Below are 144,179 nucleotides of genomic sequence, written 5' to 3'. Positions count from 1 at the left end.
AAGAATTGAAATTGAAAGTGGTGTCATAACCAAGAGCTGGAATTGAAAGTGGTGTCATAACTAAGAGTGAGATGTTTTGACCATAAAAGGGTGATTAACTATGAATGAGGGGTATTTTAACCAATTACTGGTGATTAACCAGACATGAGGTGTCTAAACCAAGAATAAGGTAAATTAACCATAAAATGGTGATTAACCATGAATGAGGTGTCTGAACTAAGTTGTGGTGTCTAAACCAATTCAATGTTGTAGGAGTTTGCCTAAACTAGGGGATTCACAAGGCAAACATGCAAGAGATGTGTGTTTTAACCAAGAGATGGTGATTAACCCAAAGATAGGTATTTTAACCAAGAATTGGTGATTAACCTAAGGAGAGGTATTTTAGCCAGGAGATGGTGATTAACCTCAAAGAGAGTATGATCCATAGATGCGTATTTTAACCAAAGGATGGTGATTAACCCAAAGAGAGGTGTTTTAACTGAGAAATGGTGATTAACCTTAAAAGAGAGTATGTGGGTCAAAAGGGTATTGTGTTAGGTCCAAAGAGAATGGTGTTTTTAATGTTGATTGTTGTGAATTGATCTAAGGATGAATGTTGAAAGTTGTTTTGATTTTAATTGCACTAAAGTCTATGAGTGGAGGTGAATACTTTGAACAACTGGGCCACGCGTCCCGTATCCAAATATATTTAGAATAAGGATATGAATACCCCATCTTATTACTTCTCCAATTCTTAAGGCTTGTGGTCCACAACTCACATCATAATTAACAAGTGTTTTGAGAAAAAAGGATTTTTGTTTTAAAGGGAACCAGTCAAGATGTGTTTGAAATATTGGGTTGAAACTTAATATGATCATGTCTTTATTGAGATCAAGTGCAGGTTCAAGTCTAAATATCTAATTCTAATCAAGTGATCAAGGGACTTGTGATCACTTAATTGAATGAAAACCTTAAGGGAGCATGCAAATTGTTCTTGAAAAATCACGTTAAAAGTCTTAAGCCATTAAGATAATTAATTGATCAAAATATGTTTGATCAACTAATAAATCCACAAGGGAATCATGCTAAGATTCAAGCTATACAAATCAAACACATGGCATTATGAAGATAAAAGAATTAAAGGCCATAACAATTGAATTTAACGATAAAGCAACCCTAATTTCTAAAATACCATTAATTTTGGAGTTAAGAATTAAATCTAATCAAAATAAAAACTAATTAGAATTTCCTAATCTAGTAAACTATGTCTATTTAAAATGTTTCCCTTTTTTAAAATACCATTAATTTTTGCAGAGAATGAGGGTGGATTGTTGATTGATTGAAGAGAGAATGAATGTGAAGTTGAAGTCGATTGAGAATGGTTGCTCATGATCTGTTATATAGATGGAGGACTTGGGAGTTGGTTATGGCTTGATTCAACTCAACCCTAGGATTGAGATGATATTGGTTAAGAATTAAGGGCTTAGATGAAGTTAGTTAGAAGTTGTTTGAAAGTTAGTTGGAGTGAGAAAAAGCAGTTAGAGTTATAAGTTATGCTAATTGTTAGTTAAATGGGTTAGTTAAATGTTAGGGTAGATAGTTAGTTAGGGGTTAACTGTTAGTTAACATGGTTAGAGTCAATTGGTGTTTTAACTATTAGTAGTTGGGTTAACTGTTAGAAAATTGGTTAAAATCGGTTTGTAGTTAGGTTAAAACAAATTAACAGTTAGTTGGGCTTAAGTTAGTGAACAACTTAGATGAAGATTGAAATGTTAATTAATAGTTAACTTGGTAATGAAGAAAAGGTGCTAATGACAATTAGAGCTAGAAATTAAAAGGTTAGTTGAATTAGATGTTAGAAGTTAACTTGTTTTGTTTAGGATTAGCTAGCTTGTAACTCTTGACTTAGAAATTGATTTGATTAGTGGCTTGGCAATTATTGGATGGATTAATGGTTAAAAAGCTATGACAGTTGAATGTTTGTTGACAATTACATTGGCTTAGTGATTAATTAATTTGTACATGACTTGGAGTGTAGTTTTATTAACTGCTAGGTTGATGACAGTTTGGGCGATGTAAATGGTAGTTAGGATTTTATTTGCTAAAAGTTAGTTAATAGTTTGTTAATAAGTTAGTCTGTTGCAATGTTAGATTGCTAGCCAATCTTGCTTCACAATTGGGGGGCATGCTACTACTTTGGTCAGTTGGGGCAGGGCTTGTGGCTTGTGGATTAGATCATGGTAGTTTGTAATTAGATATTTTAGGAATTGGACTTTTTGTGGGATGACATATTAATTTGGGTAGTGGTTTGGTTAGCTGCTAACTGACTTGGTCAGTTAGCTTAGGTTTGCATCGCAAGTTGGATTGGGGTAGTGATTTGGATGCCTAATGATTGGGAAATTAGTTAATTGATTCCACATGAAAGGTTAAGTGATCACTTTATGCATGATGACTTTGTTGTGTGGTCTGCTATTAGCTTATATATGTGCTTTACTATGATGGTTTATGTATTGTAAACGTATATGTATGTTACATAGCATGACACATTTGGATAACATGGCTTGTATGCTGCTGGGTATTGGATTTTTCATTGTATGCATGATGAGTCTTATGGTATGGACTTTATGTATGTGTGTGTATGGACTGCCATGACTTGGTTGGATATCAGGTAGGCTAAAAAGTGTTATGAAATGGCAGTCTTTTTATGTACTTTGATGTGGTGTTGACAGTGGGATGACGATTGAGGTTTATGCATTGAGTTGTGTTTATATGTGGGTTATTTTGTATGGTATGACATTTAGGAGGAATTTTGTTAGTATTGTTGTATGAATTGCTTGAGTAAAGTTGTCTTGGCATGCATTGTGTTGTGTTAGATGACATGTTTGAATGTCATGGCTTGTGATTGTGTATAGCATTATGTGAATGAATGCTGATGTTGTTTAGGTTTTACAGGGCTGCTTTGGGCATGATGGAGGAATAAAGTTTTGAAGTTTAACATGGTTTGACATGTCTTGACATGGAACTTGGAATGGAAATACATCACGATGGAACATGAGAATGGAATTGAAGAAATCTTAGAGCCACCCATGAAAATGAAAGAAAAGTAGTCTTAAGGTTCAGTTTGATTTTGGTAAATTGTTTGACCAAAAGTAAACCTTAGGATTTCTTTATGTAATTTTCAATTTGACCCTTTGTAATGTATTCTTGGATTTTGCATATGAATTTGACCTTGAATGTACAACTTGTAGCTTATTTTCCAAGAATGCATTTTCCCTCCATTTTCATAATTTGAACTTTTGAAATTTAACTCCTTTGAATTGACTTGAAATGCCTTAATCAAGAGAACAAATAGACCATCCATAACTAGCCGTGTAAAAGTCTTATAAGAAATTGGTCAATAAAAAGTCAACCTTCCATGGTTGATTTTGTTGGCCAAAACTTAACATAGTGTGAATGACTCCCAACTTATTTTGTTCATGATGTATTCCGATAGAATCAGATCCAATACAATCAGAATGTCTTGACCAAAATTAGGGATTCCAACATTTAGGCAAGGAAAAGTCAATAATTAAAGTTAATTGTGCCCAAAAAGTCAACTGTAACACTATGATCCCACAAGCTTGTTTCTCAAGTGAACATCATAGCAAAACCCTAATCCATGAAGATTGATAGCATGCCTATCATAACTCAATGCCTTATATCATAAGTAATAGGAACCCTTTGAATCAATGATGTTATATGTAAGTGCAAGTGCATATGAACGGTCCTATAATGGATGATTAGGGTAAGGGTATGCAGATAAATCATGAGCCATGAGTCAAATGAAATGAGAATAGGTAGGGAAAAGTTTGGGGTATGACAACTGCCTTTATTTAATTATCTTAAACCTGAAGGCATGAATAACGATAACTTTCGGGCATTCGAGGTAGAAGAGGATTAAATACAAAGACCCAATTTTTTTTCCTTTGAGAATGGAGTAAATGTAATGTAATAAGACTGGTTGTATTATAGGGAGTTTGTTTGCTGGGGGTATGGAATGGAAGAGAGATCTTGTAGGGTCTATCGACTGAAATACTTGGTTGGGGAATACATCAGTCGTAAAAGAGATGTATGTTGTGCATTATGCAATGCTTATGCTTGAATTCATGATGTATGAGATTATGCATGATATGCTATTTTTTGTGGAAGGAAATGACTGATATCTATAAGGATGAGATTCCTTTTGTGTAATGGTGAACTTCGATTCTCCGACATCTGATAATTGACCCAGAGAATTTGTAAGGAAGGAAAGAACCTCAAGTTACCACAACTGCTGGAGATCTTTATTTTGATTCTTTCTAAGATCGAGAATATCTTATGATTTGATCGGGAGGTCATCGAGATGCTTTCATGTATTAAGCGTTCACTGTAGACTGCCAATTTTCCTTTAGAATTTTTTCAAGTAATTAAGGCAATGCAAAAGTTTTTCTTTTGGAGCTTTTTGTTATTCTCGGTGTTTTGCAATATTATATTTAAAAAATAATCAATATTTTGCAAATAAAATACAAGAAAAGAAAATTGATAAGAGAAAGAGAATTTTATTGGATGTGAAAGAAAGTTTGTGCATAGGATGTGAGTACAAAGATGCAAAATCCTAGAAGAGGAAATTACAAAAAATTGAAAAATAAAGGAAATGGCAATGGGAAATTTATATTAATTTCTATTGATTACAACACATGTTATTGTCCACTATAAGATCCTAATCCCAATACTTTGCTTCAATTGATGATGATTGGACCAGTCTTTGTTGTCTAAATTCTGGCTATGATGAATTAGGCTTAAGTGTTGCAGTCAAATGCCTTTATCCCTAACTTTTGCCTGGACATTTTTCTCTTTTCTTTTTGTCCACCGGGATACCCATTTTTGCCTAAGTCACATTTTCAAGTTTTTGACTTAGCGGGCTTATTATCACTTTTTATATTTGATCCCTAAACATTGCTAGTACATTTATTTTTGGTCCACCGGGAAACTCATTTTTACCTAAGTTGTCCTTTCGGGTGTCAACCTAGCCGGTTCTTTGTTCATTTCTTTTTTAGGCATAATATTTTTTGACTGTGTCTGAGTTCACTGGAAGTGGAAGCTCCTCCTCATCCATGGTGGTGAAGATCAGGGCTCCACCTGAGAAGGCCTTATTTACGATAAATGGTACTTCATATTTAGGAGTCCACTTGCCCTGTGGGTCCTAATGTATTGACAAGTATTTCTTGGGCACTAGGCCATCTTCCCGGAACACACGAAGGCGAACCTTTTTGTCAAAAGCGTTCTTGAGTCATCTTTGGTATAACAGACCATGGTAGAGAGCAGCCAAGCACTTTTCGTCTATGAGATTTAGCTGATCAAATCTGGATTTAATCCATTCTGCTTCATCAAGCTTAGTTTCCATGATGACCCTTAATGAAGGAATTTCAACCTTGATAGGAAGAACAACTTCCATGCCATATACAAGTGAAAACAGAGTTGGCCTAGTAAATATGCGTACTGAAGTTCTATAGCCATGTAGAGCAAATGGAAGCATCTCGTGCCAATATTTATAGGTCTTAACCATTTTCTGGACAATCTTATTAATGTTCTTATTTTCTTCTTCTACAACGCCATTCATCTTGGGCCGATATGGTGAAGAATTGTGGTGTTCAATTTAGAAATCCTCGCACAACTCTTTCATTATTTTGTTATTCAAGTTACTAGAGTTGTCAGTAATAATCTTGCTAGAAACTTCGTAGCGACATATTATTTCCTTTTTGATAAACCTTGTAACCACTTGTCGAGTGACATTGTTGTATGAAGTTGATTCAACCCATTTTGTTAAGTAATCGATAGCGACTAAAATGGAGCGATGACAATTTGAAGCTTTTAGTTTGATCATTCCAATCATATTAATTCCTCACATAGAGAAGGGCTACGGTGATGCCAAGACATTTAATGGAGTTAGTGGCACATGAATCTTTTCAACATAGATTTGGAATTTTGGGCACCTTTTGATGTAGTTGAAACAGTCAAACTCCATAGTTGTCCAATAGTAGCCAACTCGAAGGATTTTCTTAGCCATAGCATGTCCATTAATGTGGATCCCTTCAGAGCCCTCGTGGATTTCTTTTACGATCATGTTTGTTTCGTGTCTATCCACGCATCATAGCAAAACCATATTATAGTTTCTTTTGTATAGCACATCGCCATTGAGGAAAAATTTGGAAGTAAGTCTTCACAAAGTTTTTCGATCAGCGTTGGATGCCCCTGCTGGATACTCATGTGTTTGAAGGAAACACTTGATGTCATGGTACCAAGGCTTATATCCGATTCTTCTTCAAATGTAAGACAAATTACTTGTCCATCTTTAAGGTCCATTTTTATCACTGGTGCTTCATTAAGGTGGTTTACGTTCTACATTTATGATAATGTAGCCAAAGCGTCTGCCACTTGATTCTCTTCCCTAGGAATGTGATGGAAGGTAATTTCTTTGAAATTATTTATCAATTCTAACACATGATCATGATAAGAAACCAAATATGAGTGACAGGTTAACCATTCTCCCTTCAATTGACAGATAACGATCGTTGAGTCTCCGTACACCTCTAGAATTTTGATCCTTAAGTCAATAGTGTAGTGGTAAATTCATGACCACTAAGCTATGGGTTAACTCAACATCAATAAAACCAGAGTCGCCACTGCGCTTTTATTATTTCCAAAGGAAAAAGGAGAAAGTAAGAACAAAACCCAAAGATAAGAAGTTTTGAAATCAAAACTAATAAAATGTTAGAGATTACAGGTAAGGGGGTTGGTTACACAGAGGGAAGGTATTAGCACCCAAAGTGTCCTAGGTACTCCTAAGGAGCCATTTTTGTGTGCATTTGTTTTTGTTGAAAGATGTTTGTTTTGAAAATAGAATGAGGGGGTGAGAAAAGAATTCATTATTTGCATTTTGTGTTTGATAAGACTTTTGGTCTTATGCCTACGTACCAACATAAATGAGGAATCAAAACCTCGTAGTTTGTGGTAAAAATTTCAAAGATGGGTGGATTGATTTTAACAAAAAGCTTAAAGATCTTTTGTTATCAGTGGGAGAATATTCAACCAAACATCCATCGATAATGAGGGATTTACAACATTTAAGAGGGAGGACTCCAACTTGGATTAAATCAACAAGTATGGCACTAATCCCTAATAAATGGAAAGTATTACACTCAATATATCACGGGGTGGGAGAATTATATCTCAACCAAGGATAACTCAAATCTAAATGCTTTCTTTTTTGAAAAGTTTAAAAGGAAAAAAGCACCAAATGACCAAAATGATTAGACGAGGTTGTTAGTTCGTTTTGGTCTTTTTGAAAATAAAGACAAGATGATTAAGTCTTTTTACAAGTTTGATTAAGAAAAATAGTTTGAAAATCAATGGCATAAGACCAAGGTTTCTACTCATTAAAACAAGTCTAAGTTGAAAACAATAAGCAAAGAAGTTTTGAAAATGAGAAGGAGATTTGAAATTAAAGAAGAAGGAGGAGATGAAAGGACTATCCTAGACAAGATTAAGAGTTTATAGTTGAAAAGATCTAACCCATGGTAAGTATCCACAAGACAATAGTGTCAGATAGAAACTCATTTCCTTTGGATTGTAAAGCAAGCAACAAAGCCATGATCATCCAAGCAATTAATAAGAAACCCAATGGTATCAAATAAAAATAACCAATCATCCAAGCTAGCACTCCAAAGAAAGCAATCTTCAATGTCCTTTATGTGTATCAGATGAAAAATCCCTTGAAACATACTCAAAGAGAAACCATCAAATAATAATAAGATCAAAATAACAATTCAGACAAAGAGGTGGTGTATCAGATAAACCCAAGGGAGTCTCTCAAGCTTGTATCAGATGAATGACATTGGCCATGTTATTGGTCTCAAATTAATAGCATTGGCCAGGTTTCTCTTCCATAACTCAGGAATATTGCCCACTCTAAGTCCATAGGTCCAAATCAAGTCTCAGACAAAGATCCAATAATCCACCAATGTGTTTTTAGTGTTTTTTTTTTGTTTTTATTAAGTGTTTTAAGGTCCTAAGACTATAAGAAAAATACAATCACAAGCACAAATATATCACAAGCACAAAATATAATGACTCAAGTGAGCAAAGTGAAAATAACTGAAGCATAAACATAGGCCCAAGTGGGCAAAGAGCAAATATGATCTGAGATGCTAAAATAAAAGCATAAAGTAAATAACAAAAAATAAAAGCATGAAGTAAATTACACTAAAATAAATCTAATATAATAAGATGTTAGTAGATGTTAGTGAAAGAAGGAAAGATGTTTTAGTCATTTTTGGGAGAACACCCAACTATCCACTCACAAGCATGAAAATATGAACCTATGCATCATTTATGAGAAGGACTCCAACTTGGATAAAATCAACAAGTATGCCACTAGTTCTTACAAATGGAAGAGGAGCAAAATTTTCACACAATACCATGATGAATAAGAGACTTAGAATCTCACTTATAAAAATGTCATTGCCTTTGGGACAAATTTAGCGCTATGTTAAGCAATCGTAATTGGACTTATGTAGAAGTCGCAACTATCTGAGGCTGGTCAATAATAATGTTGGTCTTGATGCATTCTAGAGACAAGGTATTCAAGACCAAGCTCTAAAGCATACCACACACAAAAATAAGAAAGGATGTGCATATCTCAATCAAGCTCATGTTGATTCATCTGACACAGGGTTATTGATGAATCAACTAGATAATGATCCATGAGAAGTCATTGGCCAAGAAATTATTGGGGAATAAATGAGATGAAGATTGAGAGATGAAATGAAGAGGATCCCAAATTGGTCAAGGGATGAACCTCACTTGATCAATACCATTCATTCATCTCGAGGGATGAAGTTTTAAACTTCATCAACCTCCTAAATCCAATGGTATTGACCAAGTCAAGGTCCAATTCAACCGAGACCAAAGCTAAACAGAAGTAAGGTCAACACAAAGTCAAAACAAAAGCTCATCAAAGCATTAAATCAATTAAACTAATTTTAAAATATTTTTAAAATGAAGAAAATAAGTTTTAAAAGATCATAAACCTAAAATTCCTTCAAAACACCAAAGAAATGACCAAGAGATTTATCATAGGTCAAAGGACTCCTGACTAATTTTTTTGACATTTTTCAAAAGTCAGAAGCAATTAAACACTAATTAAAACAAGTTTAAAATCACAAAATTCACTAAAAATATCAGACTTAGTCCAAAAAATAATTTTAAATAAAAAATGGGAGGAGTAAAATATTTATGAATTTTTGGTGTTGGTCCTATAATTTTTGGATCAAAAATGAATATATAATGAATTTTAGAAGAAAAAGCTATTTAAAAATCATTTTTAGAAAATAAAATAAAAGGGAAAAACCTAGAGCCATCAGATCTCCCTCATTAATTGAGGTGGCAAATTTGATGGCCATAAGCGCGCGTTCCACAATGCATTTCAATCAATGTGCCACACACGTGGTAATCAGAAACAAGGGTCAAGATTAAAATGTGGAAGTGAGATCCAAGGGCGAGGGACTTGCCACAACCCCACCGGAGTTCTAGCTCCGATCATCTTCTCTAGTGAGGGTCACCGAACTGGCAGGATCAAAAACTTCCAGAAATTGATGGATCATACATCATTTTAAAGAGAAAATTGCAAGGATAATGAACATCACCTTGATTTCCACACCTTTCTAAATTTGAATGAAATTGAGTAAGCTTTGGTGCATGGGTGAATGGGTTCATGTTTAGGCCCCAAAAATGATTGGAATCCATTCTAATTCATGTCAAATGGTTGTTGAAGTCATCACATGAAGCCATGCAATACAAAGTTGGAGTTCAAAACTTGCCAAATTAAGCCAAGGAAAGGACTCATGCGCAAGTCCTTCAATTATTATCCAAATGATATGATCTTGGACTCTTTGGAAAGCTCTCATCATAGGGGGAAACTTTGATGTTGGGACTTTTTAAATTTGAAGCTTGAAATATGGAGAATTTTGTCCTTGAATATGGAGGTATCAAACATACTTAGAAATGTTTCTAAGTTATAAGTCAAATGAACCCTCTTTCCACCTTGAATAACTTTTGATATGAGCTTTAAATGAACTTGGTTCCTTCTACAAAGTTATAGACATTTCCATCATCTTAAATTTTACCACATATTTGACACCATTTGGATTTTTGATGATGGAGTTATGGATTTTAGAAGTTGAGAAAAATTGCTTGTTCAATGATGAGGACCAAAATGGACCTATAATGTTTCCTCATGGAACATGACTTTGCAAGTAGAATTTGACCTTTCTCAAAGAAGAAAAGTTGAATAAGACATCTTGAAATTAATCATTAAACTTTGATAATATTCATATCATAAAAAATTAGTAAGTTATGGTTCTTGGAAGTTGACCTTTTATATAGGGCACAAACAAAATGACCTATAATCTTTCACCATAAAAAATGACTTTCCAAGCAAAATTAGCTCTTGAGGCCAACATGAAAGATGTTTTGAATGTCATAAAGAGTAATGTTTCTCTTGGAATAATTTCCATATGACAAATATTGTAGGAGATAGGGTCTAGGAAACCCTAGATTTGACCAGTTGACTTTTCTGGTCAACTTCCTTGAATCAACTTGCACACTTGAAGTTCCTTTTCTCTTAGGGGCTCATGGAGGATCATATATGCTTATTATGATGTAAAATGAAGTATCACTTGATATATTTGACCAATTTTTGAAGAAAATTGTTGAGGAAGGCACACAAGATACCCAGATGAATTAGGGCTTCCTTGACAAACAAGCTTCAAACTCTTGATGAAATATTGATCAAAAAATGACAAATAAATAACATAGGGATACATATATAATGTTTAGAACCAATGTGGACCTTTGATTGATTTATCTCTTGCATTGAGGGTCTCAACCCTAGTTGTGGGCTTGGTGAGGCACAAATGGACACACACACCACCTACAAAAGAAACAAACCCATACTAGACATATTTTTTATATTTTGGTTAGTAAACAAAGAAAATAAAGTAAGTTACAATCATAAATTCTTGGTGATCTCTCCCAATGCAAACCCAATGAGTGATAGGTGAGGAGAATACCAAGGTGTGATTCCAATGCCAATGTAAAGCTATGAGATGACATGAGGGATCTTAGGGGTCAAAATGGGGGTCTTACAAATAGAAAATTTGAGATCCATGATACAAGATTCATATTCAACCACTTTGTTTGTAGAGTCGAAGCATAATCTTGCAGCGAAAGGAACATAACCATTACTCGGAGTGATCAAGAATGCCCTAATTCCACGCCCCTTGGCATTTAAGGTACCATTAAATGCGAGCTTCCATGGAGCCCCTGGTTCAGGTTCCTTATCTGGATTAGGAATATGTATCACATGCTCATCAGGGAAGTCAAATGATGTTGATTGATATTATTCCAAAGGTTAGTGAGCAAGATGATCTGCTAACACGCTCCCTTTGATTGCTTTCTGGGTAACATACTGGATATCATATTTAGTTAGTAACATTTGCCAATGAGCTATTCTTCTAGTGACAACATGCTTTTAGAATATATACTTAATTGGATCCATTTTGGATATTAACATAGTAGTATCACATACCATGTATTTCCTTAAGCATCGAGCATCCCATGTCAGGGCATAACAAGTCTCCTCTAAAAGTGAATACCAAGTCTTACAATCAGTGAATTTCTTGCAGGGATAATAGATGGCATGTTCTTTTCTGCTTGTGTCATCGTGTTAACCAAGTACACAACCCATTTATTCATCTAGCACCGTGAGATACATTATCAGCGGTCTACCTGGAACTGGTGGTATTAGGATCAATGATTCTTGCAAGTATTTCTTTATTTTATCGAATGCCCCTTGGCAATCGTCATTCCATATGATCATTTGATTCTTTCTCACTAATTTGAATATAGGTTCACATGTAGCCATTAGATGAGAGATGAACTTTGAGATTTAGTTCAGTCTACCCAGAAAGCCTCAGACTTCCTTTTTTGTTTTAGGAGGTGGTATATCCTGAAGAGGTCGAACTTTGTTGGGGTCAACTTCAATGCCTCATTAACCAACGATTAATCCCAGTAATTTACCAGATCTAACCCCAAAGGTGCACTTTATTGGGTTCAATCGTAGCTTGTACTTCTTGAGTCTGGAAAATAGTTTCCTCAGATGGTCAAGATGTTTGTCTTTAATTCTGGATTTAGAAATCATGTCATCCACGTAAACATCTATCTCTTTATGCATCATATCATGAAAGAGGGTTACCATAGCTATTTAATAGGTTGCCCTGCATTTTTCAAACTTAAAGCCATGACTTTGCAACAGAATATTCCCCACGGGGTGATAAAGATAGTCTTTTCCATGTCATCGGGAGACATCTTTATCTGATTGTACCTGGAGAAACCATCTATGAATGAAAAGATAGAGAATTGAGTGGTTTTGTCAATTAAGATGTCAATATGAGAAAAAGGAAAATCATCCTCCGGGCTTTAATTATTGAGGTTTTTGTATTCCACACACATTCTGACTTTACCATCCTTCTTTGGGACTGGTACTATGTTCGTAACCCATTGAGGATACTTAGATATAGATAAAAAGCTAATGTAAATTGTTTCTTAACCTCTTCTCTGATCTTGAGTGCCATGTGTGGTCTTGTCCTTCTGAGCTTTTGCTTGACAAGCGAACATTTAGGCTTGAGTGGTAAGTGATGCTCAATGGTGTTAGTGTCTAAACCGGGCATATCTTGGTACGACCAAGCGAAGACGTCCACATACTCTTGAAGTAACTTAACCAATTATGTATACACATGCTTCTATATAGATTCCCCAACCTTTACCTATTTTATGGCTTCTTCAGTCCCAGATTGACGACCTCTAATGGCTCTTGGTGGAACTGAATCTCTTTTTGTTCTTACTCAAGGAGCATGGCTAGTTCAGCAGGAAGTTCACAATCTTCCTCATTGTCGTCTTCGGCGCGGTTAATTGGGAGCCCAAAGTTACAAGGGACTATAGCCGTTTTTTTATCAATGGATTCATTATTTCTGCATGTTTATGGGATTTTATTTTAGAATTATGCTTTGTGAAAAAGTAAAGAAAAAAGAAGATTTTGCCATTTTTTTGTGAAAAATGAAAAATAAAGGAAAGGAAAGGAACGCAATTTTGAATGCAAAATACTTTTTAGTGATTGACATATAATGCTTTAAAACATATGTATACCCTTTACAAAGTTATCCTCTTGTCTCGGGTAGAGACAATGGATTGAGAAAATGCAAATACATTACTTTGTCACTAAAGAAATTGCAGGGATCATGGAAGTTGTCCAGTTGTTCAACACGAAGCCAGGTGGACACTGACGTACAAAGCTTGAAATTTATCCGCTTGCATCTCCTATGACTGCCACAAGATCATCTTGTTGAAACCCAATAGTGTTAAACACTTCCTTGATGTGGCATAATTTCTTATGATCTTCGGGATTGAGCAAGTCAGATGATGGGCGATAGCTAATACCAAACTGGTTATTCTTCTCAGCAATGTATGCCACTTTTCCCTAACCAGTAAGGTTACCTTTCTCAAGTGTTTCTTTGGCGCTCTTCGGGAAGGATATGATTGCTTCTGGTACCTTGTCAAGATTAGACATAGTGATACTAACATCTTCAAACTCCAAACAGTGAAAGGGGACCTCTATTGCATCCACATCATTTTCAACGTATGAAAACGATGACGACTCACTTATAAGTAATTCTTCCTCATTGGAGATGATAACCAACTTGTCTTCCACCATGAATTTCAGTTTTTGGTGCATCGTAGAAGTTACCACCCCAACAACGTGAATCCATGGTATCCCAAGTAAACAACTGTAGGTAGGGTTAATGTCCATCACTTGGAATGTGATGGTAAACAAATGGGGTCCAACCCGAATAGTTAGTCGATCTCTCCGATCACTTGTCTTCTAGAACCATTGAAATCCCTTACAACTAGAGCACTAACTCTCATTTCTACTCCTTCAACCAATAGCTGGCTCAACGTGTTCTTTGGAATTAAGTTGAGTGAGGAACCGATATCTACGAGGAATATAGACCGAAGAGTATCCACAAAAGTAATAGAAATGTGTAATGTTTTATTGTGGGAAGCTCATCATCATTCAATCCTAGGTAACGGCTGGAAGTAATATTTGTAACTACCTCGTCGAACTGGTCAATAGTGATATCTTGTATTACATGAGAAGCGTTAAGTACCTTCATCAAAGCTGCTCAATGAGCCTATGAGATCAAGGGCAGTGATATGACTGAGATCTTAGATGGAATTTGACCTAATTGGTCCACAATCTTGAAATCAGTCTTTCGAATAAGCCGGAGAAACTCGTGACTTTCATTTGGAGAGGGATTCTTTTTGTGAGGTTCGAGTTGTACTTCTACGTCCACTACTTATTTCCCCTTAGAAAGAGTAGCCTCTGCTTGTTTGTCCATAACATCCTTTTTCTTATATGGAGCAACCATTTTGTGAGGAATGGATGTTGATGCTCCCTCCTCTTGGGGAGAGGCTGTTGGTATATTTTTCTCCTTGGGGGGAGTAGTTACATGTGCAATTGACTTTGTAATATATTTTGGAGCAAACATACAACCACTATGGGCCATTCCTCCAGTTTGCGCTATGTTGACAATTTCTGACTCAAAGAATGGTATGGCCTTCCCTCCCATGTAGGCAGTAGTTTCGTACCTCCAAGGCACAACCTTAGTGCTTTGTAAGGGTAAACGTTATGGAACACATACATTTATAGGTTGAATTAACTTCTTCATAGGAGTCTGTTTCTGCTGTCGTTTGCAAACAATAGCGATTGGTTAGATGGTAGATACCTCTTCATTGACTTATGCTTTGGTGAATTGGATCACACCTTGGTTCATCAAACTCTTTACACAGTCTTTCAATTCATCACGCTGATTAGGTTCCACTTGACAAACACCACAATCATCGTGCAAATATTCCAAGAAACCATAATCTTGTAGTCTCTCCATAATGATTTACATCGGGATTTTGACCTTGGCGACCTCTTTGGTAACTTCTGTACATTCTACTTTGTCAATTTTAATCCAAGGTTTGAAACCTTGAATAAACCAATAGGTCTTGAATCTTATTTTGCACCTACTGCTGAAAATGAAAAGACTTTAACTCAGATCGAACCCAAAGTTGTTGAATCAAAGGTTCTGAAGAAACCAGAACCTAAGACTTTGGAGTCAAAAGTTATGAAGAAGCCATAACCTAAGATGGAAGGAGCTAAGATTTTGAGAGATGAAGAACCTAAGGCAAAGGTTTATTCAAGACAACAAATTTCTAAATAAAAAGTCTTGAATAATCTCAAACCTAGTCATATGAGAGCAAAGGTTCAAAACAAGAGGGAACCTATCAGAATTAACGATAAAGGGCCCATAAGATTATGGCTACCTAAATCTAAAATTATATATGTTGAAAATACATTTCAAGGGAAAAGCAAAGCAACAATCATGGTACCTAGATAGTGAAGGTGAGAAAAATACACAAGAAGGGAGGGGGGGGGGGGTTGAATTGTATATGCCTAAAAATCTCTTTTCACTTTTGATTATGGAATATCAAATTCTGAACCACATTCAGAGTTTGATAATAGAATGAGTAACAACAGTGAGAAGCTTACTTCCTTTTCTTTAACTCTATTTCAGAACCTAAGGTGTCAAGCTCAGATTCTGATACAAGTAAGAGGCTGAATCAGATAAGAGTATGAATTAAGAGTTTGTTTGCACAGCGGAATATAAATGCAGAAGTAAAAAAATAGACATACAATATATCCTGGTTCCTCTCAAACTGAGAGTAGTCCATTCCCCTTGCAGCACAAGATCTTTTAATTATAATCGGACTGATTACAATTGCTTAAGCCAACAGATCAAGACTTCCTGCTCAGTTACACCTAATCGAGACTTCCTTGCTCTTCCCCTAAGCATGAGACTTCAATTTCTTAATCACCCTGATCGAAGCTTTCTGCTTTTCCTGCAATTATGAGACTTCAATGCTCAATCACCTTGATCAAGACTTCCTTCTCTTCCCACAAGCATGAGACTTCAATGCCTAAATAACCCGTTCAGTACTTCCATCTATACCCGCAAGCATGGGACTTTAATTCCTAAACAACCCGTTCAGGACTTCCTGCTCTGCTCGCAAGCATGAGACTTCAATTGCTCAAGCACCCAACAAGAGACTTATTTGATCAAGCACCCGACAAGAGACTTGTTTCCTCAATTTAATCATAAAGATACCTAGTCTAAGCATATCAGCTAGAGTCTTTAAATTCTCTCTCTCTCTCTCTCTCTCTCTCAACCAATACTATGAACTGGTATCACATCTTTGTGAACATAATCACATATTCTTCAAGTCACATTTATTCTTGGTCAGAATAAACAGTTTGAATGTTTTCAATCTTCTTCTTAAATAGAAACTAAGAATAGATATGTTGAATATTGAAACTACCAAAGGTATAAGTAGCCCTTGAAGGTCTTTACCCGTTGTACGGTAGAGTGGACTAAAACTTAGATAACATAAAGATGTTGGGAGAAGAAGAGAACTTAGAGAGATAAGATCCTAACAACACAGCTTTATGCTGACTAGACATAAAGTAGTGTACCATTTTTACGTGATCTTCTTTGGATAAATTATGACTTGAAATATTTTTCTAGACATTTGTTGAAGCTTGTTCAGAGTCGTTGTTATCTTTATACTTAACTTCTTGGTTCAAAGGCTTTTTATAGAATTAGTTAAAGCTTGATCAAAAGTTGAAGTATGTCTTTAGAACCTAGTTGGGATGAGACTTCAGAGTCTAGAGTTCACATGTTTTGAGCTTGTCTTTATCAGAGTCTTGATCAAACTATTCTGGATGTTCACTTTCAAAGTTGGTGACTTGATGTAGACAAATTCCTTTGAAGTGGTATCTTCAGAATTATCAACGAATCTTGTTTAGAAGATGCAGAGTCATTCCTTTAAAGTAGATTCTGCTTGCTTCAAACGATGCCATTTTTCAGAGTTTGCTGATCTTTATATTTCACATAAGCTTAGGTCCAGCATCTGAAAGACTTGAGTAGACTCATCAGAGTATGAAAGTTTCATTCTGATCCTTCAGATTCAGGACAACTTTGCTTGCCTTTAATGGTTCTTCTAAGTGATTACGTTCATTTATATTAAGGTTAACGTCTTTTGATCATGCGCACTATAATAACCATTAGTAATCCCTATTGTTCTTTAAATACTTTATTATCATCAAAACCTTTTAGGAGCTTGAACAAATCTTGTTCCAACAGACAGTGGATGCTCACAAAATATGAGAGGAGAAAAGCTTATGTTCCAAACCCTAACTCTTAAAGAGAGAGGAACTATGGGATTTGAAGGAAACCACAAAGGAAAGATCACGAGTATGGGTACTATTGGTAACTCCTATATTTTAATTAATAGTGATTGGCTTGTAGATGGACTCAAACATAACCTACTGAGCATTAGTAAATTTTGTGACAGTGGTTATGAAGTCTTGTTTGATAAGAGCAATTGCATAGCCATGAACGAATCTGACAAGTCCATAGTTTTCAAAGGAAAGATAAAGGGCAATGCCTATAAAATCATTTTTTCTAAATTGTTTTATCAGAAGGTAGTTTCATTTCTATCCGTGAGTGATGATATCCAGAATAGAAGGTTAGGTCATACTAACTGGAGATTAATCTCTAAACCTAACAAGTTAAAACTTGTTAAAGGATTTCTAGTTCTCAATTATGACTCAGATGCTCTTAGTGGAGCATGCCAAGTAGGAAAAATCAGTAAAACTTCTTTCAAATCGAAAAACATTATCTCTATATCTAGACTCTTAGAACTACTTCACATTAATCTGTTTGGTCATGGTAGTAGTGCATAAATCAATGGGAAGAAACATGGTCTAGTCATTGTTGATGACTATAGCAGATGTACTTGGGTTAAATTCATGAGAACCAAGGAGGAATCATATGATGTGTTTAACATCTTCTGCATACAAGTGCAAACTAAAAAGGAATCGAAAAATTTAAAGGTAAGAAGTGATCATGGTGGTAAATTTGAAAATAAGCCATTTGAACTATTTTGTGAAAAACATGGAATTCTCCATGAGTTCTCTTCTTCTAGAAATCCATAGAAAAATGGATTTGTAGAGAGAAAGATAATATCTTTACAAGAAATGGCCAGAACCATGATCCATGAAAACAACTTACCTAAGTACTTGTGGGCAAAAGTTATAAACACAACATATTATGTTTATAATAGAATGTATATTAGACCTATTCGAAACAAAACATTATATGAGTTGTTCAAGGGAAGAAATCCAAGCATCTCTTATTTCCATTAGTTTGGATGTACTTGTTGTATCTTAATTAACAAAGCCTATATGAAGAAATTTGATGCTAGATCCCAGAAGGGTATATTTTTAGGATACTCTGAACACTCTAAAGCATACAAAGTGTATAACTATGAAACGAATATGGTTGAAGAGTTAAGACACATTAACTTTGATGATAAAAAGCGTGATAGTAAAATGTCAAATCTAGTTCATAATTTTTCAGAAATCTGTGTATCCAAAGACACATCATGAGCTATAGGTCAAGAACTTGGGAGTTTAGAAGCAATCAATCCATCTGAAGTTGAATGCTCAAAATTCATTAGAACTCCATAAACTAATAATTCAGAAGTTGATCCTACCTCTGAAGCTCATACTGAGAATGAAGAATCTGAAGAAGTATAAGATAACTCCTCAGATGCATCACAATCCAAGAAGACCCTTAAGTATAAGTCTTCGCATCCATAAGTGTTAATTCTTGAAAATAAAGATAGCCCTAGAAAGACAAAGGTTGCCTTTAGAGAAGAACATTTAATGTTGGGACTACTCTCCATGACTGAACCTACTTCTATTGATGAACCACTTTCTGATGATGGAAGAATGGTGGTTATGCAAGAAGAGTTAAACTAGTTTCAAAGGAATTATGTTTGGTATCCAACACCTAAACCTTCACAGAAGAACATTATTGGAAAAAATGGGTATTCGGAAACAAGTTCAACAAGCAAAGAAGAAATCAATAACAAGATCTGTTAGAAGCTGTATAGAGGTATGATTAGCATCTTCTAATAGTCTTTGGATTAGATATTCTAAAGTGGAGAATCATAGCTTGATAATGAACAGAAATTACTATCGTCAGAAGTTATGAGTAAGCTTTTGATTAACAGTAGCATATGATAAACTCAACCTCTAATTCTCATAATTTTATTTACTATCTCCGATAGCATATAATTGGTTTATTCAATGTTTGAATATGTCCACGTATGTGTTAAATGTCTGGAAACTTTTCTAACACTTGGGTCATAAGTTGTTGGATTATAACTTGTGGTTTAAAATTGTAGATATTTTGAATGTTGTGTCAATCTCTTATTTGTCATTATTTTTGTTTCTTAACAAAAACATTTTTGCACTCAAAGGGACTTAAATATCACATTTCTCCACACATATTCTCTCTCTTCAGTACCGACACTTTCGTGCTCTACCTTTCTCCGAAAAACAACCATTTCTCTAAAACTCCTTATAGAACCCTAAAAACTCCTTGCAATGGCATCATCATCAAATCCAATTCCTATGGTGGTAAACTCTAGAAAATCTCTCGCAATCAAGGCCATAGCCTTATCTCTTAGAGAAGAAGACCTAAAATTGATTATTGAACAGGTTGTGGATTTTGAATCCTTTAGGGTTAATAGGTTCCACTACAAACCCATTTTGAAGATCAAGGATGGTTAATCTATTTGAAATACTGAACGGTCCTACCTTTCCTTACTTAGTTAAAGACTTATGGGTTAGGGCTGAGGTGTATGATGAAAGTTCAATTTATCTAGAAGAATGTCAAAATATTGTTGAGAATGAGGTGTTGGTGTAAGCCCTAGAGGCCAATACTTTTGGTACTTGTATCGAATTATTTTTTAATAATAAAAGGCTTTTTCTTTATTATGTTTCTTTAATAAAGTCCCTAGAATAGCTAGTCCGTTTAATGTATCAAGTGTGACTTAATCATGAGATCCCATTAAACATAAGGACACTATTCTTAAAGTATACGCAGTCGAGCTGTGTTATGAAGTGGCATAACATTAAAGCATTAAGACTATTATGTATATAGACTGATGATCACATCTCATAAATCATGGATAAGGAGTTATCAAGTCTTAAACGTATGTATGAATATTAGGAGTAATATTTATACTGGATTGACCCGCTATGAGAATACTATATAGAATGTTATGCAAAGTGTCATAAGTTTTTCTCATGGTGATAGTGGTGTATACCACCCTTCGACCTGAAACCACTATGGACCCTAGATGTAGAGTCGAGTGCTTAATTATTGATCAAACATTATCCATAACTGGATGACCATAAAGACAGTTGATAGGTACTCAACGAAGCATTCTGAGGGACATGAGTGACCTAGATGGAATTTGCCCATCCCGCGTAACAGGATGAACGTCAAGGGCCCAATATTGAATTGGACATGGATGACACGGTCTATGCCTTGTGTTTAATATAGACATAAGGGAAAATGAGTAATTATACACATAAGTATTATCACAAAAAGAATTTGTCAGATCACATGACATTTTCGTGTCTTGATAGTAGTGTTGTGTTGCTAGATACCGCTCACTATTTATTATGTTAAATACGTGATTTAATATAATTGTCAATGCCGTGAAAACCTAAAGGGTCACACACAAAAGGATGGATTGATGAGAGATAGAGTAAATAAGGAACACCGTAAGGTACAATGAACTTAATTGAATTGTAGAACATTCTAAGGTATGGTGCACTTAAGTATAATATGAAATATGGTAGGGTATCACGCGCTTAAGTGATTTTGGTATATCATAAGATATGGGCCACATACACTTAAGTGGGCTTTTTAGCTTACAACCAACACAAGTGGTTCTATAAATAGAACCCTTATGCAGAAACATTTATTCAGATAAAAATTTCATTTCTCTCTCTCTCTCTCTCACACACACTCAAAGCCTTCATTTGTAGCAGCTAACACTGAGATTGAAGGAATCCATTCGTGTGGACTGAGTAGAGGCGTTGTCACCATTCAACGTTCGTGATCACTCCTTAGATCTGCATCAAAGGGTTCAACCTCCCTAAAAGGTAATGATTTCTATCACTGATCATGCCCATTAGTAAGGATCACTAAAGGAGAAAATTTTAAATTCCGTTGCATTTTGGATCAATATTCTCCTTTAGTGGTATCGGAGCCACTTACGAAACCATGCATCTAATAGCTATTTATTTTTTGTATTTTCTGTATTAATACGATTAAAAGATAGAATAAATCAAAGAATAAACGAGTAATTAAATTTGGCATCATGTGTGTACGATTTGGATGATTGATGTTGACTATGCTTCGGAATCCGATGTTAGTATGGTGAAGCAGTGATACATCGATCGTCCATAGGTTACACAATTAAGATCGATCAAGTTATATATATGATATAAATAATTCTGATGTAAAATACGGTAGATATGATATACTGTTTCTCTTTCGTTCATTCAAACGCTTAATTGTTGTTTTCGTTTGAGCGATCAATGGTCATTTGCTTCGTAATCTGACGAAAGTATGGTGAAGTAATGACGTGTTGATTAATCATACTGAATTAACAATCGAGGTGTATTTGACTGTATGAAATTGGTGCATTAGGGTTCATGACGATACAAGGGTTGTGCTATCAAAGAGTTATACGATTAGGGTTATGACTGAGCAAAAGTTTTGCTTTAAAGTATTAAGTTTTGATGCGAAAATCCACCGGGCAGCGGAACCCCCGACTAACTCCGCGTAGTGTGATCAGTTGCCGAAATTTAATTTGGTTTATTTAATTAACATAATTTAAATTAATAATAATAATGTGTTTATTATTATTCTCTTGTGGTGATCGGTTATGGCCTTAGTCTTCCTTTATTTTGTTTTGGGATTTTAAAATACGACCTGTATGTCGTGCCTCTCTTTTAATCTCTTAATGTATCTTCTTTTTTCATCTCACTCCCTCGTATGTAAAACGAGTTTCTTTTATGTAATGTAATGTTATGAAGAAAGAGAAGAATATAATATCAAAGGAGGACAACCTTGAAGATCTTGCTTGGAGAAACTTAGATCGTTATTAGGTTAGCTTAGGTTCTCTCATTGGCTTGGGAGAATAATTGTGCTAGGGGCCATAACTGTTTCATTTTGTATGTATGTTGATGCATGTAAATGTATGTTGATGCATGTTAGAGATGATTAATATAATAAAAAAGTCGGTGAGATCAGAATAATTTCAAATTCCCATCAAATTAAATATTAAGTTTATGCTTTCCAAGTTTTAGCACTCATCAAGACTAGTATCAAATAATGTAGGTTTCGCCTACGCGAGGTGCATGTTCTATATTAGTAAGGTGCGATGGGATAATTGTAATATTCAAATGTTAAAACAATGGGTCAAACTTAACTAAACAAATTATAATAAGATTATATACGTTTAGAAGCAAGAGTTGGAAATGATCCATGTGATGGATTGGAATAAGGAGTTATTTACCCAACTAAAATATTCGAGAGTTGTATTAGATACAATTGGAAGGAGTTCCTACCTAAATAATCGAGTTTTATGTAATCCGCCTACGTGGACTTAAAACAAGGTGAAATGTGGATCTCGACCCACTAGAAAATCTTCCAACGAGATTTTCCTAATCAAATGATGAAGGTCATTTGTTTTGAGTAAAATAGTGGGAGCATATTTAATTAAAGGCATAATTAAATATATTATTTTAGTGATACTTATATTTTCATTATTTTTCTTGTAGATTACCATGACAACAAACACCTCTAACAATATTTTACGATCAATCCTTGATAAGGAAAAACTGTCTGGGACATATTTTCTGGATTGGCACTGAAATCTGAGGATTATCCTCAAACATGATAGAGAGCTGTATGTCTTGGAGAAACCCGTTCCTGAAGAGGAACCTCCTAGTTCTTCACCTAAGGAAGAAAGAGATGCTTATAAGAAGCATGTCGATGATGCCAATGAAACTATATGCCTCATGCTAGCTACCATGAACTCAGAGTTGTAAAAGCAACATGAGAACATGGCAACGTTCAATATGAAAGGTTTGAAGTTTCAAAAGCCCTTTTTCAAGGCAAGTTAGCTGAGGGAGCCCCTGTAGGTCCTCATGTGCTCAAGATGATTGGATATGTAGAGAACCTTGAGAGGTTGGGTTTTCCCCTCTAAAAGGAACTTGCGACTGATTTGATCTTGCAATCGTTGTCGGATAGCTTCAGCCAATTTGTCCTTAATTTCAATATGAATGATATGGACAAATCTCTTCCTGAACTGCTAGCCATGTTAAGAACTGCTGAGCAGAATCTGAAGTCAAAAAGGAAATCCATTATGATGATCGAAAATGGAAAGAGACAGGATAAAAGACCCACCAAGCAAGATTGTAAAGAGGAATAGCAAAGGAAGGTACATGCTTCCATTGTGGTAAGATCGGACACTGGAAGAGAAACTGCCCAAAGTACCTGGAAGATAAGAAGAATGGAGTAGAGACTTCAACTTCAAGTATTTTTGTTATTGAAATTAATTTATCACTTCTGCATCATGGACATTAGATACTGGATGCGATTCTCACATTTGTACAAATGTGCAGGGGCTAAAAAGGAATAGAGATTGGACAAAAGGTGAAGTTGACCTACGAGTTGGCAATGGAGCAAAGGTTGCTGCTTTAGCCGTAGTAATTTATGTATTGACTTTACCTTGTGGTTTAATAATTCAGTTAGAGAACTATTATTATGTACCTGCAATTAGCAGGAATATCATTTCCGTTTCTTGTTTAGACAAGTTTGATTTTTCATTTATAATAAAGAATAATTGTTGCTCCATTTATTTGAATGATATATTCTATGCTACTGCACAAATGAACAATGAACTATATGTCCTTGATCTTGAAATGTCTATTTATAACATTAATACTAAAAGGATGAAACCTAATGAGTTAAATCCAACTTACCTTTGGCATTGTCGATTAGGCCATATAAATGAGAAACACATTTCCAAACTCCATAAAGATGGACTCTTGGACTCTTTTGATTATGAATCATATGAGACATGCAAATCTTGTTTAATTAGAAAGATGACAAAGTCTCCATTCACAAGAAAAGGTGAAAGAGCTAATGATATTTTGGCCCTCATACATACTGATGTATATGGACCATTGAAGATCTCAGCCAGAGGAGGTTTTCAATACTTCATCACATTTACTGATGATTTCAGTAGATATGGTTATGTGTATTTAATGAAACACAAATCAGAGTCCTTTGAAAAGTTCAAGGAATTCAAGAATGAAGTACAAAACCAAATAGGTAAGAATATTAAAACTCTTCGATTAGATCGAGGTGGTGAATATTTAATTCTAGATTTTGATGACCATTTGAAAGAGTGTGGGATTCTATCCCAACTTACTCCTCTTGGAACACCCCAATGGAACCGTGTATCTAAGAGAAGAAATCGAACCTTGTTAGACATGGTCCGATCCATGATGAGTCACACCGATCTTCCAAACTTCTTTTGGGGACATGCATTATTGACAACATCTTACACACTTAACCGTGTTCCATCCAAAAAGGTTGAGAAGACACCATATGAGATATGGAGTGGTAAGAAACCACATATGTCTTACATGAAGATTTGGGGTTGCGAAGTTGATGTGAAACGAAAAATTTCAACTAAGCTTGAGCCCAAATATGACAAATGCTTATTTGTGGGGTATCCTAAAGAAACAAAAGGGATTACTTCTATAATCCTTCTGAGGGCAAAGTGTTTGTCGCTCGAACTGGAGTTTTCCTAGAAAAGGATTTTATTTCTAAAGGAATCAGTAGGAGGAAAGTAGAGCTTGAAGAAATTCAAGAATCACAAAGCATTGATACACCTATGGAGGAATTAGAGCAGGAAACACAAGTAATTGTGGAAGAGCAACCTGCTCAAGTAGAACCAGACCAGTGTAGGTCAAGCAGGATACATCACCTACCTGAGAGATATGGATATCTCATAACTGATCAAGTGATGTATTACTCATGGATTAAGATGGGCATGTGACCTACCAAGAGGTCATAACTGGTACCGAGTCTGAGAAGTGGCTAGAAGCCATGAAATCTGAAATGGATTCCAAGTACACAAACTAGGTTTGGACCTTGGTAGAGCCTCCTGTAAGAGTTAACCCTATAGGATGCAAATGGGTCTTCAAAAAGAAGACTGACATGGATGGTAAGGTACATACCTATAAGACAAGACTGGTGTCACACCCCGATTTTGACCCTGAAACCCGATCCAATACATTCATCATAGCTTTTGCACCTCCGCGTAGCATAACATGCATTCCATATCGCATAATGCCTAGAATGTCAGCTGAAACAAATTTTTGGATCTACAGGCAAATCGGTTGAATCATTTTTCAATTGAACATCAAATCAGCGGGCGAAAAAAATTTCAAAATCAAGCTTGCAGACGTCAGTTTTATTAATCTACGTTTCACGTAGTTTAACCTAACGTGCTCGTTTTATTTTTTCGACTACTTTCTTAGCCGCATTTAAAAACAGTCCGAGCCTTTTAACCGGTCAAATTTTATTTCAAAATTGGCTCAAACGCTGTATATTTTCGAGAGGTTTATTTCGCGCTGACCATTTTGGTGCATTCAGTTTAATTTTTCGAGCACTTTTGCGTCGGACTTTTAGGCATTTTGAGTCTATTTATTTTTCTTTTTTTGCCAAAATATTCGAAATAAATAAATAGAATTTTCTATGTTTTTGTTTCGAATTTATTTTGATCATTGAAATTAATATTTTATTTTTAATTTGATTTGTTTCTAACTCATTTTTACTCTAATAATACTCATTAAGGACTTTTTGGTCATTGTAAAACTCACACAACCCTAACTAGTCCCTACTATATACTATGTGTGGCTGATGAGAAAAGGGGATGACAAAAAAAATGGACCGAGCGACGCCCTCATATACGACCATGTCTCTCTCGCTCAAAATACCTTCATAAACATGTTGAAATGAAAAATTGTGAATTGAAGAGCAACATGTGAGGCTTTTCTCTTTTTTCATTTTCCGTTACTGTTCATGGGAGTATACCTCTTCTCACCACCTTTTCCACTCATAGTCACCTTGTTTATCTCATACACAATTTTAACTTACTGCAACTTTATTGATTTCACATAAATTTCTCTCACTACTAACAAACCAACTTCATAAACTTCTCAAACTCATTATAACTAAACTTCCATCCAACCTTCATCAAACTCTTTACCACACATGCAACAACAATATTTCTTAACCATAAACCATTTCATGTTCACTCAAACAACAACAATAAACATAACTCAAGCAACCATAACATCTCTACAAAACTCATCTCATAACACCATAACAAATCTCATATTTTCTTTACAACACCTTTCATATTATCCTCTTACCAACAACTTCACCACTTTCTGTTTGGTATAAAAATATTAACATTTTTGTCAAGATCTATGTTTTTTTTTTTTGTTTTTATGACATGGTTAGGATTAAGTATGTTTTATTTGTTTTGTTTGAGCAAAAGAAGAAGAGGTTTTGTTTGAGTTATTAAGGTTGAGAAGGAGGTATGAGATCTAGAAAAATAAAACTTGAGTATTTGTATTTTCTTTTGAGTTTTCTTATGCAAAAATGTAAAGGAGGGAGATTAGAGTTTAATAGAAATTTTGCTTTAATATTAAAAGTTTTATGGAAGAAATGATGAATAGGAGGCACAAGAATGTCGTAGGCGAGAAAGGAGATGAGAGTCCATCTCGATTCTTTTCTATCTCATAAATATTTTATTGTTTTTTCTTTCTTTTATTTTATATTTTGTTTTTTTTTAAAAGAGAGAGTCATGTGTCCATTTATGAATGGATGGAGTTTGATTTGGTTTTTAAATTTTTTTCTTACCGTTATACAAAAGGAATGCACCACCCCTTTTTCATAATTTGCTTATTATTATTATTATTTTATTTTTATTTTTTATTTTTCTATTTTTTATTAATCTTATTCTTTATTTTTATTATCATTTATTTATTTCTATTTCTAGGATTTAGAATTTTTAATTTCGAATTTGGGCATCGGGCCCTAGATTTTTGTCACTTTCTAATTCACCCCCATATTAGAATACACTTTTGTTGTGATTTGTGTTTTTATTTTATTTTTGTTTAAGCCATTTAATTAGTATTTAATTCTATTATTTTTATTTTTGATTAGTTGATTGTACTTTATTTGATTAATTGTCTTTTAACCGCTATGTAGATTATTTGGTTTTTGTGTTGCATCGATTTCATTGCATTACGATCTCATAGTTAAAATTCAATTTAACTTCTAAAAGTCGCTTGGATGCATATATTTTTGACCGGATTGTTATAGATTGATTCTTACATGAATCCACTATAAGTTATCTTGAAGTTAAATTTAGTTGTTCTCAATTTCGGTTGGCTTTCGATCCCGTGGCTTACTTTTGGGTCTTCTTACAATGAGCTCTTAAAAAATATCAACTTAATTTTCAATAATTTAAAACATTTGTATATTAATCATTTTTAATTTAATTTCAAACCATTTTCTTAAATAAAATTTGTAGAAAAAGATTACCCTAGATGGAATATCCAATTGTAATCCCGAATATTAGACCCAAGTTGTAAGAGCTTGTAAGTCCTATGTATTCGTCTTCTCTTCAAAATGCTCCAATATTCAAATCATTTTCATAAGTGAATCTGAAGAAAAAGATTACCTGGATGAAATATCCAGTCGTAATCCCGAATATTAGGCCCAAGTTGTAAGAGCTTGTAAGCCCTATGTATTTGTCTTCTCTTCAAAACGCTACAATATTCAAATCTTGTTCTCAATAAAATCTGAAGAAAAAGATTACCCTGGATGGAATATCCAGTCGTAGTTCTGAATGCTAGGCCCAATTTGTAAGAGCTTGCAAGTCATAATTGTTCGTCTTCCCTTCAAAACACTTGTAAACATTCAAACTTCTTTTCTTAATAAAATTGAAAGAAAACTATTACTTGGGTGAAAGGTCCAGACGTAGTCTCAAGTATTAGACACAAGTTGTAAGAGCTTGCAAGTCATAAATACTCGTCTTTTAAGCCCCAAAAATACAATCAATCAATCAAACTCTTTTCTTCGCCGCCGTGCGATTGATCAGGAAAACCTTTTCAAAATAAAAGACATCTTGTCTTAAGATGATGCAATACAATGCTTCGTCCATAATTGTTGAGTTGAGGTAAGTGAAATTTTCCGAATGTTGATTTGTAAATCCATTCGATGTGTGTTATACGTCCACTCCTCATCTGTTTTGGGTAAAACAATATTCTTCGTCGATTAATACAAGATAGCTTTCGCTAAAAGCGACCAATAAACAAACATTTTCTTCCCAGAACTACGTAAGCCTTGAATTCTCTATTGCACCTGGAGATACGTAGGAGCGGGATTGCGAAATCTTGTCAGGAACATTAATAAAAAATCTTTTTTTAGTTCTTTTCCCCTTATTAATAAAAACCTTTTAGGTCCTTTCTCATTGATAAAAATTCAAAAATATTTCTCTTCTCTCTTTTTTCCTATCCCAAATAAGTAGAAGATTAGAAACTAACATAAGCTAACATTCAATTCGAAATTAACTAAATGATTCCCGTTGAGTACAACGAACGTGAGGGGTGCTAATACCTTCCCCTTGCGTAATCAACTCTCGAACCCAGATATTGGTTGCGATGGCCATATCTTATCCTTTCTTTTAGGGGTTTTATCGATATTTTGCCTTTCCCTAATTGGAAATAAATAAAGTTCGGTGGAGACTCTGCTCAGTTCATCATGCGAGTGTGCGATTGCGCTTCACTAAGTCGTGTTCTCATTTTTCGAGGTGTGACAACTGGTTGCAAAAGGATATAAACAAATTCATGGGGTTGACTATGATGAAACCTTTTCACCAGTTGCAATGCTTAAATCTGTTCGGATTTTACTTGTTATTGCTGCATATCATGATTATGAAATATGACAAATGGATGTCAAAACTGCTTTCCTTAATGTGAATCTTCTTGAGGATGTGTACATGACACAACCTGAAGGATTTGACATACCAGAAGAAGCCCAAAAGATAAGTTACAAAGATCAATCTATGGATTGAAGCAAGCTTCCAGAAGTTGGAATCTTCATTTTGATGAAATAATAAAACAATATGGATTCATCAAGAATGAAGATGAGCCTTGTGTCTACAAGAAGGTTAGTGGGAGCATGATCGTTTTCCTGGTATTATATGTAGATGACATATTACTCATTGAAAATGATGACCCTGCAACAAGTAAAGTCTTGGTTGGGGAAATGTTTTTCTATGAAGGACCTAGGTGAAACAGCCTATATATTAGGAATCAGGATCTATAGAGATGGATCACAAAAACTTCTTGTCCTAAGTCAGAGTACATACATAGACAAAGTGCTGAGACGCTTTAATATACATGATTCCAGGAAAGGATTCATACCTATGCAACATGGCTTGTGTCTATAAAAAACACAATCCCCTTTAACTAAGGAAGAAAGGGATCGCATGAATAAAATTCCATATGCATCTACAATAGGATCTATCATGTATGCCATGTTATGTACTTGACCTGATGTCTCGTATGATTTAAGTGCAACGAGTAGGTACCAATCTGATCCCAGTGATGCTCACCGGGCAGCTGTCAAGAATATCCTCAAGTATTTGAGAAGGACTAAGAACTCATTCTTGATATATGGAGGTCAGAAAGAGCTTGATGTAATTGGATACACCGATGCTAGCTTCCAGACAAATAAGGATGACTTTAGATCGCAATCTAGTTATGTGTTTTGCTTAAACGATGGTACTATGAGCTGGAAAAGTTCAAAGCAAGATACAACTGCTGATTCTACAACCGAGGTCGAGTATATTGCTGCCTCAAGTGCAACAAAGGAAGTTGTTTGGATCAAAAAGTTCATTAGTGAACTTGGCATAGTTCCTAGCATTGTGGATCGCATTGGTCTCTATTGTGATAACAATGGTGCTATCGCACAAGCTAAGGAGCCTAGATCTCACCAACGATCCAAACACATACTTAGGCGTTATCACCTCATTTGAGAGATAATAGATAGAGGATATGTGAAAATATACATAGTACCTACACTTGACAATATTGCTGACCCATTGACAAAGCCTCTTGCGTAACAGAAGCATGACGACCATACTAGATCTATGAGCATTTGGGGCATGCCTGATTGGATCTAGTGCCAATGGGAGATTGTTGGTGTAAGCCCTAGAGGCCAATACTTTTGGTACTTGTATCAAATTATTTATTAATAATAAAAGGCTTTTTCTTTAATATGTTTGTTTAATAAAGTCCCTAGAATAGCTAGTCCGTTTAATGTATCAAGTGTGACTTAATCATCAGATCCCATTAAACATAAGGACATTATTCTTAAAGTATCCGTAGTCGAGCTTTATTGTGAAGTGGGATAACATTAAAGCATTAAGATTATTATGTATATAGACTGATGATCACATCTCATGGATCATGGATAAGGAGTTATCAAGTCTTAAACATAGGTATGAATATTAGGAGTAATATTTATACTGGATTGACCCTCTATGAGAATACTATATAGAATGTTATGCAAAGTGTCATAAGTTATTCTCATGGTGATAGTGGTGTATACCTTCCTTCGACCTGAAACCACTATGGACCCTAACTGGATGCCCATAAAGATAGTTGATGGGTACTCAACGAAGCATGCTAAGGGACATGAGTGACCTAGATGGAATTTACCCATCCTGCGTATCAAGATGAATGTCAAGGGCCCAATATTGAACTGGACAAGGATGACATGGTCTATGCCTTGTGTTCAATATAGACATAATGGTAAAAGGGTAATTATACACATAAGTAATATCACAAAAAGGATTTGTCAAATCACATCACATTTTCGTCTCTTGGGTAGCAGTGATGTGTTGCTAGATACCGCTCACTGTTTATCATGTTAAATATATGATTTAATATAATTGTCAATGCCGCGAAAACTTATAGGGTCACACACAAAAGGACAGATTGATGAGAGATATAGTAAATAAGGAACACTGTAAGGTACGATGCAGTTAAGTGAATTGTAGAACATTGTAAGGTACGGATCACTTAAGTATAATATGAAATATGGCAAGGTACCACGCGCTTAAGTGATTTTGGTATATCATAAGATATTGACCACATACACTTAAATGGGCTTTTTAGCTTACAACCCACACAAGTGGTTCTATAAATAGAACCCTTGTGCAAAAGCATTTATTCAGATAAAAAAATTGTTTCTCTCTCTCTCTCTCACTCACTCACTCAAAGCCTTCATTTGTAGCAGCTAGCACTGAGATTGAAGGAATCTGTTCGAATGGACTGAGCAGAGGCGTTGTCACTATTCAACGTTTGTGATCACTCCTTAAATCTGCATCAAAGGATTCAATCGCCACAAGAGGTAAGGATTTCTATCACTGATCATGCCCATTCGTAAGGATCACTAAAGGAGAAAATTTTAAATTCCGCTGTGTTTTGGATCGCTATTCTCTTTCATGAGGAAATCATAGGGAAGACAATAGCTGAAATGGGTTTAGAAGCTTTCAAGGAGGTTGAGATTAGATAAGTTGTTATAGGAGTTAATGTGACTATCACCCAAGGTGACATTGCAAATCTTATAAATTTAAATAACATTGGTAGATATGCTCTAAACACCTAAGAAAGTAGTCTCTAATCCTACAGGATCATGAAACGATTGTTTCTTAAAACTGAAGATTTTGGAAAAGTAAATAACATGCGCATTGAACACAAGATCTTGTTTAGAACATTGATTGGTTGTCTGATTCCAAGAGAAGGAAGCACTGATCATCTCTCTTACGATCACAAGTACTTCATCTGGTTTTTGGAAAATCAGGAGCTAATCAGTCTTTCGGCTTACACATTTCATCACATGTGTGAGGCTATTAAAGATAGTATTCAGCACAACAAGAGGAATGTCCTTTATCCAAGAATTCTTTCTGAATTGTTTCATCAAAGAAGATTGATTGAAACTCTGATGAATCTTGGTGATAATGAAGATATGAAAATGATATATGTAAATATTCTCTCATCTGTTGTACTAGAAAATATGGACATTATTAAGAATAAATATTTGATCATGTCTCCTTCAAGCATCAGGATCAAGGACGAGAACACTGTATATATCAATGATTTCCCAACCATCTCAAAACTGGATAATCCTAAAGTAATTATGCAATACACCAAGTTGATTAGAAAAGATACCAAAGACTCTCTGACCATGAATAACATTCCTGAAGCTCCTAAAGTAAGTGTGTATAGGCATTCACAAAGATGAATGAAGTTGCCTTTCAATCTGAAAAAGTGGTTCAGAAATCACCTAAGAAGAAGGTTGTACAACTGGCAAAAGTTTAAAAGGATTTTCAAGATGTAGCCTCCATAACTATCTTAATGCCTACCAATACTAGGAGTGGATCCACTAGAAAGATTCCTCAGCAGGTTACCACATCTGAACTTCTTGTCAAGAGGAAGAGATTAAGGAAGATGATACTACCATATATTGATAATGAAGAAAAAAGAAGAAGATGAACAACTTTTGAATAGGATAACAAAGGTTGTAAACAAGAATAATCTGAACATTTCTGTTGAGGATGCTTAAGAATAAGCAAGGCTGATTGTTGTTGCTCTACTCAATAAGGAAAAGGATAAGCCTTCCTTTGTTGAAGCTATTCAGAAGAAAACCAATGCTTTGGAAAAGGAAGTTAAGAGTCCTTCTTTTTTTGGTACCAATGATTTGGCAGAAGAAACTGCTACTCAAACTCATGAGATCACTGGAAAGGAAGCTCTACTTACTTCAGTTGTTACAGATATTGTGAACATAAATATTCATCTGAACCTTATCTTAGATAATAATTTAAATTCTTCCATTTATCCATTCATGACCAAATCTCCCATACCAACACCACCTGAATCACTAAAATCCTTATCCAAAAACACACATTCACCACAACATCATGTCACTTCATCTACTCCATACTCTTATGATTCATACATTGTTATTATAGCTCAGGTTCTAAGGAATTTCTCTCAAAAAGATATTATCCCTATAACCTCTATTCTAGAGTATTTTCCAAATCAACTAGCTTGTAAATCATCCTCTGATCATAACTAGATAGCTTGTGGTTCTTATTCAGACTAATCATCGCCCATCAATGTTATGCCTAAACCACCCATTGATATTTATGATGCTAAGTCCTCTAGCACTAGCTCAAGTTATGATTCTAGTTCATCAAAATCAAGTCCTCTCAATATCAAGCATCTCTAATCCATCCCTCTAAAAACTACATCTTATGTTGACTCTCCTCAGCCAAATCTTGTTCAGACTAACATACATGTTCAATCTGAATCTAAACAAGAAATCCAACATCTTCCATTACCGGAACAAGAAATTCTCACCAGTCTTGAGTCCCATCCAATTTCTGTTCATCCTCACCTTGAGATTACTCCTTAAAGTGAGGTTGAACAAGTAACTTTGAACCAATTTTCAATAGATTCTCCAAATGGTCAAACTATACCAGAACTACACCCTGTTCGATATTCTGAATCATCTGACCATTATAAAACACCTTCTTAGAAAGAACATACTATGTCAGAAACTAACACAATACTTGTACCTAGTCCCTTCATACCTCACCCTTCTGTCAACATAAACTTAAACCTCCCACCTCCCACAAATTATCAAACGAAAGAGTTTAAAACTGTTATCTTTGGTAAAATTCAGAACTTGGTTGTTGAGAGGCTCATAGATTCTAATCCCATTACATATGAAACTAAATGGGATTCTCTCAGAACCTCTGTGGACACAACTTTGCAAAATTTGAAGTCCTTTTCTTCTGAATCTGTTGCTTCTTCTAGCCAAAGGCAAGCTCTTTTGGAAAAGAAGTTGTCTTCAGTTGCTTCCAAGCAAGAATAAATGGATGTCAAGTTGCAGACTGTTGTTACAAGACATGGTGAAATGGGTTCTGATATGAAGACTATTCTGGAGCTTCTTACAAAAAAAACCTTAAGATTTACTATATAGGACACCTCATTTTCTTAAACATGTTTGTATTGAAAATTAATATTCGTTTTAAATTTTTTTTAGTATCTTTTCTATTTCCTTTCTTTATTTTTTTGTTGATGACAAAAGGGGGAGTAGATATAGAAGTATTTAAGCATCTGAAATCTAACAATTATTATCCTGCTTAAATTCTGATAAATTACATATGTGCTTTAAATGTTTATATTTAACTAATCTCGATAAACTTTAGGGGGAACTTACAAACCTAACCATATGGACAATTAGACTTAGGGGGAACTTACAAACCTCAAACCCTGTAGTCAACCAATTATTGAAATTATCAACCATTGTTGTTAAATACTTGTGTTTGTCTTCATCAAAAGGGGGAAATTATTGGAACAAAATTAATTTGTTCCATATCCTTTGGGTTTTGATGATAACAAAGTATTAAAAGACACAATATGGTATACTAATATTTGTTCAACTGTACAGGGTCATAGACTAAAAGTCATATTAAATCCAAGTATTGGTTTTGACTCTGAACATCCAAAGAGAAGCGTGAAGATCATATTTTGATGTATCGAAAGCTGAAGAACTGACTCTAAAGAATTCATCTTCCAAAGAGGTCTACGTTGAAAGATCAAACACTAAATGAGTCATCTTCTAAAGAATAAACTTTGGATAAGTTTGCTTCTAGTGATCAAAATCTGAGCTAGTCAAAGCGCAAAGACTGAGGTGACACTGATAGGTCATTGTTCATCTTTGAACTTACTTTATCACGTGATAATCTAAAGCTATAGGTTATTCATAGAGTCTATTGAGATATAACTGCTAATTCCTTTTATAGCAAAGGTTTTTTAAACTAGGTTTCACCTAACTTGATAGTGTGGTGAAACATATCATTGTCTCCAAATGTCTATTTTGAAGCTTCTTAAAGGACTCAACGGTTGCATCTACGATGACTCTTTTCCTCATTATCTAAGGAACTAAAAGACTTTAAGATCGACACAACACAAGAACGTAATAACAAAAAGGTATACACGCTGAACATACCAAGACACCATCAATAACAAACAAAAGAGAAGCTACTCTATCAAAATTTTAGCATAAGCTAAACTTAAGGATTTCTTATCCTTGTAAATCCTAGAAGTCCTTAATGTCATACCCCAAAGTTTTCCCTACCTCTTCATTTAATTCTCCCGGCTAATGGTTTTATTCATTTGATCATGCATTTAGGTCATTCATCAACATTTGCATATTGTAACAAATTCAGACCAAAGGTTCGACAATAATGGATTTATTTAGTTTAAGTGGATTTTCGAGGCGGATATTATTTTGTAGTTATTCAGGTTTATTTACCATATTACTTATGGCGTAGATCATCTCTTTATTTGAGATTCATAGTTATCAGGGGGATTGAAATGATGGTTGCTTAATTCAGAAGATTGCTTGAATTCAAAGAAAAAGGCAAAGTTGGAATAAAAAGAAAAATCCATTCATCTATTGGAAATTCATGGTACAATGAATATGTCTTGAGATACAAATCAAAATAATGGATTACAAGGAAATAGGGTAAAAAATTACATCTTTTGGGTACAGTTGCCTTTCTGGTCAAACAATTGACTTTTTGTCAACTATTGACTTTAGGTCAAGTGTTGACCATTGACTCAATGTTGAATCCTGAATTTTCCTAGACCTATTTTACCAGAATTTTATCAAGGGATTCATCATTATTTACCACAAATGACTCGTGTCATGATTATGTCAAGTGTTAATTTCCAGCAAATTATATGTTCTATCAAGCTTCACTCCCATAACTTTTTCTTCACTTCCCAATGTTGCTTCAAAGTTACTCTTCTACTCAAATGTTCACTTTTCTACAAGGAAGAAGGTACATTGAGTTATACATTTATATCATGGAGTTTAATCATCAAAACCCCATGGAAAAGTCATGAAAAACTCAAGGAAACCTAAAAAAATTATGCACTATGTAGAAATTTCAATACTTGTTTTTCAATATTTTCCAACATTGATTCATGCCTGAAAATTCAAAATTTGATTCATGGGTTTACACCATTCAAAAGTGTTTATTTTCAACACAAAATCACTTCTCAAAAGCACTTAAAGTCATTGGTTAAGTCACTCAAAATTCAAGGTAAAAGTGATGAAAAACCAAAGGCAGAAGCATCTAAATTCAAGTTAATTACTAGTGACTCTTTTCCTTACATCTTAACTTGGTACTTCTTCAAAATTCCAACACTTCTACCTCTAACTACTTCATTCCTCACAAAACCCTCAATTACCCAATTAACTCTTAACGACCCTAACTACCAAACTAACACAAAACTACTAAACAAAAACAAATCCCACTTTTCATTTTTCCATTCAATCATAACCATTCTTAACAATAAATCCAAGGGTTGAAAATGATGATCCGTAACTAAAGCCTAAATTAATTTCCCACCATTTATAAACCTCTTAATTGGATCACAATCCAAGGGTGTTCATTCACTTACCAAACATATATAAACATGTCATTTCTCACATTTTTGGGGTTAACTAACATAACTAATTGAACCATATTTTTCCACCATTTTCTTCTCAAATTCTATCTCTTTTCTTCACTCCCTCGCCATCACCAAAGTTATTATTCATCACCATCTAGAATTTCACATTGAAGCTCTAAAATGGTGGAACTTATGCACAATCCAATTTCAACAAATTATCAATCAACAATTCATACATTTTTACTAACAATCATCATCTAAAATTTATCAAGATTCATCAATAATCATCATCGAAAGTTCATCAATTCAAGTTTATTCATCAATATTCTACATTCAAGATTCATCTTCCATTTTCATTCATCATCAAAAATAATCATCAAGCTTAGAAGTTAATTGGATTAAAGGAGCTTATTCTTGAAGTATTCCGGGTTTCTTTTTGACACTTTGATATCCTTGTCATGAATTATTAGATGTTTGCTTGTTGATTAATTTAAGCTACTATTAAGAAATGGCTTATTAGAATAATCACTTATTTTGGCATAAGACACATAAACTTGAAAATAGTGATTCTTTGATTCTTTACTGTTAATAACATGTGAATATATCATTAAAAATGACTTTTCATCACGATTCTGAATATGTGATTTTTTTCACGAATAATTATAACGAATGTGAATCGATCGATTCTTTATACACTTTGTTCTTCACCTTTTCACCCGGTACTTCAAAATTTGTGGCTCATTTGTAATTTGATCACATATTTGGATTCCTTGCAAAAAAAAGTCGAGTTCGGTGATATATAACTTGCATATTATTTATTTGATTTGGAAATTTTAGTGGATTAAATTCATGAATGTATGAACAATTGATGACCAAATGAAGAAGATACCCATAATGCACAGTATGATGACACGTGTCCATGCTGAGTTTTTATTTTTCCCTTTCTCTCTCCACGCCACATGGTACGCTGTTACTGGATTAGTATGGCATATGAGACAAAATATCACACGAAGACAAAAAAAAGTGATCCCACGCTTTGCAACGCAACATGCTCACTGATCGTAGCCGTCAGATCAATGCGCTTATTAATCATACGACCAACATTCCTCTTTTGCTCCATGTTGACTCATACTTGGATCGTTGACTGCGCCCTTGTTTGGGTTGACCAGACTGTGCCTTATTTTCTACGCCCTTCTTAGGCCTTCTATTGATAGCACCCCCTTCAAATGGGCTGCACTCATATTTGAACTCAAAAATCAACAAAAACAACACCTTGGCTTCCACAGGCTTGGGCCTACGCCCCAATTGCTCAACACAAACCCTTCACTAATTGCACCCATAACAACTTTAATTATTTCTTTTATTATTGCTTAATTTTCTTTTAATCATTTTTCTCTAGCATTAAAATACACATTAAAATATATATTTTTAATAGATAAAATTCATTAGATTTGAGTTTAATTTAGTTAGAATTTAATTTTTATTTTCAATTAGTTAGGATTAGCTTTTAATTGAGTTTAATTGCTATTTCTTTTTAATTTCATTTTATGGTTAATTATAAATTAGAGTTGACATGGTTATTTTCAATTCTCAATACCTTGTTGATTTCTCATAATTCCATATGCTTAGTGTATATTTCAGCATGTTCATTTCCTTGATTAGTTGATCAATATTATTCTTGATCAATTAATTACTTTGGTATTAGACCTTTTATTGTATGACTTCTCATGACCAATTGCATGTTCGCTTAGGTTTTCATCGATTTGAATAATCATAAATTCCTTGATCACTTAAATTGGATTAGATCTTTGACTTGATTCCATTATTTGATCCTATAGATCAATGATTTTCCAATTAACTTAAAAAATAATCAAAAACGGTCTAAAAAGGACCATTTCTGAAAGAACAAAAATAAACTTGATCCAACGTCAAGTGTTTTCCAAATCAAACTTAATTGAATGCAACGAGGGTGCTTGATCCAACGTCAAGCACATCTTCCATTTAATTCACACAATTGAAATATTCAACTTTACACACTTGATCATGCGTCAAGTCATATTCAATATATTTTACAATAAACCGAATGAAAAAGGATGGGGCTTATGTACTTGTCCACACCATTTCTCAAGTACTTAGCTAGTCGGACGTGCTTAGCTTGTGTCCCAATACTTGTCTTCCATTAAAATAGTAAAAATAAATGAGTGTAATTCGGTCCTCATGGGGCAAAAAAGAGAGGTCAGGATGCAATTATCCTTTCAGCTCTCGAGTATTCTGATAGTCGGTCGTACTTAGCTTGTGGTTAGATGTTTGTCTCCCTCTAAGTACCAACGATTAAACTCGCCTCACAAATTTCACAAATAAAAACTTTTGGGATGAAAAATATAGGTCATGATGCACTTGTCCTTTCAGGTCCCGAGTACTTAGATTGCCAGTCGTACTTAGTTGGTAGTCTGATACTTATCTCCCACTTAAAATCAATCACAACCAATCAAATTCAATTTTTCTGCCTTAGGGCATTCCAAACCTTTTCACATAGGACATGTTGTTTTTGTTCTACCACAATACAAACACCGCTTAAGCCTCCCATAAGCGAGCATTCAAGCTACATTTAATTGCTAGAATGCAATTTAAGCGCATCCATTCTACCACAAACAAACAAGCACTTAAGTGTCTCATGCGTGAGTATATAAACAAACATTTAACTTCTAGAATACGAATGTTAACATCATTCACTAAAAGTAACCAACACATCCGTATTTTCTACCTCGAACTACGAAGCTCTGATTTTCTCATTGCACCATAAGAATACGTAGGCACAAGGTTTCGAAATCTTGGCGAGGACACTAATTATTAAACTTATTTTTCCCCTTAATTAAAACCAATCACAAGCAACCTTTAGATAATAACACTCATTCATGCAAAGAACAATCAAAATGGTTTCTATTGAGTACAACAGATGTGAGGGGTGTTAGTACTTTCCCCTTGCATAATCAACTCTCGAACCCGAATTTGGTTGTGACGACCATCTTCTTTTATTTTAGGGGTTTTATTGATATTTTTCGTTTCCTTTAGAATAAATAAAGTTCGGTGGCGACTCTTTATTTTTTGCGGCGTGATAACTGGCGACTCTGCTGGGGATTTTGCTAAGTGAGTCAAGCTCAGTTTTTTTATGTGCTTTGGGTGTTTATCTTTATTTTACTTGTTTTCTTTTATGGTATCTATTGATTTTTATATTTCCTATATTTTGGATATATCTGTTGTATTCTCTATTTTGGAATGGGTTTCATGATACTATTGAGTGATAAGACCACTACCCAGGCTTTAAGAGAACACTTAAGATTAATGGTGGTTGCGTAGTACTGACTTGTTGGACGTAGTTGTCTTGATGGGTTGGTGATAAGAACCCGCCTATAGTAGATTCCTCATGAAGTATTTTTGGCTATTAAGGTATTTTGCAACGACGGCAATACTTTCAAGGAGGGATCTGTGACTCTAGGGACCTTTAGTAAACCAGGGGCTTTTGAAGTCGAGGGTTGTCCTCACTTAGAGTGGATCCTCTTGAGGGTATCATTGGCCCTTAAGTCATTTTGGGTTGATAACGGTATTCACATCCTAGGATTCGTGACTCTAAAAACCTTCATAAAGCCTTAGAAGCTACATGTGAGGGGATATGGGTTTTTGCAGGAAACCTAAAACTCTACCTACCTCGAGAATCATATACAATTTATTCAAAAGTAGCGTCGAACCTTTGAATCTGAAAAGTTCAACCTACTTTGAGAATCATATCGGGTTTATCCAGAATATATCAAACCTTTGAATCTAATGTATTTCACATCATTGCATCCCTAGAGCTTAAAATAACATGGCATAACATTACATGACACTACATTCTTCATGCATTCGTCAACGTGCATGCCTATTTTCCCACCAAACAAAAAAAAACTCATATCGCCTTTTGTTTATAACCAACTAGGCTAGGATATATTAAAGGAGGAGGTCAACCAACTGAAAACTCATATGAGCTTGGTTATGGAAATCTTGCAAGCCTTATTGAGAAAGGAAGGCATTCACACACAAATTTCCACATCAGAGATGGTCACTCTTTTGCATCTGCCTGATTACACCTTATTTCATGGTCTGCCTCACAGATATCATCCAGAACCTGGACTACCAAGGCCATACTGCCAAAAACCATTTCCTATACCCCGACCAAGTCAAAGGAGCCAAGCGCAGAGTCATAATCGGTATCCAAATCAACATCAAAACTCATATGCTCAACAAGGACAACAAAGACCAAGGAATCCAGAAAGAAGGATGGACCCGGTTCCTATGCCTTACATTCAACTACTCCCTCATTTTCTCAATGGCTCATTAGTCTAATTAAGAGAAATAAGACCTTATCCAACACCTCTGCCTCTAGGATACAACATGAATTCTAGATGTGAGTTCCACTTCAGAGCGCCCGTGCACACAATCAAGAATTGCAGAGCCCTGAAGCACAAAGTACAAGATCTAATCAATTCAAAGGCTATGGCATTCACACCAAACGGAATGGAAATATTGAACAGTCCCATGCCCCACATGCGTGCATAAATATAACGCCATAACTAGTGCAAGTGGAGCGCATGATAGATCCGAAGAGGTTGCATCTGTTGGAAGATTCTTTTGAAGAACCTCTTTAGGGACTATCACGACAACTTCTACAAGCATGATGACCCAAACTTGTGTGGATACATAAGGCTAATCATCCCGACGATCATTAGACTGTTCAATCATTGTCCTTGAAATCTTTTTTCTTTGTCAAGTACTATTCACTTATAAAAATTTGTTTGTTTTCAATTGATAATAATAATGAAATAATTGTGCATGTTTCGAATCAATCCATTCACGTTCACTCATATTTTATACATAGGTATCAAACTCTTGTTTAAGCAAATATCAATAGGAGAATGATGAAATCAAAATACATGAAACTACTGGTTTTATGTTTTTGAATAAAACCTTGCTAATGATGTAAGACATTGTTTCAAATCCCCAAACACCAGAGGTAGAAGGATCGCAATCCCTAGTCAACCCCTTTGAGACTACGAGTAGGAATTTCTTTTTGTGAAAAAAAACCTCAATCTTAACCAATGACATGGTAGTCTTCAGCTGATTTGACCATGCATTCAAATTTTTTTAAAAAAAGGTATCCCGTTTGAGGATCAACCACATCTTATCCCTCACGAGAGGTTAAAACCCACAAATCCGCAACGGTTGTCCCTCACTAACAAAAGGAACGAGGAAGTCATAACCCTTTTAACAAATCAAATGAACAAATGTCGCATGATTTGTTCCAGAAAAATGAGGGGAAAAAAGAGAAAATTCCGCTAAGTCAAAAACTAAAAAACAAGTGACTTAGGCAAAAATTAGGGCATCCTGGTGGACTACAAACTCGAAAAATCAGTCCAGGAAAAAATTAGGGAAAGCAAAAACGATAAAGAAAAAGAAAGAATCAAAATAAAAAATCCTCAGTAACAAATTCGTGTGACTACAAACAAAAACAAAAGGAGGGTGACTGCCACTTAAAAAACCTTATTGTTTTCTTAACCATCACTTATACTATTCATAATCCTTTTGAAAAATGAACGCTTGTGTTGAATTAGCTGAATGTAGGACTGGAAAATATCAAGGAGAATGGGTGGGTTAAAATAAAATTTTGAGCCATAAATCCTTTTTTTTTCTAAAACCGTGAGTCAGGCCACATTACAACCCTAAAAAGACCTAATTGAATTAGGGTTTATTTCGAAAGCATACTACAGAAAAACCGTGTTAAAACCGACTCCTAAAGATTTGCTTATCATTTATGTTGATATCGATATAACATTCTAACTATTGATTCATTCACTGAATTTTGCAACATCATTTTTGTAGCAGTAAATTCATGACCATTAAGCTATGGATAAACTTAACGTCAATAAAACCATAGTCGCCACCGCACTTTTATTGTTTCTAAAGGAAAAGGGAAAAGTAAGAACAAAACCCAAAGATAAGAAGTTTTCAAATCAAAACTAATAAAATTCCAGAGATTACAGGTAAGGGGGTTGGTTACATAGAGGGAAGGTGTTAACACGCAAAGTGTCGTAGGTACACCTAGGGAGCCCTTTTTCATGTATGCATGTGTTTTGGTATAAAGATGTTTGAAACAAATAGAGTGTGGGGATGAGAAAAGAATTCATTAATTACATTTTTGTGTTTGACAAGACCTTCAGACTTGTGCCTACATACCAACATAAAAATGAGGGATCAAAACCTCGTAGTTTGTGGTATCAATTTCGAAATGAGTGGATTGTTTTTAACAAAAGTTTAAGTTTTAAAGAGGCACAAAGGGACCAAAAGTGTAAATGAGTGTTAGTTATTTTTGTCTTTTGAAATTTTAAGTCAATATGATTAGATTCATTTACAAGTTTGATTTAAGAAAAGAGTTTTAAAAATGCAATGGCATAAGGCCAAAGTTTCTAATTTGAAATAAGGTCTAAGTTTTGAAATCACAAACAAAGAAAGTTTTTGAAAAAAGGGGGAGAGATTTTGAAATTTAAGAAGTGGAAGGAGATGAAGAGACTAATCCTAAGCATACAAATTTAAAGTTAAGAGTTAGGAAGATCTGACCAATGAGATGCAATCCAACAAACAAGAATGTCATATAGAAAACCCACTTTCCCTTTGGACTTTGAATCAAGCAATAATTAGCAAGCAATTATAAATATGAAGAGCAAGGCATCAAATAAAGATGACCACATCCAAGCAAGCAGATCTGTAGCTGGCAGTCTTCTCATGTATCAGATGAAATACTTCTTGATTTTGCTCAGAATAAGGTGTAGCATGAGACCAAAATAACAGTTGCATCAAGACCATGTAGCAAATTAATTCAAGTGGATCCAAATACTTGCATCAGATGAAAGCTCAAATCACAATAACTGGGTCTCAGAAATGTTGGCATTGGCCAAGTCCTTTTGCTCATGGAATGTTGCCTACTTCTAAGTTCAAAGCTCAGATCAAACCCAACAGTTCACACAAACATTTTTTAGGATTTTGGTTATTTATTAAATATTTTAAGGTCCTATGACCACAAACACAAACAAAATATACAAACAAATATATACTATCACAATATATGGCTCAAATGAGCAAAGTGAAAAATGATATAAACATAAACAAATTAAAATGCTACGTAAATGACAAATGAATGGTAAATGACTGAATTTTAAATTGCATAAAGTAAATGACTTAAATTTAAGAGCAATATTAATACAAGTTAGTCAAATGTTAGTTGATTAGATGTTAGCGATATTTTGCTTTTCAATTGATTAAGTCATTCTTTGGAGAACACTCAACCATCTATTCACAATCATGGATCCTTGAACCAAGACATATTCTAAAAGAAGGAAAAAAGAATAAGTTTTCACATAATACCATGAAAGATAGGGTACTTACAATCTCACTTACTAGAATGCTATGATTTTAGGGTTAAATTTAGCTCTATGTTAAAGCAATCGTAATTGGACTTATGTAGAAGTCACAACTATCTGAGGCCGGACAATAAAAATTTAGGTGCTAATGCATGTTAGAGATTTTGTATAATATACCAAACTCCTAAAACATACCACACACTAAAAGAAAAGATCAAAAGGATTGACCTATCTCATCCATACTTGTATTGGTTCATCTAATACAAGGTTATTGATGAACCAATTAGCCTTAGGATATTGACATTTTCATTGGTCAATGAAAAAGATGGGAAAAAATAGGATTTAAGATGAAGAGGGAAGGGAGATGAGAGAAACACAAATTGATCATGGGAATAATTTCATCAAATTAAAATCATTCATTCATTTTGGGAGATGAAATGTACATTTCATCAATTCCCTAAATCCAATGATTTTAACTTAACAAAAGTCAAATCAACCTTCACCAAGGCCCAAACACATAGTCAAACATCACAAGTCAATAAAATTGGCTCAACATAATTTCTATACAATTAATCAATAAAAAAACAAATTGAAAATGCATTTAAATTAATTTTAGTTAGGTCAAAACCTAAAAGCTCTTCAAAACACCAAATAAATGGCCAATAGATTTATCCTAGGTTAAACAAGGTCAAAGGACCTTAGACAAAAAATTTCATGATTTTTGAAAAGTCAGAAGTATTTTTAAACAATTAAAAATATGCACAAAAACAATTAATTCATGAAAAATATCAAAATTAATCAAAAATATAATTTTAATTCAGAAAATGAAAGAGGAAAATATTTAAAGATTTATGGTGAAAGTCCCATATTTTTTGGATTAAAAATGAAATTAATATGAATTAAACAAAATAACACAATTATATGGAAAATAAGAAAATATGGAAAATCAGGGGCCATCACATCTCCCTCATTAATTGAGGTGGTAGATCTGATGGCCACACGTGTACAGTCCACCAAAGACCAAGTCAAACGTGTTGCAGGAGTGGTAGTCAAAACCAAAGGATGAGATTAAAACGTTTAAACAAGATCTGATGGCTGAGAGGCGTGACAACACACCACCGGAGCTAGGGCTCCGGTCTTCTTCTCCGGTGGATCTCACCGGACTGGTCCACCATCAACCATCACTAAAACAAAATATAAAGACATGGATTCAAAGAAAAAAATGCGCAGGAGCTCGAATTTGGCCTCAATTTTCTCCAATTCCAAGTATATAAAAAGATACAGGGATTTGAATTTCGAGGATCATGAACTGAGTTGCTTCGATTTGACCTTAAAGAAACTGGATATTCTTACCTTCGAGGGAGCTTCAACCTTGCTTGATCTTGATTCCAAATGTGCTTGGCTTTGTTTCAGAAGCTTGTAGGAAGTGATTAGGATCAAGAAATGGCTTGGACTCTTGGAGTTTCAATCTCAAAACAAAATGAGATTTGAAGCTCGATTTTCAAATGAAAACATTTAAGGTTATCCTTTAATGGTGAGGGTTTGGATTCCAGGTTCAAAGCTTGGGCGTGAGGTCCTTAATTATGAGCAACGAGGGTTGTATTTATAGCCAAAGTGATTCATTTCCACACACACTTCCAGAAATTGCCAATTTTAGTATTTCGCATGCTTGCATGGGTGTGTGATAGGCCCGTCAAGTGATGTATTTGTAAGAACGAAGTGCGCCTATGAGGGGGGGTGAATTAGGTTCTTTAAAATTTTATCCGGTTTTATGATATGAAGTTGATAATATTTCTGGTTTGGAAATTTATGAAAGATATAAAGGCGGAAAGATAAATGACACAAGGATATATTCTGGTTCCCCTCACAATCCGAGAGTACTCCAGTCCCCTTACGCAGTAAGAGATTTTCACTATGTTTGGTAACTTAAACAAGAAATAACCAAAAAACCAAGAATAATCCTCTTGGACCAAGAACAATCCTCTTGGATTTTCACTAAGTCACCCTATGAGAACAATCCTCTCAATGTGACTAATATTGCTTCCTAACAATCCTAGAAAGCAAAGATACAACAAGTATAATTTTTTGTATAAGAGTTTGAATAGATGAAATATATCAATCCCTTGATTGATCTTCTCTTTCAAGTAAAACAAATCACAAGGATAATATTAGTGCTCAATGTGTATGAATATATGAGAGTATTTTTCTGAAATATGTATGTAACAATGTTGGAAAAATATCTCAATGAAAGTTGATGTATATATGAACACTTTGGTTAAAAGTTGGTATATTTGAAGTTTGTAATTTGTATGAAAGAGGTGAGTGATAAAATATGAAAAGTATAGTATATATAGGAGACTCTATACCCTTTAGAAAGGCTGCATATAAGTGGAATAATGCAATGGTCAAGGGCAAGAGATATGAATTCGTATGACACTGAATAATAATGAAGAAGTGCCACTGGTTCAGGTGTAACCGGTTACCTGAAGGATGTAACCGGTTACATGGTTACGTTATGGCCCAGAAAATCAAAAACTCGATCATGTAACCGGTTACTTAAATGATGTAACCGGTTACATCATATTGAAAATGATCAAATATAAAGATTTTTTGCTACTGCCAGGGATGTAACCGGTTACATGATATTGGTAACCGGTTACTTGAACTTAAAAGACCAAAAATAGTGTTTTCTAAAAGGGTAAGTGTTTATGGAATGTATTTGATGTTTAGGTAATGCATTTGACTAAATGTTTTGAGCACTAACAAATATCAATGCAAAGAGTTTTAGCTTGTACCCATATAAGTTGAAGATCAATTGCTTTGAGTCTTTAATCTTCATGAAATTTGCAAGCAAGCTTTGATCCTTATGCAATTTGTCTTGGCTCATCTTTTTGATATTCTTGAAATATGTTATCTTCATCAAAACAAAGTCTTTAAGAAATTTTGGAGAAGCTTGAAAATAAATTCTCCCCCTTTTTGATGATGACAACCAATGAGCCTTTGAGATTTGTTATTTTTGTCCAAGAGTATATGCTCCCCCTATCTTGATATCTCCCCCTATCTTGATAGCCTTTCTTTGCTTATATATGGACTGCGTAAAAGTTGGACAAAAAGCAACATATACAAGAAATATACATACCAACCAAGCTCTTCTCCCCCTTTGGAATTATCAAAAAGGATGGGGAAAAGAAGATATAACAATTTTTACCAAATAATATAGAGTGATGTGGGTAAATGGTGAAATGTGAGTGGGTAGTAAAAGATAGGTTGAATCTTGACTAAGTGAGGAGGATGAATGTTGACCAAGCATTTAAGAGAATTCAACCATAATTAAAGTAGTAGAAGATAAAAATAGAAGATATATATAAAACAACATTTATGACATAAACGCAGTGATGTAACCGGTTACTTATTTCATGTAACTGGTTACATGGTGTGAAAAAAAAACAGAATCAAATAAAATGCAAGTTACAGTGATGTAACCGGTTACCTACTTCATGTAACCGGTTACATGGTGCAAAGGTGACCAAACAAAGGCAAAAATGAATATACGCACAGTAATGTAACCGGTTACTTACCTTATGTAACCGGTTACAGGATGCAAAAAATGAGAATTAAAAGCAATAAAAACATATTTTTGCACATGTAACACACATAGAACCTTCACAAATGAAATTGTGAAGATTTATTAAAGTAGAGGAATATATAGCATGCATCTTAAGTGATGAATATGCGTGTCATACGTCATGTTCGTCCAAAATCCCAAGTTCTCTCCGAATCTTGAAGAAGGGTTCTTTGGCAAGTGGTTTTGTGAAGGTATCTGCTAACTGATTATGTGTATCTACAAAAGTGACTTCAACATCTCCTTTAAACACATGATCGCGAAGAAAATGATGTCGAATGTCTATGTGTTTGGTACGAGAATGCATGACCGGATTCTTTGTAATATTTATCGCACTTGTGTTGTTGCATCGAAGAGGTATGCAACCAAGATTTACTATGTAGTCACTAAGTTGTTGTTTTAGCCATAAGATTTGAGCGCAACAACTATCGGCCGCAATGTATTCTGCTTCAGCCGTACTAAGTGCAACACAGGTCTGTTTCTTGCATGACCATGAAACTAAAGCATTTCCTAAGATGTGACATGTTCCACTCGTACTTTTGCGGTCAGTTTTGCAACCTGCATAGTCCGCGTCAGAATAACCAAGTAAATTACATACACTACCTTTAGGATACCATAATCCGACGTTTGTTGTTCCCTTCAGATATTTCATAATCCTTTTCACCGCCATGAGATGAGATTCTTTCGGGTTTGCTTAAAAGCGAACACACAAACAAACATTAAACATTATGTCAGGACGACTTGCCGTCAAATATAATAATGAACCGATCATACCTCGATACTTTGTAATATCAATAGAGACACCGGATTCGTCTTGATCAACATAAGTTCCGGATCCCATTGGTGTAGACATTGCTTTACAACTATCCATGTCGAATCTTTTCAACAACTCTTTGCAATACTTTGATTGGTTGATGAAAATGCCATCCTTTAGTTGCTTGATTTGAAGTCCAAGAAAATAGTTCATCTTTCCCATCATGGACATTTCAAATTCTCCTTGCATTATGGATGAGAATTCTTTGCATAATTCTTTGTTGGTTGATCCGAAGATGATATCGTCAACATATACTTGAACTAATAGACTATGGTTCTTAATTTTCTTTATGAATAATGTCTTGTCAACTTTACCTTTTTCAAAGCCATGTTCGCATAAAAAGGTGCTAAGAAGATCATACCATGCTCTTGGTGCTTGCTTTAATCCATAGAGTGCCTTTTTCAACTTGTAGACATGTGAGGGATGCTTGAAGTCTTCAAAGCCCGGGGGTTGTTTGACATAGAATTCTTCATTGATATAGCCATTCAAGAATGCGCTCTTGACATCCATTTGAAAAAGCCGATAATTTAAAGAGAAAGCATAAGCAAGTAAAAGACGAATAACTTCTAACCTTGCAACGGGAGCGAAAGTTTCTTCAAAGTCGATTCCTTCCTCTTGATTATACCCTTGAGCCACCAACCTTGCTTTATTTCGAACAATTATACCATTCTCATCAAGCTTGTTCTTAAACACCCATCTTGTACCTATGATGTGTTTATCACTTGGTCTAGGAACAAGTTCCCAAACTTGATTTCTCTCGAATTGGTTTAATTCTTCTTGTATAGCAACAATCCGTTGATCATCTTCTAGAGCTTCATCAATTTTGGAAGGTTCTATTTGCGAAACGAACGCCATGTTTAAGCATGCATCCTTGAGATTCAATCTTGTAGCAACACCTTGACTAATGTCACCAATTACTTTGTCAATGGGATGATCTCTATGAGTTCTCCATTCCTTAGGTAGATCATTTTCATTTGACTCTTGTTAAATTGGTGCTTCTTGATCCTTGTTTGAAGTATCTTCTCTAGGAATTTCTACAAAATCATCATCATCATCACACACAACAATTTCCTCTTTCGAGGGGTTAGATTCTTCAAACTTAACATGCATGGATTCTTATATATTTAAAATTCTTTTATTATAAATTCTGTATGCCTTACTTGTATGAGAATAACCGAGAAAAATACCTTCATTGGATTTTTCATCGAACTTACCAAGATTGTCTTTGTCATTGTTTAGGACAAAGCACTTGCATCCAAAGATGTGAAAGAAAGAGATGTTGGGTTTCCTTCCTTTGAAGAGTTCATATGGAGTCTTCTTTAGGATAGGTCTTATGTTAACTCTATTGCTTACAAAACACGTCGTGCTAACCGCATCTGCCCAAAAATACTTAGGAAGATTTGAGTCGCTCAGCATTGTTCTTGCAAGTTCCACCAATGACCTATTCTTTTTTTCAACTACTCCATTTTGTTGTGGAGTCCTTGGAGCCGAGAAGTTGTGAAATATTCCTTGATCTTCGCAAAAATCTTCAAAGGAGGAATTTTGGAATTCTCCACCATGATCGCTTCTTATGGAGGCAATTGTTAATGATTTCTCATTTTGAATCTGTTTTGCATACTTCTTGAATGCTTTGAATGCATCACTTTTCTGCACTAAAAATAAAGTCCAAGTATATCTAGAATAATCATCAACAATAACTAACGCATATAAGTTACCTCAGAAGCTTCTTGTTCTTGATGGACCAAATAAGTCCATGTGTAAAGTTGTAGTGGCCTAGAAGTGGACACCACATTTTTGGATGTGAAAGTTGACTTGGTTTGCTTCCCCTTTTGACATGCATCGCAAATCCTATCTTTGATGAATCTTATCTTTGGCAATCCAATGACAAGGTCATGTTTTACTAACTTATTCAAGTGCTCCATCTGAATGTGAGCAAATCTCTTATGTCATAACCATGAGTCGTTGTTATTTGCCACAAGACACTTAACCTTCAAAGAAACATCGTCAAGGGAAATCATGAAAATATTATTAATTCGCTTACCTATAAGCATTACCTCTTGTGTGATTTCGTCTTCAATTAAGCATTCATCTTTTGTGAACCTTATTTTGAATCCTTTGTCACAAAGTTGGCTTATGCTTAAGAGATTGTGCTTTAGTCCTTCGACATATAGCACATCTTCAATGGATATGAAATTTGGTGCACCTACTTTGCCTATTCCAAGAATTCTTCCTTTGTTGTTATCTCCATAAGTAACATAACCCTTGGCCTTAAGCTTTAGATCTGAAAATTTGTGCACATCACCGGTCATATGCTTGGAGCACCCACTATCCAAATACCAAAGATTTGTTGTGGCCTTCAAGCATACCTACAAAACAAAGTTAAGTTTTGTTAGGTACCCAAATTGCTTTGGGTCCTTTATAATTAGTTCCTCTCTCAACCCAAACATAATGCCCTTTTGCTACACTAAAATTTCTAATGTAGCAGGCATTAGGTGTATGACCAATAATACCACAATAAAAACAAGTTGGTTCAAAATTGCTTTTATATCTAGGAACGAAAGACTTTTTCTTGATAAACTTTTCCTTTTTAGGATGTTGGTGCACTACTTTTGGTGTGTTGTCTCTTGCTTTTGGAGGTTGATCCTTAGGCCTTACAAAGATAGTTTTACTTGTACTTGGTTTAGAAATTTTGGAGTAACCAAGTCCACTTTTTTCATTTGAGTACCTTTGTTGGCTAAGAACGCCTTCCAAACCAATTTGTCCTTTTTCATATCTTTCAAGGACTCTTTTAAGTTGGAAAATTTGGAACGAGAGAGACTCACACTCTAGACATACAAAACTCTTCTTTTCATTAATCATCTCTTGTTTCTTATTTTCAAAAATTTCAATCTTTTCTTCCAAGGAAGAAATTTGTTTCTTTTGAGATGATATAGTTTTATAGAGAACTTTGCACTCATTTAACAATTCATTAATTTCTTCTTGTGCATCATCATCAAAAATAGAAAAGTCATTACTAACCTCTTCTTCATCATCAGAATGATGTGAAGCCATTAGCGCCAAGTTTGCACATTCCTCGCTATCTGATCCGGATGAAGAACTAATTTCATTGTCCTCCCATGCAAGATATGCCTTTTTATTCTTAAAGTCCTTCTTGCTCTTGAATCCTCCTTTATTTGAAAGTTTAGGACATTCTGGCTTTATGTGGCCTTGTTTTCCACATTCGTAGCATGTTACATCTTGCGTAGATGTGGTGGCCTCTTTCTTCCTGAAATGTCTATTCTTTTTAGTGTTAAAGGATTTATCATTTTTGTTAAAGAACTTATCGAGCCTTTTAACAAGGAGCATGAAATTCTCATCTTCCTCCAATGCGTCATCATCTTTATCTTCTTTTGAGTCTACCTTCAAGGCAATCCCTTTAGATTTCTTTTCTTGGCTTTCATGTTTCTCAAGCCTACCAAGTTCTAACTCATGTTCTTGAAGTTTGCCAAAGAGAGATACGGACATCATTGTTGAGAGACTTTTCTTTTCGGAGATAGCCGTCACTTTTGGTTGCCATTCTCGAGTCAATGATCTTAGTACCTTCAGATTGAGATCGTCATTTATAAATGTTTTTCCGAGAGCAATCAAGTGGTTTGTCAAGTGAACAAATCTCTTTTGTAGCGCCACGATGGATTCTCCGGGAAGCATTCTAAACATCTCATATTCTTGACTTAATGTATTCAACCTTGATCTCTTTACTTCGGCGGTGCCTTCATGTGTCTCCACTAAGGTGTCCCATATTTCTTTTACCGACTTGCATTGAGATATGCGGAAGAACTCATCCATGCTTAAAGCACTTTGAAGGATGTTTATAGCTTTCTTTTCATTTAAATTTTTTTTCTTATCATCTTCATCGTACGAACTCTTTATCTTTGGAGTACCAACGCCATTGATCACACTCGTAGGATTATGTGGGCCATTTTCAACGGCTTCCTATATGCCTTCTCCTTGGGCTTCTAGATGCGCCTTCATACAGGTCTTCCAAAAATCAAAATATTCTCCAGAGAATAGTGGTGGTTTGTTACTACTTCCACCGTCTTTAAAAACCGGATTCGTGCTTGCGGAAGCCATGCAGATCTTTTAGGAACAGGTTACCTATAACCTGCTCTGATGCCAATTGTAAGAACGAAGTGCGCCTAAGAGGGGGGGGGGGGAGGGTGAATTAGGTTCTTTAAAATTTTATCCGATTTTATTATATGAAGTTGATAATATTTCTGGTTTGGAAAATTATGAAAGATGTAAAGGCGGAAAGATAAATGACACAAGGATATATCCTGGTTCCCCTCACAATCCGAGAGTACTCCAGTCCCCTTACGCAGTAAGATATTTTCACTATGTTTGGTAACTTGAACAAGAAATAACCAAAAAACTAAGAACAATCCTCTTGGATTTTCACTAAGTCACCCTATGAGAACAATCCTCTCAATGTGACTAATATTGCTTCCTAACAATCCTAGAAAGCAAAGATACAACAAGTATAATTTTTTGTATAAGAGTTTGAATAGATGAAATATATCAATCACTTGATTGATCTTCTCTTTCAAGTAAAACAAATCACAAGGATAATATTAGTGCTCAATGTGTATGAATATATGAGAGTATTTTTCTGAAATATGTATGTAACAATGTTGGAAAAATATCTCAATGAAAGTTGATGTATATATGGACACTTTGGTTAAAAGTTGGTATATTTGAAGTTTGTAATTTGTATGAAAGAGGTGAGTGATAAAATATGAAAAGTATAGTATATATAGGAGACTCTATACCCTTTAGAAAGGCTTCATATAAGTGGAACAATGCAATGGTCAAGGGCAAGAGATATGAATTTGTATGGCACTGAATAACAATGAAGAAGTGCCACTGGTTCAGGTGTAACCGGTTACCTGAAGGATGTAACCGGTTACATGGTTACGTTATGGCCCAAAAAATCAAAAACTCGATCATGTAACCGGTTACTTAAATGATGTAACCGGTTACATCATACTGAAAATGATCAAATATAAAGATTTTTTGCTACTGCCAGGGATGTAACCGGTTACATGATATTGGTAACCGGTTACATGAACTTAAAAGACCAAAAATAGTGTTTTCTAAAAGGGTAAGTGTTTATGGTATGTATTTGATGTTTAGGTAATGCATTTGACTAAATGTTTTGAGCACTAACAAATATCAATGCAAAGAGTTTTAGCTTGTAACCATATAAGTTAAAGATTAATTGCTGAGTCTTTAATCTTCATGGAATTTGCAAGCAAGCTTTGATCCTTATGCAATTTGTCTTGGCTCATCTTTTTGATATTCTTGAAATATGTTGTCTTCATCAAAACAAAGTCTTTAAGCAATTTTGGAGAAGCTTGAAAATACAGTATTCAGGTCCAAAAATGAGTGAGAATCATGCTAAAATCATTTCATGTGGTCATGCATTTGTGTTTGAAATGTGGAAGTGAAAATCATCCAAATGGTACCTCACATTGCACCCATGCACAAGTCCTTCATTCTTTGGCTAAATAAGGTGATCTTGGAATTTTTGGAAGGGAGAGATCAAGGGGAACAACTTTAATGTTTAACACTTTTTCATTTGAAGCTTGGATCATGATGAATTTTGAGGTGGAAGTTTGGGAAATCAAACATATTTGAAAATTTTCTAAGTCCCAAGTCAAATGTTTACTTCTTCCACCTTAAATAACGTTTTCTATGGACTTCAAATGAAAAACATTCCTTCATCAAAGTTGTATCTATTTCAATCCTATTAAATTTGGTCATGAATTTGACCTCATTTGGATTTGGCATGAAGGAGTTATGTATTTTAGAAGTTGAGGAAAATCACTTGTTCAATGGTATTGGCCCAAAATGACCTATAATGTTTCCTCTTGGCACATGCATTTGCAAGTTGAATTTGAACTCCCTCCAAACATAAAAGTTTAAGTATACATCTTGAATTTGATCATGGAATTTTAATGGATTTCATCTCATAAGAATTTAGAAAGTTATGGTGTTGAGAAGTTGACCTCCAAACTAGGGTTCACACAAAATGACCTATAATCTTTCACCATAGAAAAATACTTTACAAGAATAATTATCTCTTGACTTCAACATGAAAGTTGTTTAGAATGTCATCTTGAGTAACTTTTCTCTTGGAATCATTTTCATATGACAAAACATGTAGGATATAGGGTCTAGGGAACCCCAATTTTGACGAGTTGACTTTCTCTGGTCAACCACCATGAACCATCTTGCTAGATTGATATTCTATTGAATTTTGGGACTCATGGAGGATCATACATGTGTAGGATTATGTAACATGAATTACCCCTTTAAATACTTGATCAAACTTTGAAGAAACTTGTTGAAGAAGTTACACAAGATACCCATATGAATTAGGGTTTCCAAGGAAAATAAACTCCAAACTCTTGATGATTTCTTGATCAAAATGTCATGTGAAGATCATGGGGATCCACATATGATGCCTAAAACTAATGTGAACCATTTCTTGATTGAACTTCTTGCATTGGGGGTCTCAAACCCTAGATGTGAGCTTGATAGAACATAGGTGAACACACACACTACCTACAAAAGAGTTAAACTATACATTGACATATTTTTGGTTTTTTAGTTAGTAAATAATGAAAAACAAATTATGATACAATCAAAAGTGCTTGGTGATCTCTCCCTATGCAAACCCAATGAATGAGGGGTAAGGAGACTACCAAGGTGTGATCCAAATGCTAATGCATATGATGAGATAACATGAGGGATCTTAGGGTCAAAATTGGGTCTTATAGCTATCCCTATTTAAGGACATTATAGATGAGGAGATGAAGGTTAATATCATTGTATCGACTTAGTAAAATGGACTTAAATAATAACATATATAAATAAATTTTGGTCCCTAAGAGACCTCATGATGCATATGATATGAATGTTAAAAGGAATCTCTGTGGGGAAAATATTGCCACAAAGGAAAAGAATCCAGAGAGACTGAAAGTCCACAAGAGCATAATGCATTCCATAAGGAAAACTCACTGGGGAGACAAAGACTCTGGGTATAAGAAGTTGTGCGTAGGCCAAGCTACGACTTAAAACTGCTGGAGACATAAGGGGATTCCATGAAAATAAATCAATGGAAGGACTCGGTCGGGGATAAAGAAGAATATGCGGTGGAAACGGGTAGATCAGAACAAAACTGAAATACTTGAACCAAACTCAACTGGGGAAGCATGAACTTCAACACAAGAGCACCATAAATATATTATTTATTCCCGGTTACTAGGTAGGAAGATAACATAATCTGACAGAGAGGCATCTGTTACCGGTTAGAGTAAACATATCAAGGATGACTCGCTGGGGAAAATGAGGTGTGTTCGTTACCGGTTACTGGGTAAGAATAACCTGCTGGGGAAAATATCAAATAGGATTTACAACTACCGGTTACTGGGCAGAAGACCAAAGAAAGAGAATATTCGTCACTGGTTAAAGTGAACATATCAAGGATAGACTCAAGGGAAGAATATTCGTCATGGTTAAGATGAACATATCAAGGATATACTGCCAGGGAAAAGTAGGAATTATATCTATCAGTTACTGGATAGAATACCAAAAAGAGAATATCCCTCACCGATTAAGATGAACATATCAAAGATAGACTCAGCAGGGGAAAGTAGGATTTACAACTACAAGTTATTGGGCAGAAAACCGCAAAGGGGAGAAAATCCGTCATCGGTCAAGATGAACATTTCAAGGATTAACTCTCTAAGGAATGAAATAGGGATTACAACTACCTTTTTACTGGGTAGAAAACCAAAGAGGAGAATACTCGTCATCGGTTAAGATGAACATATCAAGGATAGACTCAAAAGGAAAAATATCTGTCATCAATCAAGATGAACATATCAAGGATAAACTACCTGGGGAAACATAAAACGAATCCACTAGGGAAAATAATAGGAAGTAGATTACTATTATCGGGTATTGGGTAAAAGTAAGGTACTCGCGAACCGAGAAAAAGAATATTACCAGTTACTAGGTAATGGACTTTCGAGGGACCAAAAGTATCCATCTAGGTAAGATCTAGAAAGAAGCGGTCAAACAAAGACTCGACCCGATGAGAACATAACTCAGGGGGAGTGGTTCCATCCAGACAATCAACTGGGGAGGAAGTTGAAACAATAATCGTCCACGAGGAAATAACTCAGTAGGGAATGAGAAAGGTTAAATTCTTTCTGCTTAAAGGGATGACACGCTATCATTGAGGGAGGACAGACACACCAAATATGTATGGATAATATAATATCACCATAGCAAAGGATTAGAAAATAAGGAATCAAATGAAGTAACAATGCATAATGAAATATATGATGTATGAATGTATATGTATATATGATTGATGATTATGCTGACAAACAATCACAAAGGATACAAATGTCACGGATCTGAATCATCGCTAAAACACTCGGCTAATCTCAACAGGATGGAAGTGTAACGGGAAATTCATGATCATTAAGCTATTGACAAGCTAAAGATCAATTAACAAGAGTCGCCACCGCAATTTTATTGTTTCCAAGGGAAAAGGGAAAAATGCGAACAAAACCCAAATAGTAAGAAGTTTTCAAATAAAAACTAATAAAAGTCAGAGATCACAGGTAAGGGGGTTGGTTACACAGAGGGAAGGTGTTAGCACCCAAAGTGTCCTAGGTACTCCTAGGGAGCCCTTTTTGTGTGCATATGTAGTTTGTACAAAGTGATGTTTACAAACAAATAGAATGGGGGATGAGAAAAGAATTGATTAGTTATATTTTTGTGTTTGACAAGACCTTCGGTCTCGTGCCTATGCACCAACATATAAATGAGGGATCAAAACCTCGTAGTTCGTGCTAAAAAGTTCAAAATGAGTTGATGGGTTTTAACAAAATTTAAGTTTGAAAGGCACAAGGGCTTAAAAATGGTTTGAATGAGTTACTTCTTTTTGGCTTTTTTAAAAGTTTAAGTCAAGTATAGTTAAGTTTGTTTACAAGTTTGATTTAAGAAAATAAGTTTGAAAATGCAATGGCATAAGGCCAAAGTTTCTATCTTCCTTGAAAGTGGTCTAGGTTTAGAACAAAAGTAGTTCACATAAAGAAGGTTTTAAAAATGGAGGGAGAGATTTTGAAATCAAAGAAATGGAGAGAAGATGAAGAGACTACCCTAGATACAAGAAATTTAAAAGTTTAAAGTTGAAAAGATCTGACCAAATGGGAGCAATCCAATAAACAAGTATGTCAATAGAAACCCAGAATTCCCTTGGACTTTTTAGAATCAAGCAACACACAAATGCATAATTATATCAATCTTGAAGAGCAAAGGCATCAAATAAAGATGGCCTCATCCAAGCTTATCCACTTCAATGATCTTCTCCAAAACATCCCATGTAGCAGATGAAATCCACAAGTCACAGGTTCAACATAACAGCTTATCAATGATCAGTATTGCAGATGGATCTGGAGAGATCTAGAATGATGTATCAGATGAATTCAAACTTGCAAGTTCTTGGTATTTCAACAAATTGGCATTGGCCAAGTCCGTTAGCAAAGGAATGTTGCCTAAGTTCTAAGTCCAATTGGGGAGATCAAAACAACAGTCCACTCAAATTGTCTTTTAGGGTTTTTGTTATTATTACGTGCATTAATGGTCAAAGACCAATCAAATAAACAAAGCAACAAAGTATATCACACAATATGGTCCAAGTGGACAAAGTGAAAATTGCATAAACATAAACAATTAGAATGATATGTACAATGACAAATGATAATAAAAATAAATTGTATTAAAAGTAAAAGCTTGAAAGTAAAGGTTAATGGTTAGTAAGTTAATAGTTAGTTTTGTTTTGCTTTTGGTTTCAAGACATTCTTTGGAGAACACTCAACCCCCTTGCCACAAGCATGTATCCTTGAACCAAAACATCTTCCAAAGGAAGGAAAGAAGGCCAAGTTTCCACACAATACCATGGAAGAGGGGAGACTTACAATCTCACTAACTAGAATGCTTATGCCTTTTATGTCACAAATTTAGCGCTATGTTAAGCAATCGTAATTGGACTTATGTAGAAGTCACAACTATTTGAGGTCGGGTAATAAACTTTTGGTGTTAATGCATGTTGGAGACATAGTATTGAGAACTATGTTCATTAAACATACCACACACAAAAATATGCAAAAGGCATGGCCTAATCTCATCCATACTCATGTTGATCTTTCAATCAACTAGCATTAGGACTTTGAGATGTCATTGGCCAATTGAAAATGAAGGAATGAAGAAGGGGAATTAGATGAAGAGGGAAAGGGATGAATGAGATCACAAATTGGTCAAAGGAGGACTTTTACCAAATTAATATTATTCATTCATTTTGGAGATGGAATGTACATTCCATCAATCCCCTAAATCCAATAATATTAACTTGACAAAGTCAAATCAACCTCAACTAAGGTCCAACAACAGATGAGAAACTCAAATAAGTCAATCCAAATGGTCAACACAATTAAAATGACATTTATTCAATTAAAAATATTAAAATAATGCATTAAATTCAAATATGTTTTGTCCAAATCCTAAAATCACATCAAAACACCAAATAAATGGCCATGTGATTTATCATAGGTCAAACAAGGTCAAAGGGCATTGGATAAAAAAATTCATAATTTTTGGACATTTAAAAATATTTTTAAACAATTAAAAACAAATGAAAAATCAATTAATTCATGAAAAATATTAATAATGATCCAAAAAATATTTTTTATTGAGAATATGAAAGAGAAAAATATTTGAAATTTTTTGGTGAAAGTCCCATATTTTTTGGATCAATATTAAATTTATTATGAATTATTGAAAATAATGGAATTAAACGGAAAATCAGAAATTACAAAAATACGTGGACCATCAGATCTCCCTCATTAATTGAGGTGGCAGATATGATGATCCACAACGCGCGTTCCACCAAGGCGCTAGTCAACAGCGTGGCAAAATGAGTAATCAAAACAAGCGGTCCAGATTATAACGTGGGACTTGGATCAAGTGGTCCAGAGGTGAGACACCTCATCGCCGGAGTCAAAGCTCCGGTCATCTTCCCCGGTGAGCTCCACCGGTCTGGTTAAGATGAACCATCACCAAAATGCAAAACAAAGACATGATTTTAAAGAGAAAACATCACTGAGCAAGAATATCACCTCCATTTCTTCCAATTCCAGCTATATTGAGAGATATGTGGAATTGAAAAATGAGGTTCATGATCTGAGTTGCTTCGATTCATCATCAAAATAACTCAAACACCTTACCTACATGTAAGACCCCAATTTTGTCCCTAAGATCCCTCATGGCATCATATCATACCATATCATTGCCTCAAGGATCTTTGTACACCTTTGCTTCCCTCCTTGTGGGTGGGTTATCTTGTGAGTGTGGTTCTTGATCACCAAGCATGTATTGCATTTGTATATCATTGCTTTTCATCTGTCTATTAACCAAAAGTACAAAAATATTGTCATCTAACCATGCTACTTGCAGATGAAGCCAGCTAGGTCAAATCAGTCAAAACAATCATTGAGCAGTAGATGGTGGCCATTCTTGAAGAATTTGGGCACCATGATCATTCATCAAGAGTTCATATGAGTTATGACATCATTGTGAATCAAGATCTCAAGTGGTAGGGGCTTGGAATTCATCAGAACATGGTTCAGTCAGCCAAAACCCTAGCAAAGCCAACTGAAGTCAACTGTGGTCAACTGTGCATTTAATCAGTGATTTGATGGTGGGAATTGGTTTGAGAGGTCTCATTCATGTCCATATAAGCCTCATATAACATGTCAAACATCCACAGTGAAGAATTTGAAGTCAGACAAGAAATTTCCAAAAATAGAAAGTTGACCTGTAATTGGAATTTGCCAAAAATGGAAAGTTCTTCTCCTCAAATTTACATCATCATACAAGCTTCAAATGAATTTTTGTCCAACATGAAAGTTGAAGATCTTGTTCTCCCATTTCCAAAAAGTCCAAGAACACTCATTTCTCATTTATGGTTGGCAAGTTATGATCAAATCATTCTCAAAAATTTTTGAACTTCAAAGTGGCATATCTTCCAAACCATTTGGCCAAATTGAGTGAGGTTTTTTGCTACAAGTCATATTTGATGTGATCTATCCAAATCCTTCATCACAATTCACCAAAAATCAACCAATCAAAATGGCCTTTTTCAAGTGGCTTGAATTTAAAATGAGAGAGGTGAAAAAGTGACTTTTCAAATTAACCATTTCCAATGCATTTTACCATTTGCCAATGTCCAGAAATCATGTTTTGGATGTGCTTAAAGCCCAATTTTCTCACTGTAGCTCATGCACATGCAGCATAAGTGGAATTTCACTAATTGGCAAAACATTTCCGTTTGAGTTAATTTCAATTACCACTTCCTTAACCAAGCTTATGCATCATTAAACAGAGTATATATGCTTCATTTCTGACTGCAAAAACCCTAGCCACACTTTGCCAAAACAGAAAAACTTCATTTTCTCTCAAACTCTCATTTTCCTCACTTGAACTTTTTTCTGAAAATCTCAAAAGGACCCGTGTTCTTGAGCATTGTTCCATCATTTACCATCGTTTTGGAGGTCTTTGCAAGCACCATCTCCCAACTGTAGAGCAAGAATACGCACTGTTCCATTGAAGCACCTCACATGGCAGTTCTCGATTTGAGCATAACCCAGCATTGTTGAGCTAAAATTCTTCTTCCATTCATCATCTGGAACATCACTAAGCATCTGTTTCAGCTTGTTATGACCAAAGAACCACAAATCATCACTGCTCTTCAAATTTGGTAAAGATTCGAACCTCTTTATTTTCAAAATCATGCTATGTTTTAGAACATGATGAACATGATGAACAGTAACACGAACCCTAATTTGAAAACCCAGGTCGTGTTTGGCTTGCTGGCTTTTCTTTTTGCATGCATTTTCCATTGTTCCATTGCCATGAGCCAATGAGCGCTTGACACCTCCTTAAGTGAAACGCAGCGTTTCACTTAAGGGACCGGTTTATTACAAAAATGCCACTGCCGGTTTTAATTTTAATTAAATCATTTTCATTTTCAATATTTATTTCATTTTGTGTCCCAATCTTCAAAAATTCATAAGTCACTCATTTTTAATCCAAATTTGATGGGATTTTTTGTGAAATGCTCCTCATGATCTCTAGTTTATTATGATGATTTTTCCAGATTTTTTGCACGTGTAGATTTTTAAATGTGCTAGGGTTTGTTCATGTTGTCCATTTTGTGTATGCTATGCCAATTTGCTTGTGAAATGATGATACATAATCCAATGCCTTTGAAATTGTTTGTGCTTAAACTAGACATGATCATGGTGATTGTGGTGTAAAGTTTGTGAATTTATCATTGCTGGTTGATGAGATATGATTTTTTGAATAGAGGTGTGACAATTTGTGTCACACCATTCATGTCCAACTTCATGATTTTAATTACCATGCTTATTGAACTCAAAATGGTCTGGATTTTTGCATGAACCTAATTATGGATGTTGAGAATACATGTGAATTGTTCTGGAATTATTGATGGCATTTCCTATTTGATTGGAATTTTCTCCCCTGTTTGGTCATTTGTTGACTTTTTGTGACACATGATGTTATATGATTTGTGAAATCCTCATGCATTATTGGATGGACTTGAAATTTGACATGTGAATTGTAGACATCTTAAAGCTTGTCATGGTTTTAATCCTTGTCACTGTTTTATGATTTATTGAAGTTGGTGCATGTTTTGATGCTTTGTATGAGTTTGCTTGAACTCGCTTTGACTTTCTGATTTTCATTGACCTACTTCCCTTGATCCAAATGAGCTGAAATTTGGTATGCTTATCATGTTATGGATGATGTTTGAGCATGAATTATTTGAGAATTTTTTGAAATGTTTGTGATTAGATTTGACTTGAATCTTTCTGTTGACTTCTTTGAGGTTCTATATGACATGCCTTGACCTAATTTGTTTGTGAAATGATAATGATGAATGATATGAATGTGAAACCACTTGGGTTTGTTCCTTAAATGTTTGAACTTGATTTTGGATATCTTTCACTTGCTGATTTGGATTTCTTATCTCTTTTTGACCCTAGGCTTGTCCTAGTGGTCTTGTTTCTCATGTTTGAGTTTGCTTTTCAGGTTGAGAAGCAAATGCTTCAAGGAGATTAATGCAAATTGCTTGAGTTTGATTGATTATCATGAACTAACTTGTTTGTTTTATAGGATGCTTAGCTCTTATGCTTTGAGCTTTGTGCATTGCACATTTGAGCTGACTGTTGATCCTTATCTTATATTGGTTTTGAATTTGAATTGTATACTGATTTTGTTTGACTGGTTTCAGGTACCATTAGTTGCTCAGTTCTTTTAAGAACTTGCTTTGCTTTGCTTGATAGCAATTTGCATTGAGGTAGAATCTCTTTTTCTTCATGTAGTCTGGAAGACCTGGCCTGTTACTTGGCCAGGCAACTGTCTGAAGTCCTCCTTAAGAGGCGATGTTTTTGCTTGTTTACTTTTGTCCCAAGCAGGAAAAGTCCTTTGAATAAGGCAATTGGTAGACAAAAGAGATATGTAGCCTATCTCCTACTATTCTGTGAGTCACTCACCTTGCTCACACCACATGTGTTGATGCATAGTGAGTAAAAACCCAAGATCTATAGAGTCTAACTTGTGGAGAGAGTTCCATCTTTCTGAACTCCCACACCTTCTGATATTTAAAGCTCTCCCTGACCAGGGATAAGAGCATGAGGCACACCCCTCATATCTTTTCATCTGCTTCACCTTGGCTCTCAATGTCAAGGTTAAGAGCACCATTAACCCTATTCCAATTGGCTTCAATGCCTAACCCTTTTGTATGAGCCTTATTGCTTGGTTATAGTGTGTGCTGAATGACTTCATTTGATTGATTGCTTACTTCATATGCACATGTTTGCTTGTATGCTTTGTGCATTTATCATCATTAATTGCTCATTAGTGCATGATCATTTCATTTGTCTTTGTGACATATCTTTGTTGTTTGCCCATTGAGGACAATTGTAAGACCATTCATTGGCCATTGTTCCTATGATATGGAAGTGAGTATAAGACCATTTCATTGGCCACTCATCTTCTCTTTGCTTGATACATTTGTTTGTTGTATGTGAGGATGCAATTGTAAGTCCGTGTAATTTGGCATTTGTTTTCCCATGATCATATGTTGGAGGTTAGAGTAAGCCCAGATAGATTGGCATCTGACATCCAAGTGTTTGCTTTGTTTTTGTTGGAGATTGGTATAAGCCCAGATAGATTGGCATCCGGTATCTACTTTTTATTTCTTTGTTGAGGAGATTGGTATAAGTCCATAGCGTGGCCTCTGATATCCGGTTCTGTTTTAGGAGATTGGTATAAGTCCAGTAATTGGCGTCCGGTATCCGCTTTTTGTTGACTTTCTCCTTTTGCTCTGTTTGTTTGTTATTGCTCATTGTTTATTCCAAAGGACACACTTGAGTCATCTTCTATATGATTTCAAGAGGTGAACCTTCTAGGAAGTTTTACACTCCATCTTCATCCATTCATCCATTTTTTCCTAAACCTTTTCACACATTACTTTCAAAACTTGAGATAAATATTGTGCAAACATCTTCATGCTCTTAAATTAAAAAAACCTGGACCCCAAGTCCTTGACTTTTTCAAACTCCATTTCATAATACTTCTTTTGAATCAATCTTAATCATACTTTGACCCTCCTTTTGTGAATAATCATAATCAATTAACTTCACCCATTCAATTGTTTTGTGGCTTTGTCCATTCTTGTTAAGTTTTCATACATTAGCCGTAGGTTTGATTTATCCTAGTTGGTTGATGTTAACCTCACCTATTTGTCCTTAGTTGATTGAATTGTAAGTCTTCCTTGCTTATTATAGGGTTAACCCCTCACTAGCAAGTTGAAGCTTTTCTCACATGGTGGACTTGTTGTTTGTATAAGGTTGAGTTTTCTCCCGTGGATAACGTAAGACCTTAAGGCTTGTGTTTAAAATTGAATCCACTAACTTTTGGAAATCTTTTAGCCGAACTATGACGTTTTGATCCTTACCTTTGATGGAAGGTACGTAGGCAACGGGTTCATTCGTTCGAACACAAAAACAATAAAAATTGTATATTCTTTTCTCATCATCCCAATCATGTTTGCACAATAAATATTTCATAACAAATAACAATTTAATACAACAAGTGTGAAAAGGGCTCCCTAGGAGTACCTAGGACGTGATTGGTGCCTAACACCTTCCCATTGCGTAATTTACCCCTTACCCAGACTCTCTGATCTTTTCATTAGTTTTCTACGCGTAAAACTTCTTAGGCTTTTGTTCGCTTTTTAGCCAGTCCTTTGGATAAATAAATGTGCGGTGGCGACTCGAATTCATTGTATGATTTGCTTATGGTTATATCAATAAATCATAAAGCGACGAATACACCGCTACAGAAAAGTGGCGACTCTGCTGGGGAATCAATCCCTGGTTGTATTGCCTACTTTTCACCCTTGTTGTGTGATATATTGTTATTTGTTATATGACATATTTTTGTACCATTTGGGATGACTGTATTGATTGTAATGTTTGAATTGCTTGATATACAATTGTTGTTTGCTTTGGTGATCTTTGAGATGAGTTCTATACCCGAACTCGAGTGCACTCTAGGATAGGAGAATGGCATAGTCTTGTTGACTGGTGTGGAGTATTCCTTAGCCAGTTGACTTGCGAGCCCATTCACTTGGTGGAGGTCATGTTGGATTAATAATGTCACACAAGTTATTTGTGGTTAGGCATTATTCTTTCAATCATGTGCCGCAAAAGCCAAGGACCGTAGTTTACCAAACCCATCTTGGCCTATTTTTAGGAACGTAGTGCGGAGGTCGTTCAGATGTAAGTTCAGATGCGATTGTTACGCGATACTACACTCATAAGAGTTTCTCTTGAGAATATTTTTGGAATACGAGTATTCGTTCCTCCGATAATATTCGAAAGATGGAATGATGATTATGGGAACCTCTGGTAGAACATGTCTGGAAGGTTTAAACCCTAGTACACTCCCTTTGGGTGGTTCTTAACCGAGACTCCATGCTCGTGACTCTCAACAAACCCGTGATTCGTGGTTGAGTCGTTCAGACAACCTTAATATCAATGGAACCTGGGCGTTGATCAGGTATAAAACCTAAATCCCCCAAAACGGATGGCTGATATTAAGGATGTTCGAGCCGGTTCATGTACCGTTAATATCAATGGAACTTGGGTGTTGATAAGGTATAAAACCTAAATCCACCAAAATGGATGATTGATATTAGGGATACAATGAGCTTTCCCATGACCTTTGTTTGGTGTGACTTGTTTGATCCTTGAGTGTGATTGTTGCATTCATGCATTCATGCATTCATCTGCACTTCATGTCATCAGAAAAAGAAAATTTTGAAGGAACTTAAAAAGGGTTTATTTGCAAAATTTTCAGACATGGAAAGACCAAAAAGGCATACGAAGAAGTACAACTTTAAACAGCCCGATGTAAAAGAGTTAAGGAATCTGACATCTTATGTATTAGATCCTTTGGGTTTCAAAGCTCGCTATGGGAAGCTTCTACCTCTGCTGACTACCCAGGTTGATGAAGGGTTGATGAGTACTCTAGCCCAGTTTTATGATCCGCTGTATCATTGCTTCTCATTTCCGGACTTCCAGCTGTTGCCTACTTTGGAGGAGTATTCTCACCTCATTGGGATTCCGATTCTGGATCAAGTGCCGTTCAGTGGCCTAGAGAGTATTCCGACTGCTCGAGAGATTGCCAACCTGTTGCACATAGATGAAGATTTGATTAGAGCTAATTTGACTACCAAAGGCGGAATTCAGGGTTTTCCTTCCGAGTTCCTCATTGCCCAAGCTACCTTTTATGGGAAGGCCATGAGTGAGGATGCCTTTGAGGCTTTGTTTGTGCTGCTCATCTATGGATTAGTGTTATTTCCCAACTTCGACAAGTTCGTGGACATGAACGCCATTAGGATCTTCTCAGTTCTTAATCCCGTTCCGACTTTGTTAGGCGATGCCTATGTCTCTTTGCATCTGAGGAACGCAAAGGGTGGAGGAGTTATTGTCTGCTGTTTACCCCTGCTGTACAAGTGGTTTATTTCGCACTTGCCACAGACAGTTGCTTTCAAGGAGAACAAGGGATGTCTACGGTGGTCTCAGAGACTCATGTCTCTCACCAATGATGATATCACTTGGTATGATCGTGTGTATGATACCGTCCAGATCATTGACTATTGTGGTGAATTCCCTAATGTGCCTCTTCTTGGCACATGTGGTGGGATCAGCTACAATCCCATTATCGCACGACGTCAGCTTGGGTTCCCCCTAAAGGATAAACCTCATAACATTCTGTTAGAAGGTGTGTTCTTTCAAGAGGGTAAAGATCCCCAAGGCCTGAAAGCCAGATTTGTCCGTGCTTGACGCAGTATTCACAAGAAGAGTAGGAACGAGTTGGGTCCAAAGAACTGCATTGCTTTGGAGCCATACACCTCTTGGGTCAGACAGAGAGCTGCCGTGTACTTGATGCCATATGATCATCCGAGACCTACACCATTGGATGTGGCTGGGCCTTCAACCCTCCCTATCCAACGTGTAGAGGAGTTGAGAGAAGAATACCTTTCACGTGCTTGGATCCGTGAAAGAGAAGAATTTCTTCAGCAACTTAAGGAGAAGGACGCTATGATTGAGTTCCTCGAGCATCGAGTGATCGACGATCCGAACGACACTTGGACCTCTCTGCTTCCTCAGTCTTCCAAATTCTGGAAGAGGAGGTATGATCGACTTGCAAAGGAGAAAGCAGACATGGAAGCGGCCTATGAGAGAGAGAGATCAAGAGGCTGTGTACTTCTCGTCTTCCAGCATCCCGAGCTTCTAGGGATCCATAGGATGTTTATTTCCCTTTTCTCTTTGTAATAATCAAAAATTGTTGTACTTCTTTGTCTCGATATATCGAATGAAATATTTTCCGTGAGAAATTAAAATGCTTTAACTATTCAAAATATTGCAAATAATACCCTAAGGGTTCCTTGAAAAAAACAAAGCATCTGCACAAGCATTTCATGCATCATTTTTTGCATAAGCAGGTACCCTTTGTTTCTGGTCTTCTTGTCCTAACTCTTTGTTCTTCATTTATTTTGAAGACAAGCTGACTCACCGGTATTATACTCGAGTCAATTCTGCAAGAGTCATGGAGCAGCTAGAACAAGAGAACAGAGAACTGAAAGAAGAGGTCGCCAGACTTGGCGCTTTGATGGAGCAACTCCTTGCTGCTCAAAATCAACCTTCTCCACCTCACGCAACTCCTGTCCAGAGGACGGTCATTTCAGAGGTCTCTACTTCGACTGTGCCAGCCAGTGCTCAAGTGCCCAATGCTATGCCAGCCGGGTTCCCTTGGGGAATGCCTCCAGGTTTTATGCCTGATCGGCCTGCTCCAACTTTTTCTCACATGCCGGCATCTAGCCCGGTCCCTGTTGTAGCACCTCAAATTTGCACCTATCATTGTACATACATTCTCATATTAGGTCATAGCATAACATGGCCCATATCATATCATATCATGGCCTCAAGGATCATTGCATGCCCTAGCTCCCCTCCTAATGGGTGGTTTGCCTTGTGAGTGTGGTTCTTGATCACCAAGCATGTTTTGCATTTGTATATATTTGCTTTTCATATGTTTATCATTCAAAAAGTACAAAAATATTGTCAGTCTAACCTTGTTGCCTGCAGTTGAAGCAATCATCAGCAATTAGGTCAAAGTCAGTCATTGGTCAGTCAAAGCAGTGGATGGTGGCCATTCTTGCAGAATTGGGGCACCATGATTAATAATCAAGGGTTCATATATCTTAAGACATCATTTGGAATCAAGATATCAAGGAATTAGGGTTTGGAATTCATCAGAAGGTGCTTCAGTCAAGCAAAACCCTAGAAAAGTCAAACTTGGTCAACTGTGGATTTAATCAGTGATTTGATGGATGGAATTGATTTGAAGGAGCTCATTCATGTCCATACAAGCCTCATATATCATGCCAAACCTCATCATGGAAGAATTGGAAGTCAAACAGAAAATTTCCAGAAATAGAAACTGGACCTGTAATTTTAACTGCCAAAAATGGAAACTTCTTGATCCCCATCTTACATCATGATACAAGCTTCAAATGAATTTTTGCCCAACATGAAAGTTGAAGATCTTGTTCTCCCATTTCCAAAAAAGTCCAAGAACTCTCAATTCCCATGTATGGTTGTCAAGATATGATCAAATCATTTTCACAAAATCTTGAACTTCAAAAGGCCATATCTCATGAACCATTTGGCCAAATTTGGTGGGGTTTTTTCCTACAAACCACATTTCATCTCCTCTTTCCAAAAATATAAATTTCATGTACCAAAAATCTATGGATCAAAATGGCATTTTTGAGCTTGACTTCATTAAAATTCAAGTGTGCAAAAAAGTTGACTTTTGGATTTGGCTATTTTTCAGCAATTTGGCCATTTGGAACTTGTTTTAATTGACATTTGAAGTTTGTTCAAGGCCCAAACTCGGCCAGAACTTACACCCCATATGCATATTTTGGAAAATTAGCAAATGGCCATTTCACTTCATTTGAACTAATCTGGTTTAGCATTTCATTAACTAATGATAAACAGTCCATATATAAACCATTTTCTGCACAAACCAACCCTAGCAGCAGCCTGAAAACGCACAGAAAACTCTCACTCTCTCATTTTTCCATTTTTACACTTTTGCATTTTCTGCTCAAAACTTCAAAGCACTCGAGCAGCCCTTGTTTGTTTCATGATCTAACCAACATTTGAGAGCCATTTGGAGCATCAAACCCCAACTGCACAGCCATTATCGTGTTCTGTTTTCAAAGAAACCCTTCAATGGCAGTTTGGAGCTAGAGTGGAATCGAGCAAGTTTGAGCTTAAATAACTTCATCATCCATCATTGGGAGCTTGGACCTTCGACTGTTTGAGCTGACAACATCCAAACAACAACTGTTTCCTCCATTTCTTCATAACCAAGTAAGATTTCGACTCTCCTTTTTCTTTAATCCATGCCATGCTTCTAGTAGATCTTGATTTGCTGTTTGTAATGCAACTTGAATCGCTTAAAATGGTTGAGAAATGCATGAGATATCTGGGTTTGAAATTTGTTGTTCATGTTGATTTCTGCTCGATTCATGTTACTTAGATGGTTTCAATGCAAATGAGGTTTAGAATATACATGCTGGATGTTTGTTGTGTTGATTGCCGTGCTTAAATTCATGTTCTGGGCATTTTGATTTTCATGATTAATTGTTGATGATGAAGCTATGCTGTTGAAACCCTAGAACCAGTTTCCAGAAATTCACATGAGCTCGTGATGATGTTTGTTTGTTGTTTGAACTATGATGCTGCATGAATATCAATGCCATGCTGGTTGTGTGATTCTTTTTGAAATTCGAGCATGAAGATGAAGTTACCCTGTTGTTCATGAACCCTATGAATCTGCCCAGAAATTTGCTTGAGTAGTGTTTGGTTTATTGTTGTTTGGATGCTGTATGAACATCACTATCTCATTGCCATGCTGTTTGAATATTCCTGTTTGAAATTCGATTTATGGTGATAACATGAAGTTGCCCTGTTGCTGCTAGAACCCTAAGTTGCATAAACCCTAATGGCCATTTCCAGAAATCGTGAATGCTATTGGCTGTTGTTGTTGGATCTGCTGCATGAGTACTGTTCCATTAAGCCATCAACCAATGAGAACATTTGGTTTCCCTCCCCTGTACGCTGCGTTTGGTTTAATGAATGTGGTATTTACTGAATTGCCACAGGTCAACCATGGTTGACTTATCATTCCATGCTATTTTGTCCATGTTCTCCCAATTCATTCCTCATCTTACAAAATTCATTTCTCACTCGTTTCAACTCCAAAATTCATGAAATTTTTTCCATCATGATCACATGAATGTCTACTATTTTATCATGATTTTTGCTGAATTTTTGGTTGGCTGGATTTTAAATGGTATTAGGTTTCTTGACATGTATGCACATTTTACACCTTTTGCGAAAACCATTGTGAAATTGTGATGATGTATCCAATGCCCCTGAAATTTTTTGTGGTTAATCTACACTCATTCATGTTTGTTTTGATGTAGAGTTCTTGAATTTATCATATGTGGTTGTTAAGATATGAATTTTTGAAGTAGGGTGTGACAATTTGTGTCACACCAATGTTATGCAATTTCATGATTTTTGTTGACATGCTTCCTGGCCTCCAATTAATGTGAAATTTTTGCATGAACCATCTCTTATATGTCTAGTTGACTTGTGAATTTTCTTGGATTTAATTATGCCATTTCCTATTTGTTTGAGATTTTTCTTCCCTGCCTAGTCAAATGTTGACTTGTGTGATACCTCTTGCCATTTCCTTTGTGAAATCCTCATACCTTATTGGATGATCATGAAATTTTACATGTGCAAACTAGACATCTTAAGCTTTGCATTGGTGTTAATCCCATTCATTTCTCATCTGTTGGCATTGAGTTATGATTTTTTGAAGTTGATACATGATTGTTTGACTTCTTTGTGCATGTTTGAAATTGTTTTGACTTTCTGATTTTAATTGACCATCTTCCCATGATTCAATTGAGCTGAAATTTCATATGCATGCTATGTTATGGATTGTGATTGAGCATGAATTATTTGGTGATTTTTAAAAATGTTTGATTTGACTTTTGATGCAAGTCTTGCTGTTGACTTTTATGTGCTTTCATTTGCCATGCCTTGACTTCTCTTGTTTGTAAAATGATGATGATGAATGATATGAGGGTGAGACCAATTGAGCTTGTTTCTTAAATGTTTGAACTTGATTTTGGTTGACTTTCATTTGCTGTTTTGACTTTCTCATTTATTTTTGACCCTAGGCTTGTCCTAGAGGTCTCCTGGCTTATGTTTGAGTTCATTGTTTCAGGTTAAGCAACAATGCCTCAAAGAGATCATACAAATTTGATTGAGCTTGATTATATATCATGAGCTAACCTTTGTTTTGTAGGTGTTGTGACTCATATGATTTGAGTCTTGTGCTTTGCACACCTGTCCCTCTGTGTTGACTGTTGTTTCCCAATTCCTTTTGATTTAAACTGTTGAACTGTGTACTGATTTGCTTGACTATTTCAGGTACCCTTAGTTGCTTAAGTTCTTTGAATTTGCTTTGCTTTGCTATTTAGCAATTTTCTTTGAGGTATAATCCCTTGTTCTTCATGTAGTCTGGAAGACCTGGCCTGTTACTTGGCCAGGCAACTGTCTGAAGTCCTCCTTAAGAGGCAATGCTTGTGTGTGTTTATATTTGTCCCAAGCAGGAAAAGTCCTTCAAGTAAGGCAATTGGTAGATCAAAGGGATAAGCAACCTATCCCTTACTATTCTGTGAGTCTTCTCCTTGCTCCCATTACATGGTTGTAGCATTGAGATAAAAGCCCAAGATCTATCGAGTCAATAATGTGGAAAGAGCTCCATCCTTCTGAGCTCCCACACTTTCTGAAATGCTCTCCCTGATCAGGGATAAGAGCAATGAGGCACACCCCTCATCTCCCTTCATCTGCTTCACCTTAGCCTCTCAATGGCAAGGTTAAGAGCAATCTTTGACCCTATTCCAGTTGGCCTCAGTGCCTAACCCTCTTGTATGAGCCTCCTTGTTTGGTTATAGAGTGTGCTGTTTGATTCTCATTGATTGATTGTTTACCTCATATGCACATATCTGCTTGTATGCTTTATGCATTTATCATCATTAATTGCCCATTAGTGCATGATCATCTCATTTGGCTCTGCGACACATCTTTGTTTGTTTGCCCATTGAGGACAATTGTAAGACCATCCATTGGCCATTGCTCCTGGGATATGGAAGTGAGTATAAGACCATCACATTGGCCACTCATCTTATCTTTGCTTGTTGCATTGTTTGTATGTGAGGATACAATTGTAAGTCCCGCAAGTTGGCATTTGCTTTCCTAGGATCATACTGTGTATGTTAGAGTAAGCCCAGACAGATTGGCATTTGACATCCATGTTTTGCTTTCTTTGTTTATGTGAGGATGCAATTGTAAGTCCCCCCAAGTTGGCATTTGCTTTCCTATGATCATATGTCGGATATTGGTATAAGTCCAGACAGATTGGCATCCGGTATCCAGGTTTCATTTTGTTTTAGGAGATTAGTGTAAGTCCATTGAGTGGCCTCTGATATCCATTTCTGTTTTAGGAGATTGGTGTAAATCCATCTATTGGTATCCGGTATCCGATTTTGTTTGTGAGATTGGAGTAAGACCATTGAGTGGCATCCGGTATCATTTGTTTGCTTACTTTATCATTACTTATTGCCCATTCCAAAGGACACACTTGAATCATCTCCTATATGATCTCAAGAGGTGAACCTTCTAAGAAGTTTTACTTTCCATATCCATCAATTCATCCTCATTATGTCCTAAACCTTTTCACACTTTGATTTCAAATTTGACATAGATATTGTGCAAACATCTTCATGTTTTCAAACTAAAAACCTGGACCCCAAGTCCTTGACTCTTTTTTCAAACTCCATTTCTTAATACTTCTTTTGAATTAATCTTAATCATACTTTGACTCTACTTTCACAATCACAATCAATTAACTTCACCCATTCAATTGTTTTGGCTTTGTCCATTGTTAATTTTTTCATGCATTAGCCATAGGTTTCAATTATCATTGTGGTTGATGTAAACCTCACCTTATCTTTAGTGAGTCGACAGTAAGACTTCCATACTGAAAACAGGGTTAACCCCTCTAGTACGTCGAAGCTATCCTCGCATGGTGGATGTTGGTTTTGGTCGAGTGTTCTCCCATTGATAATGAAAAGCCTCAGTGCTTGTGTTTAAAATTGAATCCACCAACTTTTTGGAAATCTTTTAGCCGAACTACGGCGTTTTGATCCTTACCTTTGATGGAAGGTACGTAGGCAACGGGTTCATCCGTTCAAACCCAATAATAAAAATTGTACATTCTTTTCTCATCATCCCAATCATGTTTGCACAACATTTATGTCATAACAAATAACAATATTTTACAACAAGTGTGAAAAGGGCTCCCTAGGAGTACCTAGGACGTGATGGGTACCTAACACCTTCCCATTGCGTAATTTACCCCTTACCCAGAATCTCTGATCTTTTTATTAGTTTTCTACGTGTAAAACTTCTTAGGCTTTTGTTCGCTTTTTAGCCAGTCCTTTGGATAAATAAAAGTGCGGTGGCGACTCGAAATTTCATTGTATCCCTTGCTTATGGTTTAATCGATAAATCATATAGCGACGAATACACCGCTACAGAAAAGTGGCGACTCCACTGGGGAAGATCTAGGCTTCCTTGGCGGTAGTGCCTACTTTTCACCTTTGTTGTGCTATATTGTTATTTGTCATTCGACTTATTTTTGTACGATTTGGGATCACTGTATTGATTGTAATGTGTGAATTGCTTGATATACAAATGCTGTTTGCTTTGGTGACCTGTGAGATGAGTTCTATGCCCGAACTCGAGTGCACTCTAGGATAGGAGAATGGCATAGCCTTGTTGACTGGTGTGGAGTATTCCTTAGCCACTTGACTTGCGAGTCCATTCACTTGGTGGAGGTCATGTTGGACTAATAATGTCACACAAGTTATTTGTGGTTAGGCATTATTCTTTCAATCATGTGCCGCAGAAGCCAAGGACCTTAGTTTACCAAACCCATCTTGGCCTATTTTTAGGACCGTAGGGCGGAGGTCGTTCAGATGTCAGTTCTGATACGATTGTTACGCGATACTACACTCATAAGAGTTTCTCTTGAGAATATTCTTGGAATACGAGTATTCGTTCCTCCGATAATATTCGAGAGATGGAACAATGATTATGGGAACCTCTGATAGAACATGTCTGGCAGGTTTAAACCCTAGTACACTCCCTTTGGGTGGTTCTTAACCGAGACTCCATGCTCGTGACTCTCAACAAACCCGTGATTCGTGGTTGAGTCGTTCAAACATTGTTAATATCAATGGATCCCGGATCAGGTGTAAAACCTAAAATCCATCAAAGCGGCTGGTTGATATTAAGAATGTTTGAGCCGGTTCATGTACCGTTAATATCAATGGAACTTGGGTGTCGATAAGGTGAAAACCTAAATCCACCAAAATGGATGATTGATATTAAGGATACATAGAGCTTTCCCACGACCTTTGTGTGGTGTGCCTTGCTTGATCCTTGAGTGTGTTTGTTGCATTCATGCATTCACGCATTCATTCGCATTCATGTCATCAGAAAAAGAAAATTTTCAAGGAACTTAAAGGGTTATCTTGCAAAATTTTCAGACATGGAAAGACCAAAGAGGCATACAAAGAAGTACAGTTTTAAGCAGCCCGACGTAAAAGAGTTAAGGAATCTGACATCATATGTATTAGATCCCTTGGGTTTCAAAGCTCGCTATGGGAAACTCCTACCTCTGCTCACCACTCAGGTTGACGAAGGGTTGATGAGTACCTTGGCTCAGTTCTACGATCCCTTGCATCATTGCTTCTTATTCCCAGACTTCCAGCTATTGCCGACTTTGGAAGAATACTCTCACCTTATTGGGATCCCGATTCTGGATCAAGTGCCGTTCAGTGGCCTAGAGAGTATTCCATCTGCTCGAGAGATTGCTGGTCTGTTGCACGTAGATGAAGATCTGATTAGAGCTAATCTGACTACCAAAGGCGGAATTCAGGGTTTTCCTTCCGAGTTCCTCATTGCCCAAGCTACCTTTTATGGGAAGGCCATGAGTGAGGATGCCTTTGAGGCTCTGTTCGTACTGCTCATCTATGGATTAGTGCTATTTCCCAACTTTGACAAGTTCGTGGACATGAACGCCATTAGGATCTTCTCAGTTCTTAATCCAGTTCCGACTTTGTTGGGCGATGCATATGTCTCCATGCACCTAAGGAATATGAAGGGTGGAGGAGTCATTGTCTGCTATTTACCCCTGCTGTACAAGTGGTTTATTTCGCACTTGCCGCAGACAGTTGCTTTCAAGGAGAACAAGGGATGTCTACGGTGGTCTCAGAGACTTATGTCTCTCACCAATGATGATATCACCTGGTATGATCGCGTGTATGATACCGTCTCGATCATCGACTATTGTGGGGAATTCCCTAATGTGCCTCTTCTTGGCACATGTGGTGGGATTACCTACAATCCTATTCTTGCACGTCGTTAGCTTGGGTTCCCCCTGAAGGATAAACCTAATAACATTCTGTTAGAAGGTGTGTTCTTTCAGGAGGGTAAAGATCCCCAAGGCCTGAAAGCCAGATTTGTCCGTGCTTGGCGCAGTATTCACAAGAAGAGTAGGAATGAGTTGGGTCCAAAGAACTGCATTGCTTTGGAGCCATACACTTCTTGGGTCAGACAGAGAGCTGCCACCTACCTGATGCCGTATGATCATCCAAGACCTACACCGTTGGATATGGCTGGGCCTTCAACCCTCCCTACCCAGCGTGTAGAGGAGTTGAGAGAAGAAGACCTTTCGCGTGCTTGGATCCGTGAAAGAGAGGAATTGCTGCAGCAGCTCAAGGAGAAGGACGCTATGATTGAATTTCTCGAGCACCGAGTGATCGACGATCCGAACGACACTTGGACTTCTCTGCTTCCTCAGTCATCCAAATTCTGGAAGAGGAGGTATGATCGACTTGCAAAAGAGAAAGCTGACATGGAGGCTGCCTATGAGAGAGAGATCAAGAAGTTGTGCACTTCTCATCTTCCAGCATCCCGAGCTTCTAGGGATCCATAGGATGTCATTTACCTTTTCTCTTTGTAATGAATCAAAAATGCTGTATTTCTTTGTCTCAAATATATTGAATGAAATATTTCCATGAGCAATTAAAATGTTTAAATATTCAAAATATTGCAAATAATACCCTAAGGGTTCCTTGAAAACAAAGCATTTGCACAAGCATTGCATGCATCATCTTTGCATAAACAGGTGTTCTCGTGCTGTCTTCTCACCTTCATTCCTGTGTCCAGACAGGATAGCTGATCAAAGGCCGCACCGCTACTCAACGCGACTCAACCATCAACGCAATATGGACCAAGTACAAGCCGAGTTAGCTGAGATGAGGGCTAACATGGCCCAATTTATTCACATGATGCAAGAGGTTGCGCAAGGTCAAGAAGAACTCCGAGCACTGGTCCAGAGGCAAGAAGCTACATTGCCACCGCCCAACCAGCCTCTGCAAGAAGGAAACCCAGTTCCTGACATTCCTGCTGCTGCTATTCCCATCAACAATTATGCTGTAGGTGAAGAGTTGAGGGGTATTCGAGTCGACGGTCAACCGATTGCTCCAGATGCTGCTGGTGCCAGAGTCATCCATGCTCCGGCCCGTAACAGAATTCCGATTGTTGACAGACAAGAGGATTTACTCACTATGCTCAGCGAGGACGACGACATTTTGGGCAGAAACGATGCGAGAGATCGTAAAGTCGAGGCCCTTGCTGAGAAGATCCGGGCAATGGAATGTCAAAACTCCCTCGGTTTTGATGTTACAAACATGGGATTGGTAGAAGGACTGAGAATCCCGCACAAATTCAAGGCGCCGTCATTTGATAAATACAACGGTACCTCCTGCCCTCGCACCCATGTGCAGGCCTACTACAGAAAAATCTCTGCATACACTGATGACGAGAAGATGTGGATGTATTTTTTCCAAGACAGCCTATCTGGGGCGTCTTTGGATTGGTATATGGAGTTGAAGCGGGATTCCATCAGGTGCTGGAGAGATCTGGGTGAGGCGTTCCTCAGACAGTATAAGCACAACATGGACATGGCTCCGACCAGGACTCAGCTGCAGAGTCTTTGTCAGAAGAATAACGAAAGCTTTAAAGAGTACGCCCAGAGGTGGCGTGAACTAGCTGCGAGAGTTCAACCCCCTATGCTGGAAAGGGAGTTGACTGACATGTTCATCAGTACTCTGCAAGGTGTATATATGGACCGGATGGGAAGCTGCCCATTCGGAAGTTTTTCTGACGTCGTCATCTGTGGCGAGAGAACAGAAAGTTTAATCAAAGCGGGGAGGATTCATGACGCAGGTTCTTCGTCGTCCTCGAAGAAACCCTTCTCTGGGGCACCTCGCCGTAGAGAAGGAGAGACCAATGCTGTACAACACAGAGGGGGTGTGTACAGAGCCAATGCAAACAGAGATCAGTATCGTCCAGTGGCTGCAGTGACTATTCCTGCACCTCAACCTCGTCCACAACAACAACAGAGAGTTCAACAACAACCGCAACAACAACAACAACAGCAACCACGTCCGTATCAGCCCAGACAAAGAATGGCTGAGCGACGTTTTGATCCATTGCCAATGACGTACGCTGAATTATTACCCGAACTACTCCGGTTAGGGTTTGTTGAATTGCGTACAATGGCTACTCCGACAGTGCTGCCTCCGGGTTATGATGCAAACGTTAGATGTGACTTTCATTCTGGGGCACCAGGGCACCATACTGAGAGATGCCGGGTTTTGCAGCACAAGGTACAAGACTTGATCGATGCTAAGGCGATCAACTTTGCTCCGGTACCCAATGTAGTGAACAATCCTATGCCTCAGCATGGTGGGCATAGGGTTAACAATATTGAAGAAGGAGAGGCTGAAGATTTGATTGACAATGTGGAAGATGTTCAGACGTCTTTGTTGGTAGTCAAGGGCCGTTTGCTGAAGGGGGGTGTTGACCCGGGTTGTAAAGAAGATTGTGTGGGTTGTTCAGAAGCTGATAATGGTTGTGACCAGCTGAAGGCTGGTATTCAAAGATTGATTGATGAGGGCTGTCTCCAGTTCAGCCAGGCTGTTAAAGGCAATGGGGCGGTGTCTACTGTCACCATTTATTTCAAGCCGTCTGAGGGACGAGGACGAGGGACTGTCAGTGCACCTACAACCAGCAATACTCCGGTTACCATCCCAGCACCGGTAACCATCAGTGCACCAACTACTATTGTTGCGTCCGGCAGAGGACGAGTTGAGAATAGTAGGGCTGTTCCCTGGAGGTACGACAACGCCTATCGCAATGATAGAAGGGCTGGCAATCAGACAAGGCCAGTGGTACGAGCGCCAGTAACAATCAGTGCTCCAGTGAGAACTCCTGCGGTTACAAGTCCGGTGGTGGACAATGTTGGAGGGCCAGGAGGTTTCACTAGGAGTGGACGACTGTTTGCTCCTCAGCCTTTGAGAGATGCTACTGCTGAGGCATCTGCAAGGGCTAAGGGCAAGCAAGCTGTGGTTGACGAAGAACCGGCTCAGAAGGAGGCTGAGGGTTCTTTTCAAAAAGATGTTGAGGAGTTCATGAAGATAATTAAAAAGAGTGACTACAAGATTGTGGATCAGCTCAATCAGACTCCGTCAAAGATTTCGATACTCTCTTTGCTGATGTGTTCTGAGGCACATCGGGATGCTCTGCTGAAGATGCTGAATATGGCATACGTCTCGCAAGAGATATCCGTCAACCAATTGGAGGGTGTACTAGCCAATGTGAGTACCAGGCACGGTGTAGGTTTCACTGACCTAGACCTAACGCCTGAAGGATGTAATCATAACAAAGCTTTGCACATCACTATGGAGTGCAAAGTTGCTGTTTTATCTCACGTGCTAGTGGACACCGGGTCGTCCCTAAATGTCCTGCCCAAGCAGATCTTGAAGAAGATAGATGTTGAGGGAGTTGTGCTCACTCCCAGTGACCTTATAGTTCGTGCATTTGATGGATCCAAGCATTCTGTCTTTGGTGAAGTCACATTGCCGGTGAAGATAGGTCCGGAAGTGTTCGATGTCATCTTCTATGTGATGGACATTCAGCCTGCCTATAGCTGTTTGTTGGGGCGTCCGTGGATACACGCGGCTGGGGCAGTCTCGTCGACTCTCCACCAAAAACTCAAATATGTCTGGAACGGTCAGATTGTGACCGTATGTGGCGAAGAAGAAATTCTGGTGAGTCATCTCTCCTCATTCAAGTATGTTGAGGTAGATGGCGAGATCCACGAAACCCTGTGCCAGGCATTTGAGACTGTGGCGCTTGAAGGGGTAGCTTGTGCTGAGCAGAGGAAGCCTGGTGCTTCGATTACATCGTACAAGCAAGCCAAGGAGGTGGTTGACTCCGGCAGAGCTGAAGGCTGGGGCAAGATGGTTGACTTGCCAGTGAAAGAAGACAAGTTCGGAATCGGGTATGAGCCTCTCCAAGCAGAGCAGAGCGTACAAGCGGGTCCGAGCACCTTTACCAGCGCTGGGCTGATGAACCATGGAGACGTCTTTGCTACTGATGGTGAAGACCGGGATTGTGATTTGGACGTCTGGGTCCGCCCTTGTGCACCAGGCGAGGTTATCAACAATTGGACGGCTGAAGAAGTGGTCCAAGTTACTCTACTGACAGAGTAATTTTCTTTGTTTTTTTTCATTTTGCATGAAAACCCTACGTTCTGCCCAAGGCGTAGTGATTCATTGTAGGGCCACATCATGTTTACAATGTTTATAAATAAAGGACGTTTTGCAATCAAATTTTGAGATCTTTGTCTTTCTATTTTCTGTTTTCCACTTTTTCAAAAAAAAAAATATATAAAAATGGCAATGTTTTTTGTTTTCTGTGACTTTATTGAAATCTTTTCTAAAAACAAAACATTAAACATGCAGAAGTGATCTTTTGGCATCCACGGTGAACGATTCTGTTATGGCTCAGTATGATTTCGACAATCCCATCTACCAAGCTGAAGAGGAGAGTGAGGAAGACTGTGAACTCCCTGCAGAATTGGTCAGACTACTGAAGCAAGAGGAAAGGATCATCCAACCTCATCAGGAGGAGTTGGAAATCGTTAATCTGGGTACTGAGGACGCCAGAAGAGAGATCAAGATCGGGGCTGCTTTAGAAGACTCTGTCAAGAGGAGGTTAATTGAGATGCTGAAAGAATATGTGGAAATATTCGCCTGGTCATACCAAGATATGCCTGGGTTGGATACAGACATTGTGGTGCATCGGTTACCTCTCAGAGAAGAGTGTCCGTCGGTCAAGCAGAAGCTTCGCAGAACTAGCCCTGATATGGCTGTCAAGATCAAGGAAGAGGTTCAGAAACAGTGGGACACAGGTTTTCTGGCTGTTACTAGTTACCCACCGTGGGTTGCCAACATTGTTCCCGTACCAAAGAAGGACGGCAAAGTCAGGATGTGTGTCGATTACCGGGATCTAAATAGGGCGAGTCCGAAAGATGATTTCCCATTACCTCACATCGATGTATTGGTTGATAATACGGCTCAATCCTCGGTATTCTCTTTCATGGACGGTTTCTCAGGCTATAACCAGATCAAGATGGCGCCAGAGGACATGGAAAAGACGACATTCATTACGCCTTGGGGCACATTCTGCTACAAAGTCATGCCATTCGGACTGAAGAATGCCGGTGCTACCTATCAGAGGGCAATGACGACTCTCTTTCATGACATAATGCACAACGAAATCGAAGTGTATGTGGATGATATGATTGCAAAGTCGCAGACAGAAGAGGAGCACTTGGTAAACTTGCAGAAGTTGTTTGACAGACTGGTCAAGTTCAAACTGAGGCTGAACCCGAACAAGTGTACGTTTGGGGTGAGATCCGGGAAGCTGCTAGGCTTCATTGTCAGTGAGAAAGGGATTGAGGTAGATCCAGCAAAAGTTAAAGCTATTCAAGAGATGCCTGAACCGAAAACGGAAAAGCAAGTCCGTGGGTTTTTAGGGAGGTTGAACTACATTGCAAGGTTCATATCTCATCTAACTGCCACATGTGAACCAATTTTCAAACTGCTCAGAAAGAATCAGGCGATCAAATGGAATGATGACTGTCAGAAGGCATTTGACAAAATCAAAGAATATTTACAGAAACCTCCAATCCTGATTCCTCCAGTTCCAGGGAGACCATTGATAATGTACCTGTCAGTTACCGAGACTTCGATGGGGTGTGTATTGGGGCAGCATGACGAGTCTGGTCGAAAAGAGCATGTCATATACTACCTAAGCAAAAAGTTTACCGACTGTGAAACAAGATATTCACTGCTCGAGAAAACTTGCTGTGCTTTGGCCTGGGCTGCTCGCCGACTAAGGCAGTATATGTTGAACCATACTACTCTGTTGATTTCTAGGATGGATCCAGTAAAATACATCTTTGAGAAGCCAGCTCTCACCGGACGTGTTGCCCGTTGGCAGATGATCTTAACGGAGTATGACATTCAGTACACGTCTCAGAAGGCCATCAAAGGTAGTATTCTGTCAGACTATCTTGCCGAACAACCGATCGATGATTATCAGCCTATGATGTTTGAATTCCCTGATGAAGACATCATGTACCTGAAGGCGAAAGATTGTGAAGAGCCACCTGTCGAGGAAGGACCGGATCCTGATGACAAGTGGACATTGATGTTTGATGGGGCTGTGAATATGAACGGTAACGGTGTTGGGGCAGTGTTGATCAATCCCAAAGGTGCTCATATACCTTTCTCTGCCAGATTGACTTTCGACGTCACCAACAATGAAGCCGAGTATGAGGCTTGTATCATGGGGATGGAAGAAGCCATTGATCTGAGGATCAAAACACTTGACATTTTTGGAGATTCTGCTCTAGTGATCAATCAGGTTAATGGAGATTGGAATACGAACCAGCCACATTTGATTCCGTATAGAGATTACACCGAAGAATACTGACGTTCTTCAAGAAGGTGAAGTTGTATCATGTCCCTCGGGATGAGAATCAAATGGCTGATGCTTTGGCTACTTTATCTTCTATGATAAAGGTTCATTGGTGGAATCATGTGCCACATGTTGCTGTGAATCGACTCGAGAGGCCTGCGTATGTGTTGGCAGCCGAGTCTGTTAATGCTATTGATGATAAGCCGTGGTATTATGACATCAAGAACTTCCTCAAGACTCAAGAGTATCCTGAGGGTGCGTCGAAGAATGATAAGAAGACCCTGAGAAGGCTGGCTGGAAGCTTTTATCTGAATCAGGATGATGTGCTATACAAGAGGAACTTTGACATGGTTCTGCTCAGATGCGTGGATAGACACGAAGCAGACATGTTAATGCAAGAGGTGCACGAGGGTTCGTTTGGTACCCATGCTGGTGGTCATGCAATGTCGAAGAAATTGCTGAGAGCCGGATATTACTGGATGACTATGGAATCCGATTGTTTCAAGTACGCTCGGAAGTGCCATAAGTGTCAAATCTATGCTGATAAGGTGCATGTACCACCAAGCCCGTTGAATGTCATGAACTCGCCTTGGCCGTTTGCCATGTGGGGCATTGATATGATTGGGAAGATTGAGCCAACTGCTTCGAATGGACATCGCTTCATCTTGGTTGCGATCGATTACTTCACCAAGTGGGTGGAAGCAGCTTCTTATGCCAACGTCACCAAACAAGTGGTTGCCCGGTTCATCAAGAAAGAAATCATCTGTCGTTATGGAGTCCCTGAGAGAATCATCACTGACAATGGTTCAAATCTCAACAACAAAATGATGAAAGAACTGTGCAAAGATTTCAAGATCGAACATCACAATTCTTCTCCTTACAGACCAAAGATGAATGGTGCTGTAGAGGCAGCTAACAAGAATATCAAGAAGATTGTGCAAAAGATGGTCGTAACGTACAGGGATTGGCATGAGATGTTGCCTTTCGCTTTACATGGATACTGTACCTCAGTACGTACGTCGACCGGGGCAACCCCCTACTCCCTTGTGTATGGTATGGAAGCAGTCCTGCCAGTTGAAGTGGAGATCCCTTCTCTGAGGGTACTATTAGATGTCAAGCTGGACGAAGCCGAGTGGATTCGTACAAGGTTTAATGAGTTAAGCCTTATCGAAGAGAGACGGTTAGCAGCTGTGTGCCATGGGCAGTTATATCAGAGGAGGATGAAGCGAGCCTTTGATCAGAAAGTGCGTCCTCGGACATTTCAAACTGGCGATCTGGTTTTGAAGAGGATCCTTCCTCCCGGTACAGATAACAGGGGCAAGTGGACTCCTAATTACGAAGGTCCATATGTTGTGAAGAAGGTCTTCTCCGGTGGAGCCTTGATGCTTACAACTATGGATGGTGAAGATTTTCCTTCCCCTGTTAACTCAGATGTAGTAAAAAAATACTTCGCATAAATTGACCCGCTGGACAAAAAGAATAAAAGAGTCCAGGCAAAAATGGGCATCCCGGCGAACCAAAAAACAGAAAGAAAAGGTTCGGGCAAAAGTTAGGGATAAAAATGAAAAAATTGTACACCCGGTAAGTCGAAAACCCGCAAGGGCGGCTTAGGAAAAAATGGGTATCCCGGTGGATTGAAAACCCGAAAGGGCGATCCAGCCAAAAGAGGGATTAAAGCGAAGACTACAGTTTGAGTTATCTGTACTCCATCATGCTTCGTCAGCTGCCATCTCGACAGACGTGATCGGTCCAGTCAGTCTTCTCAGAAAGCAAAGAATGGGGAGGAAACTGATGATCTATGAGTTATAACAGAGTTGGGAAATGGTGGATGCTGTGTTCACATTGCCATTAGGACAGTTTATTTTCCTTTTGTGCGCAATTACCTCTTTTTAGGAATTGCTTCCCATTGTATTTGCCTTTTCAGGCACATTTTCAATCAATAAAAGTCCTTATTCAGATAAATTGCTCTCTTGTTTTTATTTTTACTGTTTTGTTTGCAAAAAACGTCCGAACTTTTGATAAACATTGCATCTAAAAAACATGAAGGCTAAACAATGACGTGCAGAAAAATTAAAACATTTGAAAATCATTTTGAATGTTGAGGACACTTGAGCATATCTTGTCCACGTACCCCCTGGGGCATCTGTTGTTCCGTTGCGCAGGTCGTTACCTGTGAGCATTCTCCAGCAGTGCTTTCCCCAGACAGAGCCATTCTCTTAGCTACGGATTGTTTAAGTCTTCCCCAGCAAAGCAATTATTTTCTCCAGCAGAGTTTATCCTACTAGTGGTTTAGACGAGTCTACCGTAACAAATTGATATCCGCATCCCCAGCTGAGTTGATTCTACTTGTGAATATTGTGGGTCGTCCCCGCGGAGTAACAGTTATTCCCCAAAGCATAGTCTATTTTATCTGAGGTTTGTATGAGCCTTATCCCCAAAGGTTTGCTTGGTTTATCTTCCCCAGCGGAGCAGTTATTTTCCCAAGAGGAATTTGATCCTACTTTTGGATTGGTTGGCTCTCCTCAGTGAAGTCGCCTGATTATCCCTAGCAAGTCGTCTGGTTACTCCCAAGCAAGGTTTGTCTTTCCCCGGCAGGGTGGAAGTTGACGTGGTTATAAGATCCTCAGCACTGTTCCTGGAGTTCCCCGGTGTTGTCTCGGGAGGAGATATGTGTTTATGCATTCATCATTTAGATAAGCATAGCATATTGCATCATCAGTGCATAGCATTCCCATGATCATGATCATGGGGCATTATGTAAAAAAAACTCATACATCAACATCGCAAACATGTCCATTAGCCCTAGGCCGTGGAGGCCAACCGAGTTTGGATTGTTGGAAAGAGTTTAGTATCGCGCCATTGGATCGGCTTCAGAATTGGGTTCATCAGCACGGTTGAGAAGTTAGTGTTTTCCCGACAAGTGACTCCTTGGTTGAGTGAGTATCCCCAGCAGTGTTACTCCCCGAAGTTGGCATCGTTTTGCAAGCTTGGGTCCATTCCCTTAGTAGAAGTGGGCGTGTCTGATCTCTCCATGTAGAGTCTACCCCTTAAGCAGAAAGTGTTTATCCTTTCCTGACATTTCCCCACTGAGATACATCCTCGCGGATGACGGTTGTTTCCGTTCCCTCCCTACACGGGATGGGTTTTCCCTATTGGGTTCTTTCCTCATTAGGATGAGTCCTGTTTCAGTCTGCCTTTTTGGATCGATCCTAAATTGGCTTCCTGTTAGCGGTCTCCTGTGATTCCCTGGGGCATAAATGAGTAGTCGCTCACTAATCGACACTCATTCATCTTATCCTCAGCAGAATTTGTTGTTTTCTGCCTACAAGTTGGTAGTTGTAAAATCCCACTTTCATCCCCTTGTTGAAGTTAACCCTTTGTGCTCATCCTATCGATGACTGGTTGCTTTTTCGTGGTTTTCTGCCTACTAAACGGTAGATGTAATCCCCTCTTTGCAGTTATCAGTATCCGGTTTGCGGTATTGATATTCTTTCCCTTTTGGATACTTGCCTTGGTCAAGCAGTATTGTCCCAACTGGGTCTTCCCCTTCTTTTTGGATACTTGCTCCGAGTAAGCAACTTTATCCTCTTTTGATTAGTCATCTTTTGCATACCTAGTCCTGGTACCCCGATGCCTTTCTTTTCGGTCGATCATTCATTTAACAACCTACAACCCGGTTATGGATAATCTTCCATGCGAGTGTATTATCTACGTTTTGACGGCTATAGATAATATGTCTTATGTTGTTTCCGGTTTTCAGACCGAAGAAGTTTCCGACGATCAGGTCGATGTACTTATGTTATTTCCGGTATTCAGACCGAAGAAGTTTCCGACGATCAGGTCGATGTACTTATGTTTTTCCGGTTTTCAGACCGAAGAAGTTTCCGACGATCAGGTCGATGTACTTATGTTGTTTCCGGTATTCAGATCGAAGAAGTTTCTGACGATCAGGTCGATGCACTTGTATGTTTCCGGTATTCAGACCGAAGAAGTTTCCGACGATCAGGTCGATGCACTTATATGTTTCCGGTATTCAGACCGAAGAAGTTTCCGACGATCAGGTCGATGTACTTATGTTTTTCCGGTATTCAGACCGAAGAAGTTTCCGACGATCAGGTCGATGTACTTATGTTTTTCCGGTTTTTAGACCGAAGAAGTTTCCGACGATCAGGTCGATGTACTTACGACACTCAGGCCATGGTTATCCCTGTGTTACCATTTATTTTGGTATCCAGGTCGACGTTCTGTTTCGGTATTCAGACCGATTTTTTTTCCGTTCCAGACGGATTTTTCTTTCAAGACTGTTTCTTTGCCGATCCTGACAGGCATTCTTGTATTATATCCAGTTGGTGCAAATTTCTACGGTTCTTTTGGTATTCAATCCCTGGTTACCCTGAAAGTCTGACAGCCATTGCTATCATCCGTTCGGGTTCCCAGCCGATTGAATAGGGGCAGCTGTAGCACCTCAAATTTGCACCTATCATTGTACATACATTCTCATATTAGGTCATAGCATAACATGGCCCATATCATATCATATCATGGCCTCAAGGATCATTGCATGCCCTAGCTCCCCTCCTAATGGGTGGTTTGCCTTGTGAGTGTGGTTCTTGATCACCAAGCATGTTTTGCATTTGTATATATTTGCTTTTCATATGTTTATCATTCAAAAAGTACAAAATATTGTCAGTCTAACCTTGTTGCCTGCAGTTGAAGCAATCATCAGCAATTAGGTCAAAGTCAGTCATTGGTCAGTCAAAGCAGTGGATGGTGGCCATTCTTGCAGAATTGGGGCACCATGATTAATAATCAAGGGTTCATATATCTTGAGACATCATTTGGAATCAAGATATCAAGGAATTAGGGTTTGGAATTCATCAGAAGGTGCTTCAGTCAAGCAAAACCCTAGAAAAGTCAAACTTGGTCAACTGTGGATTTAATCAGTGATTTGATGGATGGAATTGATTTGAAGGAGCTCATTCATGTCCATACAAGCCTCATATATCATGCCAAACCTCATCATGGAAGAATTGGAAGTCAAACAGAAAATTTCCAGAAATAGAAACTGGACCTGTAATTTTAACTGCCAAAAATGGAAACTTCTTGATCCCCATCTTACATCATGATACAAGCTTCAAATGAATTTTTGCCCAACATGAAAGTTGAAGATCTTGTTCTCCCATTTCCAAAAAAGTCCAAGAACTCTCAATTCCCATGTATGGTTGTCAAGATATGATCAAATCATTTTCACAAAATCTTGAACTTCAAAAGGCCATATCTCATGAACCATTTGGCCAAATTTGGTGGGGTTTTTCCTACAAACCACATTTCATCTCCTCTTTCCAAAAATATAAATTTCATGTACCAAAAATCTATGGATCAAAATGGCATTTTTGAGCTTGACTTCATTAAAATTCAAGTGTGCAAAAAAGTTGACTTTTGGATTTGGCTATTTTTCAGCAATTTGGCCATTTGGAACTTGTTTTAATTGACATTTGAAGTTTGTTCAAGGCCCAAACTCGGCCAGAACTTACACCCCATATGCATATTTTGGAAAATTAGCAAATGGCCATTTCACTTCATTTGAACTAATCTGGTTTAGCATTTCATTAACTAATGATAACAGTCCATATATAAACCATTTTCTGCACAAACCAACCCTAGCAGCAGCCTGAAAACGCACAGAAAACTCTCACTCTCTCATTTTTCCATTTTTACACTTTTGCATTTTCTGCTCAAAACTTCAAAGCACTCGAGCAGCCCTTGTTTGTTTCATGATCTAACCAACATTTGAGAGCCATTTGGAGCATCAAACCCCAACTGCACAGCCATTATCGTGTTCTGTTTTCAAAGAAACCCTTCAATGGCAGTTTGGAGCTAGAGTGGAATCGAGCAAGTTTGAGCTTAAATAACTTCATCATCCATCATTGGGAGCTTGGACCTTCGACTGTTTGAGCTGACAACATCCAAACAACAACTGTTTCCTCCATTTCTTCATAACCAAGTAAGATTTCGACTCTCCTTTTTCTTTAATCCATGCCATGCTTCTAGTAGATCTTGATTTGCTGTTTGTAATGCAACTTGAATCGCTTAAAATGGTTGAGAAATGCATGAGATATCTGGGTTGAAAATTTGTGTTCATGTTGATTTCTGCTCGATTCATGTTACTTAGATGGTTTCAATGCAAATGAGGTTTAGAATATACATGCTGGATGTTTGTTGTGTTGATTGCCGTGCTTAAATTCATGTTCTGGGCATTTTGATTTTCATGATTAATTGTTGATGATGAAGCTATGCTGTTGAAACCCTAGAACCAGTTTCCAGAAATTCACATGAGCTCGTGATGATGTTTGTTTGTTGTTTGAACTATGATGCTGCATGAATATCAATGCCATGCTGGTTGTGTGATTCTTTTTGAAATTCGAGCATGAAGATGAAGTTACCCTGTTGTTCATGAACCCTATGAATCTGCCCAGAAATTTGCTTGAGTAGTGTTTGGTTTATTGTTGTTTGGATGCTGTATGAAATCACTATCTCCATTGCCATGCTGTTTGAATATTCCTGTTTGAATTCGATTTATGGTGATAACATGAAGTTGCCTGTTGCTGCTAGAACCCTAAGTTGCATAAACCCTAATGGCCATTTCCAGAAATCGTGAATGCTATTGGCTGTTGTTGTTGGATCTGCTGCATGAGTACTGTTCCATTAAGCCATCAACCAATGAGAACATTTGGTTTCCCTCCCTGTACGCTGCGTTTGGTTTAATGATGTGGTATTTACTGAATTGGCACCGGTCAACCATGGTTGACTTATCATTCCATGCTATTTGTCCATGTTCTCCCAATTCATTCCTCATCTTACAAAATTCATTTCTCACTCGTTTCAACTCCAAAATTCATGAAATTTTTTCCATCATGATCACATGAATGTCTACTATTTTTTCATGATTTTGCTGAATTTTGGTTGGCTGGATTTTAAATGGTATTAGGTTTCTTGACATGTATGCACATTTTTACATCTTTTGCCAAAACCATTGTGAAATTGTGATGATGTATCCAATGCCCCTGAAATTTTTGTGGGTAATCTACACTCATTCATGTTTGTTTTGATGTAGAGTTCTTGAAATTTATCATATGTGGTTGTTAAGATATGAATTTTTGAAGTAGGGTGTGACAATTTGTGTCACACCAATGTTATGCAATTTCATGATTTTTGTTGACATGCTTCCTGGCCTCCAATTAATGTGAAATTTTTGCATGAACCATCTCTTATATGTCTAGTTGACTTGTGAATTTTCTTGGATTTAATTATGCCATTTCCTATTTGTTTGAGATTTTTCTTCCCTGCCTAGTCAATGTTGACTTGTGTGATACCTCTTGCCATTTCCTTTGTGAAATCCTCATACCTTATTGGATGATCATGAAATTTTACATGTGCAAACTAGACATCTTAAGCTTTGCATTGGTGTTGATCCCATTCATTTCTCATGTTGGCATTGAGTTATGATTTTTGAAGTTGATACATGATTGTTTGACTTCTTTGTGCATGTTTGAAATTGTTTTGACTTTCTGATTTTAATTGACCATCTTCCATGATTCAATTGAGCTGAAATTTCATATGCATGCTATGTTATGGATTGTGATTGAGCATGAATTATTTGGTGATTTTAAAAATGTTTGATTTGACTTTTGATGCAAGTCTTGCTGTTGACTTTTATGTGCTTTCATTTGCCATGCCTTGACTTCTCTTGTTTGTAAAAATGATGATGAGAATGATATGAGGGTGAGACCAATGAGCTTGTTTCTTAAATGTTTGAACTTGATTTGGGTGACTTTCATTTGCTGTTTTGACTTTCTCATTTATTTTGACCTAGGCTTGTCCTAGAGGTCTCCTGGGCTTATGTTTGAGTTCATTGTTTCAGGTTAAGCAACAATGCCCAAGAGATTACAAATTTGATTGAGCTTGATTATATATCATGAGCTAACCTTTGTTTGTAGGTGTTGTGACTCATATGATTTGAGTCTTGTGCTTTGCACACCTGTCCCTCTGTGTTGAAGTTAACCCTTTGTGCTCATCCTATCGATGACTGGTTGCTTTTTCGTGGTTTTCTGCCTACTAAACGGTAGATGTAATCCCCTCTTTGCAGTTATCAGTATCCGGTTTGCGGTATTGATATTCTTTCCCTTTTGGATACTTGCCTTGGTCAAGCAGTATTGTCCCAACTGGGTCTTCCCCTTCTTTTTGGATACTTGCTCCGAGTAAGCAACTTTATCCTCTTTTGATTAGTCATCTTTTGCATACCTAGTCCTGGTACCCCGATGCCTTTCTTTTCGGTCGATCATTCATTTAACAACCTACAACCCGGTTATGGATAATCTTCCATGCGAGTGTATTATCTACGTTTTGACGGCTATAGATAATATGTCTTATGTTGTTTCCGGTTTTCAGACCGAAGAAGTTTCCGACGATCAGGTCGATGTACTTATGTTGTTTCCGGTATTCAGACCGAAGAAGTTTCCGACGATCAGGTCGATGTACTTATGTTTTTTCCGGTTTTCAGACCGAAGAAGTTTCCGACGATCAGGTCGATGTACTTATGTTGTTTCCGGTATTCAGATCGAAGAAGTTTCTGACGATCAGGTCGATGCACTTATATGTTTCCGGTATTCAGACCGAAGAAGTTTTCGACGATCAGGTCGATGCACTTATATGTTTCCGGTATTCAGACCGAAGAAGTTTCCGACGATCAGGTCGATGTACTTATGTTTTTCCGGTATTCAGACCGAAGAAGTTTCCGACGATCAGGTCGATGTACTTATGTTTTTCCGGTTTTTAGACCGAAGAAGTTTCCGACGATCAGGTCGATGTACTTACGACACTCAGGCCATGGTTATCCCTGTGTTACCATTTATTTTGGTATCCAGGTCGACGTTCTGTTTCGGTATTCAGACCGATTTCTTTTTCCGTTCCAGACGGATTTTTCTTTCAAGACTGTTTCTTTGCCGATCCTGACAGGCATTCTTGTATTATATCCAGTTGGTGCAAATTTCTACGGTTCTTTTGATATTCAATCCCTGGTTACCCTGAAAGTCTGACAGCCATTGCTATCATCCGTTCGGGTTCCCAGCCGATTGAATAGGGGCAGCTGTAGCACCTCAAATTTGCACCTATCATTGTACATACATTCTCATATTAGGTCATAGCATAACATGGCCCATATCATATCATATCATGGCCTCAAGGATCATTGCATGCCCTAGCTCCCCTCCTAATGGGTGGTTTGCCTTGTGAGTGTGGTTCTTGATCACCAAGCATGTTTTGCATTTGTATATATTTGCTTTTCATATGTTTATCATTCAAAAAGTACAAAAATATTGTCAGTCTAACCTTGTTGCCTGCAGTTGAAGCAATCATCAGCAATTAGGTCAAAGTCAGTCATTGGTCAGTCAAAGCAGTGGATGGTGGCCATTCTTGCAGAATTGGGGCACCATGATTAATAATCAAGGGTTCATATATCTTGAGACATCATTTGGAATCAAGATATCAAGGAATTAGGGTTTGGAATTCATCAGAAGGTGCTTCAGTCAAGCAAAACCCTAGAAAAGTCAAACTTGGTCAACTGTGGATTTAATCAGTGATTTGATGGATGGAATTGATTTGAAGGAGCTCATTCATGTCCATACAAGCCTCATATATCATGCCAAACCTCATCATGGAAGAATTGGAAGTCAAACAGAAAATTTCCAGAAATAGAAACTGGACCTGTAATTTTAACTGCCAAAAATGGAAACTTCTTGATCCCCATCTTACATCATGATACAAGCTTCAAATGAATTTTTGCCCAACATGAAAGTTGAAGATCTTGTTCTCCCATTTCCAAAAAAGTCCAAGAACTCTCAATTCCCATGTATGGTTGTCAAGATATGATCAAATCATTTTCACAAAATCTTGAACTTCAAAAGGCCATATCTCATGAACCATTTGGCCAAATTTGGTGGGGTTTTTTCCTACAAACCACATTTCATCTCCTCTTTCCAAAAATATAAATTTCATGTACCAAAAATCTATGGATCAAAATGGCATTTTTGAGCTTGACTTCATTAAAATTCAAGTGTGCAAAAAAGTTGACTTTTGGATTTGGCTATTTTTCAGCAATTTGGCCATTTGGAACTTGTTTTAATTGACATTTGAAGTTTGTTCAAGGCCCAAACTCGGCCAGAACTTACACCCCATATGCATATTTTGGAAAATTAGCAAATGGCCATTTCACTTCATTTGAACTAATCTGGTTTAGCATTTCATTAACTAATGATAAACAGTCCATATATAAACCATTTTCTGCACAAACCAACCCTAGCAGCAGCCTGAAAACGCACAGAAAACTCTCACTCTCTCATTTTTCCATTTTTACACTTTTGCATTTTCTGCTCAAAACTTCAAAGCACTCGAGCAGCCCTTGTTTGTTTCATGATCTAACCAACATTTGAGAGCCATTTGGAGCATCAAACCCCAACTGCACAGCCATTATCGTGTTCTGTTTTCAAAGAAACCCTTCAATGGCAGTTTGGAGCTAGAGTGGAATCGAGCAAGTTTGAGCTTAAATAACTTCATCATCCATCATTGGGAGCTTGGACCTTCGACTGTTTGAGCTGACAACATCCAAACAACAACTGTTTCCTCCATTTCTTCATAACCAAGTAAGATTTCGACTCTCCTTTTTCTTTAATCCATGCCATGCTTCTAGTAGATCTTGATTTGCTGTTTGTAATGCAACTTGAATCGCTTAAAATGGTTGAGAAATGCATGAGATATCTGGGTTTGAAATTTGTTGTTCATGTTGATTTCTGCTCGATTCATGTTACTTAGATGGTTTCAATGCAAATGAGGTTTAGAATATACATGCTGGATGTTTGTTGTGTTGATTGCCGTGCTTAAATTCATGTTCTGGGCATTTTGATTTTCATGATTAATTGTTGATGATGAAGCTATGCTGTTGAAACCCTAGAACCAGTTTCCAGAAATTCACATGAGCTCGTGATGATGTTTGTTTGTTGTTTGAACTATGATGCTGCATGAATATCAATGCCATGCTGGTTGTGTGATTCTTTTTGAAATTCGAGCATGAAGATGAAGTTACCCTGTTGTTCATGAACCCTATGAATCTGCCCAGAAATTTGCTTGAGTAGTGTTTGGTTTATTGTTGTTTGGATGCTGTATGAACATCACTATCTCATTGCCATGCTGTTTGAATATTCCTGTTTGAAATTCGATTTATGGTGATAACATGAAGTTGCCCTGTTGCTGCTAGAACCCTAAGTTGCATAAACCCTAATGGCCATTTCCAGAAATCGTGAATGCTATTGGCTGTTGTTGTTGGATCTGCTGCATGAGTACTGTTCCATTAAGCCATCAACCAATGAGAACATTTGGTTTCCCTCCCCTGTACGCTGCGTTTGGTTTAATGAATGTGGTATTTACTGAATTGCCACCGGTCAACCATGGTTGACTTATCATTCCATGCTATTTTGTCCATGTTCTCCCAATTCATTCCTCATCTTACAAAATTCATTTCTCACTCGTTTCAACTCCAAAATTCATGAAATTTTTTCCATCATGATCACATGAATGTCTACTATTTTATCATGATTTTTGCTGAATTTTTGGTTGGCTGGATTTTAAATGGTATTAGGTTTCTTGACATGTATGCACATTTTACACCTTTTGCCAAAACCATTGTGAAATTGTGATGATGTATCCAATGCCCCTGAAATTTTTTGTGGTTAATCTACACTCATTCATGTTTGTTTTGATGTAGAGTTCTTGAATTTATCATATGTGGTTGTTAAGATATGAATTTTTGAAGTAGGGTGTGACAATTTGTGTCACACCAATGTTATGCAATTTCATGATTTTTGTTGACATGCTTCCTGGCCTCCAATTAATGTGAAATTTTTGCATGAACCATCTCTTATATGTCTAGTTGACTTGTGAATTTTCTTGGATTTAATTATGCCATTTCCTATTTGTTTGAGATTTTTCTTCCCTGCCTAGTCAAATGTTGACTTGTGTGATACCTCTTGCCATTTCCTTTGTGAAATCCTCATACCTTATTGGATGATCATGAAATTTTACATGTGCAAACTAGACATCTTAAGCTTTGCATTGGTGTTGATCCCATTCATTTCTCATCTGTTGGCATTGAGTTATGATTTTTTGAAGTTGATACATGATTGTTTGACTTCTTTGTGCATGTTTGAAATTGTTTTGACTTTCTGATTTTAATTGACCATCTTCCCATGATTCAATTGAGCTGAAATTTCATATGCATGCTATGTTATGGATTGTGATTGAGCATGAATTATTTGGTGATTTTTAAAAATGTTTGATTTGACTTTTGATGCAAGTCTTGCTGTTGACTTTTATGTGCTTTCATTTGCCATGCCTTGACTTCTCTTGTTTGTAAAATGATGATGATGAATGATATGAGGGTGAGACCAATTGAGCTTGTTTCTTAAATGTTTGAACTTGATTTTGGTTGACTTTCATTTGCTGTTTTGACTTTCTCATTTATTTTTGACCCTAGGCTTGTCCTAGAGGTCTCCTGGCTTATGTTTGAGTTCATTGTTTCAGGTTAAGCAACAATGCCTCAAAGAGATCATACAAATTTGATTGAGCTTGATTATATATCATGAGCTAACCTTTGTTTTGTAGGTGTTGTGACTCATATGATTTGAGTCTTGTGCTTTGCACACCTGTCCCTCTGTGTTGACTGTTGTTTCCCAATTCCTTTTGATTTAAACTGTTGAACTGTGTACTGATTTGCTTGACTATTTCAGGTACCCTTAGTTGCTTAAGTTCTTTGAACTTGCTTTGCTTTGCTATTTAGCAATTTGCTTTGAGGTATAATCCCTTGTTCTTCATGTAGTCTGGAAGACCTGGCCTGTTACTTGGCCAGGCAACTGTCTGAAGTCCTCCTTAAGAGGCAATGCTTGTGTGTGTTTATATTTGTCCCAAGCAGGAAAAGTCCTTCAAGTAAGGCAATTGGTAGATCAAAGGGATAAGCAACCTATCCCCTACTATTCTGTGAGTCTTCTCCTTGCTCCCATTACATGGTTGTAGCATTGAGATAAAAGCCCAAGATCTATCGAGTCAATAATGTGGAAAGAGCTCCATCCTTCTGAGCTCCCACACTTTCTGAAATGCTCTCCCTGATCAGGGATAAGAGCAATGAGGCACACCCCTCATCTCCCTTCATCTGCTTCACCTTAGCCTCTCAATGGCAAGGTTAAGAGCAATCTTTGACCCTATTCCAGTTGGCCTCAGTGCCTAACCCTCTTGTATGAGCCTCCTTGTTTGGTTATAGAGTGTGCTGTTTGATTCTCATTGATTGATTGTTTACCTCATATGCACATATCTGCTTGTATGCTTTATGCATTTATCATCATTAATTGCCCATTAGTGCATGATCATCTCATTTGGCTCTGCGACACATCTTTGTTTGTTTGCCCATTGAAGACAATTGTAAGACCATCCATTGGCCATTGCTCCTGGGATATGGAAGTGAGTATAAGACCATCACATTGGCCACTCATCTTATCTTTGCTTGTTGCATTGTTTGTATGTGAGGATACAATTGTAAGTCCCGCAAGTTGGCATTTGTTTTCCTAGGATCATACTGTGTATGTTAGAGTAAGCCCAGACAGATTGGCATTTGACATCCATGTTTTGCTTTCTTTGTTTATGTGAGGATGCAATTGTAAGTCCCCGCAAGTTGGCATTTGCTTTCCTATGATCATATGTCGGATATTGGTATAAGTCCAGACAGATTGGCATCCGGTATCCAGGTTTCATTTTGTTTTAGGAGATTAGTGTAAGTCCATTGAGTGGCCTCTGATATCCATTTCTGTTTTAGGAGATTGGTGTAAATCCATCTATTGGTATCCGGTATCCGATTTTGTTTGTGAGATTGGAGTAAGACCATTGAGTGGCATCCGGTATCATTTGTTTGCTTACTTTATCATTACTTATTGCCCATTCCAAAGGACACACTTGAATCATCTCCTATATGATCTCAAGAGGTGAACCTTCTAAGAAGTTTTACTTTCCATATCCATCCATTCATCCTCATTATGTCCTAAACCTTTTCACACTTTGATTTCAAATTTGACATAGATATTGTGCAAACATCTTCATGTTTTCAAACTAAAAACCTGGACCCCAAGTCCTTGACTCTTTTTTCAAACTCCATTTCTTAATACTTCTTTTGAATTAATCTTAATCATACTTTGACTCTACTTTCACAATCACAATCAATTAACTTCACCCATTCAATTGTTTTGGCTTTGTCCATTGTTAATCTTTTCATGCATTAGCCATAGGTTTCAATTATCATTGTGGTTGATGTAAACCTCACCTTATCTTTAGTGAGTCGACAGTAAGACTTCCGTACTGAAAACAGGGTTAACCCCTCTAGTACGTCGAAGCTATCCTCGCATGGTGGATGTTGGTTTTGGTCGAGTGTTCTCCCATTGATAATGAAAAGCCTCAGTGCTTGTGTTTAAAATTGAATCCACCAACTTTTTGGAAATCTTTTAGCCGAACTACGGCGTTTTGATCCTTACCTTTGATGGAAGGTACGTAGGCAACGGGTTCATCCGTTCAAACCCAATAATAAAAATTGTACATTCTTTTCTCATCATCCCAATCATGTTTGCACAACATTTATGTCATAACAAATAACAATATTTTACAACAAGTGTGAAAAGGGCTCCCTAGGAGTACCTAGGACGTGATGGGTGCCTAACACCTTCCCATTGCGTAATTTACCCCTTACCCAGAATCTCTGATCTTTTTATTAGTTTTCTACGTGTAAAACTTCTTAGGCTTTTGTTCGCTTTTTAGCCAGTCCTTTGGATAAATAAAAGTGCGGTGGCGACTCGAAATTTCATTGTATCCCTTGCTTATGGTTTAATCGATAAATCATATAGCGACGAATACACCGCTACAGAAAAGTGGCGACTCCACTGGGGAAGATCTAGGCTTCCTTGGCGGTAGTGCCTACTTTTCACCTTTGTTGTGCTATATTGTTATTTGTCATTCGACTTATTTTTGTACGATTTGGGATCACTGTATTGATTGTAATGTGTGAATTGCTTGATATACAAATGCTGTTTGCTTTGGTGACCTGTGAGATGAGTTCTATGCCCGAACTCGAGTGCACTCTAGGATAGGAGAATGGCATAGCCTTATTGACTGGTGTGGAGTATTCCTTAGCCAGTTGACTTGCGAGTCCATTCACTTGGTGGAGGTCATGTTGGACTAATAATGTCACACAAGTTATTTGTGGTTAGGCATTATTCTTTCAATCATGTGCCGCAGAAGCCAAGGACCTTAGTTTACCAAACCCATCTTGGCCTATTTTTAGGACCGTAGGGCGGAGGTCGTTCAGATGTCAGTTCTGATACGATTGTTACGCGATACTACACTCATAAGAGTTTCTCTTGAGAATATTCTTGGAATACGAGTATTCGTTCCTCCGATAATATTCGAGAGATGGAACAATGATTATGGGAACCTCTGATAGAACATGTCTGGCAGGTTTAAACCCTAGTACACTCCCTTTGGGTGGTTCTTAACCGAGACTCCATGCTCGTGACTCTCAACAAACCCGTGATTCGTGGTTGAGTCGTTCAAACATTGTTAATATCAATGGATCCCGGATCAGGTGTAAAACCTAAAATCCATCAAAGCGGCTGGTTGATATTAAGAATGTTTGAGCCGGTTCATGTACCGTTAATATCAATGGAACTTGGGTGTCGATAAGGTGAAAACCTAAATCCACCAAAATGGATGATTGATATTAAGGATACATAGAGCTTTCCCACGACCTTTGTGTGGTGTGCCTTGCTTGATCCTTGAGTGTGTTTGTTGCATTCATGCATTCACGCATTCATTCGCATTCATGTCATCAGAAAAAGAAAATTTTCAAGGAACTTAAAGGGTTATCTTGCAAAATTTTCAGACATGGAAAGACCAAAGAGGCATACAAAGAAGTACAGTTTTAAGCAGCCCGACGTAAAAGAGTTAAGGAATCTGACATCATATGTATTAGATCCCTTGGGTTTCAAAGCTCGCTATGGGAAACTCCTACCTCTGCTCACCACTCAGGTTGACGAAGGGTTGATGAGTACCTTGGCTCAGTTCTACGATCCCTTGCATCATTGCTTCTTATTCCCAGACTTCCAGCTATTGCCGACTTTGGAAGAATACTCTCACCTTATTGGGATCCCGATTCTGGATCAAGTGCCGTTCAGTGGCCTAGAGAGTATTCCATCTGCTCGAGAGATTGCTGGTCTGTTGCACGTAGATGAAGATCTGATTAGAGCTAATCTGACTACCAAAGGCGGAATTCAGGGTTTTTCTTCCGAGTTCCTCATTGCCCAAGCTACCTTTTATGGGAAGGCCATGAGTGAGGATGCCTTTGAGGCTCTGTTCGTACTGCTCATCTATGGATTAGTGCTATTTCCCAACTTTGACAAGTTCGTGGACATGAACGCCATTAGGATCTTCTCAGTTCTTAATCCAGTTCCGACTTTGTTGGGCGATGCATATGTCTCCATGCACCTAAGGAATATGAAGGGTGGAGGAGTCATTGTCTGCTGTTTACCCCTGCTGTACAAGTGGTTTATTTCGCACTTGCCGCAGACAGTTGCTTTCAAGGAGAACAAGGGATGTCTACGGTGGTCTCAGAGACTTATGTCTCTCACCAATGATGATATCACCTGGTATGATCGCGTGTATGATACCGTCTCGATCATCGACTATTGTGGGGAATTCCCTAATGTGCCTCTTCTTGGCACATGTGGTGGGATTACCTACAATCCTATTCTTGCACGTCGTCAGCTTGGGTTCCCCCTGAAGGATAAACCTAATAACATTCTGTTAGAAGGTGTGTTCTTTCAGGAGGGTAAAGATCCCCAAGGCCTGAAAGCCAGATTTGTCCGTGCTTGGCGCAGTATTCACAAGAAGAGTAGGAATGAGTTGGGTCCAAAGAACTGCATTGCTTTGGAGCCATACACTTCTTGGGTCAGACAGAGAGCTGCCACCTACCTGATGCCGTATGATCATCCAAGACCTACACCGTTGGATATGGCTGGGCCTTCAACCCTCCCTACCCAGCGTGTAGAGGAGTTGAGAGAAGAAGACCTTTCGCGTGCTTGGATCCGTGAAAGAGAGGAATTGCTGCAGCAGCTCAAGGAGAAGGACGCTATGATTGAATTTCTCGAGCACCGAGTGATCGACGATCCGAACGACACTTGGACTTCTCTGCTTCCTCAGTCATCCAAATTCTGGAAGAGGAGGTATGATCGACTTGCAAAAGAGAAAGCTGACATGGAGGCTGCCTATGAGAGAGAGATCAAGAAGTTGTGCACTTCTCATCTTCCAGCATCCCGAGCTTCTAGGGATCCATAGGATGTCATTTACCTTTTCTCTTTGTAATGAATCAAAAATGCTGTATTTCTTTGTCTCAAATATATTGAATGAAATATTTCCATGAGCAATTAAAATGTTTAAATATTCAAAATATTGCAAATAATACCCTAAGGGTTCCTTGAAAACAAAGCATTTGCACAAGCATTGCATGCATCATCTTTGCATAAACAGGTGTTCTCGTGCTGTCTTCTCACCTTCATTCCTGTGTCCAGACAGGATAGCTGATCAAAGGTCGCACCGCTACTCAACGCGACTCAACCATCAACGCAATATGGACCAAGTACAAGCCGAGTTAGCTGAGATGAGGGCTAACATGGCCCAATTTATTCACATGATGCAAGGGGTTGCGCAAGGTCAAGAAGAACTCCGAGCACTGGTCCAGAGGCAAGAAGCTACATTGCCACCGCCCAACCAGCCTCTGCAAGAAGGAAACCCAGTTCCTGACATTCCTGCTGCTGCTATTCCCATCAACAATTATGCTGTAGGTGAAGAGTTGAGGGGTATTCGAGTCGACGATCAACCGATTGCTCCAGATGCTGCTGGTGCCAGAGTCATCCATGCTCCGGCCCGTAACAGAATTCCGATTGTTGACAGACAAGAGGATTTACTCACTATGCTCAGCGAGGACGACGACATTTTGGGCAGAAACGATGCGAGAGATCGTAAAGTCGAGGCCCTTGCTGAGAAGATCCGGGCAATGGAATGTCAAAACTCCCTCGGTTTTGATGTTACAAACATGGGATTGGTAGAAGGACTGAGAATCCCGCACAAATTCAAGGCGCCGTCATTTGATAAATACAACGGTACCTCCTGCCCTCGCACCCATGTGCAGGCCTACTACAGAAAAATCTCCGCATACACTGATGACGAGAAGATGTGGATGTATTTTTTCCAAGACAGCCTATCTGGGGCGTCTTTGGATTGGTATATGGAGTTGAAGCGGGATTCCATCAGGTGCTGGAGAGATCTGGGTGAGGCGTTCCTCAGACAGTATAAGCACAACATGGACATGGCTCCGACCAGGACTCAGCTGCATAGTCTTTGTCAGAAGAATAACGAAAGCTTTAAAGAGTACGCCCAGAGGTGGCGTGAACTAGCTGCGAGAGTTCAACCCCCTATGCTGGAAAGGGAGTTGACTGACATGTTCATCAGTACTCTGCAAGGTGTATATATGGACCGGATGGGAAGCTGCCCATTCGGAAGTTTTTCTGACGTCGTCATCTGTGGCGAGAGAACAGAAAGTTTAATCAAAGCGGGGAGGATTCATGACGCAGGTTCTTCGTCGTCCTCGAAGAAACCCTTCTCTGGGGCACCTCGCCGTAGAGAAGGAGAGACCAATGCTGTACAACACAGAGGGGGTGTGTACAGAGCCAATGCAAACAGAGATCAGTATCGTCCAGTGGCTGCAGTGACTATTCCTGCACCTCAACCTCGTCCACAACAACAACAGAGAGTTCAACAACAACCGCAACAACAACAACAACAGCAACCACGTCCGTATCAGCCCAGACAAAGAATGGCTGAGCGACGTTTTGATCCATTGCCAATGACGTACGCTGAATTATTACCCGAACTACTCCGGTTAGGGTTTGTTGAATTGCGTACAATGGCTACTCCGACAGTGCTGCCTCCGGGTTATGATGCAAACGTTAGATGTGACTTTCATTCTGGGGCACCAGGGCACCATACTGAGAGATGCCGGGTTTTGCAGCACAAGGTACAAGACTTGATCGATGCTAAGGCGATCAACTTTGCTCCGGTACCCAATGTAGTGAACAATCCTATGCCTCAGCATGGTGGGCATAGGGTTAACAATATTGAAGAAGGAGAGGCTGAAGATTTGATTGACAATGTGGAAGATGTTCAGACGTCTTTGTTGGTAGTCAAGGGCCGTTTGCTGAAGGGGGGTGTTGACCCGGGTTGTAAAGAAGATTGTGTGGGTTGTTCAGAAGCTGATAATGGTTGTGACCAGCTGAAGGCTGGTATTCAAAGATTGATTGATGAGGCTGTCTCCAGTTCAGCCAGGCTGTTAAAGGCAATGGGGCGGTGTCTACTGTCACCATTTATTTCAAGCCGTCTGAGGGACGAGGACGAGGGACTGTCAGTGCACCTACAACCAGCAATACTCCGGTTACCATCCCAGCACCGGTAACCATCAGTGCACCAACTACTATTGTTGCGTCCGGCAGAGGACGAGTTGAGAATAGTAGGGCTGTTCCCTGGAGGTACGACAACGCCTATCGCAATGATAGAAGGGCTGGCAATCAGACAAGGCCAGTGGTACGAGCGCCAGTAACAATCAGTGCTCCAGTGAGAACTCCTGCGGTTACAAGTCCGGTGGTGGACAATGTTGGAGGGCCAGGAGGTTTCACTAGGAGTGGACGACTGTTTGCTCCTCAGCCTTTGAGAGATGCTACTGCTGAGGCATCTGCAAGGGCTAAGGGCAAGCAAGCTGTGGTTGACGAAGAACCGGCTCAGAAGGAGGCTGAGGGTTCTTTTCAAAAAGATGTTGAGGAGTTCATGAAGATAATTAAAAAGAGTGACTACAAGATTGTGGATCAGCTCAATCAGACTCCGTCAAAGATTTCGATACTCTCTTTGCTGATGTGTTCTGAGGCACATCGGGATGCTCTGCTGAAGATGCTGAATATGGCATACGTCCCGCAAGAGATATCCGTCAACCAATTGGAGGGTGTACTAGCCAATGTGAGTACCAGGCACGGTGTAGGTTTCACTGACCTAGACCTAACGCCTGAAGGATGTAATCATAACAAAGCTTTGCACATCACTATGGAGTGCAAAGGTGCTGTTTTATCTCACGTGCTAGTGGACACCGGGTCGTCCCTAAATGTCCTGCCCAAGCAGATCTTGAAGAAGATAGATGTTGAGGGAGTTGTGCTCACTCCCAGTGACCTTATAGTTCGTGCATTTGATGGATCCAAGCGTTCTGTCTTTGGTGAAGTCACATTGCCGGTGAAGATAGGTCCGGAAGTGTTCGATGTCATCTTCTATGTGATGGACATTCAGCCTGCCTATAGCTGTTTGTTGGGGCGTCCGTGGATACACGCGGCTGGGGCAGTCTCGTCGACTCTCCACCAAAAACTCAAATATGTCTGGAACGGTCAGATTGTGACCGTATGTGGCGAAGAAGAAATTCTGGTGAGTCATCTCTCCTCATTCAAGTATGTTGAGGTAGATGGCGAGATCCACGAAACCCTGTGCCAGGCATTTGAGACTGTGGCGCTTGAAGGGGTAGCTTGTGCTGAGCAGAGGAAGCCTGGTGCTTCGATTACATCGTACAAGCAAGCCAAGGAGGTGGTTGACTCCGGCAGAGCTGAAGGCTGGGGCAAGATGGTTGACTTGCCAGTGAAAGAAGACAAGTTCGGAATCGGGTATGAGCCTCTCCAAGCAGAGCAGAGCGTACAAGCGGGTCCGAGCACCTTTACCAGCGCTGGGCTGATGAACCATGGAGACGTCTTTGCTACTGATGGTGAAGACCGGGATTGTGATTTGGACGTCTGGGTCCGCCCTTGTGCACCAGGCGAGGTTATCAACAATTGGACGGCTGAAGAAGTGGTCCAAGTTACTCTACTGACAGAGTAATTTTCTTTGTTTTTTTTCATTTTGCATGAAAACCCTACGTTCTGCCCAAGGCGTAGTGATTCATTGTAGGGCCACATCATGTTTACAATGTTTATAAATAAAGGACGTTTTGCAATCAAATTTTGAGATCTTTGTCTTTCTATTTTCTGTTTTCCACTTTTTCAAAAAAAAAAATATATAAAAATGGCAATGTTTTTTGTTTTCTGTGACTTTATTGAAATCTTTTCTAAAAACAAAACATTAAACATGCAGAAGTGATCTTTTGGCATCCACGGTGAACGATTCTGTTATGGCTCAGTATGATTTCGACAATCCCATCTACCAAGCTGAAGAGGAGAGTGAGGAAGACTGTGAACTCCCTGCAGAATTGGTCAGACTACTGAAGCAAGAGGAAAGGATCATCCAACCTCATCAGGAGGAGTTGGAAATCGTTAATCTGGGTACTGAGGACGCCAGAAGAGAGATCAAGATCGGGGCTGCTTTAGAAGACTCTGTCAAGAGGAGGTTAATTGAGATGCTGAAAGAATATGTGGAAATATTCGCCTGGTCATACCAAGATATGCCTGGGTTGGATACAGACATTGTGGTGCATCGGTTACCTCTCAGAGAAGAGTGTCCGTCGGTCAAGCAGAAGCTTCGCAGAACTAGCCCTGATATGGCTGTCAAGATCAAGGAAGAGGTTCAGAAACAGTGGGACGCAGGTTTTCTGGTTGTTACTAGTTACCCACCGTGGGTTGCCAACATTGTTCCCGTACCAAAGAAGGACGGCAAAGTCAGGATGTGTGTCGATTACCGGGATCTGAATAGGGCGAGTCCGAAAGATGATTTCCCATTACCTCACATCGATGTATTGGTTGATAATACGGCTCAATCCTCGGTATTCTCTTTCATGGACGGTTTCTCAGGCTATAACCAGATCAAGATGGCGCCAGAGGACATGGAAAAGACGACATTCATTACGCCTTGGGGCACATTCTGCTACAAAGTCATGCCATTCGGACTGAAGAATGCCGGTGCTACCTATCAGAGGGCAATGACGACTCTCTTTCATGACATAATGCACAACGAAATCGAAGTGTATGTGGATGATATGATTGCAAAGTCGCAGACAGAAGAGGAGCACTTGGTAAACTTGCAGAAGTTGTTTGACAGACTGGTCAAGTTCAAACTGAGGCTGAACCCGAACAAGTGTACGTTTGGGGTGAGATCCGGGAAGCTGCTAGGCTTCATTGTCAGTGAGAAAGGGATTGAGGTAGATCCAGCAAAAGTTAAAGCTATTCAAGAGATGCCTGAACCGAAAACGGAAAAGCAAGTCCGTGGGTTTTTAGGGAGGTTGAACTACATTGCAAGGTTCATATCTCATCTAACTGCCACATGTGAACCAATTTTCAAACTGCTCAGAAAGAATCAGGCGATCAAATGGAATGATGACTGTCAGAAGGCATTTGACAAAATCAAAGAATATTTACAGAAACCTCCAATCCTGATTCCTCCAGTTCCAGGGAGACCATTGATAATGTACCTGTCAGTTACCGAGACTTCGATGGGGTGTGTATTGGGGCAGCATGACGAGTCTGGTCGAAAAGAGCATGCCATATACTACCTAAGCAAAAAGTTTACCGACTGTGAAACAAGATATTCACTGCTCGAGAAAACTTGCTGTGCTTTGGCCTGGGCTGCTCGCCGACTAAGGCAGTATATGTTGAACCATACTACTCTGTTGATTTCTAGGATGGATCCAGTAAAATACATCTTTGAGAAGCCAGCTCTCACCGGACGTGTTGCCCGTTGGCAGATGATCTTAACGGAGTATGACATTCAGTACACGTCTCAGAAGGCCATCAAAGGTAGTATTCTGTCAGACTATCTTGCCGAACAACCGATCGATGATTATCAGCCTATGATGTTTGAATTCCCTGATGAAGACATCATGTACCTGAAGGCGAAAGATTGTGAAGAGCCACCTGTCGAGGAAGGACCGGATCCTGATGACAAGTGGACATTGATGTTTGATGGGGCTGTGAATATGAACGGTAACGGTGTTGGGGCAGTGTTGATCAATCCCAAAGGTGCTCATATACCTTTCTCTGCCAGATTGACTTTCGACGTCACCAACAATGAAGCCGAGTATGAGGCTTGTATCATGGGGATGGAAGAAGCCATTGATCTGAGGATCAAAACACTTGACATTTTTGGAGATTCTGCTCTAGTGATCAATCAGGTTAATGGAGATTGGAATACGAACCAGCCACATTTGATTCCGTATAGAGATTACACCCGAAGAATACTGACGTTCTTCAAGAAGGTGAAGTTGTATCATGTCCCTCGGGATGAGAATCAAATGGCTGATGCTTTGGCTACTTTATCTTCTATGATAAAGGTTCATTGGTGGAATCATGTGCCACATGTTGCTGTGAATCGACTCGAGAGGCCTGCGTATGTGTTGGCAGCCGAGTCTGTTAATGCTATTGATGATAAGCCGTGGTATTATGACATCAAGAACTTCCTCAAGACTCAAGAGTATCCTGAGGGTGCGTCGAAGAATGATAAGAAGACCCTGAGAAGGCTGGCTGGAAGCTTTTATCTGAATCAGGATGATGTGCTATACAAGAGGAACTTTGACATGGTTCTGCTCAGATGCGTGGATAGACACGAAGCAGACATGTTAATGCAAGAGGTGCACGAGGGTTCGTTTGGTACCCATGCTGGTGGTCATGCAATGTCGAAGAAATTGCTGAGAGCCGGATATTACTGGATGACTATGGAATCCGATTGTTTCAAGTACGCTCGGAAGTGCCATAAGTGTCAAATCTATGCTGATAAGGTGCATGTACCACCAAGCCCGTTGAATGTCATGAACTCGCCTTGGCCGTTTGCCATGTGGGGCATTGATATGATTGGGAAGATTGAGCCAACTGCTTCGAATGGACATCGCTTCATCTTGGTTGCGATCGATTACTTCACCAAGTGGGTGGAAGCAGCTTCTTATGCCAACGTCACCAAACAAGTGGTTGCCCGGTTCATCAAGAAAGAAATCATCTGTCGTTATGGAGTCCCTGAGAGAATCATCACTAACAATGGTTCAAATCTCAACAACAAAATGATGAAAGAACTGTGCAAAGATTTCAAGATCGAACATCACAATTCTTCTCCTTACAGACCAAAGATGAATGGTGCTGTAGAGGCAGCTAACAAGAATATCAAGAAGATTGTGCAAAAGATGGTCGTAACGTACAGGGATTGGCATGAGATGTTGCCTTTCGCTTTACATGGATATTGTACCTCAGTACGTACGTCGACCGGGGCAACCCCCTACTCCCTTGTGTATGGTATGGAAGCAGTCCTGCCAGTTGAAGTGGAGATCCCTTCTCTGAGGGTACTATTAGATGTCAAGCTGGACGAAGCCGAGTGGATTCGTACAAGGTTTAATGAGTTAAGCCTTATCGAAGAGAGACGGTTAGCAGCTGTGTGCCATGGGCAGTTATATCAGAGGAGGATGAAGCGAGCCTTTGATCAGAAAGTGCGTCCTCGGACATTTCAAATTGGCGATCTGGTTTTGAAGAGGATCCTTCCTCCCGGTACAGATAACAGGGGCAAGTGGACTCCTAATTACGAAGGTCCATATGTTGTGAAGAAGGTCTTCTCCGGTGGAGCCTTGATGCTTACAACTATGGATGGTGAAGATTTTCCTTCCCCTGTTAACTCAGATGTAGTCAAAAAATACTTCGCATAAATTGACCCGCTGGACAAAAAGAATAAAAGAGTCCAGGCAAAAATGGGCATCCCGGCGAACCAAAAAACAGAAAGAAAAGGTTCGGGCAAAAGTTAGGGATAAAAATGAAAAAATTGTACACCCGGTAAGTCGAAAACCCGCAAGGGCGGCTTAGGCAAAAATGGGTATCCCGGTGGATTGAAAACCCGAAAGGGCGATCCAGCCAAAAGAGGGATTAAAGCGAAGACTACAGTTTGAGTTATCTGTACTCCATCATGCTTCGTCAGCTGCCATCTCGACAGATGTGATCGGTCCAGTCAGTCTTCTCAGAAAGCAAAGAATGGGGAGGAAACTGATGATCTATGAGTTATAACAGAGTTGGGAAACGGTGGATGCTGTGTTCACATTGCCATTAGGACAGTTTATTTTCCTTTTGTGCGCAATTACCTCTTTTTAGGAATTGCTTCCCATTGTATTTGCCTTTTCAGGCACATTTTCAATCAATAAAAGTCGTTATTCAGATAAATTGCTCTCTTGTTTTTATTTTTACTGTTTTGTTTGCAAAAAACGTCCGAACTTTTGATAAACATTGCATCTAAAAAACATGAAGGCTAAACAATGACGTGCAGAAAAATTAAAACATTTGAAAATCATTTTGAATGTTGAGGACACTTGAGCATATCTTGTCCACGTACCCCCTGGGGCATCTGTTGTTCCGTTGCGCAGGTCGTTACCTGTGAGCATTCTCCAGCAGTGCTTTCCCCAGACAGAGCCATTCTCTTAGCTACGGATTGTTTAAGTCTTCCCCAGCGAAGCAATTATTTTCTCCAGCAGAGTTTATCCTACTAGTGGTTTAGACGAGTCTACCGTAACAAATTGATATCCGCATCCCCAGCTGAGTTGATTCTACTTGTGAATATTGTGGGTCGTCCCCGCGGAGTAACAGTTATTCCCCAAAGCATAGTCTATTTTATCTGAGGTTTGTATGAGCCTTATCCCCAAAGGTTTGCTTGGTTTATCTTCCCCAGCGGAGCAGTTATTTTCCCAAGAGGAATTTGATCCTACTTTTGGATTGGTTGGCTCTCCTCAGTGAAGTCGCCTGATTATCCCTAGCAAGTCGTCTGGTTACTCCCAAGCAAGGTTTGTCTTTCCCCGGCAGGGTGGAAGTTGACGTGGTTATAAGATCCTCAGCACTGTTCCTGGAGTTCCCCGGTGTTGTCTCGGGAGGAGATATGTGTTTATGCATTCATCATTTAGATAAGCATAGCATATTGCATCATCAGTGCATAGCATTCCCATGATCATGATCATGGGGCATTATGTAAAAAAAACTCATACATCAACATCGCAAACATGTCCATTAGCCCTAGGCCGTGGAGGCCAACCGAGTTTGGATTGTTGGAAAGAGTTTAGTATCGCGCCATTGGATCGGCTTCAGAATTGGGTTCATCAGCACGGTTGAGAAGTTAGTGTTTTCCCGACAAGTGACTCCTTGGTTGAGTGAGTATCCCCAGCAGTGTTACTCCCCGAAGTTGGCATCGTTTTGCAAGCTTGGGTCCATTCCCTTAGTAGAAGTGGGCGTGTCCGATCCTAAATTGGCTTCCTGTTAGCGGTCTCCTGTGATTCCCTGGGGCATAAATGAGTAGTCGCTTACTAATCGACACTCATTCATCTTATCCTCAGCAGAATTTGTTGTTTTCTGCCTACAAGTTGGTAGTTGTAAAATTCCACTTTCATCCCCTTGTTGAAGTTAACCCTTTGTGCTCATCCTATCGATGACTGGTTGCTTTTTCGTGGTTTTCTGCCTACTAAACGGTAGATGTAATCCCCTCTTTGCAGTTATCAGTATCCGGTTTGCGGTATTGATATTCTTTCCCTTTTGGATACTTGCCTTGGTCAAGCAGTATTGTCCCAACTGGGTCTTCCCCTTCTTTTTGGATACTTGCTCCGAGTAAGCAACTTTATCCTCTTTTGATTAGTCATCTTTTGCATACCTAGTCCTGGTACCCCGATGCCTTTCTTTTCGGTCGATCATTCATTTAACAACCTACAACCCGGTTATGGATAATCTTCCATGCGAGTGTATTATCTACGTTTTGACGGCTATAGATAATATGTCTTATGTTGTTTCCGGTTTTCAGACCGAAGAAGTTTCCGACGATCAGGTCGATGTACTTATGTTTTTCCGGTATTCAGACCGAAGAAGTTTCCGACGATCAGGTCGATGTACTTATGTTTTTCCGGTATTCAGACCGAAGAAGTTTCCGACGATCAGGTCGATGTACTTATGTTGTTTCCGGTATTCAGACCGAAGAAGTTTCCGACGATCAGGTCGATGTACTTATGTTTTTTCCGGTTTTCAGACCGAAGAAGTTTCCGACGATCAGGTCGATGTACTTATGTTGTTTCCGGTATTCAGACCGAAGAAGTTTCCGACGATCAGGTCGATGCACTTATATGTTTCCGGTATTCAGACCGAAGAATTTTCCGACGATCAGGTCGATGCACTTATATGTTTCCGGTATTCAGACCGAAGAAGTTTCCGACGATCAGGTCGATGTACTTATGTTTTTCCGGTATTCAGACCGAAGAAGTTTCCGACGATCAGGTCGATGTACTTATGTTTTTCCGGTTTTTAGACCGAAGAAGTTTCCGACGATCAGGTCGATGTACTTACGACACTCAGGCCATGGTTATCCCTGTGTTACCATTTATTTTGGTATCCAGGTCGACGTTCTGTTTCGGTATTCAGACCGATTTCTTTTTCCGTTCCAGACGGATTTTTCTTTCAAGACTGTTTCTTTGCCGATCCTGACAGGCATTCTTGTATTATATCCAGTTGGTGCAAATTTCTACGGTTCTTTTGGTATTCAATCCCTGGTTACCCTGAAAGTCTGACAGCCATTGCTATCATCCGTTCGGGTTCCCAGCCGATTGAATAGGGGCAGCTGTAGCACCTCAAATTTGCACCTATCATTGTACATACATTCTCATATTAGGTCATAGCATAACATGGCCCATATCATATCATATCATGGCCTCAAGGATCATTGCATGCCCTAGCTCCCCTCCTAATGGGTGGTTTGCCTTGTGAGTGTGGTTCTTGATCACCAAGCATGTTTTGCATTTGTATATATTTGCTTTTCATATGTTTATCATTCAAAAAGTACAAAAATATTGTCAGTCTAACCTTGTTGCCTGCAGTTGAAGCAATCATCAGCAATTAGGTCAAAGTCAGTCATTGGTCAGTCAAAGCAGTGGATGGTGGCCATTCTTGCAGAATTGGGGCACCATGATTAATAATCAAGGGTTCATATATCTTGAGACATCATTTGGAATCAAGATATCAAGGAATTAGGGTTTGGAATTCATCAGAAGGTGCTTCAGTCAAGCAAAACCCTAGAAAAGTCAAACTTGGTCAACTGTGGATTTAATCAGTGATTTGATGGATGGAATTGATTTGAAGGAGCTCATTCATGTCCATAAAAGCCTCATATATCATGCCAAACCTCATCATGGAAGAATTGGAAGTCAAACAGAAAATTTCCAGAAATAGAAACTGGACCTGTAATTTTAACTGCCAAAAATGGAAACTTCTTGATCCCCATCTTACATCATGATACAAGCTTCAAATGAATTTTTGCCCAACATGAAAGTTGAAGATCTTGTTCTCCCATTTCCAAAAAAGTCCAAGAACTCTCAATTCCCATGTATGGTTGTCAAGATATGATCAAATCATTTTCACAAAATCTTGAACTTCAAAAGGCCATATCTCATGAACCATTTGGCCAAATTTGGTGGGGTTTTTTCCTACAAACCACATTTCATCTCCTCTTTCCAAAAATATAAATTTCATGTACCAAAAATCTATGGATCAAAATGGCATTTTTGAGCTTGACTTCATTAAAATTCAAGTGTGCAAAAAAGTTGACTTTTGGATTTGGCTATTTTTCAGCAATTTGGCCATTTGGAACTTGTTTTAATTGACATTTGAAGTTTGTTCAAGGCCCAAACTCGGCCAGAACTTACACCCCATATGCATATTTTGGAAAATTAGCAAATGGCCATTTCACTTCATTTGAACTAATCTGGTTTAGCATTTCATTAACTAATGATAAACAGTCCATATATAAACCATTTTCTGCACAAACCAACCCTAGCAGCAGCCTGAAAACGCACAGAAAACTCTCACTCTCTCATTTTTCCATTTTTACACTTTTGCATTTTCTGCTCAAAACTTCAAAGCACTCGAGCAGCCCTTGTTTGTTTCATGATCTAACCAACATTTGAGAGCCATTTGGAGCATCAAACCCCAACTGCACAGCCATTATCGTGTTCTGTTTTCAAAGAAACCCTTCAATGGCAGTTTGGAGCTAGAGTGGAATCGAGCAAGTTTGAGCTTAAATAACTTCATCATCCATCATTGGGAGCTTGGACCTTCGACTGTTTGAGCTGACAACATCCAAACAACAACTGTTTCCTCCATTTCTTCATAACCAAGTAAGATTTCGACTCTCCTTTTTCTTTAATCCATGCCATGCTTCTAGTAGATCTTGATTTGCTGTTTGTAATGCAACTTGAATCGCTTAAAATGGTTGAGAAATGCATGAGATATCTGGGTTTGAAATTTGTTGTTCATGTTGATTTCTGCTCGATTCATGTTACTTAGATGGTTTCAATGCAAATGAGGTTTAGAATATACATGCTGGATGTTTGTTGTGTTGATTGCCGTGCTTAAATTCATGTTCTGGGCATTTTGATTTTCATGATTAATTGTTGATGATGAAGCTATGCTGTTGAAACCCTAGAACCAGTTTCCAGAAATTCACATGAGCTCGTGATGATGTTTGTTTGTTGTTTGAACTATGATGCTGTATGAATATCAATGCCATGCTGGTTGTGTGATTCTTTTTGAAATTCGAGCATGAAGATGAAGTTACCCTGTTGTTCATGAACCCTATGAATCTGCCCAGAAATTTGCTTGAGTAGTGTTTGGTTTATTGTTGTTTGGATGCTGTATGAACATCACTATCTCATTGCCATGCTGTTTGAATATTCCTGTTTGAAATTCGATTTATGGTGATAACATGAAGTTGCCCTGTTGCTGCTAGAACCCTAAGTTGCATAAACCCTAATGGCCATTTCCAGAAATCGTGAATGCTATTGGCTGTTGTTGTTGGATCTGCTGCATGAGTACTGTTCCATTAAGCCATCAACCAATGAGAACATTTGGTTTCCCTCCCCTGTACGCTGCGTTTGGTTTAATGAATGTGGTATTTACTGAATTGCCACCGGTCAACCATGGTTGACTTATCATTCCATGCTATTTTGTCCATGTTCTCCCAATTCATTCCTCATCTTACAAAATTCATTTCTCACTCGTTTCAACTCCAAAATTCATGAAATTTTTTCCATCATGATCACATGAATGTCTACTATTTTATCATGATTTTTGCTGAATTTTTGGCTGGCTGGATTTTAAATGGTATTAGGTTTCTTGACATGTATGCACATTTTACACCTTTTGCCAAAACCATTGTGAAATTGTGATGATGTATCCAATGCCCCTGAAATTTTTTGTGGTTAATCTACACTCATTCATGTTTGTTTTGATGTAGAGTTCTTGAATTTATCATATGTGGTTGTTAAGATATGAATTTTTGAAGTAGGGTGTGACAATTTGTGTCACACCAATGTTATGCAATTTCATGATTTTTGTTGACATGCTTCCTGGCCTCCAATTAATGTGAAATTTTTGCATGAACCATCTCTTATATGTCTAGTTGACTTGTGAATTTTCTTGGATTTAATTATGCCATTTCCTATTTGTTTGAGATTTTTCTTCCCTGCCTAGTCAAATGTTGACTTGTGTGATACCTCTTGCCATTTCCTTTGTGAAATCCTCATACCTTATTGGATGATCATGAAATTTTACATGTGCAAACTAGACATCTTAAGCTTTGCATTGGTGTTGATCCCATTCATTTCTCATCTGTTGGCATTGAGTTATGATTTTTTGAAGTTGATACATGATTGTTTGACTTCTTTGTGCATGTTTGAAATTGTTTTGACTTTCTGATTTTAATTGACCATCTTCCCATGATTCAATTGAGCTGAAATTTCATATGCATGCTATGTTATGGATTGTGATTGAGCATGAATTATTTGGTGATTTTTAAAAATGTTTGATTTGACTTTTGATGCAAGTCTTGCTGTTGACTTTTATGTGCTTTCATTTGCCATGCCTTGACTTCTCTTGTTTGTAAAATGATGATGATGAATGATATGAGGGTGAGACCAATTGAGCTTGTTTCTTAAATGTTTGAACTTGATTTTGGTTGACTTTCATTTGCTGTTTTGACTTTCTCATTTATTTTTGACCCTAGGCTTGTCCTAGAGGTCTCCTGGCTTATGTTTGAGTTCATTGTTTCAGGTTAAGCAACAATGCCTCAAAGAGATCATACAAATTTGATTGAGCTTGATTATATATCATGAGCTAACCTTTGTTTTGTAGGTGTTGTGACTCATATGATTTGAGTCTTGTGCTTTGCACACCTGTCCCTCTGTGTTGACTGTTGTTTCCCAATTCCTTTTGATTTAAACTGTTGAACTGTGTACTGATTTGCTTGACTATTTCAGGTACCCTTAGTTGCTTAAGTTCTTTGAACTTGCTTTGCTTTGCTATTTAGCAATTTGCTTTGAGGTATAATCCCTTGTTCTTCATGTAGTCTGGAAGACCTGGCCTGTTACTTGGCCAGGCAACTGTCTGAAGTCCTCCTTAAGAGGCAATGCTTGTGTGTGTTTATATTTGTCCCAAGCAGGAAAAGTCCTTCAAGTAAGGCAATTGGTAGATCAAAGGGATAAGCAACCTATCCCCTACTATTCTGTGAGTCTTCTCCTTGCTCCCATTACATGGTTGTAGCATTGAGATAAAAGCCCAAGATCTATCGAGTCAATAATGTGGAAAGAGCTCCATCCTTCTGAGCTCTCACACTTTCTGAAATGCTCTCCCTGATCAGGGATAAGAGCAATGAGGCACACCCCTCATCTCCCTTCATCTGCTTCACCTTAGCCTCTCAATGGCAAGGTTAAGAGCAATCTTTGACCCTATTCCAGTTGGCCTCAGTGCCTAACCCTCTTGTATGAGCCTCCTTGTTTGGTTATAGAGTGTGCTGTTTGATTCTCATTGATTGATTGTTTACCTCATATGCACATATCTGCTTGTATGCTTTATGCATTTATCATCATTAATTGCCCATTAGTGCATGATCATCTCATTTGGCTCTGCGACACATCTTTGTTTGTTTGCCCATTGAGGACAATTGTAAGACCATCCATTGGCCATTGCTCCTGGGATATGGAAGTGAGTATAAGACCATCACATTGGCCACTCATCTTATCTTTGCTTGTTGCATTGTTTGTATGTGAGGATACAATTGTAAGTCCCGCAAGTTGGCATTTGTTTTCCTAGGATCATACTGTGTATGTTAGAGTAAGCCCAGACAGATTGGCATTTGACATCCATGTTTTGCTTTCTTTGTTTATGTGAGGATGCAATTGTAAGTCCCCGCAAGTTGGCATTTGCTTTCCTATGATCATATGTCGGATATTGGTATAAGTCCAGACAGATTGGCATCCGGTATCCAGGTTTCATTTTGTTTTAGGAGATTAGTGTAAGTCCATTGAGTGGCCTCTGATATCCATTTCTATTTTAGGATATTGGTGTAAATCCATCTATTGGTATCCGGTATCCGATTTTGTTTGTGAGATTGGAGTAAGACCATTGAGTGGCATCCGGTATCATTTGTTTGCTTACTTTATCATTACTTATTGCCCATTCCAAAGGACACACTTGAATCATCTCCTATATGATCTCAAGAGGTGAACCTTCTAAGAAGTTTTACTTTCCATATCCATCCATTCATCCTCATTATGTCCTAAACCTTTTCACACTTTGATTTCAAATTTGACATAGATATTGTGCAAACATCTTCATGTTTTCAAACTAAAAACCTGGACCCCAAGTCCTTGACTCTTTTTTCAAACTCCATTTCTTAATACTTCTTTTGAATTAATCTTAATCATACTTTGACTCTACTTTCACAATCACAATCAATTAACTTCACCCATTCAATTGTTTTGGCTTTGTCCATTGTTAATCTTTTCATGCATTAGCCATAGGTTTCAATTATCATTGTGGTTGATGTAAACCTCACCTTATTTTTAGTGAGTCGACAGTAAGACTTCCGTACTGAAAACAGGGTTAACCCCTCTAGTACGTCGAAGCTATCCTCGCATGGTGGATGTTGGTTTTGGTCGAGTGTTCTCCCATTGATAATGAAAAGCCTCAGTGCTTGTGTTTAAAATTGAATCCACCAACTTTTTGGAAATCTTTTAGCCGAACTACGGCGTTTTGATCCTTACCTTTGATGGAAGGTACGTAGGCAACGGGTTCATCCGTTCAAACCCAATAATAAAAATTGTACATTCTTTTCTCATCATCCCAATCATGTTTGCACAACATTTATGTCATAACAAATAACAATATTTTACAACAAGTGTGAAAAGGGCTCCCTAGGAGTACCTAGGACGTGATGGGTGCCTAACACCTTCCCATTGCGTAATTTACCCCTTACCCAGAATCTCTGATCTTTTTATTAGTTTTCTACGTGTAAAACTTCTTAGGCTTTTGTTCGCTTTTTAGCCAGTCCTTTGGATAAATAAAAGTGCGGTGGCGACTCGAAATTTCATTGTATCCCTTGCTTATGGTTTAATCGATAAATCATATAGCGACGAATACACCGCTACACCTGTTCCCGCTCCTCCTGTCGTGCATACCATGCCAAGGGTAGACGACACCATCTATCACTCCGAGCCGTCTGAGGGCCCAGACGTTTATGAAAAGATGGACGCCATGAACGACCAGTTCCTTGAGCTGAGAAAGGAATTGAAGACTCTTCGAGGCAAAGATTTATTCGGCAAGTCTGCTGCCGAGTTGTGCCTTGTTCCCGGTGTGAAGATACCGATTAAATTCAAAGTACCCGACTTTGAAAAGTACAAAGGGAACACCTGTCCACTCGCTCACCTGGTCATGTACGCCAGGAAGATGTCTACCCAGACTGATAATGATCAACTCTTGATTCATTATTTCCAAGACAGTCTGTCTGGTGCCGCGCTCAGATGGTACATGAGCTTAGACAGTGCCAATATCAGATCCTTCAATGACCTTGGCGAAGCCTTCGTCAAGCAATATAAGTATAACGTCGATATGGCGCCTGACCGAGATCAACTCAGGTCCATGTCGCAGAAGGACAAGGAAACGTTCAAGGAGTACGCCCAGAGATGGCAAGAGCTGGCAGCTCAAATCACTCCACCGCTTGAGGAGAAGGAAATGACCAAGATCTTTTTGAAGACTCTTGGCTCATTCTATTATGAGCGGATGGTAGCAAGCGCTCCCTCTGATTTCACCGAAATGGTGAACATGGGGATGCGTCTCGAAGAAGGTGTCCGTGAAGGACGATTGGCGAAGGATGAGAGCTCTTCCTCTAAACGATATGAAGCGTTTAAGAGGAAGGATGGGGAAGCACATGCTGTGCAATCCCATCCCAAGCATAGAAGACCCTCTGCTCAGAGGAAGCCTGCACGCCGTGCCGGTCATCAACACCAGGTGGCTCATATAGCACCTGTATTCAAAGACAATGCTCAGCAACATCAGCAATATCAGCATCAGCAACAATATCAACAGCCTCAGTACCAGCAACAACATCGTCCACAGCAACAGGCTTACCAGCCTCGTGGCAGCACAACCAATCAAGCTAACTTGGGTTATGATAGGAAGAAGATCAGCTTCGATCCAATTCCTATGACATATGCAGAGCTTTATCCTTCCTTGTTCGAAAGGAAATTGGTTTCTCCCAGGGATCCTCCTGCCATTCCTGCAAATCCACAATGGTGGTACAAACCAGATCAGCATTGTGTTTACCATTCCGGTGCTCTGGGCCACAACATCGAGAATTGCTACCCACTCAAGACTAAGGTTCAAGACCTTATGAGATGTGGAATCTTGAGTTTTGAAGATTCAGGCCCGAATGTCACCAAGAACCCATTGCCTGCGCATGGGAAATCAGTTAATATGGTTCAGGAATGCCTTGGGAAGTACAAGGTCAGATATGTGAGCTACATTAGGCAGTCGTTGGTTGAATTACATCGTTTGCTGTGTCAGTACAGCTACTTGGAGCATAACCACGACAAATGTCGCGTCTGCTCGGTTAACCGCTTGGGTTGCGATCAAGTACGAAGAGAGCTCCAAAAGTTGTTGAATGAGGGTACCATTGAGATTCTGCAGAATCGCAATGTTGATAAAGACGAGCCTGAAGTGAATGTGATTTCACCAGTATTCAAGTTGCCCGAGCATGTTGTTATCCGCTATGATAGCAGCAAGCCGAAGGCTTCCTCTTCTTTGGTCATTAAACCTGCAGGCCCTGTGCCCTATTCATCTGATAAGGCTGTACCATTCAGATATAACCCTGTTGCTGTGCAAGATGGGGTGGAAGTACCTTTACCTTCAACTTCCGTGACCAACGTCGCTGACGTAAGTGGATTGACCCGAAGCGGTCGTGTGTTTTCTGCGCCTCCTAAGGTTGTTGCTTCTGATACGGTTGAGCGTCCAGTTGGGACCGCTGTGAATGTTCAGAATCAGGCACGTGATGTTGCCAAACCATCCTCCTCTGTACAAAAAACTCCCGTTTCTTCAGTTGGCCCGAGTGGCATTGTAGATGAAGAATCTGATGAGATGCTGAGGCTCATCAGAAAGAGTGAGTACAACGTTGTAGACCAGCTTCTACAAACGCCATCCAAGATTTCCATTCTTTCTCTGCTGCTGAATTCAGAACCCCATAGGGAGGCTCTGCAGAAAGTCTTGGATCTGGCGTATGTTGATCACGACGTCACCATTGAGCAATTTGATAGTATTGTTGCAAACATCACCGCTTGCAACACTTTGAGCTTTTGTGACGCTGATCTCCCTGAGGAGGGAAGAGACCACAACATGGCTTTACATATCTCCATGAATTGCAAATCTGATGCAATGTCCAATGTGCTGGTGGACACTGGATCTTCTTTAAATGTATTGCCAAAAACCACACTCTCCAGATTGTCATATCAAGGTCCTCCTATGAGGCAGAGTGGGGTTGTTGTGAAAGCATTCGATGGGTCGCGTAAGACCGTGATTGGGGAAGTGGATCTCCCAATCAAAATTGGACCAAGTGACTTCCAAGTTACCTTCCAGGTAATGGATATCCACCCATCTTATAGCTGTCTCTTGGGCAGACCATGGATTCACGAGGCTGGCGCCGTGACATCCACCCTACACCAAAAGTTGAAATTTGTGAAGAATAAGAAATTGGTTGTAGTAGGGGGAGAAAAGGCTCTCCTGGTTAGCCATCTGTCTTCTTTCTCGTACATTGACGCTGAGGATGAAGTTGGAACGCCGTTCCAAGCTTTATCTATTGATGAACCAATCGAGAATAAGTCTCCTTCATTCACTTCCTACCGTGATGCGAAGCTGGCCATTGAATGTGGTGCAGTTGCTGGATTAGGGAAGGTGATTGAACTTGAAGACAATAGATCTCGGGCTGGCATTGGCTACTGTTCTGGGGCATGTAATGAGCAAGGTTTGTTCACAAGTGGAGGATTCATCCATGATGATCAACCTGAGGAGGAAGCTGCTGCCATCTTGGAAGAGGATGCAGAGGACGTGAACAACTTCGTTATTCCTGGTGGTGTCTGCCACAATTGGGTCGCTGTAGATGTTCCTACAGTCATCCATAGATCAGAGTAATTGTTCACTTTGTTTAAAAACCCTTCTCCCATGCCAAAAGGAGAAGTGATGACATTGTTGGCAAAGCATATATACAATGATGTTTTCATTCAATTAATGCATTGTTAAACATTTGTTTTTCCTTTGTTTTCACTTTTTGCTTTTTGCATGAAATCAGTGATCACAAAAAACCCATAAAAAACAAGAATAAAAAGCAATCTTTTTCATCTGCATAATGGTTTGCTTGTTTAAATGCTAAAAATTTTCATTAACCAAAATCATTATGCAGGTTGATCCTAAAACCCATTGAACATAATGATCCAACGCCATCTCCCAATTTTGAATTCCCTGTATTTGAGGCAGAGGAAGATAACGTTGAGGGGATTCCTGATGAGATTACCCGTCTCCTTGAGCACGAAGAGAAGATCATTCAGCCGCATCTCGAAGACTTGGAAACAGTCAACTTGGGGTCTGAGGATTGTGTTCGCCTGGTGAAGATTGGGGCACTTCTTGAAGAGTCTGTCAAGGAAGATTTGATCAGTTTGCTACGAGAATATTCAGATATCTTTGCTTGGTCCTATGAAGATATGCCGGGTTTGGATACAGATATTGTGCAACATTTCCTGCCTTTAAAGCCTGAGTGCGTGCCTGTGAAGCAGAAGCTCAGAAGAACTCATCCAGATATGGCAGTGAAGATCAAAGAGGAAGTTCAGAAGCAAATTGATGCGGGGTTTCTGGTGACTTCTACATATCCTCAATGGGTGGCCAATATTGTGCCTGTTCCTAAGAAGGATGGAAAAGTCCGTATGTGCGTTGATTATAGAGATTTGAATAAGGCTAGCCTAAAAGACGATTTTCCTCTACCACACATTGACATGTTGGTAGACAATACAGCTAAATTCAAAGTCTTTTCCTTTATGGACGGATTTTCCGGATATAATCAAATCAAGATGGCACCAGAGGATATGGAGAAGACAATATTCATCACACCTTGGGGAACATTCTGTTATCGAGTGATGCCCTTCGGTTTGAAGAACGCCGGAGCCACGTATCAACGAGCTATGACTACCTTGTTTCATGATATGATGCACAAGGAGATAGAGGTCTATGTTGATGACATGATTGCTAAGTCCCGAACGGAAGTTGAGCATATTGAGCATTTGTTGAAGCTTTTTCAGCGTTTGAGGAAGTTTAAACTTCGCCTGAATCCGAACAAATGTACATTTGGAGTCCGTTCCGGCAAATTGTTGGGTTTTGTGGTAAGTGAAAGAGGTATTGAGGTTGATCCCGCAAAGGTCAAAGCAATACAAGAGATGCCTGCACCCAAAACTGAGAAGCAAGTCCGAGGTTTTCTTGGCCGCTTGAACTACATTTTCATATTTATATCCCACATGACTGCCACATGTGCGCCGATATTCAAGCTTCTTCGGAAAGATCAGTCTCATGATTGGACCGAGGATTGCCAGAAAGCTTTCGACAGTATCAAAGAATATCTATCTGAACCCCCGATATTGTCTCCGCCTGTGGAAGGAAGACCTCTGATCATGTATTTGACAGTTCTTGAAGACTCAATGGGTTGTGTACTTGGTCAACAAGATGAATCAGGGAAGAAGGAATTTGCTATATACTACCTCAGTAAGAAGTTTACTGATTGTGAGTCTCGGTACTCTATGCTTGAGAAGACGTGCTGTGCTTTAGCTTGGGCTCCTAAGCGTTTGCGCCAGTACATGATAAATCATACAACTTGGTTGATATCCAGAATGGATCCAATTAAGTATATCTTCGAGAAGCCTGCTTTAACTGGGAGGATTGCCCGTTGGCAGATGCTATTGTCTGAGTATGATATTGAGTATCGAGCTCAAAAAGCTATCAAAGGTAGTATCTTGGCTGACCATTTAGCGCACCAGCCGATCGAAGATCATCAGTCTGTTCAGTATGACTTCCCTGATGAGGAAATTCTGTATTTGAAGATGAAAGATTGCGATGAGCCTACACTTGATGAAGGTCCAGAACCTGGTTCCAGATGGACGATGGTGTTTGATGGCGCTGTTAATCAGTATGGAAATGGAATTGGGGCAGTGATCATTACTCCTCAAGGTTCACACATTCCGTTTACAGCAAGGCTAACTTTCAAATGCACGAATAATATGGCGGAGTATGAAGCCTGTATTATGGGACTTGAAGAATGCATTGATTTGAGAATCAAGTATCTTGATGTGTATGGTGATTCGGCCCTGGTGGTTAATCAGATCAAGGGAGAATGGGAGACGAATCAACCTGGTCTCATCCCATACAGAGATTATGCAAGGAGAATTTCAACGTTCTTCACAGAAGTTGAATTTTATCACATTCCTCGAGAGGATAATCGGATGGCAGATGCTCTTGCTACGCTTGCTTCCATGATTGTGGTCAGATGGTGGAATGATGTCCCCAATATTACTATGATGCGCTTGGACAGACCAGCTCACATATTTGCGATTGAAGAGGTGAAAGATGACAAGCCTTGGCATTTTGATATCAAGAATTTCCTCCAGAACCAGGTCTACCCGCCTGGGGCATTTGTGAAAGATAGGAAAACTTTGAGAAGGTTGTCAGGCAGTTTCTACCTCAGTGGTGAAGTGCTGTATAAGAGAAATTTTGATATGGTTTGGCTCAGATGCGTGGATAGACACGAAGCAAACCTATTGATGACTGAGGTCCATGAGGGTTCATTTGGTACTCATTCCAATGGACATGCCATGGCTAAGAAGATGTTGAGAGCAGGCTACTATTGGCTGACAATGGAGTCTGATTGTTGCAAGTATGTGAAGAAATGTCACAAGTGTCAAATTTATGCGGATAAGATTCATATTCCTCCGACACTTTTGAATGTGATTTCATCACCATGGCCTTTCTCTATGTGGGGAATTGACATGATCGGCATGATTGAGCCGAAAGCGTCCAACGGACACAGGTTTATTCTCGTAGCAATTGATTACTTCACCAAATGGGTTGAAGCCGCTTCATATGCGAATGTGACCAGGCAGGTGTCGCAACCCGAAAAATACGGAGGTGCGAAAAAACAACCGGCGAAGAAGAAAATGACAGAAGAGTCGCCACCGTGCGTTATTTATCCCAAAGGAGGGAAAGGAAACGCTCGAAGTAAACCTGGTGAAAGGAAAGGAAAAGACAAGGTCTCGCAACCAAATCTTGGGTTCGGGAGTCGATTATGCGAAGGGAAGGTATTAGCACCCCTACGCATCCGTAGTACTCTACCGGATCCACTCTTGTTGTTCTTGTCTAAAGGGTGTCTGTTTATCTAATGTACTATTTACTAAAAGGGTCAAGAGAAAAATGACTCGCACAGATATCGCATCCACTGCATACGTATCTCATCTGGAATGAGAATCAGAGTCTTCGTAGCTCGGCTACCTATGGGTTAAAGAGGAGTGTGCTCGCTAAGACATCGCGTCTTATGCCTACGTATCTCATCGGGAATGAGAATCAGAGCAAAACGTAGTTCAAACTAAACTACGGGAACAAGGGTCTCGATTGCAACTAGGGCAAGAGAAAAGGAAGGTCTCGATCGCAACGAGGGCGAGAGAAAGGATCGCAACGAGGGCGAAAGCAAACAAGGATTAGTTGTTAGTCGTTAGTCAAACTCGGCAAGACATCGCGTCTTGTGCCTACGTATCTCATCTGAACATGAGAATCAGAGTTGCCGTAGTTCGGCTCACGCACGCCAAACAAAACAAGACACCTACACACAAAAAGGTGGCAAACATGGAGCCCGACTGCCAATCACTGGACTTACATCAGCATCCGAACCAAAACACACACAAAAGGGCAAACGTGGAGCCCGACTGCCAATCACTGGACTTACATCAGCATCCGAACCGAAACACACACAAAAGGGCAAACGTGGAGCCCGACTGCCAATCACTGGACTTACATCAGCATCCGAACTGAAACACGCACAAAAAGAAAAAGAAAGGTGCCCGGAGTGGTCTCGCACGACCACCTGCCTACATACCTCGTCTGGAACAAGGATCAGGGCGATGTAGTTCCCCTACATAGGGGTTGCCATCTGAACACGGACTTACAAAGGAGGACACCAGTTGTGTCAAAGGAGAGTGGGCAATGTGTTCACGTCCTAGCAGTAGGTGTCGCAGCTCGCTGAATCGAGTCTTAGGCAGTTACCTCTTTGCAACAGAACGGATTACATGCCACAAGATCGGAGACGCTCGGAAAGGTCTAGAAGAAATGGGGAAGCTCTGCCCTAGAGTTGTCATGCAATATGTACTTAAGTGTTAGGATTTACAAATGGGAATATCTACCTAATGTTAGCATGCAAAAGGATATGGGAATCCTACCTATGTTATCATACAAAGGGTTCTACCTAATGGGTGCTACCTAATCGGAACAAGAATCGACGAATGGAGCAAGGAGAAGTGTTAGGGATAAGGGTAGATGGCGACGCATGAAGCAATCGACTTACAAGGTTGATGGCGATGCATAAAGCAGTCGACTTACAAGGTTGATGGCGATGCATGAAGCAATCGACTTACAAGGTTGATGGCGATGCATAAAGCAATCGACTTACAAGGTTGATGGCGATGCATGAAGCAATCGACTTACAAAAGGGTGGATGAATACGTGCTGGTTCTGTTAGGTTTTGAAAAATGATTACTCGACGTTGGATCGAGGTTTTGATCTTGTTTTGAAATGGTTATCGAATGTTCATTTTAATTCTTGTATTAACAGATGAATAAAGAATGAAAGAATAAATATTATACACTTCATGGGAGAGGGATACATTTGTTATGAATGGGGGTTGACATGGCAATCAAGCAATATAAGTATATGCCTCATACACCATACAAATAGGCCACAGTTAATCAAACAGTTAAGATATAAACAAGTATATAATCGAATCAAATAATCAAAGAATGAAATAATAAAGCATTAAACAATGTATTAGTGTAAGTGCAAAGGAACCGACTCATTGTAAGAAAGCCCAAGAGTAAGCTATGTGAGGTCGACGGCGATGCTTAAAAAGCGATCGACTTACGAGGGTGTGGGAAAAAAGGGGCTCGATATTAAATCGAGAAAAGTATGATTTTTTTATAAGTTTAAAAATGGTTTTGCATGCATGATGAACTTAATAGACAACAAATCTATGATAATGAAACTATGAAAAATAATGAAGCATAAACATAACAAAAAAAGATATTAACAAAATACTAAAATAAAAAAATGTTAAAAGAAGATAAAAATAAAATAAGAAACAAAAAGTACTACACATGAGTATTGAACCCTCTCCACTTAACATTATAAAACTAACTTCTCTCCACTAGGCCATTTATCACTAGTTATCATCCTAATGCTATTTTAAATATATGAACCAAAATAGATTAAACATTAGAATAAAAACTAAAATAAATAAAAAAAAAGAGTCTGTTGGACTACCGGTAGTTAAACCCAGCCGCTTGGCTGTTGGGTTTTTCAAGGGAATATGAATCGGAAAAAGGAAATATTTATTAGCTACTTAGGAAGTTTAAACAAAATCTTTAAGGTTTCTAAAAACTATCCTATTTAAAGTAATTTAAAGAAAAAGAAAATAAAATTGGAATAATAGCAGACTTGTTGTTTCCCAATCTCACTCACACTCTCACGAACTCCTCTCACACTCTCGAAGAATCTCTCTCTCATCGTCCTCTCAAACTCAGACGCTCATTCAAACTCAAACGAAGTCTCTGTCAACAAATACATGAAAATGATAAAAGCAAAAAGGAAAGAAATTCTCACAAAGTGTCACGGCGGCGGTGAGTTTGCAAGCTCCTGATTTCGTCTCTCTTGTGGTTTTCTTTGATTTCTTTGGGATTAGGGTTTATAGTCTCTTTTCCGCCTCCAAGTTTTTTTTCTCTCCCTCTGATTCGCTTCCTTCTCCTTTTTATATTTGCAAATTAGGGTTTTCTGTTGTTGTCTGGAATTCCAAAGAATATCTTCTGCAAGCCACTTTCCATGCGCTCAGTTGGGATTGGCTTTTTTGATGCTTGATTCGGAAAAGGTAATTTTACATACGCCTTTTTCGTCTTAACTTTGTCTCAGTACCAATTTGGGATACTTTCTGAAATTTAACTGCCTGGTAATTATTTTGCAACTTTGGTTGTCACAGGGGTTCCGGATTCGTGAGGATGAGTCCAATGAGAACTGGCTGTGAATCAAACCCAAAACTTTGGGACAGATCAGTTGAATTCCGCGCTATTGTGTATCCTCCAAATTGCAAGAGTGTAAGAATCTGCATGGCAATGAAGGTGAACACGGTATGGTTAAGCTTCCAGTGTCCAAGCTCATGGGCAATAACAGCAACAATTTCCTCATCGTTTTTGCACTGTTGAACTGATGTGCCATAAAGCACAATCCTCTTGTTCTTGAAGAATCCATACGTAAGGCATTGCTGTGACTTGATCTTGTGGATACATCAGCAACAAACAACTTCTTTAATGGAAACTTGAGGGAGGAAGCAAGTTTCTCAATTTTCTTCCTGAGTGGACCGTCTGGAAGAGGAGTGAACTTATTGAAGAGTGGAGCAATTAGAATAGTCAGCATCACAAGAGAAAGACCAAACATAAATGCCCAGAGATAGATGGCCAAGTATGGACCTCCTTTCTGTACTATTACAATGATTGCAGCCACAATTTCAATTGTGAGACTAATTCTTTTGTCTGTGTGTTGCAACCTTTCTTTAGACAGCTTCTGCATTCTGCTGATGATTAATGTCACAAAGTGCGAAGTGATTGGCATATTTGCTGAAGTGACTCAGCATCAACAGTCATCAAGTTGGTTATTTTTCCAGATGCAAATTGCTTTCGTGCTTCATGGGTAAGCCTTAGAGACTTGCGAAATACTGCAGCCACCAGTGTTGATCTCAGAACTACAACCACCACGCTGTTTTGGAGGACATGGAATGTTACTATCACTACTAGCTTTCCATTCTGGGAAGGGAGAGAGCATGCCAGACTGGGAAGGTAAACTAGTAGGTGCAAATTCGCTTTCCCAGTCATATCTTCTACGATGTGTTTTACTCTGGTTTTTTTTTGTTGAACAATGATGGTGAAAAATCTTTCCAAAATTCTCATGAGATGTTCCAGCCTCCATGCCTCCAGGTTGGCATCCCTCTCTGAGCTCTTGACAGCACACAAGACAGAGATCATAAGAGCAACTGGTGTTGGGGCAGCTATGGTAAAATTCATGTATGGATGTACTGCAATTGTCACAGTAAGCGTTCACTTTCATTTAGCTTTGATCTTGTTATGTCAATTTCTTGCACTTGCTTACCCCTTATTTTGGTTTCAGATGAAGATTACATGTTGCAGTTCGCTCCACCTTCTGGTTCGAAAGCAACTTTATCTTAACTTCTGGACTCTATCAATAATCTATCTTGCAGCACCAGCCTCAAACAACGACTCGTTGGGTCGCGAATCAATTATAGCTAAACATTACCATCCCCGGCAACATCAATCTCATCATCCGCCATAACAACACTAATCTGAACCCATGATATCTATCTGTCTTGACACAATTGTTTATGAGTATCCGCTCAATATTTCTTCTTCGGTGATGTTGTTTCCACAAATGCCGATTCAACATAGTGCAGTTCAAGGTTAGCATTGTCTGCATCAACATCTGATTCAATCTGTGTAATTATTGAATCTAGCATGACCGTTGTACAGTTTGGTTTGTTATTCACAGGGTTTGGTTGTGTTTGTTAATTTTGCAGGCTTCATGTTGACAATGGTCGTATTGCTGGAAAAATGAAAACGGCATTGAGGGAGGTTATTGAGAAGTATCATTTGAATGTTAGATTAACTCCAAATCAGAACATCATATTGACTGATATTCGTGCTGCATGGGAACGTCCCATCACAACCATTCTTTCTCAGGCTGGTTTGCTGCTACCTAGATATGTAGATCCCCTTAATATAACGGCTATGACATGCCCTGCTTTCCCATTATGTCCCCTGGCAATTACTGAAGCTGAACGTGGAATACCAAATATTCTTAAGCGGATCCGTGACACGTTTGAGAAGGTTGGTCTGAAGTATAACGAATATGTGGTTGTAAGGATAACTGGCTGCCCTAATGGTTGTGCTAGACCATATATGGCTGAACTTGGACTGGTTGGTGATGGCCCAAATAGCTATCAGATTTGGCTTGGAGGCAGCAGTAACCAAACATCAATAGCGCGGAGTTTCATGGACAAGGTGAAGCTTCAAGACCTTGAAAAAGTTTTGGAGTTTTATCATTGGAAGCAAAAGCGTCAATCTAAAGAATCATTTGGCGACTTCACAGTTCGACTAGGATTTGAGAAGCTTAAAGAATTTATTGAGAAATGGGAGGGTCCAGCAGTTCCACCAACACGCCACAACCTGAAGCTTTTTACCGATAAAGATACATACGAAGCAATGGATGGGTTAGCAAAGCTTCAAAACAAAAATGCTCATCAATTGGCCATGGAAGTTGTCCGCAATTATATTGCTTTCAACCTAAATGGAAAAAGGTGAATGAATCATTTCATTTGGTTAAGCCACTGAAGATGTATGTGATGTTGCATTTTGGTTGTGACTGGGAATGGCTACTGAGCAAAACTCTCAGTACTGTTACTGTGTGGTAACCCTGAGGATAGATTGAATTAATGTTTGGTTTTCATTACTTTTTGTATAAAACAAGCTTTCAGCTAGAATCTTTTGGTGCTTTACTTTCATAACGAGCTTTGTTGAAGACAAAAATAAGCCTCTATTTCTTTTTGGTTTCCAACTTCATGTATTTCTTCAATTAATCCTGTCTTGAAACTAAAGGTCCATCATTTGTGTTACTCTGATCTGAAAATGTAGCATATTGGTGAGCTGGAAATGAATTACCACCGGCTGTTATATGTGGCAGCGTAGATTTGTTCCCATGAAGATGTCTCTTGCTTTCCACATGAGAAGAAGTTGACATAGTTTGAGATTCCATTTTGAGCACATTTCACGAGTTTTCATAGGCATAATCCAAGGCAAAACCAATACAACTGTAACAGTAGTAAATGTCAGGGTGGCATAAAAACTTGAACTGGAAAGGTGGCATCCTTATTGTATGCGGCAGACAGGTCCTGATGTTCATAAAAATATTGCAATACCAACAAACCAGACATTAAAAGGCTGAACCTTATGACCGTTGCAACTTTTGTTTTGGACTGCAATAGAGATAATGCAAATATGCCCAACATGATGATCATGATACATGATGCTATCTTAATCAAGTTTTTTATATATTGAATTCCAACCTTTGATGCACATTTGTTTCTTTAGGATCCAAGCATAAAGTTTGCACATGAGGATCAGTAGCTTCGACCAAATGCCCCCCTTAAGATTTAAATCCCAATATCAAAACCAAATTATAGAACATGATTGAGACTCTTTTTGTGTTTCTCTTGAATTATCTATTAAAATCCATACAAATAAAGGATGACCTTCGGCCACTAGCTTGATTCCGCCGATAACCAGGCTCGGTCCCTCTCGAAAAAACTCACATGATAATGACTCTCCCTTAAAACATGGTAAACCACTGGAATCTCCTCGAATCAAACAATGTTCATCATAGTAGAGGAGACCTCCTTGAATCTCCTTGTGAACATGGTGCACCCATAACAGAAAAGGAGGCCACTTGATGCTCATGAAAAAAAGAGTACCATAGTATAGGAACAAAATCATGAGGAGCAAATAATGAAAGAAATAATGATATGAATATCAGGGTCAAAATCGGGGTGTGACAGCAGGTGGTTGTGAAGTTTATCAAAAACCAGCTGATTTGCCGTTATGGTGTGCCAGAGAGGATCATTACTGATAATGGATCTAATCTGAATAACAAGATGATGGATGAGTTGTACGCTGAATTCAAGATTGCACACCATAATTCCTCTCCCTACAGACCTAAGATGAATGGGGCTGTTGAAGCTACTAATAAGAACATCAAGAAGATTATCCAGAAGATGACTGTTACGTACAAAGATTGGCATGAGATGCTGCCATTTACTTTGCATGGATATCGTACGTCTGTACGCACTTCAACAGGGGCAACCCCTTTCTCTCTTGTTTACGGCATGGAAGCTGTTCTCCCAGTAGAGGTGGAGATCCCATCAATGAGAGTCTTGATGGAAGCCAAGTTGACTGATGCTGAATGGATTCAGAGTCGTTATGACCAATTGAATTTGATTGAAGAGAAGCGGTTAACTGCCATGTGTCATGGTCAGTTATATCAGCAGAGAATGAAGAAAGCATTCGATAAGAAGGTCAAGCCCCGTGTGTTCCGAGAAGGTGACCTCGTGCTCAAGAAAGTCTTGTCTTTCGCGCCCGATTCCAGGGGCAAGTGGACTCCAAACTACGAGGGTCCATATGTTGTTAAGAGAGCCTTTTCAGGCGGTGCTTTGATGCTTACAACAATGGATGGGGAGGATTTCACTCGTCCTGTGAATTCAGACGCAGTCAAGAAATACTTTGCCTAGAAAAAAAAAGAGGTATATGCAAATGAAAAACAGAATAGCTCGCTAAGTTAAAAACCCGAAAGGGCGGCTTAGGAAAAAATGAGCGTCTCGGTGGAGAACCCGCAAGGGTAATCCAGGCAAAAATTAGAGACTTGAAAAAAAAAGAAGAAGAATATTTGCATCCCGCTAGATTGAGTACTTCACTCTGGGGCAATCTAGGCAAAAATTAGGGATTTGGCAAGTAACTGCATCCTGACAAGACTTTCTGTTTCACAACTGTCATTTCGTCAGAGGATTCTCGATTCGTCGTCAACTGAAGCTTCGAATACATCGAGATTCAAATTGGTAGAGAAAGGATCATTATGTTCAATGTAGCCCTCTTCCAATATATATCACTGATTTCAAATTTGTACAGATCTATGGAGTCTTGCCATTTGCAGGCTACCATTCCATCAAATGAATTTGAGCTTTTATCCAATTATTTGCACTCTTATTTGTTTCAATTCAACAAATGTTTTGCGTGTTTTAATTGATAAAATATCATTGTTTTTCAACAAATCAATTTTTTCAAAATTTGCTGTTTTAAACAAAGTGAATATCCATAAGGTTGAAAGGATACTCAAGAATATCTCAGTGCTCTCCCAAGGGTGGCATGATCTCCAACAGGTAAGACATTTGGTTCATATTCCTGGTTTGGTTGTATCTTCTTTCTCCAGATCTTGTGATGGGGTTGTTCCCCAGCATAGTTGCAAGCAGAGTGTTGTTGAAGACTCAGTTTTCTCCAGCAGCAGTTTCCCCCAGTAGAGTTGCTTATGCAGTTGGATTCTACTTGGAAGTTATTCTCCTTCAGTGGGTTGTTCCCCGGAGTTTGTTTGGAGTTGCAGAACTCTTTGTTTCTCAGTTGATGCTGAGATCCCCTGCGGATCTTCGAGATTTTCTCTTGTTCCCCAACAGATTCGTCTTGGTGGCTGCTTTGCCCGTTGTGACTTTCTGTACCCTGGTTGGGTTGTTTGCTGATCCATCACTCAGAGATTTGGTGTTTCCTGATATCTCTGATCCTCTGCTCTCCAGCAGTACCCGCAGATCTATGCTTTATGGCATGTAGATCTCCGCAGATTGGCTTTCCAATTGGTTTTTCCCCTGGAAGTATAGTACCGGGCGTTTGATTCCTGGACCTGTTTCTGTTAGATATGTCTGTTTTGTCAGCATTCATCAAACATAAATCACGCATATTCATGCATATTCATAAACATTCAGATATTCATGTTGCATTTTTGCCATATATCTTCCGTTTGTCGTTTCCTGCTATGGATACAGATCCCCAATAGATCTCCCCTAGCAGATGTCGGGTGTTAAATCTCTCCATATAGAGTCAACCCCATAAGCAGACAGTGTCTGTTATCTTTCCTTCTGCAGTTCCCCACTGAGATATATCTTCGTGGATGACGGTTTCTTCCGTTTCCTCCCAACATATATATTGGGATGGATTTTCCTATTTGAGTTACATCCTCATTAGGACGTGTCTTATTCAGTCTGTCTTTTCGGATTATTCCCGAATTGGCTATTTGTCAACTGCCTTGTGCTTCCCAGTGGGTTGTTCCCCAACGGAGTTTTTTCGGGCCTCTACCCTCATACCGGTAGTTGTAAGTCCTATTTTCCTTGCCCTTTTGATTGGAATTGGTGGTTATATACCTTTATTCCGCGGCAAGAGTTTCGATTTTCTACCTAGCAATCGGTAGTTGTAAATCCTTTTTTTCCTACTCTCCAACGGAGTTTGTGGTTTGTTATAAACCTTATTTTGGGTTTCCCGTGCGGATTTGTGATTTGTTCTATCCCCACGCAGATTCATGGTTATCCCCACCAGAGTATGGCTATTACCTCGTATTCGGTAATTGTAAGTCCTATCTCTTTTTCCCCTAACAAAGGTAACCTTTGTGGTTCGTCCTGATTGTAAGTGGATTTCTGTTGTTGTGGTTTTATCCCTAACAGAGTTGGTGTCTCCCTGTGGTGATTTCTATCCCCAGTTGAGTTTGTGGTCTTCTACCCCGTATTCGGTAGTTGTAAATCCCAAGTGTTGATGTTTCTCCCCAGCGGAGTTTGTGCCTTGTGGTACAGTTGGATAATTGCCGGATGCTTGCAATTTATCCCCAGCGGGTCTCCTTTCATTTACCCTTGTGTTGGTAATGTTGTTGTTCCCTTTGATTGGTCATCATTATATACCTAGTTTGGTATCCCGATACCTTTCTTTTCAGTTGATTTATCCTTTATTAACCCAGTAACCGGTTGTGGATAATCTTCCATGCGAGTATGTTATTCACGGTCTGCCGGTAATGAATAATATATCTCATGCACTCTTCATTCGAAGCCTTTTGTGTTTCCCTGGTCGAGTAAGTTTCGTTATTTCCCTTTCGCGGAATCGAATTTTTGTTGTGTTGGATAATTGCCGGATGCTTGCAATTTATCCCTTTGAGTTATCTTTCGTTTACCCGGATGCTTGGTATCGATTGTCTCTCTTTTTGGTTAGTCACCTATTATATACTTCGGTATCTCTGGTGTCTTTTCCTTTCGAGTATATTATTCACGGTCTGCCGGTAATGAATAATGTGTCTCATGCGCTCTTTAGTTGGAATCCTTTGTTGATTTTCCCCAGCTGAGCAAGATTCGTATTCTTTGTAGAATCGAATATCCATCCTTTAACTAGTTTGTGTTTCGGATGATGAGTGTTTTGGCATATATACCAATTCACGTTTTCGGTAGATCACCTATTATATACCTTGGTATCTCTGGTGTTTCTTACCATGCGAGTTTATTATCTACGTTCTGACGGTAATAGATAATATATCTCATGCGAGTATTCTTATCCACGGTTTGCCGGTAATGGATATTATATCTCATGCACTCCTTGGGTTTGTGTTCCCAGGTGAGTAAGGTTCGTTTTCCCGTCGTGGATTCGAATGTCCATCCTGTAAGTCGATTCGCTTTTTCAAGCCCTCCTTTCAGATGATGAGTGTTTTGGCATATATACCAATTCACGCTTTGGTCGGTCACCTATTATATACCTCGGTATCCCTGGTGTTCCTTCCCCTTCTGCTCCCTATTATGACCTCGGTCGCCTGCGGAGTCAGATTTTCCTGAGTTTATGTACCTTTTCCAGGTCTTTCTCAGACGTTTGGTTGATTGATATCTCTCACCCTTATACTGGTCTTAGATAGTCATTCTTCCTGAGTTTGTTACCCTTATACCGGTAACACCTCAATTCTTCGGTGCTTCCTCAGTGGAGTTTCCTATTTGCTTTTCCCCAGGAGTCAGCTGGTGTCTCTCCAATGGATGTTCTTTTCCTTTGGAATTTTCTTTTCCCCAGTGTGAGTCCTTCACTCCCCAGTGAGGTCTCCAGTTTGATTTTTGTTACCCTAACCAGAGTCGTGTCTCGCTGTGTCAGTTTTGTTTTTCCCCAACTTGAAGTCGTGTCCTGCTCACGCATTCTTTTTCTTTTACTATCCCCAATAAGAGTCCTGTTAAAGTCTCTGTCCCTAGTGAGTGTAATACTCCGATGGATCGTCTTTTCTTCTATGTGAGTCATATACCCCACAGAGTTTGTGTCTTTTGCATACATACATTTGCATCATGAGGTCTCTTAGGGACCAAAATTTGTCTCATTACTGTTATTTAAGCCCATTCTACCGCGTCGAGATGAAGATTTCTAAACTTCACTTCTCCGGCTAGAATGACCTTAAATAGGGGCATCTGTAAGACCCCAATTTTGTCCCTAAGATCCCTCATGGCATCATATCATACCATATCATTGCCTCAAGGATCTTTGTACACCTTTGCTTCCCTCCTTGTGGGTGGGTTATCTTGTGAGTGTGGTTCTTGATCACCAAGCATGTATTGCATTTGTATATCATTGCTTTTCATCTGTCTATTAACCAAAAGTACAAAAATATTGTCATCTAACCATGCTACTTGCAGATGAAGCCAGCTAGGTCAAATCAGTCAAAACAATCATTGAGCAGTAGATGGTGGCCATTCTTGAAGAATTTGGGCACCATGATCATTCATCAAGAGTTCATATGAGTTGTGACATCATTGTGAATCAAGATCTCAAGTGGTAGGGGCTTGGAATTCATCAGAACATGGTTCAGTCAGCCAAAACCCTAGCAAAGCCAACTGAAGTCAACTGTGGTCAACTGTGCATTTAATCAGTGATTTGATGGTGGGAATTGGTTTGAGAGGTCTCATTCATGTCCATATAAGCCTCATATAACATGTCAAACATCCACAGTGAAGAATTTGAAGTCAGACAAGAAATTTCCAAAAATAGAAAGTTGACCTGTAATTGGAATTTGCCAAAAATGGAAAGTTCTTCTCCTCAAATTTACATCATCATACAAGCTTCAAATGAATTTTTGTCCAACATGAAAGTTGAAGTTCTTGTTCTCCCATTTCCAAAAAGTCCAAGAACACTCATTTCTCATTTATGGTTGGCAAGTTATGATCAAATCATTCTCAAAAATTTTTGAACTTCAAAGTGGCATATCTTCCAAACCATTTGGCCAAATTGAGTGAGGTTTTTTGCTACAAGTCATATATGATGTGCTCTATCCAAATCTTTCATCACAATTCACCAAAAATCAACCAATCAAAATGGCCTTTTTCAAGTGGCTTGAATTTAAAATGAGGGAGGTGAAAAAGTGACTTTTCAAATTAACCATTTCCAATGCATTTTACCATTTGCCAATGTCCAGAAATCATGTTTTGGATGTGCTTAAAGCCCAATTTTCGCACTGTAGCTCATGCACATGCAGCATAAGTGGAATTTCACTAATTGGCAAAACATTTCCATTTGAGTTAATTTCAATTACCACTTCCTTAACCAAGCTTATGCATCATTAAACAGAGTATATATGCTTCATTTCTGACTGCAAAAACCCTAGCCACACTTTGCCAAAACAGAAAAACTTCATTTTCTCTCAAACTCTCATTTTCCTCACTTGAACTTTTTTCTGAAAATCTCAAAAGGACTCGTGTTCTTGAGCATTGTTCCATCATTTACCATCATTTTGGAGGTCTTTGCAAGCACCATCTCCCAACTGTAGAGCAAGAATCCGCACTGTTCCATTGAAGCACCTCACATGGCAGTTCTCGATTTGAGCATAACCCAGCATTGTTGAGCTAAAATTCTTCTTCCATTCATCATCTGGAACATCACTAAGCATCTGTTTCAGCTTGTTATGACCAAAGAACCACAAATAATCACTGCTCTTCAAATTTGGTAAAGATTCGAACCTCTTTATTTTCAAAATCATGCTATGTTTTAGAACATGATGAACATGATGAACATGATGAACAGTAACACGAACCCTAATTTGAAAACCCAGGTCGTGTTTGGCTTGCTGGCTTTTCTTTTTGCATGCATTTTCCATTGTTCCATTGCCATGAGCCAATGAGCGCTTGACACCTCCTTAAGTGAAACGCAGCATTTCACTTAAGGGACCGGTTTATTACAAAAATGCCACTGCCGGTTTTAATTTTAATTAAATCATTTTCATTTTCAATATTTATTTCATTTTGTGTCCCAATCTTCAAAAATTCATAAGTCACTCATTTTTAATCCAAATTTGATGGGATTTTTTGTGAAATGCTCCTCATGATCTCTAGTTTATTATGATGATTTTTCCAGATTTTTTGCACGTGTAGATTTTTAAATGTGCTAGGGTTTGTTCATGTTGTCCATTTTGTGTATGCTATGCCAATTTGCTTGTGAAATGATGATACATAATCCAATGCCTTTGAAATTTTTTGTGCTTAAACTAGACATGATCATGGTGATTGTGGTGTAAAGTTTGTGAATTTATCATTGTTGGTTGATGAGATATGATTTTTTGAATAGAGGTGTGACAATTTGTGTCACACCATTCATGTCCAACTTCATGATTTTAATTACCATGCTTATTGAACTCAAAATGGTCTGGATTTTTGCATGAACCTGATTATGGATGTTGAGAATACATGTGAATTGTTCTGGAATTATTGATGGCATTTCCTATTTGAATGGAATTTTCTCCCCTGTTTGGTCATTTGTTGACTTTTTGTGACACATGATGTTATATGATTTGTGAAATCCTCATGCATTATTGAATGGACTTGAAATTTGACATGTGAACTGTAGACATCTTAAAGCTTGTCATGGTTTTAATCCCATTCATTTATTATATGTTGCCACTGTTTTATGATTTATTGAAGTTGGTGCATGTTTTGATGCTTTGTATGAGTTTGCTTGAACTTGCTTTGACTTTCTGATTTTCATTGACCTACTTCCCTTGATCCAAATGAGCTGAAATTTGGTATGCTTATCATGTTATGGATGATGTTTGAGCATGAATTATTTGAGAATTTTTTGAAATGTTTGTGATTGGATTTGACTTGAATCTTTCTGTTGACTTCTTTGAGGTTCTATATGACATGCCTTGACCTAATTTGTTTGTGAAATGATAATGATGAATGATATGAATGTGAAACCACTTGGGTTTGTTCCTTAAATGTTTGAACTTGATTTTGGATATCTTTCACTTGCTGATTTGGATTTCTTATCTCTTTTTGACCCTAGGCTTGTCCTAGTGGTCTTGTTTCTCATGTTTGAGTTTGCTTTTCAGGTTGAGAAGCAAATGCTTTAAGGAGATTAATGCAAATTGCTTGAGTTTGATTGATTATCATGAACTAACTTGTTTGTTTTGTAGGATGCTTAGCTCTTATGCTTTGAGCTTTGTGCATTGCACATTTGAGCTGACTGTTGATCCTTATCTTATATTGGTTTTGAATTTGAATTGTATACTGATTTTGTTTGACTGGTTTCAGGTACCATTAGTTGCTCAGTTCTTTTAAGAACTTGCTTTGCTTTGCTTGATAGCAATTTGCATTGAGGTAGAATCTCTTTTTCTTCATGTAGTCTGGAAGACCTGGCCTGTTACTTGGCCAGGCAACTGTCTGAAGTCCTCCTTAAGAGGCGATGTTTTTGCTTGTTTACTTTTGTCCCAAGCAGGAAAAGTCCTTTGAATAAGGCAATTGGTAGACAAAAGAGATATGTAGCCTATCTCCTACTATTCTGTGAGTCACTCACCTTGCTCACACCACATGTGTTGATGCATAGTGAGTAAAAACCCAAGATCTATAGAGTCTAACTTGTGGAGAGAGTTCCATCTTTCTGAACTCCCACACCTTCTGATATTTAAAGCTCTCCCTGACCAGGGATAAGAGCATGAGGCACACCCCTCATATCTTTTCATCTGCTTCACCTTGGCTCTCAATGTCAAGGTTAAGAGCACCATTAACCCTATTCCAGTTGGCTTCAATGCCTAACCCTTTTGTATGAGCCTTATTGCTTGGTTATAGTGTGTGCTGAATGACTTCATTTGATTGATTGCTTACTTCATATGCACATGTTTGCTTGTATGCTTTGTGCATTTATCATCATTAATTGCTCATTAGTGCATGATCATTTCATTTGTCTTTGTGACATATCTTTGTTGTTTGCCCATTGAGGAAAATTGTAAGACCATTCATTGGCCATTGTTCCTATGATATGGAAGTGAGTATAAGACCATTTCATTGGCCACTCATCTTCTCTTTGCTTGATACATTTGTTTGTTGTATGTGAGGATGCAATTGTAAGTCCGTGTAATTTGGCATTTGTTTTCCCATGATCATATGTTGGAGGTTAGAGTAAGCCCAGATAGATTGGCATCTGACATCCAAGTGTTTGCTTTGTTTTTGTTGGAGATTGGTATAAGCCCAGATAGATTGGCATCCGGTATCTACTTTTTATTTCTTTGTTGAGGAGATTGGTATAAGTCCATAGCGTGGCCTCTGATATCCGGTTCTGTTTTAGGAGATTGGTATAAGTCCAGTAATTGGCGTCCGGTATCCGCTTTTTGTTGACTTTCTCCTTTTGCTCTGTTTGTTTGTTATTGCTCATTGTCTATTCCAAAGGACACACTTGAGTCATCTTCTATATGATTTCAAGAGGTGAACCTTCTAGGAAGTTTTACACTCCATCTTCATCCATTCATCCATTTTTTCCTAAACCTTTTCACACATTACTTTCAAAACTTGAGATAAATATTGTGCAAACATCTTCATGCTCTTAAATTAAAAAAACCTGGACCCCAAGTCCTTGACTTTTTCAAACTCCATTTCATAATACTTCTTTTGAATCAATCTTAATCATACTTTGACCCTCCTTTTGTGAATAATCATAATCAATTAACTTCACCCATTCAATTGTTTTGTGGCTTTGTCCATTCTTGTTAAGTTTTCATACATTAGCCGTAGGTTTGATTTATCCTAGTTGGTTGATGTTAACCTCACCTATTTGTCCTTAGTTGATTGAATTGCAAGTCTTCCTTGCTTATTATAGGGTTAACCCCTCACTAGCAAGTTGAAGCTTTTCTCACATGGTGGACTTGTTGTTTGTATAAGGTTGAGTTTTCTCCCGTGGATAACGTAAGACCTTAAGGCTTGTGTTTAAAATTGAATCCACTAACTTTTGGAAATCTTTTAGCCGAACTACGGCGTTTTGATCCTTACCTTTGATGGAAGGTACGTAGGCAATGGGTTCATCCGTTCGAACACAAAAACAATAAAAATTGTATATTCTTTTCTCATCATCCCAATCATGTTTGCACAATAAATATTTCATAACAAATAACAATTTAATACAACAAGTGTGAAAAGGGCTCCCTAGGAGTACCTAGGACGTGATGGGTGCCTAACACCTTCCCATTGCGTAATTTACCCCTTACCCAGACTCTCTGATCTTTTCATTAGTTTTCTACGCGTAAAACTTCTTAGGCTTTTGTTCGCTTTTTAGCCAGTCCTTTGGATAAATAAAAGTGCGGTGGCGACTCGAATTCATTGTATGCTTTGCTTATGGTTTAATCAATAAATCATATAGCGACGAATACACCGCTACACTACACTAGTAGGACTTCATCCAACACAATAATCAAGAGAATTGAGCAAGAAACAAGGAGAATCGAAGAGATCAAATTTTTTGAATTTCACCTTCAATTGAGGTCTGAACTTGCTAGATCTCGATATGAATTGTTCTTTGCTTCACTCCAATAGCTTGCAGAAGAGGAATGGAATGACTTAGAATCAATGGACTCCTGGAGAATTGAATTCCAAAACAGTGGAGATTCAAGCTCAAATTCAGTTGAATTTTTTAGGTTTATCCTCTCAATGTGAAGGGTTTTTTATGGGGAATCAAAACTGGCACAATGTGTGTGTTTATTGTGAGCAAATGAGCTTCAATTTATAGAGGATTCAAGTGTTAATTTCACACTCCATTCAAGTTTCTAAAATTGGCAAAGTGAGGTCAGCTGATACATGGGCGCGCATATGCCCATCAAATGATTCCTAAAAGTCCAAATTTGAAGTTCATATATGTTGAAGCAAGCTTGGAATGTAAGGCAATTGAGAATTTGAATTTGAAGTTTGATCCATGACACATGATACCAGTCTGTTTAAGCCATGCGCAGCCTATGCATTTCTCATCCAAAATGCATGAATTTTCGGTCTTTGGAAAGGTGAGACCAAGAGGAACAAGTTTTATGTTGAACACTTTTTCATTTGGAGCTTGGAACATGGAGATATTTGAGGTGGAAGTTTGGAAAAAATTTGACATATTGAAAATTTTCTAAGTGTCAAGCCATATGTCTCAATATTCCACCTTGCTTAACTTTTTATGGGAGCTTCAAATGAGAAAAGTGTCTTCATAAAAGTTGTAGCTATCTCAAAAAAGTTCAAAATGGTCACCAATTTCATTTCATTTGAATTTGAAATGATAGAGTTATGCATTTTTGAAGTTTGGCAAAATCACTTGATCAATGGAATAGGTCAAAAGTGACCTATAATGTAGCCTCATACCACATGTGCAAAAGAAGTTGGATTAGATCTCACTCAAAACATGAAAGTTGAAGTAGACACATTGAATTTTATTGTGTAACTTGGAAATCTTTCATCTCATAAAAATTGAGAAAGTTATGGCCTTGGGAAGTTGACTTTCAAATTAGGGTTTAGACAAAATGACCTATAATGTTTCAACATAGGAAATGATTTTACAAGAAAAACTAGATCTAGGTCTCAACATGAAAGTTGTTTATAATGTCATTTAGAGTAAGTTTTCTCTTGGAATCATTTTCATATGATGAAAATTGTAGGAGATAGGGTCTAGGGAGACCTAGTTTTGATTAGATGAATCCATCTGGCCAACCACCATCAACCAACTTGCTGATTTCCAATATTGGGGTCTTACAGGAAGCATCGACTGGAGAAAAAAAATGGGGATGAATATAAATCATCAATCTATGAATATAAATCATCCATTTCAAAATTTCAAAATTATCATCATAAAAATTCAATTCTATTTGGCTGAAAAAATGAATAAGAGTATAAACAATTGGATAAAAAGCTCAACTTTATTTAATAGAATGGTAGTCTATAAATGACAAGACTCCATAGATCTTTACAAAAGTTGAAAAATGATAATTTACATGGAAAAAGGGCTACATTGAATATAATGATCACTAATCCTTTTACCAATTCAATATCCATTGTGCTCTTGGCTTCGGTTGAGGATGAATCAGAGTCGATTGACTTGCTCAAAACTACTCTCAAGACTAGAGATCAACCGAATGCAGTTACTTGCCTTAATCCCTAATTTTTTCCATAGATTTCCCCATGATAAGGTACTCAATCTATCGGGGTAAATTTCTGTTTTATGTCTCTAATTTTTGCCTGGATCACCCTTTCGGGTTTTCAATCCACCGAGACGCTCATTTTTGCCTATGCTGCCCTTTCGGGTTTTCAACTTAGCGAGTTGTTCTTTTCTTTTTAGGCGAAGTATTTCTTGACTGCATCGGCATTCACAGGACATGTGAACTCTTCACCATCCATAGTTGTAAGAATTAAAGCACCGCCTAAAAAGGCTCTCTTAACAACATATGGGCGTTCAGAGTTAGGAGTCCATTTGCCCCTAGCATCTGGTTTGAAAGATAAAATCTTCTTCAGCACAAGGTCACCTTCTCTGAATACACGAGGCCTGACTTTCTTGTCGAATGCATTCTTCGTTCTTTACTGATACAACTAACCATGGCACATGGAAGTCAACCTCTTCTCTTCAATTAAATTCAACTGATCATACATGGTCTGACACCATTCAGATTCTGTCAACTTGGCTTCCATCAAGACACACAATGATGGGATCTCAATCTCCACGGGGAGCACAACATACATACCATCAACAAGAGAGAAAGGGGTTGCCCCTGTTGAAGTACGGATGGATGTACGATACCCGTGTAAAGCAAATGGGAGCATCTCATGCCAATCCTTGTACATCACAACCATTTTTTGAATGATCTTCTTAATGCTCTTATTCGCAGCTTCAATAGCCCCATTCATCTTAGGTCTGTAGGGAGAAGAATAATGATGTGCAATCTTGAAGTCCTTGCAAAGAACTTCTACCATATTATTGTTCAAGTTTGATCCATTGTCAACCCACTTTGTTAAACCTGATTCTTGATTCTTGACATATAATCTGATTCTTGATAAACCTCACAACAAATTGCTTGGTTACGTTCGCATACAATGCCACTTTAACCCACTTTGTGAAGTACTCAATAGCCACTAGAATGAAACGATGTCCGTTTGAAGCTTTAGGCTCAATCATGACAATCGTATCAATTCCCCGCATGGAGAATGGCCATGGAGAGAAAATGACATTCAACAGTGTCGGAGGAGCATGAAGCTTATCTGTATAAATTTGACACTTGTGGCATTTCTTCACAAATTTGCAACAGTCAGATTCCATTCTCAGACAATAGTAACCTGCTCTTAACATCTTTTTAGTCATAGCATGTTCATTGTAATAAGTACCAAAGGAACCTGTAAGACCCTAATTTTGACCCTAAGATCCCTCATGGTATCATGTTATTGCACAAGTGCATTGCCTCAAGGATCATAGCATGTTTGGCTCCTTAACCCTAGGGTTGGGACTTGTTTGAGTGTTTTGAGATCACCAAGCATGCTTGTATTATATGATTTTTCTTTTCTTATTTGATTATTAACCAAAAGCACAAAAATATGTCACTAACTCTTTTTGTTTTGAAGCTCAATTGATCATATGCTCCACAATGCTCCTAGGAGGCTCCTAAGCCCAATGCAATGGCTAGATGAAGGTGATAAAAATCATGACAATGGTCCACAAAGTTCCTAATCATCATATATGTATCCCAAGTATCTCAATTTTCCAATTTGATGAAGATAACCCAAAGGGCTTGAAGTTGATTTTTTATTTGCATTTTATTTTAATTCAAAAAATACCAAAAAATTATGGTTGACTTGTTGACTTATAATCTTCATTTATTTTCTGTTTGGTGTTGATTGATGTTGGTTTGATCCATATTTGATCAGTTGGATTTGATACTTGTCTTCTTTTTCCCTCCCTTTCATCTTCATCCCATTCTTTCCATCAATGGCCAATGAGTTAAGTTCTTATGGGTGGTCTTGACAAATGAGATGTTTAACCTTCTTTGATCCAAACCAAACTCAACTTGATCCATGATCAAGTGAGTTGTTTTGTGTCCAAGATAGGTTGCTTCTTGGTCAAGCAAATAACCTAAAGACAATACAAGGCCCTTTCTCCTTTTGTTTTGGCATGGCAAGTTTATGGAGCTTGGCTTACTAGTCATGATATCTAACTTGTGTTCTTTGCCTATATTTTTATTGACCGGCCTCAGATAGGTGTGACTACTACATTAGTTCACTTACGATTGCTTAACATAGCGTTACATTGTCTTAAGACAAGCTAACATAACCTTTACTAATTACTAACTTTAATTTGAGCATTTAATTTTCTTGTCATTTACTTTTAATGTCATTTATTTCTTGCTCATTATTCATATTGATTTTCCTTTTTGCTCATTTGAGCCCATATTTTATGTTTATGTCATTTTTCTTTTGCTCATTTGAGCCCATTGTTGTATATAAATATATTGTTATCTTGTGTTTGTTTTTGTGTTTATTTTGTGTGAACCAATTGCAAAAAGGAGAAAGGACTTAAAATTAGGACTTACCTATGCTTAAAGAAGTTCAAGAGCAACTAGGCCTCATGCCTTTAGAATGCTAAATTTCAAAGTTGATCTTCAAGGACTTCTCATCCAAACTTATTCTTTGTCCATTCCCCTTATTATGTTTTGTGAACTTTTTGATGTTTGCTTTTGTGTGATAGGGATCCTACCTTGAGATTCTGAAAAGAGGACCATTGTCATGAGTAGCCAAGTTAAGAGTCAAGCTAAATGGAGATCCTAGGAGCTTGAATCCAAATTGTGTGATTTCTTATTTGTGTGCTAAGTCCAAAGGAAAGGAGCATCTTGAGTCATCTATATGACTTCAAGAAAAGGAACTCCAAGGGTTTATCTTTTCTCTCTTATCTTTATATGCTTTAGGACTAACCCTTCTCTTCTTCTCCCCACTCTAACCAAGCCAAAAATTATTTTTCTAAACTTTGACTTTGTCTCAAATTAGAAACCTAGGCCTTAAGTCTTTGACCTTTTCAAAAACCATTTTCATCAATACTCATTGTGAATAAATCTTAATCCAACTTTGACTTCATTTTGTAAATAAACCTAACTTGTAAATATAACTCACTTCAAGTTGTATTTGTGGTTCCAATGGCTACCTTATTAAAACCTTTTCAAAAACATTAGTCATAGGTTTGAGTTATCATAGTGGTTGATGTAAATCTCACCTCATCCTTAGTGGTTGGATTATAAGCCTTCCATGCTTATTATAGGGTTAACCCCTCACTAGCATGTTGAAGCCTTCCTCACATGGTGGATTGTTGGTTTAGGTTGAGTTTTCTCCCTTTGATAACAAAAGACCTTAAGGCTTTTGATCAAATCAATTCACCAATCTTTGAGATTTTTACCCCGAACTACGAGGTTTTGATCCTCCCTTGTGATGGTACGTAGGCAATGGGTTCATCCATTCAAACAACAAAATTTGTAAATATAATTTATTCTTCTCTCATCCCTCCAATCTTTTGCACAAATCTTTTCACAAATACCAACCTACAACACATATTTGCAAAAAAAGGTTCCCTTAGAGTACTAAGGATGTTTTGGATGCGTAAAACCTTCCCATTTCATAACCAACCCCCTTACCTAGATCTCTGACATTTTTATTAGTTTTTGATTTGAAAAATTTCTTACTTTGGCTTTTGTTCATTTTTTTAGCCTTTCCTTTGGACAAATAAAAGTGCGGTGGCGACTCGAATTGTATGTTGACTTTCGGTTTAGTCAATAAACCTAAAGGTAACGAAAACCCCGCTACAAAAAAGTGGCGACTCTGCTGGGGAAAAATCTTCCTAGTGGGTTTAGCCTACTTTTTGCTTATGTGTGCTGTGTGTTTATGTTTATTTGTGACATATTTTTGTGGAAATTTGGGATGAATGTATTGTTTGTAATGTATGAATTTCTTGATATATTAATTGCTTGTA

General features: G+C 38.3%; 1 protein-coding gene and 1 long non-coding RNA gene across 2 annotated transcripts in view; both read left to right on the top strand.

The window, feature by feature from the left end:
* The window catches only part of LOC127107396 (uncharacterized), an 11,805-nt gene extending 8,539 nt beyond the window's left edge, over nucleotides 1-3,266 (top strand). The window contains exon 2 of the long non-coding RNA XR_007795714.1: nucleotides 2,932-3,266. This is a non-coding gene — a long non-coding RNA (uncharacterized LOC127107396). The remainder of the gene's footprint in view (nucleotides 1-2,931) is intronic.
* A 75,133-nt stretch (nucleotides 3,267-78,399) lies between these two features.
* LOC127103103 (sulfite reductase [ferredoxin], chloroplastic) lies at nucleotides 78,400-127,938 on the top strand. Its single transcript, XM_051040390.1, has 4 exons — nucleotides 78,400-78,842; nucleotides 125,279-125,426; nucleotides 126,017-126,192; nucleotides 126,884-127,938. Exons 1-4 carry the CDS (start codon nucleotides 78,400-78,402, stop codon nucleotides 127,665-127,667), a joined length of 1,551 nt encoding a protein of 516 aa, XP_050896347.1. The 3' UTR covers nucleotides 127,668-127,938.
* Nucleotides 127,939-144,179: the final 16,241 nt, after the last annotated feature.

The sequence above is a fragment of the Lathyrus oleraceus genome, chromosome 7, assembly GCF_024323335.1.
Source record: "Lathyrus oleraceus cultivar Zhongwan6 chromosome 7, CAAS_Psat_ZW6_1.0, whole genome shotgun sequence".
Taxonomy (NCBI): Eukaryota; Viridiplantae; Streptophyta; class Magnoliopsida; order Fabales; family Fabaceae; genus Lathyrus; species Lathyrus oleraceus.
The sequence above is the reverse complement of the archived record's forward strand: the minus strand, read 5'-3'. Positions and strand labels throughout refer to the sequence as shown.

Excerpts from the sequence above, each read along its gene's own strand:
- LOC127103103 (XM_051040390.1), top strand. The coding sequence starts at position 78,400 with ATGCCTCAGCATGGTGGGCATAGGGTTAACAATATTGAAGAAGGAGAG. Across the intron at positions 78,843-125,278 it reads AGTAGGGCTGTTCCCTGGAG|GGGTTCCGGATTCGTGAGGA; the intron begins GTACGACAACGC and ends TGGTTGTCACAG. Across the intron at positions 125,427-126,016 it reads TGGCAATGAAGGTGAACACG|CCACCAGTGTTGATCTCAGA; the intron begins GTATGGTTAAGC and ends GAAATACTGCAG.